General features: G+C 42.0%; 3 protein-coding genes across 3 annotated transcripts; 2 read left to right on the top strand and 1 right to left on the bottom strand.

Moving 5' to 3' along the window:
- The first annotated feature begins 5582 nt into the window (after positions 1-5582).
- celsr3 (cadherin, EGF LAG seven-pass G-type receptor 3) lies at positions 5583-100691 on the top strand. The gene is given in 39 exon segments (XM_054608604.1): positions 5583-7100; positions 7472-8371; positions 8374-11290; positions 28548-28891; positions 31167-31455; positions 43830-44052; positions 46657-46772; positions 47419-47507; positions 47726-47740; positions 48178-48335; positions 51436-51599; positions 52111-52236; positions 53486-53655; positions 54543-54728; positions 56522-56632; positions 56827-56995; positions 67949-68090; positions 69875-69995; positions 71725-71908; positions 72568-72669; positions 72762-72856; positions 73334-73543; positions 78661-78859; positions 81134-81331; positions 81407-81593; positions 82179-82346; positions 82765-82891; positions 83942-84148; positions 87171-87345; positions 88723-88835; positions 89035-89114; positions 89954-90080; positions 90343-90462; positions 91894-91991; positions 92601-92692; positions 92925-93098; positions 94887-95081; positions 95887-96922; positions 97414-100691. Coding segments are annotated over 39 exon segments (11673 nt in total). The 3' UTR covers positions 97442-100691.
- A 651-nt stretch (positions 100692-101342) lies between these two features.
- LOC129099257 (uncharacterized) lies at positions 101343-105600 on the bottom strand. Its single transcript, XM_054608427.1, has 4 exons — positions 105357-105600; positions 103371-103426; positions 102761-102929; positions 101343-102447 (listed from the first exon to the last, which is right to left on the bottom strand). Exons 1-4 carry the CDS (start codon positions 105559-105561, stop codon positions 102086-102088), a joined length of 792 nt encoding a protein of 263 aa, XP_054464402.1. The 5' UTR covers positions 105562-105600; the 3' UTR covers positions 101343-102085.
- Positions 105601-106099: 499 nt separating this feature from the next.
- Positions 106100-112143, top strand: wdr6 (WD repeat domain 6). Its single transcript, XM_054608414.1, is given in 8 exon segments — positions 106100-106142; positions 106265-106381; positions 106628-106792; positions 107024-109288; positions 109291-109831; positions 110138-110215; positions 110557-110673; positions 110955-112143. Coding segments are annotated over 7 exon segments (4269 nt in total). The 5' UTR covers positions 106100-106142; positions 106265-106311; the 3' UTR covers positions 111988-112143.
- The last annotated feature ends 5053 nt before the right edge of the window (positions 112144-117196 follow it).

Here is a 117196-nt window from a genome sequence, read left to right as displayed (position 1 = left end):
AGGAAAGACAAAGTCAAAAGTCCCATTTGAAAGGTCTTCGCAGCGGGTAGCCGTGGTCCGGAATGAACCAGCTCAATTCACAACATTAGAAAAGCAGCTACCTGCAATGTGCCCTGCATCGTACGGTGGCGTATCTGTTCTTGTTTATATGGCGGATTAGAAATAATATATATTGGATATTACCTATGGCAGCTACATTGGACATTGATGGCAGAATATTTTTCAGCTACCAGAAAGATCAATTTGAGCATCAGGTTTAGTCAGGACCGCCACTTTGCACTGACATGTAAAAATCATACAGGTTATTATTTGCAGAATTGGCAAATAGATAGAACATTTTTCTCCACTGACATGTTAGATATAATAGACCAGAAATGTAACGATAAGTCAAGAAAAAAATCCCTGGCTATCAATCTCTTCTCCTATAACTACAGTCCACAGTTATAAAAGAAGGAATTGAAAAACGTTCTGGGGAATGTAGGAACTACTCACTGAAATAAACAAATACATGCAGGTTGAGGTCAGGCCACTGTGTATGAAGCAGTACATGCATGTCTACAGGGAATCCACACTGGAAATTGAAAATGGTAAACCAGTGATACAAACAGTATCAGCAAGGGTCTGCTGGACGACATCACGTCAGCCTTCATCCCTCCCTCTTTATGAGCAGTGGTGCTGTGAAATAGGTCTAAACCTTCAAAGCCTGTCTCACTTATCCAGTCTTGGGGTTGGTCTGGTTTATATGTACACTTGTCAAGGTTTCAATCAGTAAATGGGAGTTTGATTGCTTGGAATGTAATGATTAAATAGCCTAATGTAATTAGACCTGAATGAGATGGCCTTGGGTTGCTGATGCTTTGGCTGATGTCGATGGACGGACTGTTAGATGCACAAATTTAAGATCAGCGTTTGTTTTTAAAGAATCCGCTTCAGACACTGGCAGTAGGTCTCCATATACGGCTCAACTCTCATTCTAATTACCTCTGTCGTTTTTCCTCCTCTTCACCTCAATCTCACTCTTTAAGCATGTCTGTCTGCGTTTCTTTAACCTTAAGTCATTGTTTCTTGGTTCCTTATCCCATTTTGAGAGTGCAGAAACAGAAAAGTAAAATGTTCTGTGCGTTTTGGATGAAAGTGATGATGCATATTTCCGTATAACAGTAAGCATTTGTTCAGTGAGCAGAGGGATAATATTGATTTCCTATGTTGATAATGCACTTTGTAGCTATGGTTCTACAACATCCAGCTTCATGTTGAAAACTTCCACCTTTCATGTAAAGTCAGCGGGAGCAGATTTAAGTCTCCTGCAGCCAGAAAAAAATCACACCGTCATTTTTCAATTTCCATGTGTTACAGCAGTTACAGTAACTTTCTGCTCCTTCCTCACTCATTTCTCATTTCTCACTCCCACCCCTCCCCTTCTCCAGTCAATCATCACTCACCCTATTTTCCCAGTCTCTCTTTCTCCCGCACTCCCTTCCCATCATCCTCTCTCTCTCTCTCTCTCTCTGTGTCTCCCTCTGATGTCACAGCCCCACAGGGTGCTGTAGTAACTGTCTGTCAGTCAGCTTCGTTTAGTGTTTATAGTCCGTCCAGCCTCTCTGATCCATTATAAATAGCTTTAAGTGGCACAGCAGTCCCTCATCGCTGTCACTCAACACTCTGTCTATTAGACTTCCTACTCAACCTCATTAATCTGACCAGCCACTCAGATTAAAAATAAAGGTGGACATGAAACGGTTACATCCTGAATGCAAATTCCTATTAACTTATTATATTTAAATAAATAAAAAATTGAGAAGAAATAGTCCAATAATAATTCATGTGTATATCTAAGCAGGCATGCTGAATCATTTTGTGAACTTAATTTGAGCAGTGCAGACGAGCAGGGATCAGCCCCAGTCCATTTATGGCAGATTATTATTTGATCTGACCGAATTACTTTGAAGAGTTTTCGAGGGTGAATTTTGGATTTTTCCTCTTAAGGTCTGTGATGTAATCCGACACTGCTTTCCAAAAGTCAAGTATGAATAAGTATGTTGAAAGCTCACGGCACTTATGGTCGTCCCTGATATTTCACCTTCTCGCTTGAAGATACATTCATGTATTTTATTCAACCTTTATTTCAGACACATGGTCCATACAGTACAGATAAAACAACAACAAATAAATACAATGTAATATTGTATTTCTGTTTACTGGTATTGTCTTTACTGTATATTCTGTATAGATTTAAGGTGGCATTTCCAGATCAATTTCTCTTTATTGGGGGGTTCTTCTAGCATTGATAATGAATTACTTATACTGATTCTCTAGAACAACCACTATTCTTCAAAATTGCAAATGAGATTCATGAACATTTGGGGTGACAATCTGAACAATCTCAACAAGTTTCTAAATGGACAAAGACTTTTCACATTTTTACATTATAAGTGTTCCCATTCAGTGTAATTAACCGTCCATCTTCCAGAATAGGAATCAGAATCACTTCATGACAGAAATTTTCCCCAAGCGGATTCACTGCTGTCTGGATGTTACTTCCCCTGATAGACCAAAGACTATTAATATCCCAAAGACTTTCAAGGGCATACACGGATTAAACTAGTTTTCATATTCTGTAATGTCGAGTGGGAATACTCTTCATTTGAAATATGCTGTGTTATTCTCTCTGTTATGTGCACTATGATTAGCGTTAAAGCGGTGGGTTATTGTACCATTTGTTACATTACTTATACATTACACCCCCTAATACAAAAAAAAGGGATTTCTCTGTTACTTTGCCAGAGAAAACAAACACTGTTTGGCACAATAAAATCTTACTTTAAGCAATATTTCCCACTGGAGAAAGCAAAACTTCTCATTTCAGTGGGGGATGTATTAGATATACTGCAGTTTTTCCCTGACTGCATTTCAATCTCACTCCCAGAGAAGAATGAGATTTAATTACTGGCAATGGCGCTCTACAATCACTGGAACTGAAACAGTAATAGCTGAAGAGGGTTAATTTCCCAGTGAGGAACATTATAACATTATACCACTGCCGTTTAGGAGATGTTGGAGGCAAAGCAGCAAGAGGAAAAACCTTGATTCAACTGGATGTATTCAAGTTTTGAACCCCAATGAAGTGCCATTGAATGTGTTTAATTGAACCCCTGTTAGCCTCAGGGGTCACTTTGACCTCTGACCTCTCTGATGGGTGGCGAAGAAAAAGGAAAAGCCCCCTCCTTGGTTGAAAAAGTATGATTACATCTAAAGTATCATTAATGAATGGGTAAACGGAGTCATATCTGTCAGACTGCTTCACACGCTGCCTCGTCACAACTTGTCTAGACGTCCTCACGCTCCCCCGACACGCACCAAATCCTGTTAACGCCGCCGGCCTGCGCCACAATAACCTACATTCTGTTGTAATCACGCTGACTGACTGAGGCGTGTGAGGGTGTTGGAGCAACGCTTGAAAACGGTAACAAATCCTGGTGACAGAGCGCGAGGCTGGAGGGAGGCCGCTGACACCCACAGAGGGGAGAGAGGAAGGGAGGGAGAGCATTTTTTTATTTTGTGCATTCAAATCTTATTTGGAAAAAGGGATCTGTCTTGTGGAACAACATATTGCTGTGGCTGTCCTCCAAGCTCCAGCTCTGAAAAAGAAAAACAGAGGCGGGTATCCAAACAGCCTGGGGCACACATACACTTACAAACTGTGTTGTTGTCATTCACAAAATATAGTTTTAATTGATTTAGTGTTGGCTGCACCTTAACTAAGTGTGCATGATAAACACGATAACATCTTTTTTTCATTGTTGTTTAAGTATACATCAACTAATAGTAAATAATACACTATACACTAAACAATACAGCTTCCATCACAAATAACAATAAGATCAGTACAGTAGCATTGTTGTACAGTATTGTATACAGCTCTATTGTTTGAAGGTTTTTGATTTAGTGCTGATATGGTACCTGAGTTTTGGTATTTATACCAAAATCAATTTTGATCCTGAGACAGGAGTCACGCAAGAGCAGGATTGTGGAGACTGCAGCACTTGGGCTCACATGTGGCTGCTCCTCGGCCTCCCCTGACTGACACGCCTCGTGCATCACGTCCCATCAGCCCCAGGAAGAAATCATGTTCAATTTTAGCCGTGTCATTAGAACACTGTACACCACCCAGCACACACTATGAGCTGGAATGGGAAGATGGTGGTGAGTGAATACTGGAGGAAATATGTAGCCTACATATTTGCATAATTAGATTTATTTTTCCAACAAGTATCAGGAAATGGATCTGCCCGTTTAGCCAAATTAATGTTAAATTGGGATGATTGCTGGATGTGCCTTTAACATGGGAATGAATCCCACTAATCCTACAGAATGATACATGTGGCTCCTTCCATGGCAGAAATATGAACCCCTGTGGGACTGTTACAGCCAATAAACCATAATATAGTTCATCCTTCCACAGAACACATTATTCATATTAGAGTTATAGAATTGGAATTTCTCTGTTTCCCATGATTGTGTGTGTGTGTGCACGTGATTTATGAATTACTCATCGGTGATCATACAGGAGATGACGTCACTTTTACTAGAACTAACCTGACGATTCATAGCTTACGTCACTGGGCTGGATTATTATCTGTGTAGCCTGGTGAGGATGATATCACACAAAAAAAGGACAATCTAGTCCTGCAGCTTATTTATGAAAATAAATAAAATATACACATCATAAGCTTTGCGATAATAAAAGTCAAGATATGCTTTACTAAAATAAACGATGCTGCATTCTGCTTTTTGGTAAAGTTTTTAGGAATTGCCTTTTTCTGCAATTCATGCAAAACATCCCACTGTTGCATTATTTCATTTGAAAAGTCAGAATCTCATTTCTAGGGTGCATGTGCACAGATTGTAAAGCCCTCTGAGGCAAATTTGTAATTTGTGATTCTGGGCTATACAAAATAAACTGAATTGAATTGAATAGGGTCATCTGCAGCAGCATCATTTCTAGGTGTGTCTGAAAATAAAGAAATAAAGAAATAAAATAAAGATAAGAGGTGGCAAACCTGCAGGGCTGTTTGTGAGGATGATACCTCTGCAGATGATGACGGTGTGATTGTGTAAGATCCAGGCTATCCCCTCCGTGGATGTGGATATGGCTGCTGTGCACCGGAGACAACCATTATGAGAGAGGAGGAGAGGGAGGGAGGGAGGGAGGGAAGCAATAGGGGGAGGGGAGGAAACAGGAGAAGGAGGAGAGTGTGATGCTGTGTGTGTGGATGGATGGAGAGCAGCCTACCACCGGAGAGGGGAGTGTGTGAGCCAGTCATCCATCCATCCAGTCAGTCAGTGTGTGAGCCATGTTGGATGTGGATGAACGGGAGGAGAGATGCTGCGCCGCTCCTAACGCTCACACCTCCAGCTCCACGGACCACAGCCGGTAGATGCCAACTCTCCAGGCCGACGGAGAGACGGGGGAGCCTGGGGGAAGGTGTCGGGCGGTGCCGGCGGTCCTGGAACTGGACACCTAGAGAGAGAGAGAGAAAGAGAAAGAGAAAGAATAGGAAGAGGGAGAAAGGAGGGACTAAATGGCTGCACCGCTGCCGGGCTTCACCCCGCTCCTGCTGTCGTCTCTGGCTCTCCTGCTCCTCCTCCTCGGCCCTTTGTTCATCCTCACCCCGGGGACGGTGAGCACAGGAGGGGTTTCCAGCCGGTGCACCCCCGGCCTCAGACACCGGGACGCCGGGGAAGTGAGCCGGGAGGACGCAGAGGAGACGCAGACAGAGGGATGCTCCGGAGCGCAGGGAGGAGAGGACCAGGATGGGTGGAGGGGGACTCTGGCACCATCATCATCACCTCCTCATCCTCATCCTCCTCCCAGCACAGGTATCAGGTCGAGCTCTGATGGCGTCGGCGCAGGAGAGGGAGTGGATGGAGGGAGGATGAGGAGGAAGGGCGTTGTTTCTCCTCCAGCTTCACCTGCTTCCACCTCCTCTCCGGTTCAGAGACGGGCAGTACAAAGGACCAGACGGTGGCCGGCTCCGAGGCCACACCTCACCCAACGTGGAGCCTTTGTGAGGGATGGGAGAGGAGGGAGAGAGGTGAGGAGGCTCTTTGCACTGACACCCAGGCATCTCCACCCCGACAAACATGCCCTCCTCCTGGCCAAGAACCCCTCACTTGGCCCCTCGCCAACCGGTTGCTCTTGTTGCATTCATCCTCCTTCTGGATACAATTCAGTGCACAGAGAGGCTTCACACTACACGCTCACATGTCCTCCCCTTTTCAACAAGAAGTCCAACTACATCGTTTGTCATTTTTCAACTTATTCCTCTCAGGACAGCCTCACACATCACACAGCTCACAGGAGCAGCAGCAACGAGCCCAGGGATGCTGATGAAGGCTCAGCCAGAGAGGACAGGAGGGCTGGTAATTGTTCCCATTTGGGGAGGCACAATGTGATCGATCTCAGCAGCATCAGCGAGGGGGGTGATGATAGCTGTTTGACGGGGTGCATTAGTTGCAGGAGTGGGGGAGATGAAGAGAGCGGGCCGGCAGTGATTAACCCTGGTACATGGGCTCACCGTGAGGGGAAAGCGAGGTATTACCAGGTCAGAATTATGGACAAGAGGAGAGAGGGGAAGGCTGGACGAAGAGGAGGGGTGAACCAAGGCAACAAATGCATTCATTTATCTAATTATCCGGATTACGATTTGGCTTGTCCGACTCTGACGCTCCTGTGTCGGGCTGATAATGAGCTTCCACAGGGGAAATCAGCCACAGCAACCAGGGGGCAGGGCAGCCAAACCCGGGGAGAACGCAGGGAGGTTCCCGGTGGTCGCTTTGGTTGTTTGGGCAGAATAGAAATGGGGGATGGCTGCGGAGCAGGTTTTATGGTCCCGGAGGGAGTCATAGCTCTGAGGAACCACCCCATCCAATCCCCCCCCAGCAGCCTCACAGAGACGCCAGGCCGACGTTTTACATCCAGCAGAAGCGCATCAATCGAATCAAGATCTCCTGGCCTGGTGCTCAATACGCCCACTCACATACAAACAGAGAGTGTAAAGCTATCCCAACCGACCCGTCTCTCTGCTGAGGAAGTGAACGCTGCTCCAGAGAGACAGAGAGAGACAGAGACAGAGAGAGACAGAGACAGAGAGAGAGAGAGACAGAGACAGAGACAGAGACAGAGAGACAGAGACAGAGTCAGAGAGAGACAGAGTCAGAGAGAGACAGAGACAGAGAGAGAGAGAGAGAGAGAGACAGAGAGAGAGAGAGAGACAGAGACAGAGACAGTCAGAGAGAGAGACAGAGACAGAGACAGAGACAGAGACAGAGACAGAGACAGAGTCAGAGAGACAGAGACAGAGACAGAGAGAGAGACAGAGACAGAGTCAGAGACAGAGACAGAGACAGAGACAGAGTGACAGAGACAGAGAGAGAGACTCGCCAGAGACAAGACTTTCCAGAGACAGAGAGAGAGACAGAGTCAGAGTCTGCCGGTGACTCAGGCTTTCTCTCGCCTGCAAACTTTCCTGTTAGATCTCCCGGAGTGTCAGACGCGTCTCTCTCTGCCACAGCCATCACATCACGTCTCCTCTCGCTATTCTCGGATATGAACCTGCCCACGTGGCGTCCCCCCTCCCTGCCCCCTGTGGAGGACGGGGCTCCAGCACCACGGACAGCTCCACGGGACGCTCTGCCCGTGTTTTTGTGGAGAGAATTCAACAGCAACAGTAATAACAACAACGACGAGGAGGAGAACAGGAACAGGAATGGATATAGACATGACTCTGAAATAGACAACCCGGCTCGGCACGGTCCGACACAGCAACAAGACCTGTGGGAGAGCGCACTGCGAGAGATGGTCAAGGTAGGGTGCGCTGACAGCACTTCCACCGACTGTTCAGCCACCGAGCAGGGCGACCATGCACACATGCAATTAAAATCCAGTAAGCAAGCGCCATTAGAGCCCGAAGGTGTCAGACAGTCAGATAGGCGGCAGATGGGGGCCGAGAGAGAAAGGGAGAGGGATGCAGAGAGGGAGGGAGAGGGCTTGGAGGGGTCTGCTGCTGTTGCTGCCGCTGTTGGGGGAGGAAAATTACAGGTGGGGGAGGGCGAGAGAGAGGCGCGGCTGACGGGAGGGAGAGAACCAGGGGGAGAGGAGCAAGAGGAGGAGGAGGAGGAGGAGTGGGAGAGGGTAAAGGGAACAACAAAGGCAAGCCAGGCAGAGGAGAGAGAGGCAGAGGGAGGAGAAGGTCAGGATAGGGGCAGTAGAACCACCACCATCACACAGCCAGAGAGCGAAAGAGGGAAGAAAGAGAGCCGGGCAGATGAAAGCCACGCGGTTGGAGAGGGGGATGAGAGGGGGATGGAGGGGAGGAGGAGAGGCACAGTACAAGGGGAGAGAGGAGCCTGGAACGACTGATAATAGTGGCAGATGATGAAATCGCACAGGGAGAAAGGGGGAGGAAGATTTTGATGCCCTGGCCTCGCTCTCGGCGTGCAGCCAACAGACATCCCCATTTCTCCCAGTATAACTTCCAAGTGCAAATAGCTGAGAACCAGCCACCCGGCACCTCGGTCATTATCATGTCGGCCTCAGACCCAGATGCAGGTGACGCAGGCAGGGTGAGCTACACCATGGCCCCGCTGATGAACAGTCGATCATCTGACTACTTCCACATCCACCCAGACACAGGTATCATCACCAGCACTCAGATTCTAGACAGAGAACACATGGATTTGCATTACTTCCGGGTCACTGCGACAGATCACGGCTCCTCTCGCCTCTCCGGCACCACAATGGTGGCCATTACAGTTTCAGACCGGAACGATCATTCTCCTATATTTGAGCAGACAGAGTACAGGGAGACCATCAGGGAGAACGTAGAGGAGGGGTATCCCATCTTACAGTTGAGAGCGACAGACTTGGACTCCCCATCCAATGCCAATATCCGTTACCGCTTTGTCGGTGACTCGGCTGCAATCGCACGGGCGGCCTTTGAGATTGACCCACGCTCTGGGCTCATAACAACCCGTGGAGCGGTGGACCGGGAAATCAACGAGCACTACACTCTACAGGTGGAAGCCAGTGACCAGGGGAAGGAACCGGGGCCACGCTCCGCCACTGTCAAAGTTTTCATCACTGTTCTGGATGAAAATGACAATGTGCCACAGTTCAGTGAAAAGCGCTACGTCGTAGCAGTGAAGGAGGATGTACGGCCTCACTCTGAGATCCTCCGCGTGAGTGCCACAGACCAGGACAAGGACAGCAACGCCGCTGTTCACTATAACATCATCAGTGGTAACAGCCGTGGGCAGTTTTCCATCGACAGTGTCACCGGGGAGATCCATGTTGTGGCACCGCTAGACTATGAGTCCGAACGGGAGTATACGCTCCGTGTTCGTGCACAGGACAACGGCCGGCCCCCTCTGTCCAACAACACCGGCATTGTGAGTGTGCAGGTGACTGATGTCAATGACAACCCTCCCATCTTTGTCTCCACACCATTCCAGGCGTCTGTGCTCGAGAGCGCCCCTGTTGGTAGTTCCATCCTCCACATTCAGGCCATTGATACCGATTCTAGTGATAACGCTCGTCTGGAGTACAGGTTGACTGGCACCAGCTCCGACACACCATTCAACATCAATTCTGCTACAGGCTGGGTCACTGTGAGCTCCATTCTTGACCGAGAATCTGTGGAGCACTTTTTCTTTGGCGTGGAGGCCAGGGATTATGGCATGCCGCCTCTTTCTGCGACAGCCAGTGTTACAATTACCGTGATGGATGTCAATGACAACCGCCCTGAGTTCCTGCAAAAGGAGTACTATTCTCGCCTGAATGAGGATGCGTCGGTTGGTACCAGTGTAGTGACTGTCACGGCTGTGGACCGAGATGTCAACAGTGCCGTGACCTATCAGATAACAGGAGGAAACACCAGAAACCGCTTTGCCATCAGCACAGCAGGAGGGGCTGGACTTCTCTCGTTAGCTCTCCCGTTGGACTACAAACAGGAGCGCCGTTACGTTCTTACAGTCACCGCCTCAGACAGAACACTCCACGACACCTGCCAGGTGCACATCAACATAACAGATGCCAACACTCATCGGCCTGTTTTCCAGAGCGCCCACTACTCTATTAGCGTGAATGAGGACCGACCACCTGGGAGCACTGTGGTTGTGATAAGCGCCACAGATGATGACGTTGGTGAAAATGCTCGAATCACATACTTCCTCGAGGACAATATTCCACAATTCCGCATCGACACCTCCACAGGGGCTATAACACTCCAGGCAGAGCTCGACTATGAGGACCAGATGACCTACACTTTGGCTATAACAGCCAAAGACAACGGCATACCACAGAAAGCGGACACTACATATGTTGAGGTGAACGTGAATGATGTGAACGACAATGCACCTCAGTTCATCAGCCCCAGATATCAGGGGACAGTGAGCGAAGACGCTCCACCTTTCACCAGCGTCCTCCAAATCTCAGCCACTGACCGCGACGCACACGCTAATGGCCGTGTTCAGTACACCTTCCAAAATGGCGAAGACGGGGATGGAGACTTCACCATTGAACCTACATCTGGCATTGTCCGAACTGTTCGCCGCTTGGACCGCGAGAGCGTGCCATTCTACGAGCTGACGGCCTATGCTGTGGACCGAGGCGTGCCCCCTCAGCGAACCCCCGTCCACATCCAGGTGACAGTCCTCGACGTCAACGACAACGCCCCTGTCTTTCCCGCTGATGACTTTGAGGTTCTAGTGAAGGAAAACAGTGCAGTGGGCTCTGTGGTGGCCCAGATCACAGCCACCGACCCGGATGAAGGTGCCAACGCTCAGATCATGTACCAAATCGTGGAGGGCAACATCCCTGAGATCTTTCAGATGGACATCTTCTCAGGGGAGCTCACTTCACTCATTGATCTTGACTATGAGGCCCGTAATGAGTATGTCATCGTAGTCCAGGCCACCTCAGCACCTCTAGTCAGCCGGGCGACTGTCCGCATCCGGTTGGTGGACCAGAACGACAACCGGCCCACTCTGCAGGACTTCCAAATCATTTTCAACAACTTCGTGTCTAACCGGTCCAACAGTTTCCCCAGCGGCGTGATTGGGAGAGTACCCGCCCACGACCCGGATGTGTCAGACAGGCTGTACTACACCATCGACCGAGGGAACGAGCTTCACCTGCTGCTCCTGAATCACACCAGCGGAGAGATCCGACTGAGCCGAAAACTGGATAACAACAGGCCGCTGGTGGCTCCCATGCTGATCACTGTCACAGGTAAGAGAGCGTGGAGGGAAACATGTGAGGGAGGGTGTGTGTGTGTGTGTGTGTGTGTGTGTGTGTGTGTGTGTGTGTGTGTGTGTGTGTGTGTGTGTGTTGTCAGTTCAGATTCCCCTGTAGCTTTCTTCACTGTAACAAATCCTGTGAAGATAAGGCCCCAGACTCTACAGGTTTAAATGTTAGTGAAAAAGGGGAGTGAGCATTGCTTCTACCTTCTTTTGTCTCTTTTTCTGGACTTGTGTGAAGGACTGAGGGATTAACTTAAAAGTGGGAGAAAATTAGATTTGTCACCTGTGACTCAAGCATCTTCTACATGTGCCCGAGTCCCTTAAGGAGAAGGCTCTGGGGAGAAATTGTGTGTTGTGAGGGAAACATAAACCATGACAGAGCTGACAGAGCTAGATTTACCTGAGAGCATGGGAGGTAAACATTAAGCAGATTGATGCTCGTCGGCATAGCAGAGTTTCACTTTGTGGAAGAGGTGAGAAGTGTGCCAGAAAAGGATGACGAGAGAGAAAGTGTGTGCGATGCTGGGTGTGGATTCTATGTGAGAAAACGTGACAGCAGATATCACGGAAGGGAGTAAACGTGTGTGAGAAGAGATTAATATTTGAAGGCACTCCTGAAAATGTGAGATAACTGACTATAATTATTAGTGGGCTTCTCATATCAAATTTGCATCAGTCTGCATGTTGTCAGTTTATGAGATATGCTATTGCCAGCTATTGGTGTAAGCAGGTATTTTTATCTCCAGCTTGGCGAGACATTTTTGCTGTTGGAAAAAGAACTGTGTAGTTATAAGCAATGATTGGTATTGCAGTACCACCCAAGCAGTTTGATTGACATGTGGTCTGAGTGCAGTCCAAGTTGACATTTTAAAATTAATGAAAATATAGCAGGGAAACAAGGAAGCAAACAAGTCTGACTGGCAGACCCAAATGCTATCACTTGCTGTTTAATGGCATCAATACTTCCTTCATTTGATTTATTAGGACAGTGAGCGGCCAATCTTAAAAGTACATGGTCCATTAGTATAAAGAGAAACGCACTTTGATTTCCCAGGAAAATGGCCACTTATCTTAACTGACTTGCTTGTCCATTATGTTGATCACGTCATGCAGTGAGAAGCATTGTTAACTCTACAAATATGTCTTGGCTCTATATTGAATTACTATTTTAAGCTGCTTTGTCTAATACACAAGAATATAATATTAATATTTTCTTGAAGTTCTATCTTGAAAATATATTTATTTAAAAAATAAGTCGATTTTATTCAAATGAGTATTTATGTGTATTTTGATGTTTATTTGTTTGCATTTCCCGGCTAAGATAAAGACATCCTATAAGCGCTATGTGCTTCTGTCACTGATCAAAGCCTCAGAAACCCAATAAGGAAAAGAAAGAAGAGCGTTGTTTTTCGCTTTGACGTCCTGGTTAGTGATGCGTTTGTATTCCGGCTCGGGAGTGTCTGTGACCTGCTACCCTATTTACACAGCTTTCATACCACTCACTGGTGACGACGTAGGCTTATACATATTCAGTTTGGTGTCTTCATTTTGATGTCATTCGTGAGTGAAGTGAATGACGGAGTGAGTGAGCGAGTAGTTAAGTTTGTGACTGAATGCGTAACGTACGTTTGAGTGAGTGAGACCAATATGAAGGGAGTGAATGAGTAAATGAAAGAGCAGGTGACTGAGAATATGAGTGAGTGAGTGAGTGAGTTTAAATAACACTACATTACAAAAGGAATTATTAAGTTAACCGGTGATCAAATGACAGAGTTGATAAACGAGTGTGTGAGAAAATTGGTGAATGGGTGAATGATAGAGAAAGTGACTGAGTGAATGAGCAAGTGATTAGTGCAGGGGTTTAAAGTTAGAGCATGGGATCACATTTATTTTAGAGGGAGTGAGGGAGTGAGTGAGGGAGTGAGGGAGTGGGGAGTGAGGGAGTGAGTGAGGGGAGGGAGGGAGTGAGGGAGTGAGAGTGAGCAATCAGGCAACCTAACACGTGTGTGTTTACCATAAACGGTTTGTATGAATGTGCCAGCCTTCGTCTCTATCTGCCTCCAATGTGCATTCAGTTGGATTCATCCCGACGTGCAGATTCATTTCCAATTTCAGAAAGTATTTTACTCTCTCTCTCTCTCCCTCCCTCTCTCTCTCTCTCCATCGCTCCAGGATTTGACAGTTATGAGATTATAATGAAACAACAGTCAGCCGGAGTCATGCTCGGAGCAAAAGCTGTCACTTTCATTGTGTGCTGTGTGTTATCTGTGACTACCCGTCCCTCCTCTTCCCCATCACTTTCTTTTCCTCTCCTTTATTCTAGCCGTCCTCAAATGTATGGATGAATTCTTGACATTGTCATTTTTTCACTCCTTGAATTTCTCTCTTCTTCTTTTTTATCATCCTTCCTTCCATTTGTTTCTTTTCCCTTCTGCTTTTTTTCCGGTCCTGTAGTTCCTTTTCCATTTACTTTGTCTCTCTCTTCTCCTTCTCTCAGCTCCTCGGCCTTTACCTTGTGAAGCCTATTATTTTTCAATGCCTCTCTCTCTCTCTCTCTCTCTCTCTCTCTCTCTCTCTCTCTCTCTCTCTCTCTCTCTCTTTCTCTCTCTCCTCTTTCCCTTCTTCTGTATTCAGTAATCCATCCTCCTGTCCTCCGACTCTTCTCTCTCCCTCAACACTTCCCTTTAATCCTCACATAACTCTCATGGGCTGTGTCTCTTCCATGGCGTATTCTTTTCAACTCTGCTCCTCCTCCTCTCCTCTTTTCTGCTCTCCTCCCTCCTTATTTCCTCCCTGTGTGTGTGTGTGTGTGTGTGTGTGTGTGTGTGTGTGTGTGTGTGTGTGTGTGTGTGTGTGTGTGTGTGTGTGTTGCTCCCGTGCCTGAATGTGTTTTTTACTCCTGTGTGTGTTTGAACAGTGTTTTCTAGTAGCCGAGTTTTCTGTGTGAGTGTGTTATTGTGAATGGTTTGTGTTTGAACATAGCAGTCCGGTGCACATGTGTGTTTGTCATTGTGTTCATAAGTGTGTGTTTGTGTGTGTGTGTACTCTCAGGTGGCTCAAAGCACGGCACTTGAGAGTATTCATGCCTTTTCGATGAATAATATCTGTGCATGCCAGAGAGTGCCGGGACTACACCGCTTTATGTCTTGCTTTCTTACTTCCTCGGTCTTCCACACTTTGTTCTCTCTCTCTCTTCTCTCTTTCTCTCCCATTTCCCTCCCTCTCTCCTACTCTCTATCTCTTTTCCATTCTCGAAGCTCCAGATTATTGATGCTCAGGATAGTTCCCATATTTACGGTGCACAGAGATTAAACGCTGCATCCGTGCTTGTGTTGCCAGCAGTTTAAGCACACACGGACACACACATTTACATTTGCACGCATGAAACTGGCTTTAGGGTCAGTTAGTTAAGGCAAGTGATGGAAAAAAAATGTAATTTCAGTTTGGCACCCCGAACAGCATCAGCTCAAGGTGCCCTTGAGCAAAGCAAACCCCACTTGCTCCAGTGGCCAGCAGCAAAGATTGTGGTTGTACTGGCAAACTCCCAGTTGTGAATGTGTAGAGCAGTTTAAATGAGGAGCAGGGCTTTGCTGGAAAAAAAACACGAGCCGAACTAACATGACCTGAAACCGCAATTTCAAACATAGCATGTGTTCAAATGGCCTTTTTTAACAGCGGACATTTGGACGTTACAGCAGGAAAAGTGTTGGTTTTAGTAATAAAATGATTAATGGGTGAATGACAATTAGCTGCTTTAGTTTCAGGGTCCTGGTACTCACTGTCACACTGTCAAGACTTACTGGGACACTTGAATCAGTAATGTTATGAGTAACACCTGTGTCTTTCCTACTAGTCAAAGTGTGTGCTGTGAAAAGGCCCGTTGCTATTCCTAAAGTCGTTTGAAAGAAAAACCTATTTGGTGTCAAGACATTTGTCTCAATCTTCTGTTTTCTGTTTGAGAAATACATACTACACCTAACGCAAAATGATTTTTCTTTGGCAGTAGCTAACAACCTTTTGACACAAAAAATGGCTTTTGATGTCATGACCTTTGCCACAAATCTCAGTCATTTTAGTTTTCATCCTAATTACCAACATCTATGAAACCCCCAAATACTGTTAATGTCCACCAGTTAGTGTGGACACAAATATGATTTAACCTGTTTGGATCTCTGCTCTCACTCTGGTGCTGCTTGCATACTGTATCAAAGTGCTGATTGACAGACTTTTTCCATAAGACAGACAGGTCTCCTAATTGGTCATTATCCTGACATGGCACACCTGTGTAGCAGTGTGTCTGATTATGATTAGGTTTGATGTTTAGTTAAAGATGCTTAAATAACATTTTTTGGACCACATAAGAGAAGAAGAACTGCATTACAAGCTGCAACACGACAAATAGTTGCTTTTTCTCACGTCCGGTTATGTTTGTGTCCACCTGATGTTGTCTAACTTCCATCTGTATGTTGCTGGGCAGGTTGTGTGCAGTGGGATAATTAGAGCTTATTTTATTTGAAAACAGCTGTCAAGGAAACTGGGTTGATGAGAGCTCTGGGACTGAACCAAACAGTGACCATTCTGTAGAAATACAACACTATAGTAAAAGAGGCTATAAAGCTCCATAGAGCTGCAGAGCTGGTGATATATTTTTATGGTTTTGTCGCTGTGAGCACACGTAGTTCTTCTTAATTTGAAGTATTTTGCTTAACGGCGCTATAAAGAATCAAGGTAAAATGTGGTAATCATAAATAACAATTTCTCATTTGTAAATGCTCTTCCATGCATGTCAATGGAAGGGTGTGCATCCTGAAAATCAGTTAATACAACTGACTACCAAGATGTATTAACTTTGGCAAACTATACATGCAGATGCCTTTTCTTTCATGATTTAGCTTTAATAGCTCTGTGTGTGCTAGGGATTCTGGGAGTTTAGATGGTATTGAGAATAAGGACACATCACCAATACATTTAAACCGGCTTACTAGTTGTTGTAATTGTTGAGGCAACTGTAAGCGAACTGTGACTCAGGTCAGTGCACCATGAATACACTTACAGTACATATAGGTCATTGCGCTGATGTTAACAAGAAGCCTACCAATGCATTATGGGTGAGTACGCTGATCCTGTGTGTGTAAGGCAGCTAATGCATTTACATGTGGGTCATCTCAGAAAGGTCAGCACCCAAGAGTGTTACACTATGAATTAATCTCATTTTAGACAATAATGTGATTCTTTTTACCAAATATTACAAGACTGGATATAAAACGAGGCGGGAGTACAGTGTGTGTTATCTCTTGTTTTACGGCCACAGATGATGTCACCCTTAGAAACAATCATTTGTGTATTTCTATGTATCTATTGCCTTTCTTTTAGATTCCATGTATTTATTGTCTACAGTTAAAAAAGAGAATAACACATTTCAAATATGCAGAAAAAGAAAAAGAGAGCTGAACCCAAACATTACTGTCATGAACCACTTTAAATGGTTTGCCTCCTGAACCCTCCGATAGCCCCACAGGCTACACCACCCAAACAAAGTGTTTTCTTTATAATAGCCCGTTGAAATGCGCCATCTGTGTTTACCACCCGTCAACTATTGCTCTGTATTGATTTGACTTGTCAGAGGTTGGAGGGCCTGCAACAGCTTTAGAGAGAGAGAGAAAGAAAGATAACTTCAATGTTTTTGCCCGTGGTGATGATACAAATGCATTCTCATACATATATTTTACAGGCCAGTACACAATGCTCAGCACTCCACAGGCTTAATATTGTCTACTGTAGTGAATATATGTTTTAATAGCTTACAACAATGTACAGCTCTAATCTAATTAGTTTTACAGATTCATTTTATTTCATGGTATTTTATCTCTATACTGTTTCTACAGCTTCTAATGCATCCAATAATTTATATAACTTTCCAAAACTGACATTGACATTGTATTTGGGGGTGAGTAAGTAAGCAGCGATTGAACTTCTCTCTAGCTCTCTTTCTTTATTCTTTACCTAACTTTTTTTAAGTCACTTTTCACTTGTACAACCCTATGAATGCCTTCCAGGAATGTCTGTATGAAAATGTGTGCCATATTTAAACAATAATCGCCTTTTGCTCGTCACATAACAACTATAAACAGAAGGCAATTTGATGGGGAATGAGGAGGGATACTATCCTTATTCTTAGCAAAATAACGAAATCCCCCTTGTTAACCTGCCAATCCCTCCTCTCGACCCCTGAGTAGCAGAGGGGTTGTTGAGTTGAATATGTTCGTCCCTAGCCTGATCATTGATCCTTTACCTGACTAAGTTAGAATATACGGCCATGACCATGACTCTAAAATATCAACAGCCTAACTGTTCTGTGCATTAATAAATCCATTGCAATAATTCCATTGTCCGTGGTGCTGAAGTAGCAGACGGCTTTGCAATTACAATTTTTTTCGTCTTTCAACGTGGTTTTCTAGCATAACCCGACCCTTACTGTTTCCTCTATGGGTGGTGTATCGCTGGTGTGCGTCACAACACCATACATACTGACTATAAACTTACAAGATCTTTACGGAGGATAAAACCATTTGAATGAGTAGTACAAACCCGCCCCAAACCCACAGCATAAGGAGCACACAGCACTTACCACAGGTTAACTTAGCAACCACGATGACCTATACAGTACATACGGGCTAACCACGATGTAATAAAACTTTTACCCGGCCATTAGAATCCATTAGACATACACTCTACATCTTCGACCTGTCAGGGTCACATTGCATCTTCCACCCATCAGGAGCTAAATGGTTCAGGAAGAGCAGAGGAGGATGTGGAGTTTGACACAGTTCAGCACAGAGAGCCAGATGGCAGCTTTCTTTACTGGGCAGTTAGTGTTCTGTAACCATTACACCGGCACTGGGAGAAAACCTGTGACCCCCACAGGTGTTAACCAGTATTTGTCCTCTCTATCATGTCTTACAGTCACTGTTGTAATAGCAGATATTGAGCAACAAGGGGTTAGTATGACAACTTAATGTTATATATAGTTATCACCAGACCCAGTGTCTGTTTAAAGCTTTCTGTGCAAGGACATTAATCTGGTTTTCTGCAAAGGATTTACGCTCACTGAAGGCCAGAGACATTAGGTGGTGGGTTGGTTGGAGGACCATGTCTGTCTAACACTATAACATCGTCACATAGTTAAGTACGTGTCAACTCAAAGCTTGTGTTGAAAAGAAAGTGCTCTGTTCCCACAGCTTAAGTACATGGCTTCTGTTATTTCATGCAAATGGATAAGACAATTATCTTTTTTCCCTGGGACTTAAAGAGAGGAATCAGAGTGACAGTTCCTGATAATGTGTCTGTTTCTCAGCTTTCATTTATCCAGGTTTTGTTAGATTTGCACTCAGTTCTCTTTTACTGTAAATGCAAAGTTACCTTGCATTCACACAGCTGTGCACATCCCCATCTGGGAGCTGCCCTGTACGAATACCGGCCATTTGATTATCCCTTCTCAAGGATAACATGTGGCTTGAGTGGCAGGATGACTGCTGGGAAATAATAATAATAGATAAATAGGCAGCATTATGCACAGGGGAATACCATGACAGGGAAAATTCCGACATGCTGGGCTCCCATGAGTGAATATTTCCAGAGAGTTGAGAGCGTAGCAAATGTGTGTTCCCTGCTGAGGAATTTGTAGTTGGACAGGGAAGCCAAAGCTCCTGTGATCTGCTTCTCACACCGGTTTTTTTTTTTTCGTGGTCGCCTACATTCTTTCTCAGTTGACATGAAAAGTGTGTGCGCTTCAAACCTTTAAATAAAACTACCTCATTATACAAATAATGATTGGTGATAAGTGTGAGTTACAGTAACAAACTGCTGTGGATTAACCCTCTGTGATGGGGAATCGATTATCTTATCTTAGTTTTGCTCCATTAAGTGTCACTGAGGCTTTTTATGTTAACAGACCCATGCGTTTCTTTTCATATTTTTATAATTAAAAAAAAGCTTTCTCACTTATGACTCCCCAGTTTCTCAGGAAGCACAACACAAAGTTCCCCACACTGCTCTTCTGTATCCTGAGAGAGAAAGTCATAAAACTTGCCGTACATATCACTAAGTTGAGTTACACAAGCTGTTTATGGTGTCTGCCTTGATGTTATATTCAGCCTGCGTAATTTATTAAACTTAGGGCCAAGTTCAAATGTCAAACTCTTTGCAGCAGAAGGTTACAGAGTCTTTTTACAATCTACCTCTCTCTAATTTGCTGGAACTGTAGCTTTTAATGAATGTTTGTGATTAAACAAAAGTGGTGAATAATTAAATGTCACACACACGGAAAAAGTGAATGCATCTTTTTTCCCCCACTGTCTTCCTCTGCTACGCTCCGGCAACTTGCTGAATGTCTTTGTACTTTGCCTGTGTCTTTAATTAGGAAGGCTGACATTTATCCATTACGTTCTGTTTCCTGTTAGCAGTCCGAAACACACATTGCTGGACAAAATTTTAAAATACCAAGTACAGGGTAAAAATTCAGATTGAGACAACGGCAACGGAATTATGTGAAATACTGCTTCTGGAACACACTCATGCTATTAGGCATTAAGACACCAGGACATTATTCACATTTAATAAAAATGAAATTCCCTTTTTATCTTTAATTATCAATTATCTGCAACTTAAGGACATTTGATCAAGACTCAGCACAACTTTATCTGCAAGCAAATTATATTTTATAATGCCACAGTAGTATTGCTTTACAGTAATCTTAAGAAATAATTTAAAAAAAACCACATAAGAACATCAAGTGAATCACCTACAAACAGCGTTTATTACCCAAAGGCCAGGTCTCCTAACCTTTCAGACATATGAGAGCCAAATGCTAAATGGCAATTGGAAATATAAGTGTTCATGAATAGCATTTTAGTGATTTGTTTGTGATGGTCTGAAGATGGGAGGACTGAGAGACACAATGGAGGAACATGAGGAAAGATCATCAGCAGACTGGAACTTCCATGCTATGTTTAGCGATGTGTCATCAATAAATAATTACCCCATTAGTTCTACAACATTAACATGATTACAGTAAACACACGGGATCAACACAGACAGTGTTTCTGCCTCTGTGTTGCATTTTAGCTGCGAGACAGCTAAAACAGTCTGGATTGACGAGTCTGTTGAAGTTTGTTGGATTGCTTTTTAAGACTGTAATGCACTGCAACGCTAAAAAAACACGCTGCTCAGGTCAATCATTAGTTTGATAATGTGGTGCATCATAATCCCCATTATCACATTCTTTTTGTCAGTGTGAACTGTGTAGTGCAGGAAAAGTGACATGTCTTTCATCTGCTGCTGATGTTAACTGGTAGTTAAGTGCTGCTGCTGAAGTTCTGTCTCTATTTAGGTCTGCTTGTGTCGACCACATTTAGGATCGGGTCTCATTATCCTCAGATCTTTTGGATCGGATCTGACTGATCTTTGGAGCCTTTCAGATCGGCTCTCATTTCTTGTCTTGTTTTGAATTGAGCCCAAATGAGTCATCTAATATGGAAACAATGGTTTGCTTTACTTTACATTACAGCTGCACTATTATGCTGCCCCACAAGAGCAAGTGTGTAGAAAATGTAGATTTGGAATCTTTTCAGGCATCCTGGCAGTGATAGGAGCGATGGAGGCTTCTACACACCCTGCCTCAGGTGCAGGAGTTTGAATGAATTACCAGAGAGAATGTTCAGCCGACAATGTAATGCCCAAAAATACCAAATTATTTAACTGAAAAACGACCACAGCAGAAAAGGTGGAGCCCTGTCTTTTTATGCATGAAAATAAGTAAAAGCGTAGCTCTGCTTTTTCCCTCACTAATGTGACGTCTCTGTGGTTGTACATTTGAGAGAAAGACTAACCAGCAGCAGCAGCACAGCACAAACAAAGGCAGATGCAAGATGGAGGATGATGGCTTCTGCAGCAAACAGCTGCAAACAGATGTCACGTCTGCATGTCAAAGAGGTCAGAGTGTGGATTTGTGTTATTTATCCATACAGTAGACACGAGGGTGTGTTTAAATGTGATACGAGCTCAAAGTGAGAGTGTTTGCATGAGAGAGGCTTTTTGTGTTCAGTGTGTGTGTTTATCTAGTTTTAACGTCAAGGATTAGTGCTTCTGTAAAAGAGTGGTTTAAACCATTATGTTTCTCTGGCTGCTGTGTGTGTGTGTGTGTGTGTGTGTGTGTGTGTGTGTGTGTGTGTGTGTGTGTGTGTGTGTGTGTGTGTGTGTGTGTGTGTGTGTGTGTGTGTGTGTGTGTGTGTGTGTGTGTGTGTGTGTGTGTGTTGCGTTGCTTTTTTACTCTGTTCTCCTTTGCACTGAGTATAATGAGTGCCCAGACCTCAGGGGTAGAAAAGCTTTAAAAAACAAACTGAGAGCAGAAATCAGCTGGGCCTTGGTTGTGTGTGTGTGTGTGTGTGTGTGTGTGTGTGTGTGTGTGTGTGTGTGTGTGTGTGTGTGTGTGTGTGTGTGTGTGTGTGTGTGTGTGTGTGTGTGCGCGCTTTGCAATGATGCATACACAATATTGTAAACGCTTGTGTTATTTGACAGGCATTTGGCCTGCCTCCCTTAGCAGCTATCCATTTATTCACTTGTTTGTACTTATTTTTGAGGTGCCATTTTGGCTGTTTACCGTTTCACATTCTCTCTGGGAGTTGCAGTCTTATTTCCAGGCATCAGACGGTCCTTTGTGTGCTCGGTTTACAACCTGAAACATTTATTTTTGTGTGTGTGTGTTTAAAAAACGGCAGCTTTGGTTCAGTGGCTTCTGTACCTATTTATTTTCCTGACCTTCGGGCAACTTCCACTGCTGAAACATAAAAAATAATCACACTTTTTGTTACTCAAGGTTTTGGATATTCAACCTGCTCATGTATCCTATTAGGACTTTTCGAGCACGATGAACACAGAGGAGAAGCAGGAAAAGGCCAAACAAAGGGTTTTGACAACACAGTGTGAAATGGGATTTAAACCCATGTGATTGTGGATACACGGACTGGGAACTAATGGGCTGAAGGCACCGTGACGGTCTTTAGTGTGTCTCAGAGTAGCAACATACAGCTTTTGTCCAGTCTAAATCCAATTTTACTGTTTTGGGGTTTTGCATGCTGGTTGAAATATATCTCCCCTTTTGGGCTTAAAAAGAAAATCCCAACTCCTTATAGCACAAAGAGTGCATACAGTCTGAGTCAGGCTCTTAACCAATGTCAAGGCCGTGAGTGAATTGCTGAACTGTTTAGGGATTTGAACCTCTGACCCCAGCAGTGTTAGCCTTTACAATGAATAATAAAAGAAAATACATGCCAAATGTTCCCCTTTCAAAACACATTTTAAATTGACAAGAATCCCTATTGTGAAGATTTTAACTGTTAATGCAAAACTTGCACAATGGATATTCAAGGTTTTCCTCCCACAGTAACAGTGGGATTTGAACACTGGAGACATTTGAATTCTGAAACTGAATAGATTAAAGAGCAGGTTACTTTTACAGCGAGCTGCACATCCTCTGAGGCCTCAAGGCGAATGTCTAGTGACTGACTGAAACGTGTTAGAGCTGATATGATAGACCGCCCTCAAACGCCCTTTTTTATCTTCATCAAACATCTCACCAACATCTGCAGTGCGTTTTTAATTTGTTCCCACATCTGTGCGCCCTGTTTCCCTTTTCTCTGAGGTTTACATGGACAGCACATTAAAAACATTTCTTGGTGGCCTTTTTTAAACTCAATTTAGTCATTTTGAAAACTTGATTTGTGTAGCTGCTGTGTCCCCGAGCAGGACACCAAGAAGCTTCCGCAACATTTTCTTGTCTTAAATTCTTAAAAATGCAACTATGAAACCGTAAAAGTGTGTTTTTTAAATAGTCCCATTTTAATTCCAAAGCAATTGGAAGTGTTGGGATGTCTTAAACAAGATAATGAAGTTTGTTTGACTGCAATAGATCTTTTTCTTACATATTCACGAACCACCTGAGCAGTATCTCCAGACCTTTGCTTGCTTTGCTCTGTGACTTTCTTCCTTGAAGGAAAATGCCAGGGCTCTGTCTGATGACCCCTCCTCCTGCCCTGTATACTGCAGCTTTTTAAGATGTTTCTGGGCCTGTTTTCAGCTCCAGCTGTGGGCTTCTATTGTACGCTACTTTGCAGACTATTTCCGTCCGGATTTCCAGGAAGCGAGCTTGGGATGCTCTGACATTCAAGAAGCTTTGAGTGTGCTATTAGTCAGGCTACCTGGCGTGGGGAGATAGCACTGAACTCCTTCAACCCTTTGAAGCGCGGGGGACCGTGTACCCACAGAGCATCTTAGAGCCGGAGCACTGATCGGAGGCCAGCCTCTCTCTCTCACGGCGTACTGACGTTCATGCATCCATGGGACCTGGCTGATGATTCCAGATCGGTGTGTTTATTCTTAGAGGCTTTACGCATGCCAGCCTCAAGCTCTCCTCCGTCTTTGAAGTGCGGACACACGAAGGGGGAAATGTTGGCTCGAAGCCCACAGGAGCCGTGAAAGCTCCTCTCCGAGTTGTTATTTACGAAATGCTTTGTTTTCCCATGGAGCTAAAGACGCTAAAATAACCTTCCATTTGTGGGGTTTGGAGTTTGGAGGTTATTAATGTTTTATTGTTTCCATGCACGCTAAAGCAGAGTGCCATGGAGAAAGGGCAGATGCATTAGTTATGACTTCCTGGCTTCTTGGGAAGTTATGGACGAGATCACCTTTACTCACCTCTCACCAGGATTCAAAAAGTAATTCACAATTGCTCCACGTCTTTCTATTCCACTGAGATCCACCTGATGTCTCTTGATTTAGTCCTTGATATGAAGGCTTTGTATCCAAAATGATGCATTAGCCCTTTCAAAGGTGTGATATATCACCTGAGAATCCCATCACCTTCTGAAATGTTTAGCATTTTCAAATCAATATCTGATAAGTGGCAAGTGAGGGAAAACATTTATTCATTAATGAAATAATAATTTCTTCAACTGAAACATGATTTGAGTTATTTTCTATAAAATACAGGGATGCATGTGTGGTGACCATTACTGACTGGTATTTATTTGCCTTTTTTGTTAAATTTATGTTTAGCTGATCATGTTGACTGACTTTTTGTTGGAAATAAAAATTCTTTAGGTGAAAGATGGTCAGATGGATGGTTTTGTAGTTAAAGACAGGAATCTGATATAAAAAAGTAAAGGTTAAAAAAACAATATATATTTCCTCATGTATCCCGGCAAAGAGCAATTACTTTGTTGAAGTTTGGCTTTAAAGTCGAACTTGAGGTGAAGGAAGGAATCCCTGCAGTTCCTAAAACTCACTTACTTTTTTGCACTTTTTCCTTATTGAGCGTTTGGAATATAAAACGTTTTAACACAGCAGGAAACATTATAATTAGGCTTCATGTTATACCAGAGTGTCCATTGTTGCAAAGACAATCCTCTGTTGGCTAACTTGTAATAAAAAAGTGAAAATCTACCTTGCAGAAATTTGGGAAAATGGCCTTTAATTCTTTGCAGACTTATTGGTTATGGCTTTTGTGTTTTCAGCAGAGCTGTAATTAGCATGTCAGAGCAGGTACTTGTGTTAAATGTGTATCTGATCTCAAAGAAGGAGGTGGATGAGTCATTGACCTGCTGACAGGAAGTGGACAGACTCTGGTGGTTTTAATTGCTGAAGTGGCCATTTAGCTTGAATGGTTGCTTCTCTTTTCCATTTCAAAGCTCCAATTGGCTTCATATGTGGAGAGATGAGTTAAAAGCCCTTGCTGATGCAGGTTGGCCAAATTAGCTGGACCGTAGACACGAAAACAAACCGAATACAGTTATTTTACATGTGTGTGTGTGTGTGTGTGTGTGTGTGTGTGTGTGCCTGGTTTACTGACAGAATTAAAAGGCTGCTCTGGGCGAGAATACCCCTAAAGGCTGATAAAATCACAGTTGAGTTATAAACTGTCAGGCCCCGAGACTTATGTCATTTTTCATTTTGGCCTGCTAAATGTTTTGTTGAGTTGTTATATTTTCCTGTTTGAAATGTCACCGTTGTCCCCTGTGGGCCTGTGACTCAGACGGAAAATGTTCAGCAGGCCTTGCAGAGGAAATTGTAGTGTTTTTTCTCATCAGAAAACAGTTAAGCACACAGTCTGCAGCAGTCCAACATGGCAATTGCACACAAAAACTAGTGTGTTAACAAAAGAAGAAATAACCTTGGATGGATTGTTTGGAGGCAAATTGGAGAAAAAACAGCATCATCTTCCAGCAATTGGAATAAAGCATGTGAGTTGTGTTGGTGTGGGGTGGAGTGGTTTATCATCCTTCTGAAATGAAACCTCTTATGGTACACATTTAGGGTGTACTTGCCAATGTGATGAAAATAAATTAAATTAAACAGCCAAATTAACAAAAATGTGTTAATTAAAAAACCTAATCATTGGTATGGTATTGGTCTGCTTGACACGAAGGCAAATGAGCGTATTTCCCAAAATGTCTATCCATTCCTTTGATGTTTGTCAGATTTAGGTTTACTAGTGAAGTGTTTGTGTTAGGCATTTATATAGACGCAGTGGTTAAAGGTAGAGTTAGGGCCCAGGGAACGCTTTGTGTCACTGGTGGGTGTTTTAAGGTGAATATGTGCTCTCTTTGATGGGTGTGTGTGTGAGAGAGAGAGATTATCTGGGCTCTGTTCATAGATCCCTGTCTCATTTCAATGACAATGGGAGATCAGCATCAATTACTGCTGCTTTTCCACATCGTGATCCAGAGAGCTGATAATAAAGCTGGCTTTTAGCCCCAGAAGAAGAGGTGACATGTAATTACTTAATTACTTAATTACTACTCTATCTATCTATCTATCTATCTATCTATCTATCTATCTATCTATCTATCTATCTATCTATCTATCTATCTATCTATCTATCTATCTATCTATCTATCTATCTATCTATCTATCTATCTATCTATCTATCTATCTATCTATCTATCTATCTATCTATCTATCCATCCATCCATCCATCCATCCATCCATCCATCCATCCATCCATCCATCCATATCATATCTATCATATCTATATCTATCTATCTATCTATCTATCTATCTATCTATCTATCTATCTATCTATCTATCTATCTATCTATCTATCTATCTATTAAATGTTCCCTGATTATTTTCTGTGGGAGTTTTCCTCTGTCCCTCCATGATGCCACTCCTCTCTCTGTTTATTCATTCATTACGAAGGGCTCTGGGTTTTAGTGTGTGTGTCAATGTGTGTGTGTGTGTGTGTGTGTGTGTGTGATTGTGTGTATGTGTGTGTGAGTGTGTGTTAGAGGTCAGTAGGGAGTGAGTCTCCTCATAATCCGGTAATCAAACCAGCTGCCACCCGACCCAACCCCCATCCCTCCACCATCTCTATATATCTTCTGTCTCTCCATCTCTCTCTCTATCTTTCTCTATTTATTCAGTTTTTCTCGCTGATTTGTTTTATCTTTATATTTCCGTCTCCTTCTTGTTCTTTTTATTGTTTCCTCCCTTCTCTAAAAATACTTATTCTTTTTTGTCTCTCTTTCCCTACATGCATTCCTTCCTTTCTGTCTTTTTGACACTTAATGTCGACAGCAAATGAGGGTGAAATAAAAATATAATTCACTCTGTTTAAACTCCTTTATATTAATAACAACGTTTACAATTTAATCAATTCAATAACCTTTCAAATTATGTTTTACAGTATTGGCAAAGGAAAAAGGAGTGAACATTGGTAATCAATCAATTATTTACAGCAGTAGTAAATGAATATCGATTGTGAGTTACCATAAGTGCCTGAGCTCTTTTCTATGAATCCCTGGTTAAAGGCCCTCGTTCCCTTTCTCATTTCTCTTCTCTTGTCTTCCTCCATCGTCTGCTTTGCTTTTTTCCAGTTTTTAATAAACCTCCCTCACTCTCCTTCACCCTCCGTCCTCTCTGTGTGTCAACATCCTCCCTCTCTCTCTTTCTCCCTTCACCCTCCATCCATTGCTGCCGTGCTCATTTTTATTCTTTTTCTCCTTCATTCATTCTTTTCACCACTTGCCATGTCCATTTTTGCAACGGGACCCCTGATGTTTTATATTCTCTCTTTCATTCTCTCGGTCTTATTGTTCACCCTGTTTCACCTCCACATCGCTGCAGAAAATTGCCTCCTCATGCCGCTGTGGTCATGTGCATTTGTATTCTTTTACAGCCTATTAGCCGGCTTGTCGCACCAAATTGCTTTACGATATACAATACGGCCCAGCACTGGATTGTGTTTGTATCCAGTGCAGATGAAATGTGTCTGGCGTCAGTTGTTGAAACAGGTATTCTTGTGAGGGTTGTGACCTGCTGTGATTTCGTATGAGCTCATTTCTTAGTAGTGACGGGTTTCAGCAGAAAGGAGAGCTGTGTTGAATTTGTAACCAAAGCTGGATGTGAGTAGACGGGGGAGCTGAGGTTTCCTACACGACAGCACTCTGTGATACCTCAGCATCTCTCTGCTTCTCTCCGTCTCTAGAAGGCTTGTTTAAAGGCTTCAAACCAACTTACACGCTCACAAATACATTTAGACTTCAGAGGATCTGTTTTCTTTCTCCTACTGGAACATAAGATTAAATAAATGTTTTTGCTAACAACCGGGATGTGGATTTCAGAAAATGACCATACCGTCTTATGCCTTAAATCATGACCGTCCATGGATAAGTAGCTGATGATTAAATGAACAAAAGCAAAAATACTGCTCTCTTTAAAATAAAGTCACATTTTACAGGAAGTGGATTTTTCTCTTGTATTTGTACGTGTGTAGATGTGAATGTGCTTCTAGGATGCATGATAACATATGTACTGAGACAGTCTGGTACAGGGGTCAAGGCTGCATATCTCATGGTGTTGTTGTGACCTCCTCACCTTTTTCTCTTCCTCTTTCTCATCCTTCCTCTCTGGCTCCCAGTCATTTATCGCTGTCTCTTTACCTCCGTATCTCCGCTCTTTGCCGTTTATCCCTGTTGCCCCTGACCCGTCTCCCTCGAGCCTCACCCTTCATCTATCTCCCTCTTCTTACTCCTCCACCTGTTCACACCTATACATCACTCTATGTCTTCCAACTATCTCTGTCTTTATCTTTCTTCATCTTACCGTTTTGCCCATCCTCTATTCACCTCATGAATGAGCACCTTCATTCACCTAACCTTTTTGTCCCTCTGTTTTTCTTCTTAACTCTTCAGATGGCGTCCACAGCATTTCAGCCCAGTGCGTCCTCCGCGTCCTCATCATCACCGAGGACATGCTGGGCAGCAGTGTCACCGTCCGCCTGCAGAACATGTCCCAGGAGCACTTCCTGTCACCACTGCTGGGAAACTTCCTGGAAGGAGTGTCAGCGATGCTCTCCGTGCCTGTCGAGGATGTTTTTATCTTCAACATCCAGCCGGATCTGGATGCGGCGCCGGGAGGGATCCTGAACGTCAGCTTCTCTGCCGCGCTGCCCGGCGGACTCTTCTTCCCTTCAGAGACGCTGGAGGAACAGCTGTACCTGAACAGGCCGAGGCTGACGTCACTCACACAGATGGAGGTCAGTTCCCATTTACAACAACAAACTTAAAGATCACAATTTGTCATTGTTTATCGTTTGTGTATATATCTAATACTGCAGCTTGAAATCAGGGTTACATGTAGTAAGACATGTAAAGCAAAAGCTGTAAGAAACATTGTGCAAGCATAGATGCATCTCAAGACAGTCACTTGAGCATAATGCATGTGAACTGATAATAATTGAATACAGATGCCACGCCAGCAAAGACATATGGCTTTATCCAGCAGTACGCTGATATGACCACTAAATGTTTCATGCATGAAATCACACACACCTGGACACAGCGTGCACAGCAGTTACATACATACAAGCGCACACCCCATTAAAGCATCGCTGCACACGCATTAGAGAAAGAGATGCTTCCATAGAAAGGGGAACAAGTGAAACACAAAGGAGAAAAGGGAAATGTCTTTATGAAGGGAAAAGAGAGAGCACAGCAGTGTCAAGAGAAACATAGTTTAAGGCTGAACGTATACGACCTTCTCTCGACAGATATTGTCACAAACACACATGAACACAGAATGCACAGTACGTCCTCTCAGCGTCTAAGAAGACACAATCTTCTCGATGTATCTGGTCCAGTGACCCTAACAACAAACAGTCGCTGTTCCTCTGGAAAGTAAATGCATTTACAAAGCAGAAAAAGGGCCAATGAATTTATACATACAAGTAAATAAAAAAAGATGAAATAGAAGAAGACCAGAAGTGTTAGTGTGAGGGCTTTCATTGTACACAACTTCTTAAGGCAAACCGTTTTGAGAGTATCCAAGGCAGCGTTCATGACTTATACCTGAGAAGTTTCTGACCTGAGATCCTTTTGGTAACAAGGGAAAAGTAATTCATCAAGAACAACTCTACTCTGAGCAAACTCCTTATTTCAAATAGAAATGCTTATTTTGCCATGTGTTGCTCCAGAGTGAAAGATCTCAACAGGACGAGATCTAGAAAAGTCATTCAAAAGCTAACTTTGATATTTTACCATAGACATGATAACACCCAGCTAGCATAACTGAGGCGCTAACAAGACAACGCTAGTATGCTAACATTAGCATGACAACATTCTAGCTCGATTAGCTGTCGAGATAATTGCTGTGACGTTGTTTTAATGAATAGTTAGGGAGTTGGAATATCGCACTGTTTCTCAATTCATTTGGAAACATTATCTTCTTCTTAGTTTTTGTGGGTAGTTAACATTAGCTTCGTGGGATAAATGTATTGATAACAAATTTATCTCATTTATCTTAAAATGATGAAACTTGAATTCAAATATATGCATCTGTGTAGAGCTTCTCTCAATTCTCCACTCCAAATCTCTCTTCTTCTTCACTGCAGCTATTCCTGCTGCATAAAAAGTACTTTTTTTCATGGCAGACATTGTGACATGTCAAAGGGAGGGACTGGTGTGTTCAATAACCTTAATTAAATTGCTGTCAAGTGAGGTGCTCCAATTTCCGGTTCTTCCTGGCAACTAATTACCCGACAATTATTCATGCATTGCACAATTCCAAGGTACTTCTACCTCTCTTGAGTGTTAGCATATTATGCTACTTTACATTTATACTTCTCTTTATTTAAGAGGGAAATATTTTACTTTTTCCTCGACTACTTTTATTTGACAGCTGAAGCTCCTGGTCGCTTTTCAGGTTTCACTTACAAAGGATTTGTCATTAAAAATGAAATCTGCTGTTATTGATTGAAACCTAAAAGTATTTAAAGTAGTTAAAACACTGTATTGATACAGTGTCAATAATCTAAAAATGTTATTTATGATAATATATCTCTCACAGGCCACTTTTACTTGGATACTTGAAGTACATAATAGTGATCATTTTTATGTACTTTCACTAAGGTTGTATTTTGATTGAAGGAGTTTGACTGGTAATGGAATACATCTACATTTTACTTTTGCATAAGTCAATGATTTGACTACTTCTTCCACCACTGTTTGCATGGCTTACTAGAACGCCTAAATTGAAAAGAGACAAAATTAATGTTATAAGTTGCACATCTGCTTTTGCTTCGATCATAAGTCTGAAAATATCTTGTAAGGAAAAGAGTACTGCATGTTTCGGCTCGGCATAAAGAATGATGTTAACAGCCCTTGATGAGAAAGTATGCTGAGCAGTAAAAACTAAACAGAAGCTAATCTGAATTGGGACACCATCTGGATCATCTACAACAGTAAATGACTGTTAACACAGAAACACAATCCTTCACCATGACTACCAACATCTTTTGTCTCCCATCACTCCAGGTTCTCCCTTTCGACGACAACGTTTGTCTGCGTGAGCCGTGCCAGAACTACATGAAGTGCATCTCGGTGCTGCGCTTCAACAGCTCTGCCCCCTTCATCTCCTCACCCTCCATCTTGTTCCGGCCCATCCACCCCATCGCAGGCTTACGCTGCCGCTGCCCAGTTGGCTTCACGGGTGATTACTGCGAGACGGAGATCAACCTGTGTTACTCCAACCCCTGCCTGAACGGAGGGGTGTGCGCCCGCAGAGAGGGAGGGTACACCTGCATCTGCCGGGAAGACTTCACAGGTGAGGGAGTGTGCATGTAGTGCTGTTGTGGCAAAAGTTAGGTTATGGAAAAATTCTCCAATGTAGCTGATTTTATTGGTTCTTTATAGCTATGTGTGTTTTTGTGCTTAGAAGATGCACAAGTACGAGTTGAAGTGTGTGTGTATGTGGTAGGGATGGTCGTATTGACAAGTTCATTATACATTCTAGTACTAGTATGTTCACAAGCAAGTGGAGAATAAACCCAACTTTTTTTTCATCCATCTTTTAAGAAAGACTAACTTGCTGCTAATGCCCTAAAAAATAATAGAAATCACCAACATCTAACTGGAAATGTCCTTGGTATTAATCACTCTAGTTGGCCAACTTAAAGTTTTTATCTACATGTTATTGGTTTAACCGATTCACCTTTACAGTGCAACTGCTTTAATAAAACAGTATTTAAGAGTCCAATTAGCACATGAGATCTACTTAAAAGCGTAAATAATTGTAGACAAATATACAGAATGTTTTATGTTATTTATTTTTATTTAAAAGGGACTGTGATAGAGTTTAAACTCAACTGTAACCATTTGATTTAATGCACTGTACCAGATTATAGCTTTGAACTAATTCAGGTTAATACAAAGAGGACACAATAACAACAATACAAGAAAAATGGAATATGAAGTTATTCAAGAAAGAACACACAATACAAAGTGACACACAATAGCACATCCCAAATGTATGTTTGTCAGATGAAAGCAAGACACAGAGTGAGATAGAATAAAAAGGTCAGTGCGTACAGAGCTGAGTTGCTTTTATCAGACTTTTTAAATTGGTTTTGAAAGTGCTGATAGAGCTGCAGCTCCTCACATAATCAGGCAGGGTGGTCCACTGATTAGTGGCTAATTACCCAATACATAACATAAACCAGTTCCTTGTATTTTATAATTTGGTAGTGTTAACAGTGCAATGCTTGAATTTGTAACAAACCTCACTGAAGTAGTGGAGAGGACATAGAGTTGTGTGTTTATTTGTGTGTTTGTGTGTTTGTTGTGTCTTGGTGTAGTCTGTAGCTCTAGACTGGTAAACTAAAACTGACTGACTGTGTCTTTGTTCATGTCCCATGTTGGCTTCCTGTTTGATCCACAATGTTTTACCCTGTTGTCGTGTTGAGCTGAACAACATGAAAACACATACTCTGCCACCTGGGAGAGCTTCCTCCCCCTCAGCTCTCTACCTTTAATTTACACACACACACACACACACACACACACACACACACACACACACACACACACACACACACACACACACACACACACACACACACAAACACACACACATACACTTTCTTACCTTTCCCAAAACCCTAGACTAATTTCCTCTCTCTCGTTTACTCCCTTCATACTGCTGCATTGCCTCAGTCCTGGAGCCATTGAGTAGATTGTTGGAGAGGATAGATGCTATGAATGTCAGAGACCGTGTCAGGGGGATGTTCCACATTGCCTTTTATTTCGAATCAAAGGAGAGCTGGGGGAGTGAAGCAACACTTTTCTTCCATGAGAGAGACAGAGTGTTTTCCAAACTCCCACTGAGACAAAGCGACATAGAGAAATGAAGAGAGAGAGGATGAAGCAAAGTAGAAATGGAGGTGAAAAGGGACAGACAGCGAGAGGGAGGGCGGGAGAAAGACAGAGAATAGAGTAGGATGGAAAGAAAGGGAAAGATAGAAGGAGGGAGTTGGGAAAGTTTTTCAGAAATGGAGAGAAAGGAGAAAAGTAGGGAGAGAGATAATGGGATGGGGGAGAGGAAATAGCTTCTTGATTCTGGGCGATACCAGTGAAGAGTTGATAATCAAGAGAGAAACTTGTTGCCGACAGTGACTGCTTTGGCACAGCGGGGGTCCACAGCAATGAGATCCAACGCACAGAATTTAGATTTTTTTAAGTGTCACTTTTTTAAAAGTGGTACGTCCTTTACTCCTGTTATTTTCTTTTTCCAAAACATTGCTGAAGAACACCAGAAAATGCCTGAAGTTAAGTTTTCATTAAAACAGAATTACGACTGGTGTGTTAACTGCATGCCAAATGAATCAGAGCACACAAGTTCAAATTGCTTCCTAAGTTACCAAACTTCACAGAGAACAATGAACGTACAACATCATAGCTGATCGTCTAGCTCAGGTAAAGCTCTACCTGTCTCTCCTCTGCTCTGCTGTGTGGGTGGAGGGGTTAAGCCTTAACACGAAAGCAGAGGATATTAATGATTGTGTGAAATATTAGCAGTGTCGCTCACATAATTTAAAAATGGCTAAAGCTTGCAAGACCAGTTTTGTGGGTCTGCTTCATCATACCACTCCGATTCACCAGACAGGAGAGGGAGAGAGTGCCAACAGCAGAGCATGAGAGATGAAGGAAAGGACGGAGAAGAGGTGGGCTTGACAGCAAAAGAGAGACGAGGGAGACGGATGAATTCACAGAGAATAACATGGAAGGAGGGCTTCAGGGGGAAAATGGGGCGAGAGACATCTGGGAGCAATGGGAGAGAGAGGGAAGGAGGATGAGAGTTGAGGGATAGAGTGAGGGGAATCAGATGGGTTCTGGGTAGTCGGTGTTGTGCCTTTCCTGCGTAGGCGTCGGGTGTAGCGGTGTCTTGTCAACGCCCAAGGCTAGTGGGAGGAAGAGGAGGAGGAGGAGGAGGAGGAAGAGGAGGACAAATAAACAGGGACCAATTGATTCTGCAACACACAGAATTCTCCAGACATCTCCAAACCAAGTTTGCTCTCTACCACATTCCTTTTTTTCCATCCAACCTGCCTTCATTCATCCCCTCGGACGTTCTTTGTGGCTTTGAATTGCTTTTCCCAGAAACTCTATGGATGACTTTCACAGGCGGGGGCTGAGCCAGGTCCTTTTCTTTTGACTGAGTGAAATATATTTCTGACGCTAGAACAGTTTCACCTTTTCAATTGACATGTATGAGGTGTGATTTGTGAACAAATTTCTTTGGTCTTTACTCGAGCCAAAGGTTTATGTAAAAAGAGTTTCATCAGCTTTGTGAAATGAGCAACACATCCAATCCTCTGCCTGAGAGTGAAGTCAGGCCTTGTTGGCTCAAGTTAATATTCGTTAGTGAGCTGGTTGGATTATTTTTTTCTTTAAGGAAGTGCCTCATCAAAACAATAGATTATAAATAAATGTGTAAAAATGATCTTTAGAGCACTTTTCAAAAAACAAGTTACAAATTACTTTATACAAAGCAGCAAAGGAAAAGCAACAACAATATTAAAATAAAGTAAATCGTAACATAAATGAAGACATCAGATATCAAGTAGAAAAACAAAAGAAATAGATGAAAAGAAATATATAGAAATGAGATTCTAAAGTTGATACTGACACAAGGCTGTCACGGGCTGATTCCTGTTGGGTTACAGAGGTTTGGGGCTCTCTGCCCCCCTAAATGTAAGTAAGTAGACTCATACAATAGCAAGACCTCATCCAGGTCAAACTGGACTCTTTAAGCAGCAGACAAAGACAAGATTTCAGAATACATGTAACCTCAGGCTAACCCGTCTCTAAACCACACATTTAACCTGGGATAAGAAAGTTTTGACACTGAACGAGGGTTAGAATCCCATTGTACCCACGAGGTATAATCCCTGCTGGGAAGAAAGGTTAACACTTCCTTTATGGTGCAACACCAGAGCTGTAGAATAGTTTGAAACACTGAAATAGCAAGGTTCATATATCGTTCAGCTGAGTACTGAATACCCAGCGTTATTAGTGTTTTTCAAAATTATGAAAATGTACTCTATGAACCCTTTTTGTTTTGTTAGAAATAATATTAAGTAATTTCTCATTCACCAAATTCCAAGGTTATTACTTTTAATCTTTTACTTATTTTCTCATGGACAGACATCTGCTGCCTGAAGTAGAATTCATTAAAATGGGTAAGACAGCTGTATATGCTGGCTTCAAACCCCGGCCAATTGAACGGCTGTGAAGACAAATCCAATTCCATTTAAAACATTTCCTGTGGAATCCAGCTGTTAGAGATGGACTTGTTTGTTTGGCTCAGATTTGACCTTTTAGACTTGAAATTATTAACCAGTGCTCTTGATTTGAATATGTGTCTGTGAATCAAGCATAGTTTTAGGACAAGCGATAAAAGGAACAATTTGTTTTAAGTATGGATTAATTAGCTTCTGCTGCTCTAATGAACCTCTCTGTTTCCAGGGTGCCTCACTTTAGAGTTAATCAATTGCAGGGAAGCTGTAGTCACACCTCCCGCAGCTACAATTGCTTAAACTCAGCTGAAGCTCTGCAATCTGCACTCTTTTATTCATAAGAATTAAAATATTTCTAACCTCAAGCGCTCATTTATCTCAGAAGCATGCAAAGCTTACAGCGCTGATGCGAATGTGCAAGAGTCATTAACCCAGAAAGAAAGAAAAAAAGACCTCAGTAGTATAAAGAGAAGTTCCCAACGGACAGTCAAACTAAAGACGGAGATTACAGTTGACATAAAAAGAGGATGTCTGATCGTCTTTACAAACTGAAAGGACAGAGACTCAGAAGTGATGAAGAGAGATGTACATTATGCAGATTAGTGTTAGATATAATCCAAGGGATACGCCTCGGAGAGCCAAGAGATGCAAAGAGGAGATGGGAGACAGAGACAGAGAGAGAGAGAGAGAAGCATGGATGAAGACTAAATTAGTTTGTGAGAAGATAAAACGGTGAGCCGTGAGGAGAGAGGACACAGGTAGAAATCAAATTGCTTTGTTGTGAGAAGCACGAGAAAGAGACGGGGAAGAAATGCGGTAGGCAGAGGTGAGATTAGTTTTGGATGTGATAAAGCAGATATGCATGTTACACTGAGAAATTGAATCCAGCGGAGAGCGTAAGGAAACAGATCAAATTAGCTTCAGGTAGCTCAGATTATGTGAGGCTTTCCTAGAATAAAGCTAGTGTATGAGCGAGTGTTAACCTTTTGAAGAAGGTGTTGATGGTTTAAAAGTTAGGAACATAAAGGAATGAAAAGAGTAATGAGTCACAGAGAAGGAGAGAATGCATAAATTTAGTAAATTGAGGTGAGATTGTAAAGTAAAGGCTGTGAGACTAAATTAGTTTGTTTAATGCAAGACAGAGAGAACGAAGAAACAGGAGACGGAGAGAATGAAGTGAGAAGTGAATTAACTTGGAGGAGCGAGGTGGGTGATGAATGCAGAGTAAGAGGTGACTAAATGATGTCTGGCAAGATTAGTTGTAAAGACTAGAGGTGGTATAGAAGGGACATGAATACAGGAGGAGTTTAGCGTTAGGGAGGTTGTGAGTGAACTTAAAAGTTCCAACTACACAAATACAATTTTCAATAATAAAGCAACTGAAATCTGACTCAACAGTCTGCAAAATTGTTTATTGTTCTCCCAGTGGTGCACACCTCGGCAGTCTGTGATGAAGCAGAAATAATGTTAAGCGTGCTTAACATATGCCCAATGGCAGAACTGAGCCATGAAATCAGAACTAATTATTAAGATAATCTGAGCTAATTATGTTTTTAGCAATTTACAACTCCCACGAGAATCCAAGAAAATTGATGTTTTGAAGCTTTGTATTCACTGTAAGACTAATGAATTGAAAGACAGAAGCTAGATGATTTTGACTACATATTAGCATTCAACTTTATTTATTAAACATTTGTTTTAAGACAAAAGCAATCCAAAGCCTTTATTTTTTAAGCCTTTATTGTACAAAAGATAAAAGCAAGTAATTTGAGAATTTAGGATCAGCCTTTCATTGATAGCATTGTAGAATTAATCACAACACAGGAGCAATTAATACTATGACATTGTACTTTTATGGAGAATTCAGTAATTTAATATAAGGACATTTGCAGAGGAAAAAAAAAAGGAGAAAGTATTGGAAAGTCAATTAGTTTGGGAATGATAAGACACAATGTGAAGATTGAGAAATTCTGAGAGGACAAATGTCAAGACATTCTTGGTTGATAAGAAAGCGACATTAGTTGAGGAAAAATAGATAGGGGAGTTCCTAATACCCAAAACACACCAGGCAGCATTAGTTTAATGTTTGTAGCCAGAAGGCACGTTGATGTGTTTCAGGCGGGAAGCAAGTCTTTGTAACTCAGGTCAACATGCCACAGGCGTCTTAGGCCTCTCTACTGACAGGCTGCGTGTATTCTCTGGCTGCATTTTGACGCCATGAGTTAAACTATTACTAAAATAAACTAAACTATCCCCAACTTCTAGTTTGGCTGTATCAGAATGTCCACACCTCAAGGACAGTGCATGGCAGCTCAGCACAGGCCACACCTCACCGCTGCTCAGCTGTGTTATCGACTTAAAAGGTTGAATAAAGATCAGCTTTCAAAGTGTAAAAATGGGATGGTATGTTATGTGAAGGAAGATCATGTAAGAGATGAAGTTAGGCCAAAAAAACATTTGAAAAGACAGTGAAATTGGGAGAGGATGTGAGAAATGATGAGGTTAAAAAATACAGACTGTTTGGGTGAAAGTAGGGGAGTGAAGGAGGGGGAGAGATAATGGTATAGGATGGATTCAGAAGTCTCATTTTAGAGGTCATTAATCAAATGAATGAGTGTGTGTGTGTGTGTGTGTGTGTGTGTGTGTGTGTGTGTGTGTGTGTGTGTGTGTGTGTGTGTGTGTGTGTGTGTGTGTGTGTGTGTGTGTGTGTGTGTGTGTGTGTGTGTGTGTGTGTGTGTGTGTGTAAGAAAGACACCAAATTATCTGAGGAAAGGGAAACAGAATGATACGTGTGTGTGTGTGTATTTGTGAGTCCTTGTGTGTGAGTAGGAGAAAAAGATAGGTATACTAAATTACTTTGGGGAAATAAAAAAACAGTGAAGCGTTGGTTGTGGTGATGTGTGTGTGTGAGAGAGAGAGAGAGAGAGAGAGAGAGAGAGAGAGAGCATGCAGGACACGCAAGGAGAATAAATGACTTTGTGGAGAAAGAAAAAAAACAGCAAGTGGTGCAAACAGTCAGAGCAATGAGAGGTTTGAAATGAGAACAGATTGAGTAGGAGGAGAAAATATGAGTAATTACAGAAATCGAAATACATAATAGACATGATTTGAAAAATGTGCATTCTATATGAAAACACACTTCAGGACATGACTTGAGTTGAGTGGGATAAATGCATTATACAGTGTGAGAGGAGCGTCATGTTAAATGCTGTGCCTGTTATAACATTGTACTTGTTGTACTTTGTCCACAGTGGATACTTGTGCATATACACAGTATTTGAAGAGTTACATATACAATACTCTGAGTGCTCACTGTATGAGAGATGTGTTCCCAAAACTGAGCTGCAGCCTCATTTTTGCTAATGGAATTATAAATACCACAAGTGTCACTCAAGATAATAGCATGATTTTGATCATGGAAGGAACGGTTTTGAAGGTACATTTACTGTTTAGCAGGAGGAATCAGGTGCAGAGACACAGAAACTCTTTAATCAATGGCATGCAGGATTAAATAAAGGAGGCTCCTCTGCAACTAATAAAGCAACATTTTGCATATTGAAAGTACAATATCCCTTTGCTGAGCCTTAGAACAGTCATAATGGCAGATTATCTGAGTGTTTTTAGACTTTCCTTTACATGACCTGCAATCTTTGATACCAAAATGAAATGTTTAGATTTCAGATTTCCACTTTGTTGTGATTTACATGCAAAGTGAGAATCTGTTTAAGTTGAAGTTTAAACTGGACATTCCAAGTTTGGAATTTAATGCAAGAAAAATATTCAACTTTGTAGTTGAAAAATAGGAGTGGAAAATAAGAGCGAGGAAAGGAATAAAGAGAGAAAGAAAGAAAGGCTGCAGGGTGAATAGAGGGAGCTAAAAATAATCGGAAATGGGGTAAAGAGCACATCAAGAATTGGGAAAGAGGGAGCAGAAGGGAAAAGAGAGGCAGGAGATTGAAAAAAGGGTTGAGAGTCTTTGAGGCAAAAAAGAGACTTTTATCAGAAAATCAAACATCTATATGGAAAGGAAACTTAGCAGAGAGGGGATAGGAAAGCGGAAGGGAAGGGACTAAAATAAAGAGAGTGTTGGAGATTGAAATAACTGACAGAATGCCGAACTAGAGCTGACTAATTGAGATGAGTTGTAAAGAGAGCTCTGGAAAGAGAAAATAGCCAGTAAAATTAAAGGGATGCAGTGGGAGAGGAGTGGAGAGAGAAAAAAGCAAAGAAGAAAAGGAATAAATGAAAGAAAAAGTTTAAACAGAGTGGCACGGACAAGCAAATAGTGTTGAAAAACAAAACAAAGACGCTTGAAGGAAGAACAGGAGAAGAAAGAGGAGAAGAGAGACTGTGTGAGGGAGGAAGTATAAAAAGTTCAAGTAAAAGTTAATAAGTAAAGAACAAACAATAGAAATCCATTTATTGCATCACGCTCAAATAGATAGATAACCACACTGATTTTATGGTGCAATTCAAAACCATTTAAAGCTGTAATTTACTCTAGAATCAAATACATAAAACTCAAAATCACTAGAGCCCTTGAAGGCTTTATTCCCTGCGGCGGTGTAAAAGGAAAAAAAGCACAAAAAAACGGGAGCGAGACCTAGCGAGGAAGGAAAAGAGGGAAGCAACTGGGAGCGGAATGGCCTCTAGGGATGTACCATGTGTTGGGGAGGAGGAGGGGGATGATGGGGCGGGTGGGTGGTTGGGCGGAGCGAACTAAGATGCCGGGAGGGGGTTGAAGAATATTGGCTTTGATGAATAAAACATCCACAAGAATGAAGGGGTGGTGTGAATGCATTAAGCCACTCACAGAAGAGGAGACAGGATGAACAGAAAGAATGATATGGAAGGAGATGGGAACAGTAACGAGTGGTGCATTTTATATATAGAGATGTAAGTTGGAGGGGAGATGGAAAAAGGAAGGAAGGAACAGGGAGATAGAAGGGGAGGATGGAGGGAGAGGAGGAAGAATAAAGGGGGTGAATAGAAAGAGCCGTCTCCTTTTAAACAACGAACACAAAAAGTCAAAAGTTTTCTGTGTTTGTGTACTTCTTTGTTTGACTATGTCGATGCATTAAGCTGCATCTTGTGTGTGTGTGTGTGTGTGTGTGTGTGTGTGTGTGTGTGTGTGTGTGTGTGTGTGTGTGTGTGTGTGTGTGTGTGTGTGTGTGTGTGTGTGTGTAAGTTCATTTAAAAACATGTGTGTGTGTGAGGAATACTAAAATGCAATATGGCAAACGAACACTCGCCGTTTAGTAATCTCTTGACCTTTGTGTTGGTGCGAGTCTGACGCTGAGAATAAGGAAGTCCACACTTAAAGTGACTCTCTGTCCCACTCTATTTGTGTGTTTGTGTGTGTGTTTGTGTGTGTGTGTTTCCTATCAGTGCCTCGTGAAGTGGACGCCTTCTCATCGTTGATTCGGGCTGATATCAAGTCTGCTGTGCTTTATTTCTTCTAATTACTTCGTACAGTTTTTGTTTTTTTTAGTCTGCAGTTCTTTAAAGCTGTATTTGTGCACATATCGTGTTTTGCATTTTCAATTTATCTCCTGCCACTCTGTCAACCTGTGCGCAACTGGGTGTGCATAATGAACCGACGTGTGTTTAAGTCTCACCACACGCATAATTCATGAGTATTAATGTCTATTTATTTATTTTAATATTAATGAGAGGGTCTGCACGGATGAATAGGCGCAACAGACAAAGGCAGGGAAATTGTGCTGTGTTAGGGCGCATATGTGTGTGTTTCTTTGTTTAATTGGTTTCCTATTGTGTGCATTTACGTTGAGGTGTATATGTTTTATTTGAGAGAGGAGGGAGAATGAGAGAAAGCTAAACAAGGACAGACAGATGTGATACTTTCCATGTCCTCGGGCTATTGTTAGCTGAGCTGGGTGTGTGACCGGTTGTCTCTGTGTGGGTTTGTGTGTGCATCCTCAGGGTGATTTCGTGGTGTGAAAGCGTATGTTTGTCAGCCAATAACTGGCAGATATCAGCTGCCCAATGGCGTGGCGAAATGGAGTGGTGCAGAGTAAGATTGACATATTAATTTACTGTTATAAAGTGAAAAATTGATTGATGTAAAGGGCAGTGAACAGGCAGCCAACGACATTGATCAGGACAACGATATCGCTCAAGCACATAAAATGGAAGCAGTTAGCAATCAGCAAGTAAAGATGTGCATGTGCAGTGACACACTTGTGGGTGCTGAATATTGAGTCAAATAAAAGCTTCCTTTGCTCGCTATCTTCAAAGCTGATCACTTTCAGTTCTGTCAGTTTATATCCCGGACATGGAGGAGAGACGGACGTTAATCCAAGCAGTTTATACCTTTGATTCTCGTAGAGGCTCTAAACGTTTCACCTCTTAATGCATCGCACTGCGGGGTTCCGTTTGTGTTGTATCTGTCACACATAGTCAGTGTCTGAGTGTGAGCTTTTTCCCTCGGTGTGTCTGTGCGTGGACGGCTTGTGCTTTTATGTCTGTGTGGTCATGACTTGCCCTCAGGTGTGTGTGTTTTGACTGTGTGTGAGAGATTATCTGTGTGTGTGCATGTCTTGTGTGTGTCAGATTATATTTGTGTACAAACGAACGTGACGCGAGGTGAAGGCTTCTATTGACTAACAGCAGCAGCACTGTTCGTCTTCTGCATGTGTGAGTTGTATGGTGTGTGTGTGTGTGTGTGTGTGTGTGTGTGTGTGTGTGGCCATTAAGATGTGAGGATGCCCGCGGATACTTTGGCATCTAAAAGCAGCGCAGACAGAGACAGCTACATGATAAAACCCGACAGCCTCGAGGACAGGGTCAACGATCTGTGTGTGAGAGAGAGAGAGAGAGAGAAGAAGAAGGGAGATATGAGAGGAAGAGTGAATATGTTTTTGTCTTTGTTTCAGAAAGAAAAACTCTGTATTGCATCTTTTATTTATGTGTATGCATTTTGGTTTGTTTATTTGTTATTTTACTGTTGCGCTTATGTGTGTGGGTGTGCCAGCAGGTTCTCAAAACGGGTCCTTAAGGAGCCATCTGTCTGTAGGCTAGTTTCAAACCCTGTCTGCTCTGGTTATATGGAGGGCACTGGATGTGGGTGTTGTTTTGTGTGCAGCTGCTAAATGTCAGACAATATGTGTGTCCAAATATGCTCAAGGACAGGTGAAAACCAAAAGGAAAGAGCCAACGTCTACTCCTACATCCCTTTTGAATGTGTGTATCTGTGTGTATTTATGTCTTTGTGTGTGTTGTGTGGGTGTTTCTGCCTCTGGAGACACTACAGACTGGAGCTTGCTTGACTGGCAGCCAAATCTGTGTTTATTCTCGTCTGCAGATTTGTTTGTTGTTGGGTTTTTTGTTATCCACAACAGAATCACAGTCGGCAGGAAAATATTTCCCCCTCTTTTCTCCTGCATACATACACTTTCATATGCTGAACACTAAGCATTTTATTTCAGCTCTCATTTAGTTGTAGTTTATATTCTGTATTCATTTAAGGGATTGCAAAGGACAGTCCTATGTAACTGTTGCTCTTACTCCTGCTCCTCAGGAATCAGCACCCTGCTGCTTCCACTGTTTAAGCAAGTACTAATTTACATCTAAAGCATCTGGCAAATGCAGTTTACTGCCTGAAAGAAAAGCAGCAGCACTCTGTCAAGCCGTTGACACGGGAAAAGAACCACAGCTTTATAGATTGGGGCAATTTCAAGACCCTCATGTTAAGTATCCTTCTTCAAAACCTACCGAAGGCTCTCAAGTGACACAACACAACGTTTAGAGGTCTGGTGAAAAGCTGATTGCGTTACTGAATGTATAACTTCCATTTCAAAATAACTGAAAAGACACAGTCAACGCATTGCCTATTTCTCAACGCCCTTTGTGAACAAATTGAATAGCTCCCTTTACTTGAGGGTCTTCTTTTCATTTTTTTTCTTCTGATTTTTACATAATTATCATATAAATTCAGGAGTTAACACAATTAAGCTCAACTGTTGTCAGGCTTACTTCAGTAGTTAACAAGGTGCCTCAACAGTTGTCAGGCTAACTTCACCAGAGCTAGCCCAGCAGTCTGAACGGAGGTCTACACGGCGTTGGCTGGTTTAGGATAGAGTTTTGAACTTTCTATTCATTTCTTCATATTCAGCCCCGGTGGAGAGATCAGGGTTAGGGGAGTCATGAAGACGTAGATAGGTGCATGGCTGATGTTTTAGTTTGGCACTACTAGTGTTTTCCCAGTGAGCAATGCAAGAGATTGGAGAAATGAAATACCTTAATAAAGAAGAGAAGTTGAATACTGATGAAATATACGTAGATCAAAAGATCAAATATCTTTGGTGGTTCTGTATATTTTCTTTTTGAGGTTCAACATTTATTGTATTTGATATAATAAATGATTCTCATTTTGAATCCACAGGTGACCGGTGTGAGTTTGACCGGCGGCAGGGCAGGTGTGTGCCAGGTTTGTGTCGAAACGGAGGGACGTGTCGGGAGCTTTCAGGCGGCGGATTCCGCTGCGAGTGCCCTGCAGGAGGCTATGAGCGTCCATACTGCACAGTCACTGCCCGGTCCTTCCCACCAAAGTCCTTCGCCATGTTCCGGGGCCTCAGACAGAGATTTCACCTTTCCATCTCGTTAACGTGAGTAGATTGAATGAATTGGAATTTTTGCTTATCTTCCTTGCTTCCTTTCTTTCAGCTTCCATCTCTCGTCATCCATCTGCACTCAGACAGAGATCCATAACAACTCCTCTTTGATTCTCAGTTATCTTCCTCTTACGGAGTCTCTCTCCTCTTTGCTTTAATCTATTTATTTCATCTCGGCGATCGATCCTATTATTCATGGTTTCTCTCTCTGCTGGCTCCATTTCCCTCTCCAGTAAGAAGTGCGCTTTCTCCTCTCTCTCCTCTTTCATCCATCAATTTACTGGTTTCAGTAACATCTCCTTTGCTTTCTCTCGTTCCCCTCTCTCTTCTTATCTTACATCTAATCACCCCTGTGTGTTCCTCTTTCAGCCTTTTCTGTTTCAGCAAAGGATACAAAGGGAAATTCTGCATTTCTGGTGACCCAATGCTCTTTCTGTGAAGGGCGCAGAACTCTTATGTTTTCAAGAAAAATAATCTCCCAGTTACCAATTTAGACCAAAAATTGGCTTCAGCTTTTCCAGTTAAAAAACATAATTGGATGGATTGATTTGTACAATTTTGGAACTCAAACCATGTTAGCCCTCAGACCTTTTGTCAAGGCTTTTAACGTTCTAAGAACATTTGATCATTTGAGGGTACTGACCTACATGAAGCCTGTAGATACACAGAAGTGAGATCAGTAATCCATGCATGTCTTTTAAACTTTGCTTGGTGCACTACCTAGCTACAGTTATATTTACATATATCAATATGTTTCCTGCAGAAGTCAGCCATCGCCTCCTACTTGAGGTCCTTTGTCTTTGTCTTGCTCGCCCAGCACCACCGTTTCCCTGCTGCTCTTTCGCCTCTCGACATATGAGTGGTTGGTTACGGGAGATCTGAAGTAGTCCTTAAGATTGGTCAGGCAAGGTTATGGGATGGTTGCCATGGGTGATGTCGTCTTATAATTGTTGCTAAGGTGACGTTGCCCATGGGGTTGTTGCTAGGCTGATGTGCCCTCCCAGCAAAGAGTGGTTGCTATGAGACATTTTGGTCAAGGTATTTTTGCCAAATTAGGTTCTGTGCATTGTTGGGGCTTAAAAGCAAAACTTTTCACCTGGAAGACAGCAGTGTAGGCAATTGTTGGCTGCAATGACGGCAGTTTAGCTAATATTCCCAAACTGCGAAGAGAGCAATGCTCTTTTTTTTTGGAACAACTACAACTAAGGTGCCCTTTAGGAAGACAGGGCTGCTGTTGAACAGGTACTACATGGTCTATTCTAGCAGTGCCCTGCTCCACATTCAGTCAAACACATTGAGCTCCAACCTCAGTCTACAGCATCAACTGCCATTTCACACCTTGCTCTGGGGCACGATATATAGATTTTCACTTTAAAGTGAAATCGTTGCTTTTATTCCTATTGTTGTTGGGCACAGTTACTTTTATGTTATCTGATTCAGGAGTGTCCAGCTGTACAGTTCATACACTGACTGTGAGTCATCTTCCATTGACATCAGTTTTTATTCAGCGTTGTGTTTGCTGCCAGCTTCACTCCTCGGCCTGACTTTCACATCAGGGCTAAACAGGATCATTATTCATGTCACTCGATTCCTCCCACAGCATTTTCATTTTGGCTCTGCAAAATATCTTCCTTTTTCATTCTTCAAGCTGCTCATGACAATTTTGTAGTAACTCTTCCTCAGAAAGGGTGATGGGTAAGATGGCTCAGTTAGGGCTGTGAAAATGATAATGTTTGCCAATGACTTGGGAGAGAATTTGTGTATTAGGGTGCTGCAGCTATGTTTGAATTCGTCAGAGCTGCTTAGCTGAAATAATTGGAGAAATATAAAATGTAATGCCTTTATGACATGAGGTTCTATTGCTTTGAAGAGAAACAGTCATCATATAGTAAATATACTGTATTTGTTTTCTCATCAAACTCAGTTCTTTGGTCTCTCAAATAATCAATTTCACAAACAATAAGCATGCCTTTATTTATGCATTCATCCTTTCTGAATCTTTGCTCCACTGAATCCACTCACAGCCTCCATTTACTCCAGTCAGGTTACTCTATTTTTCAATGATCTCTGGCAGCTTGAAGACAGTACATCTGGTGGATGTTTAAGCCAAGTATGTGCAATGTATTTATAAGTAAGAATAAGGAGAAAGTAATATGATGGAAGATTTGTCATCTGTGTATGAAAAACAGCTGCCTTGGCCTCAGCACTTCCTCTTGGCCTTGCTATGGAAAATAGACTATTGCAGCTGGAGGGTGTGGAGTTTGCAGCATTATGGTTCAAAACTGGAGTACAGTTTGAATACTATTTGTTCTCCCACACTAAGCTTATGAGAAGGCTTGCAAGAGTAGTTTTTGTTTTGCCATGTGTAATTATGTGCTCACGGTTTCAGAAAAAATGTTGCATTAAACAACTCAGAGTTAGGAATTTCATTTGAAAATGTATGAATGTGTCATACAGAATTACTTGATTTATTTGAACGTCATATTTTCAGGATAAAAACATGTAAAATATACTGTTGAAATGATACCATACATTGCACACACACTATTCATTAACGTATTTTGGATGTGGGTTTCTGTGCGTGTGTGCATTTTCTAGTTTTGCCACTCTGGAGAACAGCGGTCTTCTCTTCTATAATGGACGCTTCAATGAGAAACACGACTTCATCGCCTTGGAGATCCAAGAAGGACAAGTGGTGCTCAAATATTCCACAGGTACTATATATCTTTATGTGTGAGTGTGCTTTTGTATTCTAATATTCCCCTATTCATAAGCATCATATAAATATGGAGGTTTTACTCAATATTGGGGGTCAGCCAAGCAGTAGACAATGTCAAATTTGATGCTCTGAGAAATCCCTTCAGTCTTTTACACACTGCAGACATGGAGAACCACCACCACTATTTAACACAGGTTTTTGAATAATTATGTTTATCATAGCAAGTGTAACTGATTTGCTTTGGGAAGAGTTTTTGTTTTGTTTTCTGTTTATAAAAAGACTATACATTTATGTATTGACACTTGGTCTCAGGGAGTGTTGGCTGTCAGTCAAAACCCAACAAATATAATGATAAGTACAGAAGGCGCAGTTTTTTGCACATATTCAACTCAATTCAATCTATTTTGTATAGCCCAAAATCACAAATTTGCCTCAGACGGCTTTACAATCTGTTCAACATACGACATCCTCGGTCCCAGAACCCTCCCATCTGAACAGGAAAAACTCCCCCAAAAACTTTTACTGGGAGAAATAAAGGAAGAAACCTCGGGGACAGCAACAGTTGATTAAGTTAGTAATCCATTTATCCGTTTATTTTTACTACTCATGTTTTGACACAAACTTCATCTATCTGCCTTCAGGTGAATCGTCCACTCAGGTGAGTCCCTTCCTGCCCGGCGGTGTGAGTGATGGCAACTGGCATACTGTTCACATACACTACTACAACAAGGTGCGTTTACATCCTAACATCTTACTGATTATTATTTGTGCTGTACTTGTGATGCGTCGGCAGAATAGTTTCTCAGCCTTCATGCTGACAAAGCACTTTGAATTGAGATGAGGCGGTTGTGTGCGTGCACACCGCTGTGGGGGCGTTTGTCACCATTTCATTCATGCATATTCGCCACATCTCCTTTAATTTTCTTCATGTTCTTTCATTTTCCTCAGCCAGCTACACGCTATGTGAGTATGTGTGTGTCAGTGTGCACATACACTTCCTTCTTTGTCCTCTTCCTTTTCTTTCTTCTGTTTCTTCTTCTGTCGTTCTGTCTTTCACTAGCAGACAGTAAGTGAAGAGTGAATGTGTCTATCTTCTTTTACTCCCATTATTTTCCCACCCATATACAGTGTCAGTTGTTTCTCCTCCAACTAACTCTAACTTTTCCCTTTTCCTTCTAACACAATGTGCAGTAGCAGTGTAGATACTGAATACAGTCTGATGTGTCTTACCTGCTTTTTGTAGTGTATGACTGCAGTGATATAAACTCTAGATTTGGTCCACAATGTTGTATTTCTTGCATGTTGTCAGTTGTCATGGTGTTTCTTGGTTTTTAATCCATGGGACTCTGTTTTCAATCTTGTGTGTGTGTGTGTGTGTGTGTTTGCCTGTGTGTGTTCAGCCAAAGCGCAGTATGAGTGGCGAGGCCCAGGGTCCGTCAGATGAGAAGATTGCTGTTGTGAGCGTTGACGACTGCGATACAGCATTGTCGCTCCGCTTTGGTACACAGCTCGGAAATTACAGCTGTGCGGCGCAGGGCAAACAGACCAGCAGCAAGAAGTGAGTTTTTTTCTTCAGCGCTCCATTTTTTTGTTTCTGTATTTAAACCTGTTGTTTCTTTTTTTTTTGGAAAAATGAACCCAATGATTAGGGCAATTATAAAAATGTATTGGCTCCTGAAGTAATAACTTACAGTCAGCATTGTTGCCCACAGATCTTTGAAATGTCAAACGTCCAATATGACCTGCAGCATGAACAAACTGTAGATCCTGGAGTTTACACACAAGAGTGAACCAGTAAAAAATACTAGTTACGACATTTTAAATAATCTACAGGATCTACTGCGAGTAAAAAAAAAAATAAAATATATATATATATATAGATATATATATATATATCGCATCAAAGGCAGTGTTATAACGTGCAATATATACATAGTATATGTAAGATAACACAATCTTGTGTGTCATAGCTATCATAGCACTTTATGTGGAATTCATCATGGTATTTAATTCCATAGTCTCATATTTGACATTTATGAAATACAGATGACTCAACAAAAACTTAGTGAACAAACATATTCATCTATATTCTTCCATCTCCTACGTCCCGCACAGCAACTGACTGACTCTGAACAGTCGCTGACCCTGAGCTGTGGGTGGTGTTTGCACAGGATTTGCCAGCTTCTTTGCAAAGACGACTTTCATTAAATATCATCTGTGACTGATTAGAGGCTTAACAGATATTCATAAGCAGTTTTCACTAAGAAGAAAACCAATAAAGGTGGTCAGTGTGTGTAGCAGCATGAGGCCAGCTGGCAGGTGTTGGTACTAGGATGCTAGATTACAGGTATTAAAAGGTAGATATTGACTTTGATGTCAGCCAATCACAATGGTTGGATCATTTGAAACTAATTGTTGACAGGTTTCCCATTTACAAACAATTGAGGATTTGCACAGAGCATTGTAAAACCCATTGATGCAGTGTTATTATAGTTTGATTTGGACATTTATGCATTTAGAAATGACATAACTTACCTTTAATATTCGTATGAAGCCTGTTCCTTTGGGATATATTTTATTATAAAATGGTAGTTTTACCATTTACAATTTGTTCCTTGAAAAACGACAATACATTTTAAATCATAAAAAATGTATTACAAAATATATTGTAAAATTCATTTCCATAACTATGCATGACTGATGTAACATTAATTCCTCTGTCTTGGAAGAACTGTTTCTAAGTAGCTCCTCATGTAGATCTTAGATTAGCTCTATTTGCCATTTCGTTTCCTACCCAAGATCCCCAAGATGACTCATTATATGTATTATAGCAGTTGCTCGCCATTGCGTAATAATAAATTAATATTAACATGGAACAAGAGAAAGGTCTGATCAAATGTTTAGTGTCCTTGTTATTTGACCAATTTTCTTAAAAACTAGTTTTAAATACTCCGCTTTAGAGATTCAGAATATCACAGTTTCAGCTTGGTTCAAACAAGCGTGAAAGCTCATCACAATTTTGAAATCAAAAGTAGGTTTAATGCAGATTTGAGCAGTGTACTCTGTGAGAGTCTTGCTAAAACCTTTACTAAGACTGCTGCTTATGAAAAGGATTTAGTTTTTTGTCAGATCAGGGTAATGAGGTGACTGTAGGAGAAAGCTTTGGGGACCTGAGGGTTTAATGAGGCACAACTGACTTATTCATGCCCTGTCATATCTGTCTGCATCTCTCTGATGGTCTTGTTACTCGTCGGCTCATTCTGTGTGGTGTTAATGTTCCTTGTTGCCACATTCTGCTTTTCTAACGCTGCCTCAGTCTCATGCCCACTCGTTCTCTTTTGTACGACCAAAACATTCAACTTTACAGTTTAACATCCTCTACGCTGCTTTTAAGTTTCCTGTTTGCTTTGACCTTGACAAAGTTTTGTAGTCTACTTGTGGTGTGTGTCTACCAAACTAACTGTCTACACGTACGTCGCCAACAAGTGCACAACACACACGTATTTACACATGCACTCAAAAAGCAGCCTGTCATAGCGTTGATGTCTGGCCTTGCCTCTGTAAGCTGTAATCAAGTAAGCTGTGATCTGTCAGCGCTAAGAGGGGCTGAGAGAAGAGAAGACAGATCAAAGAGGAAGGCCAAAGCCTGACGCTTCAACACTCTTTCTCTGTTCCTTCTTCATTAACAGCTCATCCCTCCTCTCTCACTGTCTCGACATCCTCGTCTAATGACACTCTCTGTTGATATTTGCTGTAACTCACGCTTAATCTCTTGTTTGTTTGACTCTGGCGCCTTTTGTCTCTCTGGGTCCGCTCATATTTCCCTGTGGTTATTTGCTCGGCATGTGACGTGTCGCCAGCTTAAAAGGAAAAAACTCAGCTCCAAAGGATAATTCTCTAAAAGTGACAAAACAACTGTAACTGTCTTTTCATATTTTCCAGCTCATTCGGTCCCATAAGAGTTATTTTGTGTCCCCTACATCGTCCTCTTTACTTTACCCCCGTTTCTTTTCCTCTCCCAGTCTTCCATCTGTCTTGTCATCAGCCTTTCAGCTTTATCTCTCTTGATATTTGCTGTTACTCACACTTAATCTGTTTTTTGTTCATCTGCCTTCCCGGCTGTCTCCGCTGTTTTTCGTATTCTTTTTAATGCCTGCGACTTTTGGTAGTTGTTGACGTCCCCTTGTATCCACTTCCTTTGTACCTCCTTCGCTGGCTTCTGTCTCCTTTTTCCCTCTGCCTTGTCATACACCTCTACCTCTTCTCTCCTGATATTTGTTGTATCTTATATTTAATCTCCTGTCAGATCACTGCCTCCCCTTTTCTTTCTCATCTTTTCAGTTTCTCTCATCCCCTGCTGTTCCCGCTTTTACCCTCAACAACATCATTGTCATCTCATTTCTCCTCAACATCAACTGTTATTATCTAATTCCCGTTCCCTTTGACATTTACCTCTGATGACACATTTAATCTCTGGGTTTTTTAAAATCCCTTTGCCTTTCTCATACCCTCTTTTCATGTTTTTCCCTTTCTTACCCTCCCTTCCGTCATCCCTCCCCTCCTTCCTTGGTGGAGGGATAATCCACCATTCCTTCCTTATTCCCCTTTCTTCTCCGCCTTATTTACTCATCTTTCTACTTTCTTCTCTCCCCTCTCAGGTCTCTGGACCTGACTGGTCCATTGTTTCTGGGCGGAGTTCCCAACGTACCAGACAACTTCCCGTTTGGCACCAGGGAGTTTATCGGCTGTATGAAGGAGCTGCACATTGACAACAAGCCGCTGGACTTGGCTGGGTTCATCGCTAACAATGGAACTCTCCCTGGTCAGCAGTGCTAAGCATGCCCCTTTAAAAAAGCATAAACAATGACACATTTACAATGTCCACAAATGCCATCTAGCCTTTGTTTTTTGTTTTTTTATTAACTTATACAAATCATTCGTTTCAAGCGAGTAGTTACCACAAAGGTGTAATTGTGTTGATTTATTGTGGGATTAACAGAAGATTTGAATGACAATAATTATTAACATCCCATTTTTGCTCATGTTAAGTACTCATCAACTCTTTTAATGTGGAATACTGTTTAAAAATTGAAAATTCATACAACCATAGATGGGTTTGTAAAATCCATTTGAATCTTGAGATCCTACCATAGAGTGCAATTGGAAATAAATGACCTCTAAATATGCACATTGGTTACTGAAAATATTTTAATAGAGCTGCAAATGTGATGCCTTAACGTCTTTTATTTTTATGCATTTGCTGACATCTACATTATTGTTTTACATTTTTGGGAACTTAATCGGTTATGTAATGCTTCTCTTGCCTCTCATAGGCTGCAGCGCCAAGCTTACCTTCTGTACGTCCAACCCCTGTCAGAACGGAGGAACCTGCAGGGTGAGCTGGGAGACTTTCTCCTGCGACTGTCCCCTCGGGTACGGAGGGAAGGACTGCAGCCACGGTGAGAGGCTGCATGAGTTTAGTTTCATTCTCGGGTCCAACATGTTGCATTTTCAACCAATGTTTACCATCAACAATGTCACTTTTGGTATAATTATCAATGACAAGTGAGAGATAATTGCCAATAATTGTTTCTGTCTGACCATCAGTGGCCTTTATTTGTCAGCAGTAATTATAATTATGTCACATTAATTAGTGAGTAATTGACTGACGTTAAAACAAGGTTACACCTTCAAACTTGTTGAGTTCATTCTTATTTACACTTTGTTTGAATTACAGAAATGTATCCTGTTTTAATGGGATGCTTCACACTTCAATACTTTAGAAGTTTAGATTCAGAAGTGCTATGTCAATCATTCATTCAGTTTAGTGTGCATTTTGTCTTTATTCTCTCTGTTCAAGGATTTATTCCTCATTTCGTGCTAAGCTATCACGGCTGTAGTCTTTTAGAGTATATGACTAATTTAAGTGTATAAGTGAAATGCATGTTTGTGCAATGATGTATGGATTAACGGTTGGGTGGGTGTTGACCTCTGAAGGCGAAGCTTAAAATAATGATTCCCTTCAATTTTGACTATTTACTGGAAACTGCAGCGCAAATAGTTAAATGCTAATTGTTAAAGTGCTGGATATCTGGCTTAATTTCCTGTATATAATCGGACCTAGATAACCCGGTGTGATTCCCAACACAAAATTGGACCTTCTTTAGCAAAGTTGGACTCAATGTCTATGTCTATGGAATGCCATCTAACTAACGTTCTGGTGTAGCTAGCGGATATCTGAGCCAAGACTTTCTCCTTCCTACGCCGGTCAATTGTTTACAGTCCAATTAGCAATTTGAGATGCAACAATGGAGTCGGGGTCGAGAGATGACTTGTACAACCGGATTATCTCACAAGTAGCCAGTTTAAAAGCTAATTTTAAACAAATAAAAAGCAAAGTCATCATCAGGCAATTGTCGCAAAAGTTCCCAGATTTTATCTCGACCAATGAATTCGACCTCTTTTTCTCTCCAAATAGACTTTTAACTGCATGCAACCAAAGCCTACTTGAGCGTGATTGGGCGGTACTACTCGGACCACAAACGGAACCAGATCACTTCCAATCCCAAATCTGGTCCCGTTGCCTATTTATATCGCAAATGAATGCTTTATAGAGATGATTACAGTCCCGGAGCAGTGATATCTTGAGGCTGTTCTGAGCATCGCATTACTTTTTATTCACTGTCTTTCTCTCACCCTCCACGCCAGTGATGCCACACCCCCATCGCTTCCTGGGTAACAGTGCCCTCTGGTGGGACCTGAAGAATGACGTAACCATCTCGACGCCCTGGTACCTCGGCCTGGTGTTCAGGACCAGAGCGCGAGAGGGGACGCTGCTGCAGGCTCAGGCTGGCCAGTACACCAGTCTGCTTTTCCAGGTGTGTGCCCACAGACACGCACAATGACTGACTGTCATCCATTTCCGTTAATGTCTGTACTAGAATGTATTTGAACATTTACATATCCCTGAAAAAATAATTGTGTTGGTTTCATTTTAACAAATGCTGACATAATTGTCGACTTTCAAGTGACTTCAGGCTCAATGGAGCTCAGAAAACAAGAGCACATTTCCCATAAACATGTTTATTCATGTAGCAAAGGAGATTTTTCTCTCGCTCTACTTTCTGGCTGCTGGTTTTTCTTTCTGGCTCTGTTGAAGAGGATAAACATAACGGTATATTTCTCCTTTTACCGATGCCAGAAGCCTTAAAAGGTTTAGCTCTTCCACTTTTGTACCATAAACAATTTGATATGTGATTTAAATCAAAGCTACACATTTTAAGCCAAATCTCACTAGGCGGTTCAGGATATAAAAGCGTAGGCTGCTAATTGTGTTAGCGGCGGTCACATTGATTATGGGAATTATACTTATGTCTCATGGTTATTGTGGCTCCATTTACTGTTTTAAATCAACATTATCATCTTCTACATAAGACAAAATGCCATAAAGCTGGTATTATCCCAGAAATAATGTGCAGTTTACATTTCCTACATTTCTACATCCTTAGACAGTATTGAATTAGCTGCATCTTCTGTAGTGCAGCCAAGATGCTGGATTTCAATTTCACACTCCCACACACACACACACACACACACACACATACACACATGCACACACACATGCACAGTCACCTCTCAGTCTCCTCTCACATACCATGCAGGTATTCCTTTACTGTTTCAGTCAGTTTTGCACTCTCCGTCTTTTCCTCTTCTTTTCTGGTCTTTGACTTTGTGTGTGTGTGTTTGTGTGTTTGCATGCTCTAAGGTGATAAATGGTCAGTTGGTGTTCTCGGTGACCCGTGGTTCGACCAGACCAGTTCGTTTGCGGTTGGATCAGGTTCAGGTTTCAGATGGCCAGTGGCACGACCTCCAACTGGAGCTGCGAGACGTCCGCAGCGGCCGTGAGACGCGCTACGTCGCCACGCTGCGGCTCGACTTTGGACTCTATCAGGTAACAGACATGATGCAACCCTTGAAGGAAAGGTTTTCAGGAAAGACTAGATGTTCCAGGCTTTTTTAGAGCCTTAAAAGTATTAAAATACTGTAAATGCGGTTATTAAAAGTTTGATTTGCCCTGCAAGCACTATATTTAAATGAATAACAAGGTTTTCATCATTTATAATTTACTAAATCAAAAAGACTCAATCTTCCCATAACAATTCATTTTTTTAAACTTTTTTTAGAACTAGAATTAGATTCATAACATCAATTGTTCATTTGGAAATAGGCTTTTTTCCCAGCTTTAATTCTTTGATTGATTTGATTTAATTTGGCTGTTTTAAATGTGCAGTTAGTCTGACGGACTACATGTTTTAGTCTAATAAATAGAGAACTCTAATTTGAATTGTGAAGCATTTAATATGAATGAAGACAAGAAATCCTTTTTTAATATCCTCTAATCTAAAATATCTCCATATCTTACTCACTTCCTGCTATGAGCCAATACAGTGCATGAGATCACTGCAAGAGATATTAGCAAATTAGCAAATCATTTCCATATGATCTCACTCTCAGTCTTAAAATCAAAGCAGGAAAAATGATGTACTTGGCATTAAATAATTCCTCACCATGGTTTTCAGAAATTTTCCATGAACTAGTTGAAAAAGGATAAACCTTTTTCAAAATAAAAGCTGATATATGTATATATAACATATAGTTACAACAAACACAGAATTTATAACCCTCAACAGCCTCAGTCTAATATGGGTTGGTAATCCTAGTTTCCTTTATCTGTAGTGGATTAATATGTCAAATTGTACCTGTGTTTATATGAGGTTTGTACATATGTGACAGTAGCATGCACACAGAAAAGCAAACACACTGTGTACTACTGTCATCTTTGGTTGTGTTTATGCAAAGCGACATGTTTTGTTTTTATGTGGAATTGATTCTTAAATTTTCTGCCAACAAATTATGCCTTTCATCTTTTTATGTAGTTCACCAGGCTATTCTTCAAAGTGCTTCAAGTGCTACACCAAGTAAATGGTGCAGAAAACACTTTTAAATATGAAATGTTTAAACATTGTTGCTGCCAATTAAACAGTAATTACCTTTGAAAGCTTTTGGCATGTGTGCAACTATTATCAGCCACATCACACCCTCTATTTGAGCATCTTCCACTGCTGCTGTAACGGTGATAAATGGGGCTCATTGATTATTATTTAATGGTTGTTGCCTGTCAACATCGCGTCACAACACTGTCTGTGTTATCAGTTGAGTATTGACCTTCTCCCCAACGGCTGCATGTTATTGTATTCTTTTATTTCATTAAGTCAATCATACGCTCTGCAAAGCGTCATTAAAACCTGACTACTCAGTGATATAGTGGTAAATGAAAATATAGAAGAATTATGACTTCATGTTGGTGATAAAAAAAGAAAGAAAAGTCAAAAGTGTTTTCTGAAAAACATTATTATCTGCTGTACTTTAAAATATTAATTCTAGCTTACTGTATATACTTATTTATACTGTAAACTTATATCATATATATTTTTCATTGTTTATTTTTACACAAATCTGAGTGGACAATCTCTTTCCTTTCCCATGACTCATTTTTTTATCCTTTTATTGACTACCTTGATATTTTCATATAGAGTAATAACAGAGTTCTTTCACATTTAAAAGATAAGGTTATTTAAATGGTACCTCCGTAGTTTGCATAAAGCTATTAATATATTAATAATCTTTGCCTTTCCTGTCCCCATCAGTCCCCTTACGTCTCTCCCTCTTTTTCTCCCCCATTAGGGAACAGTGATAGTGGGAAATGAGATTCATGGTTTGAAGGTGAAACATCTGCATGTGGGAGGAGTGTTGGGCTCAGGAGAGGTTCAAAACGGGATTAAAGGCTGCATACAGGTGAGGACGGATGAATTGAATTGTTAATGTTTAATGATGGATGGGTGGGGAGAAGCTGGAAATATTGGTACATAAGAGATGGGAATGTGCAAAGATGTGAGTTTGGGATAGAATGATTTAAATAGATTAATGAAACTGCCAATATTTCTTTCTTTTTTAACTCTCTGAACATTGACCTCTCTCTCTTTTAACAGGGCGTTCGGTTGGGTGTACGGCCTGACTCCCCTCCGCTGCCACGCCCGTCAAGATCCGTCAAAGTAGAGACCGGCTGTAATGTTGGCAACCCCTGCGTCTCCTCTCCGTGCCCCTCCCACAGCCGCTGTTCCGACCAATGGGAGCGGCACACCTGTGTCTGCGAACCTGGTGAGTAAACAGATATATGATGCTGGTGTTGTAGACAAGGTTGAAGATGCTTTCCTTGAGGAAGCAACATAAACACTGACAACTCCCAGACGGGAGTAGTGACCTGTCAATCACTAGGCATATCCTGCTTTTTCTCTTCATCGGTCATTCATTTACTAAATGAACATTGTACTGCATTGAAGAAAAGACTTCCAACGAGTGACGGAGACTATAAACTCATGTTTACAATGTTTATTGAGGTAATCAATCAAGAGAGAAGGACTTCTTTGTGGAGCCAGAGCAGTTATCCCTTGCTGCCCTTAGAAAGAATAAACGTTTAAGGCACTTGTGCATTGGCTTCACTTTTCACATTTCTAATAATCAATTCATAGTTTGATCATTAATATGAAGGCTAAAAATGCATATTCCGTCGAAATTGTTGTTGCTGCTTTTCTCTATCTTGTTTTATTTTGAATTAAAGATTGATCACAGTTTTCGATTGGTTACAATTTAAAGGATGTGATATGATCCAATTTTTACTAAACAATTCTTCATATAAAAGGCTTATCCAGTTAAAGAAAGATGTTAAGGTTTGTAGCAACTGGCTCGTTTGCTAATGTCTTCAATCTCATCGTATTTTGACTTTGCCAATAAATACATTAAGTAAAGTGGCCAAGTAACACAGCCAAGAAGGAGGACTTGGAGAGACAGAGAAAGGGAATAATTATTATGCGGCCATATCTGCGTAGGTGTGTGCCAATGCTCTAACTGGGTTAAACAGATATTTGGGAATGCATAATGAGTTCTCATCCACCTGAGACCGAGAGTAAGAAACTGACTGCGGGCTAACTTCCCAATTTTCCTTAGTCAGGTGAATATAATGAGGCAGAATTAATGTGGAGGAGAACAACCTGATTAAAAGAGAGGGAGAGAGTAGAGATGCAAAGGAAGAGAAGAAGGAAAACATCTATTATATAAAGAGAAGTGGTGAGAGGAAAGAGCAGGAAGAGAACTATGGAACAGAGAAACTGAACATATTAATGATTAATGAGGAGTAAGGGCGGGTGACAGAAATAGTGTAAAACAAACACCAAAAGTTTTGAGCGAGAGAAGAAAGAGTGCGAGAGAAAGTCAAATCAAACAGCCTGAAAACACTGATGACACATTTGGGAATAGATCCACACACAGCTGGCAAAAATGCACACAGAGATATACAAATCATGGAACTGAGAGAAAATGAACATGACAGACGCACACACAGCAGGGAAAGAAGAGTGAAAGTGAAGGAGAGGATGAAGAAGTGATATTTGATATTTATTTGAAGCTTCATTAGCAGCTACTGATAAACCAGCTGCAGTTCAGTTTCGACGGGTATTGATTAAACAGATTAGACCAACCAGGCAGAGATGATTAAAGGAGATTATTTATATTCATGATTAAAGGAGAGACGAGACCACAGATTGAACGGCAAGTTAAGAGAAAAGAACCACATAAAAGAGAGAGAGCGCTAGAGAGACGACGACACAATATATTGATATTGTCCTTATTAGCGTCCATCATCTTACTTTTCTTTATCTCAACATGTATATCTTTTTTTAGCCAATTTCAGTTACCATGAAGTATGTACCCAAAATTACTTACAAAAGGCCCCAAAAGCACAATATGCAACTAAACTGTCTACTACCTAATGTGTATTTCTAAACAGTTATAGTACTACATTGTAGTGCAACTTTTACTTGACAGAGCAATGTTACTGGTTACGTTGGAGAGTCAAACTTGGCTCAAAACAAAACATTAAAATATTTTTCATTATATTTCATTAAACTATCCAGCATCATATTTGAATTGAAAGCTCCATCTTAAACAGAAATTAAGCAAACATAAGTACGTTTAGCTGATAATGTCTCTCTTTCACTCTTCACTGGAAGTAAACATTTGAATGCTGTCATTTTTCAATGCGGTGTGAATAGTTTTACTATTAATAGTGAAAAGATTGACTTGGGAAAAAAAGTTTTGAGTTGGCCAGCTTCTTAAACCACTGCCAATACCAACATTCCCAGTTGAATGGATGAAAAGTAAGACAAGACAGCCCTGAAAAAACACACCCACGTCATGGTTACCTGCAGTCAGAAACATTAGAGGAATACGTAGCAGAGGTATTTTCCAAATAGGTTTATCAGTCACTTGCTTTGACATTATCGTATTATAAAGTAGAGCATGGATTAGATTAATGGAGGTATTTTGCTGGTGGCAACGTTATTAGTGTTATAAGTTATCAATAAGTCCTACAGGGACAGAGAGTCTTACTCAACATGTCGTTTAAGATTGGCTTACTCACGGTCAGAAACATTGGTGAAATACACTCTGGTTCAGTTCTGTTTTCTGTTGGCTATTCGCTTGTGTTGACTCCAGAAGAAAGAAAATTCTGATTGTAATGTTAGTAAATCGAGAATCCATGTGCTGGATGACCTTAATATTCCAAGCAGTGAACTGCAGTTAATGAGACGCGGTCGGCCCGTGGCGGTCGGCCCGTGGCGGTCGGCCCGTGGCAGGCGACATTCTCGTCTCTGCAGAGCCCTGAAGCTCCGCCCCTGCTGCCATGAAGAGAAACAATCGTTTGTTTCTTCAAAGATTATTAATATGGTTCAAACTGCTTCAAATTCAACAAAAGCACTCCCGTGGGTCCCCAGCAGTACACAACCAAGTGTGAAGTAAATCAGATGAGCTGTACTCGAGATATGCCCAGGACATACGGACAGACAGACATACAAAGAGGCAGCAGTGCTTTATAGTTAGATGCATCTGTAGATTTCCTGTTACCATCTGGACTGGTTGTGAAACTACTTTCTTAAATAATCTCCAAATGTCCCCACCTCATTAAATGCGCAATAATCTACAGTTATTATATGCAAAATATTTGATTGCGTGCTAATGCTGTATCTGCAGTAACAGTACACAGTAAAATGTTCCAGCGTTTGCATTTCAAAATTAAAAATACCTTCAAAAGAGTAGTAACGTAACATTTAACTACCCTACACTGTGATGGGTGGTGTTCCCTTACATGGTGATGTTACTACAATCCATTGTGGCCAGACCAAATTGAAATGTTAATGAGGGGGAAGGGTTCGGGAGGGAATTATTTCGTTTGGCCATTTGACTGAAGCTTGTATCTGGTGGAGCAAAATAGTATAATATAATTATATATTGTGCATTTCAGCTGCAAATGTCTGCATAACTAAGAAAAGACAACCTCGGGCCCAAAGTAGACTCTGTCACACCTCTGTGACCAAACAACCAAACTCAATGAGTCCTGATGATCCAGGCTGCTGTCTCAGTGTCTGCCTCCAAATAATAGAAGAGAAATCTAAGGGAAGTTTTACAAGAAAGAAAAGTTTGAAAATGAGAGCATGAGATTAAAGTGGATGTGGGGGTAGTGAGAGAGAGTGTGTTTGTTAGAGTGAGAAAGCCTCAGGCCTGACAGCATGAGAGGAAGCCGAGAGGCGCTGCTATCCCTGTAGCATCCCGCACAGCCCTGCAAGCTAATGCTAACACCTTGACTTATTAACACTGAGAACACACTCAGAGAGGCTGCACTCACACACACACAGCATGTGCATGCACGTATTTACTGTAAACACACACACACACACACACACACACACACACACACACACCCTCTCTCATTAGCATTATCTTTCATCAGCAAAATGAGCATTACAATTGGAGACTGTTAAACAATGGATGCCGCTTCGAGACATATCAAATCAAAGTTTAATAAGCAGAGAGAGAAAGAAATGAAAGAGAGGTGCACTCTAAATAATTCTCTTTCATGTGTGTGTGTGTGTGTGTGTGTGTGTGTGTGTGTGTGTGTGTGTGTGTGTGTGTGTGTGTGTGTGTGTGTGTATTTTGGCCTGTTGCTGAAACTAGCCCAGTGACTTTCTCATGCATCTGCTTTTAGCGTTTCTGATTTGTGCAATACAGAAAACATAGAAAACACACACACACACACACACACACACACACACACACACACACACACACACACACACACACACACACACACACACACACACACACACAACAATGTCCTGTATGACAAAGCACAGAGACATTTGCCGTCATGTTTGTTTCAGAGTACGTATGTATTATGTAAACTTGCGTGTATGTTTACGTGCCAGTTGCTACAGGCTAATTCACTGCAATGGAAATTTTGATATGATCGGATAAATTACAGCCATGTTGATTTATGTCGGCTTGAGTTCCCCGAGCTGTTTAAAAACCAACTGGATCACATGTAGGAAACATATGTTCGATTTGAGGACGGAACCTCTCATAACCGCTGCTTTAATAATGAGCCATTTATCAATGTTTTCTGTTTTTGTTGAGACGATAAAATAGTGATTGAAGCAACAAAACCCAAATAAATATTTCTTCAGATGGAGTATTTCAGAAAAGTACATTATATGAGGTTGCTGTGTTTGGGTGTGCTGAGCAGCTGCAGTATATTAAGCTCTAACCCTCTGGGCGAAAGAGATTTATGAGTTTCAAGCTGTATTTCCCGTTTTCCAACCTACAGTAGACGCCAGATCCTCAAGGTGCTGAATCAGTTGTTCTCTGTGACAAATTACTCCTCACCTAGGAAAGTCATTTATTGATCAGGTTTGATATTAAATCTGTACAGGTATTTGGCACTGCTGTACAGTCAATGGTATGTCTGAGATACAGTATGGTGAGTTTTTTCTAAATAATATTAGTAATCTGCTATTGGATAGTTTTACCTTCCCTTGTATGATTATTAAGTGTAAAGTTTCTTCCTTTTTTCACTTAAACTCATTGGTCCTGTCATGGATTTTCAAATTTTAGGTCTCTGAACACATCATTGTCAAGATATAACACTGTCTGGTTGATATCTGCGATTTAAAAACCAATATGTCAACCTTTTATTTCAGTAGCCCAACATACATTTATAGTCGAACTACGCACATACATCACAGTTCTATACATTTTGAAACTGTCCTCTAGAAGAATTACAGCATCAGTCGTCTCCACTAGTGCCCCATTCAACATGTGTTACGTTATTGTCAAGCTACAAAGTAAATGTAGGGAAAAAACTTTGACTTTAACAAAGAAGGCTGCTGCTTGGGCACAATCGTTCCCTATAGTTAACCACATACTGGTTACTGTAAGGACAAAGGTCTCCTAACCTTAACAAAGAGGTTATTTTAACTCCAACCATGACCTTTCCTTAACTAACCAAGGCTTTTTTGTGCCTTATTCAACCTTAAATCCATTTTAAGTTACCTTTGACTGGACCTTTATGTCTTGAGCCCTACACTTGTTGGACAGTTTCTTCCACTGGTTGTCCACTTAGATCCCAATATTGAGGAACCACTTTCCCATAACACATTGTCATTGGATTCAATGTTCACTGGTATTATTTTGTTTTCCCACAAACACATTTTTATGGTATATTTCAGACATCCACAATCTTTCCACTGTCAGAAGGTGAATGTGTTTCACTGAGCAGATGATTCATGTTGCTATTCCTGGTGGTGGTCCTGAGGAGAAGTCAAGCTGATGCTGTGTACAATAAAGTGTCTAAAGCCAGACGGGAAGCTGTGACTTACACTTGATGTGTGCACAGCTCGAGAGCCATAACTTTTTAAAGACGCTCCTGGACCCTCGCTGTGGATTTACAGCTCTTTGTTCTTACAGGCTTGAGTCTCTCTCTCCCCCTCTCTCTCTTTCTCTCTCTCTCTCTCTCTTTCTCTCTCTCTCTCTCTCTTTCTCTCTCTCTTTAGCTCTCTCTCTCTCTCTTTCGCTCTTCAATATTGTTGTGGCAAGGCCAGTTTCATTATAAGCGTCTGAAAACAGCCAACGCTGTCGTTCCTTCTCTCCATCAGTTGCCATGGTGAAAGTGTAAAGATGTATAGGGCCGACAGAAGATGATTGAGTGTGTATGTGTGTGTGTGTGTGTGTGTGTGTGTGTGTGTGTGTGTGTGTGTGTGTGTATGTGTGTGTGTGTGTGTGTGTGTGTGTGTTTTTGTGTGTTGTGGAGACCAACAGTGGAGACAGAGAGTTGGGGATCATGAGCGAACAAATAAGAGACAGAATGCCACCACTGTTTGATTGTGTGATCCTCTAATCATGCCTGTGTGTTTGTTTGTATGTGAAAATGGAGGTAGTTCCACAAAGAACGGAATAAGCTAGAGAGAGAGAGAGAGAGAGAGAGATTTAAATAATAGGAGTCATTGGAAACCTTGTGCTTGTCTAAAGCTGCAGCCAAGGCCACTAGCTTGAAAAGCAGAGTCCTTTCTGTGAAAGCAGTAGTCACACACACACACACACACACACACACACACACACACACACACACACACACACACACACACACACACACACACACACACACACACACACACACACACACACACACACACACACACTCTTGTCAGCTCCAGAGGGAGGAATGCAGACCCCAACAAGCTGCACACACACTTCAGTCACACTTGGGTCTATAGAAACAACCTTCTATTCAGTCCTGTTAAATGAAAGCACGACTCTGGCTGAATGAGGGGAAGTGATTGTATGTGAGGCCGAGTCAGAATGATTAGTATGACGTTCTAGGCAAAATGTGATATATTTAAAATGGCATTGTTTTGTGCTTTTCACTTCACGGTTAATATTTATATGAATATAATCATAATCATATGAGTATTTTGTCTTGGAGTGGCTCAGAGGCTTTTAAACGCTAAGAAGAACCTTCGTATTTGGTCAGTCTCTAAAAGACTAAATCTATGTCTGTACTGAAAGCACACACGCTTTGAATACAAACAATCAAAACAATAAATATAATATAGATGCTAATATCAAAATACATGTCAAAATCTTAGAATATCTTGAATAAAATGTAATTTCCATGTATGTATATTATCATGGGATTCCTTAATGATTCTGAAGTAAAAGTTAATTTATTTTGATTGCTGTTCATTTTGTAGTATAAACCTTTACATATTGTAAAGTTTCCCCTTTTTTAAATTAGATTATTGATACAGCTGTATTTGTTATCATGTTTTTATTTTATTGAGATGTTAATCATGTTAATACATATTAATACAATGTCTGATGTCTATATCACCATAGAGAAAAGGTGTCTCAAGAAATATTCAGTTTTCTTCTTACATGATCAACTGATATTTAAAACATATAAGAGTATGGCAACTACCAAACAGGAAAGAGGCATTGTTTTTGTCTCAAGCTTTTGGTTTAATATATGTATAATCTATTTTAGCTGTTGTTTCTGACACTAAACTGATAACTGAAACAATGAGACAGGGACAACTGGCTTTGTCTGTATTAACCTTATATGTCTCTTATATATTGATATGTATCAGTAGTAAGGTCTTAGTTTCTTAGTTTGCTGGCATGCTTCACCACATCTGATGCAACAAATACCTTCTATCCTGAGATCATAAGGAGTCAGAGTTACTAAATCATTTATTAAATATTCAGTCCTTCAGCACCATTCAAAATGGGATTTCATTGGATTTATTGCCTTTATTTCCCTCCCAACATGAAAATCGGGTCTTATGGTGCATTACATCACATTACATTACATTACAGTCATTTAGCAGACGCTTTTATCCAAAGCGACTTACAGGAAGTGTGTTCAACATAGGTATTCAAGAGAACTACTAGTCACCAGAAGTCATCAGTGCATCTCCTTTCTTAAACAAGCATCTTAAAGCATAAACCAGAGCAAAAGTATAGTGCAGAGGCAAAATACTACGAAAACAAGAATTGCAACAGACTAATACGAACATAATAAGTGCTACAAACTACTACGAATAGGATAAGTGTAGTAAACGAATACGAATTCAATGGTGCCAGTCACATAATATTTTAATCCAACTATTTATACAGGTACAGTACATTAAAGTCTAAATACAGCAATAAGGTTCTTCTTAAATTAAAAGCAGGTCTGGGTGAGAGGCCTTCTTTATTTGTGCTAAATGCACCCCAAAGTGTGTGTGAAGCACTCTGCTTTAGTCATTAGATTAAAGAGGCGCTTTATGTGCTGGCCTGTATTACCATATAAGAGGCTGGTGTGTTTGAGTGTCTGGGGATTGCATTGAAGTGTGTGACGGCTTCATTGACTTTGCTGCACAGCCGCACACTGAAGTGTATTGTGGGAGTTTGTGTGTTGTTGGTTGTTGAGGCTCGTTGAAGTGCTGTCTTTGCTTTACTGAGGCAAATAGTTGTGCTATTATGAATGAGAGGTGTTGAAACTTTTTTTCTCTAATGCCTTCACATTTTTAAAGAGTTTTTCTTTTGAACATGTGTCCTGCTTCACTCTCACAGTATTGTACAAATTTATACCAGAAAATGTTTTATTTATGGAGAGGACATATCCAAAATATACTAAGACTACAACGAAATTTATATTTCTATGATCAAGTAATTGTTATGTGCGTCAGTTATGATTATTTGATTTATTGTGTAGTTTGTAAAATGTATAAAAATGGTCAAAATGATTTCTGTGACATCTACAATTTGCTTTTTGTTTCCAACCGACAGTCCAAAACTTAAAAATATTAATTTAACAAGGATATAACAGATATAAAGATCGGAGGTTCTGAATCCAGGATATTTTTTCTTGTGTCACAGCACAGGTTATACTGGTAAAAAGATTTAGTTACCACAGAGCATTATAGCTCTACCTAACAGGACACAACATTCTTGAATGCCTTGGTTGTTCAGGCCTCACCTGCTGGAGTTGAGCTCTTCTTAGCTTTCTGCTAAGTGTCTGACTGCATGTCCACCTGACTGCATGTCCACCTGTCCACCTGACTGCATGTCCACCACCTGACTGCATGTCTGCATGTCCACCTGACCATGTCCACTGTCCACCTGACTGCATGTCCACCTGACCATGACATGTCCACCATGCATGTCCTGACTGCATGTCCACCTGACTGCATGTCCACCTGACTGCATGTCCACATGCATGTCCACCTGACTGCATGTCCACCTGACTGCATGTCCATGTCCACCTGACTGCATGTCCACTGCATGTCCACCTGTCTGCATGTCCACCTGACTGCATGTCCACCTGACTGCATGTCCACCTGACTGCATGTCCACCTGTCCACCTGACTGCATGTCCACCTGTCCACTGCATGTCCCCACATGTCCACCCGCATGTCCTGCTCTCGCATGTTTGGCGACCTGTGGCGACCGTACACTGAGCTCTGTTAGTTTCTTCTCAGTTAGGTTACAAATAGACAAAGACAGAAACTAAGGGGTTATGATGTATTTTCTCAATCTGCTCTGCAGCACACCAGTATCATTCGTCCATATCTCTCACCTCCAGCCTCATATTAGGCAAGAGACCTCCTCTGGAGATTGACAAGCAATCTAAGATAACAAATGACAACATGCCACTAAAACACTTGATAAATGAATCAAACAACTAATTGATGATATTAGGCGAAGTAATAAATTATAATATATTTTTTAATAAGTGAATGCGCTGCTTGAATTTACATTTTATCTTTGACATTTCAGATTTAAGAAAATATGAATAAATCCCACTAAAACCATAATCGTGCTTCAAAAATCTGTGTGTCAACATTTCATGAATGGGTCTAGTTATATCCTGTCCAACCTCACCTTGTTATATAATTCATTCCTTTTACAGTCAACAAAAACTAATTCCGTCCTCCTTGATCTCAAGTTCTTTGAGTTTATCCTATGAATGAATTGCAGCAGAAAAGCCTCTTTTACCATAATTCACCATGATACGTGTAATATTTGCTTAATGCTCAGATTGTACTTGTTGTACTGAATTTAAATCTGTTTTTTTAAATTGCTTTTCTAGAAAGATTATGGTAATTTTCTTTCAGAGGCAGCTTGCTTTACGTTTCATTCTGAGTGAATGACAGCGTTGTAATGCACAGTTGTAGCTTGTTTTCCATTAGTTGACCCAACCGCAGTATGTCAGGAAAGTGTTGTGTGTGATTATCGCTGTTCGGTGTCGGAGACGTGTGCTTGTGAACTGACTTCTGCATATTTGGATTTCAATAGTTGTTGTGATGTGCTCTCATATTGTGATTGTACATACATACAAGGGGAGCTCTCTTAACGGACATCTTCAACGCCTGCGCTTCTGTCATATTTTCTGTGCCTTATCATTTTGATTTTCAAAATAAGTCAATTATTTCCAGTGGTAAAATACTAGAATATAAAGATTGTGGTTTTTGTGAAAAAGTTAATATTGATTGAGTCACTAGACAAGACACATTTCTGATGAAACACCCGTCCTGAAGAGTTATCACCCACAATGTTGCAGTGCATTGTCGTGGACACGTGCAGCCATATTAGTCTACGTCGCATCAATTAGTTCAGCTGTGTGTCTCGCTGGCTTACTATGTCGGGTTTTTTAAAACCGGAGTGACGTATTCGGTCTGTTTGTTTTAGAAAAACACATGTTGAATATTTATATGTTAGCAAAAGCATTGTATTGTACGTTTAATTTGATTAAAGTAAAACATGATTTCAGAGTCATTGTTACAACTGTAATGGTATTATTTAGTACTCATATAGGGACTCGGTATTGGCAAGTACTCAAATGAAAGTACTTGTACTTGGTCTGAAAAAAGGCATTAGAGCATCCCTAGTGAAATGAATCCCCTAAAAAAAAGAATCTTCAAACACACAGCACACATGAAATAATCGCACAAAACACTGATGGGCAGATGATTCAAAATATATTGTAAACAATGTGGAGAACATACCCTTTGCACAGAAATCAGAGGGAAGTGTCTCCCAGAAAGAATAATACAGTTCACTCTTATAAGACAAAGAAACCACATATGATAAGCCGCTGTGCTGCTTGTACAAGATGGTCACCAAGTCCGTTGCTCCAACTATAACTAATGGGAAACTCTCTCTCTCTCTCTCTCTCTCCCCCAGGATACTATGGGAGAGGCTGCACTGACGCTTGCCATCTGAATCCATGTGAAAACGAGGCGCAGTGCCACAGGAAGCCCAGCTCGTCCCATGGGTACATCTGTGACTGTGGAGACAACAACTACGGGCAGTACTGCCAACACAGGTACACACACACAAATGAACAAATGACTCCAGGTTTGAGCTCCAGTTTAGCTGAGGGACTTCAGCTGGGTCTAAAGTCTCTTGATGCTGCTTGTAGCCCAGCAAAGCTCTGTTCCATGTGAGTGTGTGTTGGTAGCTTTAGTTCTGCCGTGTTGTCCCACATCTCCAGCGAGGCCTGTAATCCACAGGGGAATGAGTGTAGCCCTAACGTAATAACGCACACACACCAAGGTTTTCTGTGTTTGTGTCACACTGTGTGAAGCAAGCGTGACCCTGACATCACCCCATGCTCCCTTCCTTCCTACCCGTGAAATCCACACAGCTTTACATCCATCACATGATCTGTTCTGTGTGTGTGTGTGTGTGTGTGTGTGTGTGTGTGTGTGTGTGTGTGTGTGTGTGTGTGTGTGTGTGTGTGTGTGTGTGTGTGTGTGTGTCTTCTTTGATCTAGTTGCTGTGTGTTTTAACAAAGACACACATAGTCCTATTGTAAGCTGCTGATGAAATATATGTCTACTCTCTCTTTTAATTTCCCCCCCCGTTGCTGTAATTTCTTTCATCTTCAACGAAGACACCAAATTTAGAAGTTTGGCTCATTAATCACCTTCCTACAAACTAACTTTTCTCACAGTAATCAGTTCGTCAATCAACAGAAAGATTAGAATAATGATAATGTAATAATTGTTGTAATTTTGTAATTTGTAAGTAAAAGTACCAAAAATGTCCAAATTGGATTTTCATCACTGTGATGTTTTTTTTTAATACCTGGCCAGACAAAAAGGTGCCTTTAAGACATCAGTAAACTCAATAATATACTGTCTACCAGTAACAATAAAAAGTAATCATTACCTGCAGATCTGCCATGTCCAGGTGACTAAAATGAGATCATGTCAGCTATTATCATGAATAATCTTAACTGAAAATTTGAATTAATTTCATCAGAGCACAGGCAGCACAGCTTTGTTTCTGTGCCGCTCCTTCCTCAGTTAGGATTAGACAAAGCATCTGGCTCTCTGGATGTGTTTGCGTTGCAATTTGAGTGCTTTAAAGCCAAGAATACACAGCATGGAGAGATGCTTCATTTGGAAAAGTAGGGAGATGTAACAAAAAAATCTCTGGAGAAATGCAGTCACTCCTTATATTCAATAAGAGCCCTGATATCTGAATTACCTCTTCTAAACTCCCCGTAAGGACCAATAAAGACACTGCATTGACTGTGAGAAGCGTTCGTCTCCTCAGCGATCCCACTGACACTGAGAAGAGACGGAGGGCAAATTATAGTTAATGAGATGTGAGCAAAGAGAATGAGAGAGCCGAGAGACAATAAACAAGAGTAATAACATCTGAGGTGTGTTTGAAGTTCAGCAGTTTAAAAAATATTGGTTTAAAGGTGAATTAGTAGCTTGAGTTTATTTTCTGCTTCAATGTCATTCTTCATATTTTCAAGAGTAATGGTTACTATCTATGACTCAGCATATGCTAAGTGCATGTTCCTTTAACTCTTGTCTTTCCTGAGCTCTCAAACGGCCTCGCTCACATTATCTCTAGTTTCTTCCTGCATCTTTCACTTTCAATATCTTGTCAGTTTGATCCCTCTCTTTGCTCCCTCCGTCTCTCCTTTTCTCACTCACTGCGTCTCTCTTTCATCTCTATGTTTCAGTGAGCTCGTCATTAGTTCGAAGTCAGAATAAAAGATGGTTCAATTACTGACTTTTCCACACTGGTTCTGCCTACTTGTTACGTGTTACTCATTACTCACACCTGTTTGTTTATGTGTGTGTGTAGGATCGATCACCAGTGTCCCAGGGGTTGGTGGGGATCTCCGACCTGCGGACCGTGTCACTGTGACACCAATAAGGGCTTCGACCCGGACTGCAACAAGACCAGCGGATACTGTCACTGCAAGGTAAACTTTGGAAGTGTATAAAAATATATTTGGTAATGTTTTACTCTTGAGAGGCTCGTGCATCAATGCTGAGATGTGATGAAGGCTGTTGGAAACAGAATCTGATTATCCACCAGTAAAGTGCAGCTCCTGACTTTGGCTGTTCATCTGTAGATCTTCACATGCAGATTTTTCACCTTTTTTAGTTGACTAGTATTAACTAAAGAGTTATTCGTCATATTACAAGGCTGGGCAGTAGCTGTTCAAATATCTATTGAATGGTTACAGACCTGCCGGTATAAAGCAGTTTTTTATATCATCATCACATTGAATACTGTTAGGATTAGAAGGACTTTGGTGGTGTAACTCTCTAGCTCACTTTGGCTTTGGTTTAAGACCGACACACGGTAATCATCTCAGTCTGATGGTCTGACAGACTAAGCCAGACATACAAACTACATTAACCATGATACCATCATCATCCCTACATATTGATATATCTGCCTTGTGTGAATGTGTGAGTGTGTATATTGATATGTTTGTTTGTAGTCAGCATGTTTAACCCTGTTTTCATCCTGTCCTTAATCTGATTTTTTGACCCTAATCTTTAATCTCTGATATTGCCCTTGAACAAAGTACTTAACCTCGTGACCTCATGTGAATTTTGGCTCCTTGTTCTTCATTTTTAGAAAAATGAAGCTTGAAATAAAAGCTTTTACTGCTTTTCATGCTTACAATATAGTAGTGTTTTTATTTAGCCGTTCAGGTCAAGGCTGACGCACACAACTCTGTATAAAGTTTTACAGTGCCTCTGTGTTTTAGATCATAAAGCAGCAGCAGATTACTTGTGAATTCAGCTTTAAATGCAACAAAAAGCTGCTCCAGGCTGAGATAATAATATGTTTGTAATTACAAACTTTCCTTTAATAACCTCTGCAGACAAGTTTGAAGACATATACAAATGCTCAGAATGCTTAGAATAATAATTAGGGCCTGATATGGTTTTTTCACAAAAATGTTCAATTAACTATTTTAATTTAAATGTTGTCCTTCTACCTACAAATACATATTCTATGAATATATAGTTTAGTAGTTCAGAACTTGAACTACTAAACTTAAGAAGTGTCCCACATCACTGAAATGTCCATTCTCAGTGCATGTGTGCTTGAGGTTTAAAATGTACACATCACACGTCTGTAAATTGTATATTGGACCACGATTGGCCATATTCTGCTTCTAGGTGCATGCCTTATATTAAGATTTAAGGTAAACACTGAGAAACTTGTCCACCTCCAGCAGGTTGAATTGAAAGCAAACACACATACATCATTCTGCACAGATGCTGAAACATCAAAGTGAAGTTACAATAAGCCAAACACATTTTAGATGAAGGGGGAATTAAATAATAAAGCAGTGGTGCTGCACCATCATCATCTGGTAGCACCATCCTTCTGTTTCCAAAATGCGGTACTGAAAATATATTCTCATGCCAGTTTAGCAAACTAAATAATTTACTGCTTTCCTTTATAGCCGGCTCTCCTGCACATCATGCATGGATCGTTACTACTGTATTCATGCATTGTTCAAGCTGTATCCCCTCTTGTGTCACTGTAGATGTCTTGCCCTGATGCATGTGGTGATATAATCGCTGACACTATTCTTGGCACTGAAACATTTTACATGCGTCTGTCTGAGTTTGATCCGTGTGCCTAAACATGCGTACCGTGTGTGTGTGTGTGTGTACATTCAGGAGTTTCACTATCGTCTGCGGGGCTCTGACACCTGCCTGCCATGTGACTGCTACCCGGTGGGTTCTTTCTCGCGGTCATGTGACCCAGAGACAGGACAGTGCCAGTGCAGGCCCGGCGTGATTGGTCGCCAGTGCAACTTATGTGACAGCCCCTTCGCTGAAGTCACAAATTCAGGCTGTGACGGTGAGAATGATTATATTCTTTGTTTCAGACTATTTTGTTTCAAAATGACACAACAGAGGGCTACATCATTCTTTCACAAACAGTAAATTGCCTAGTGGGAGGTGAGATTATGTGTTGAAACAACATGTTGTTTTTTTGAATAGGGGACTGTGAATATTTGTGAAATAGTCATTTCCATTTGTCAGTGTTGTCTCCAAACAATAGCCAACATCATTTTGGAAGATAAAAACTGTGTTGTCTGTAATTTAAAGATGATCTATAATTTTCAAGATGGATTTAAAAACAGTAAATTGTCCATGGAGACAAACAGACATGAACTACTGAACTTCCACCATATTTAATTATAAATGAGTAATCATAGGAGCTTCTTTTGTTCTGTCTTTCAAAATGGGCATGTTTGGACCAACTTGTCCAAGCCTACAATAACAAAGAAACTCTTATTTATATTCATAATCATCTTCCAGTTAATTCGATGTATCTGTTTTCTCTTCTGTGGAATATTGCCACTTTCCAGTTCCTATTTTGTAATTACCTCCTCCTTTTTCGTCAAGTCAAAAGAAAAACATTTCCACATTATTAGTGACTTTTTCTTGTTATTTTAATTGAAAAGTTCATCAAATGATAAGGATCATTTGAAATAATGTTCTTTCTCCCTGCAGTCATTTACGATGGTTGTCCAAAGACCATCACTCAGGGGATCTGGTGGCCTCGGACCAAGTTCAACCTTCCTGCCGCAGTGCCCTGTCCCAAAGGCTCTGTCGGTCCGTAGACACTCAGACACATTGGCATGATTCATTTATATATATGTCACGTCCTTGTGAAAAATAAATCTTTCTGTTTCTCCTCCTCACAGGTGCAGCCATCAGACACTGTGATGTGGAGAGAGGGTGGCTGGAGCCAGACCTTTACAACTGCACCTCACCTCCATTTGTGGAGCTCAATGCTGCTGTATGTACAGTAATACCACTAATGCCTTTAAATACATGACTCCATGGGTCCCAAAACTGAACTTGAAAAGTGCTGAATCAAAGCCAAATCTAAGATGTGCCCTCGCTGATAGAAGCTTTCAGTTTGCTTGAATGCTTGCGTTCGCTTCCTTGTCCAGTTTTAAATTGTTTTGGAAACCCATCTGTTCCCATTAATGGAGTCTGATGTCTCTTTTTTAGACCAAAGGGATTTAATTGTGTTTTGTGGCATCAATGCAAAGACAGAGGGCACAGTTTAAGTCAGAAGCGGTCAAAGTTGTGGACCCATGAAATCTGTAGTAGTCCTTGTGTTTAGAAAAATCTGCAAGGTTGGGTAGGAGATAATACCCTGATTCCAGCAAATACTTGCAACTTAATGAGTAAATTCCAGTAATTCTAAAATACATGTTAAAAAGTTGATAGCTTAACGTTTCATGTTTGTTGCTGTCTGCATGTTTAGCTTGATTCTCTGGAGCGGAATGAGACCGAACTGAACACCATCCTGGAGAAGAAACTTGCCCACCAGCTCCGTGACGTCACCGAGGCAACCGCCCGACTCTACGGCAACGACTTGCAGATCGCTGAGCGGCTGCTGTCCCGCCTCCTCACCTTTGAGACCCAACAGAGCGGCTTCGGACTCACCGCTACTCAGGACGCACATTTCAATGAGGTAAAAGGAAGAACACAGGACTCAATTGTCCTTTCAATTTGAGTTTCTTTCCCAAACACAGACTCTCTGTGGACTTTACTCTGATGGTTGTTTATACGGTTCTGTATAAGTTAAGGTTTGCCATAAACAAGTGCTGTTTATTGGCTGATTTGATTCACTTCAAGATACACCTTTGGGTAAAGAGTGGACAGTAGCACTCTCATACTGACAGGAGACAAGGGCTGTGGCCCAATACTGTTTAGCTTAGGAAGGTTCCTAACTGATTTAATAACCCAAAAGTATCAAAGTGACAGCCATGATAAGAGCTGGTCATATTATATATATATATATATATTCTCATAATGCTTAGGAAAGGTGCTTCAATGTCAGAAATTGTACTTAAATTGATGTTTGATGATTAAAAAAGCTCACATTTAAACATTAAAAGAGCTAATGTATGTGCAAGCTGTGAAAGGTTGTTTGAAGATAAACAAAATAGTGAAGTGTGAAGCCAATAATCTGTTTGTGCTGTTGATTTGAATGTATGAAAATCTATGAAAAACATGTTATAAATCTCCTTACTGCCACTGTACCAGCTCTGTTTTGAACAGACTTCATTGGCATTTTTGCCAGTGTAGCCAACAAGCTGATCAAAATTTTGGAATCGTGGTTTATGGTGATATGACAACTAACTTATTTTAAATAACCAGATTTCCACTGTACAATATATAAATACCGACAGGAAGCACAACTCTGAACAGAATCTACCAGAAGACAAAAAAACGCTGCTGTTATTTAAAACGGTAGATATGATTGACATAGAGTACCTTTATTGGGTACAGACCCAGTAACGAGATAGTGCTTTTCTCTGAAATGGGAAGTAATGTTGCTATGGCGATGCAGTGACAGTAGCTCATGAAATACTGCCATAATGTCATCTCCCCATATTAACTGACAGAGTCTCGTTTTACCTGATACGAGTGCTTCAGCTGAAGATGCAGAAGCCGACACAGGATCATTTAAGCTTGTTGGCGTTTTGACATAAAGGCGCGAACAGAGATCTCCATATTATTTTGATATGAATATTTAGCTTAAACATGTCAGCCAAGAAAACAATTTGGCTGACAAGGAATCAGTTGTCCATACATCATACAGTACAAACCCTGTCTTAGCTGTTATACTACTGTTTCAATGTACTGGCCCATGTTTAATTGACAAATTGCATGTCACTATGGAAACAATTATGTGAAACTGAGAAACTGATAGTGTATTTATTTTCATTCATGACGAGAATTTTAATATCATATCTTGGTCAGTGAAAAAAGCATCCGCGCACACAAATCGCTTCAAAAATATATTTAATAAGCCAGCTTTTGGTCAGGGAACATATTCAAATCAAGAACAGGTAGCAAGTGAATGCAGCGGCACAAAAGGTTAAAGGAACAGCACTTGATTTGTCTTCATGCAGAACACTCGCTAAAATACACAGCTTTGTATTGTTTACTAGTAATAGTAGAAGCTAGGGCTGTGTATTAGCATTAATCTGGTGATACGATATGGTACAGATACGATTTAATTTATTGTCATATATTGCGATACTATAAGTAAGGCGATAACTTGCAATTTATCAAATCTAATTTCAGGAAATAGTCATAGTATAAAGCATACACCGCCATATGCATGAAATCTTACGTTTTTAATACAGTCAGAACAGCTGGATTTGTATTTATCACATTACAGCACTACTTATTGTGCAGCCTGAGCCTCTGTCTGCCTAAGATCTTTGCATGCAAACTATTAATTAATAGTGTGTACAAGTGTATTCATATATTCTTACCCCTCTAGTAGCAGTAGTAGCAGAAGCACCAGTAACATTCACGCAGACATGAGATTATTAATTCAAAAAAGGGCCATACTGGGCAGTTAAAAAGCAATATTCTGCTCTCACATTTTCTACAGTTGACCCAGGAAAGCATTTAATAATTTATGATAACAGGGAGAATCAACCATCTGAAGACAGATAAAGCAGAAGTAACCACACCCTGCGGTGCTGAAATCATTCATGCTGCTATTACAACTAAGAACAGTTGCTATAGAAACTGAGTAAGTGTGATAGTAGCATTCCACTGTTATAATCAGAGAATGTCTTTTTCTAATTATTTTCAAACATATTTTAAGGTGTCATTACTGCATACACCATTTGTTTTCTTTACAAAACACCAGAATCAAAGCTATTCTTTCTTTAATATATTCTGCATTAATAGGGCCAGTGACCTTCACTCAGTTTCTCTACATAAGGAGCTGGAACTTCTTCTGACTCATGGCGTGAGGTGTAGCGGTCACATTATGCTATACATTCTGTGGGTTAATGGTAGAAGAGTGTATCTTTCCCCTCTGAGGTGAACAAAAACATAAAAAGCACTCATCTTTATCTGGTTTAATTGAGCACCAGTTATGACACTGTGAACAAAAGCGAAAGGATGGCATCTTGTATGAGTATTTATTTACTGCCTCTTCTTACAGCACCTGTCAGGGGCTGACTCATTAATCATGAAATCAAATGAATAACCAAAGTTGAACTAGTTTTTGTTTCAAGTCATTCATAGCCGATGTCAAATGAACAGGAGCATTGTGTTGGGCCAACAACAGCATCACAATTGGAGCCTCACGCCTGATACAGTCGTTGCTTCAGACAATCAATACATCATCTTTGGCTAAAAAGGACAGTTGCCATAGCAACACAGCAGTAGCAATAATGGCATCCTATAGTGAGTGAAATGAAAACCTTTTCCCTTCATGTCATGACATTTGACTTTCCTACTTCACCTGACAGTAAATCTGAAATACGGCCATTTAACATTTGGTTGGCAACATAAAGCAACTATACTCGTTGATTTTTATTATCATTTTGCAGTTTTCGGAGAACAAAAACCTGAACTCACCTAAGTTCCCTCAACCTCTGACTCTAAAATCAGTCGTGCTTCTTCTCATCATCTGGAGTTAATGAGGCGGCTGTGGTTTACTCTGGCGGCACTGAAGTGGAGCTGCAGGCAGCCCAAAAAATATATACAATTTATCTGGCAATACTTGACACCTCACTTTAAACAGCAGCTATTAGGGCCAGACAAACAGGTAATGTAGAACACAGTTACTATAGTAACAGAGCCCAGTGGCTGCAGGAGAAACAAAGGGAGGCAGAGAGGGAAGAAGAGTTTTTACCTTCAGGAATGTAGCGGTGAGTGGAGGAAGACATCCTTCATGTTCAAGCTGTGATCAAATCCATCTGGAGACTGCTGCTCCTCCAGAAAGAGCTCACGTCTCAGCAAGTACACAGCAAAAATGATTTTAAAATAAGGGAGAACAAATTCAGATATGATATGTTCTATCTATGTTCTATGTGCATAAAAACATCTGACATTCATTATGGCACCAGTGTACTGCACAATGTTCATAACAGGTTGGTAATGTATTTCTTCCTCAGAGTGAGATATGCAGAATGAATGATGGTTGAGAAGAGAAAGAAATTCATTTGAAAGAACATTTTGAATATCTAATGTGAAAAAATAAATGTTCTAGGTATGGCAACGTGTTGCACACATAATGTTTGCTGAACGGATCGGCGTTATGTTCCAACCTGTCATCCATGCTGCCTCTCCTTCAGCCTTTGTGTGCTTCTGTGCCTCCTCCTCTTCCTGTAATCCTGTCATCTGCTGCCTCTTTAAAACTCTTCACGTCTCTGTCCTTTTGTTAACCTCCATTGTTTTTCCTCCTTTACTTTTCAACAGATAAATACAGACCATATGAGCTCTTGTGGTGTACAGCCTGATTGTGGAGCTTAAGATCCCCCATCACATTTTTTATGAAGAAATATTGTCTTTAATCTTAGTAATGTGTTTCAGTTCCTGATTTTCTCTAAACAGACCACATGATCAGAGGAAGCCATTAATGGAAACTGGACTGCACATGTTAAATGTGCTGTTTAAGAACTAAGAATATTGTTCATAACATTGGTTTTGACCTACTTTAAGCTGTAATCATCAATCAGTTCAAAAACTTGAATTAGATCTTTAACCATCTGTCTGTTGTGATCATCCATTTTTGTCTCTCTCTCATTCTATTTCATGGTTTTCTTCTTGCCACTTACTGATCCGTAATCCATGTTTCTGACTTCTCTCTGCGCTACAATTCACTGCGTTCCTCCTAAACTCCACTGTATATTGTTCTTCCTTGTTTATCTGAAGGTTTTCTTGTGTATTTTTCATCCCCGGAGCATTATGTGAGACTGCAGTGCTTTATTGGGTCTGGTGCAGTCAGACTGCAAGGAATCATACCAAGCACTTTTCCTCTCTCTCTCTCTCTCTCTCTCTCTCTCTCTGTGTCTCTCTCTCTCTCTCTCTCTCTCTCTCTCTCTCTCTCTCTCTCTCTCTCTCTCTCTCTCTCTCTCTCTCTCTATCTCTGTCACTCTGTTAAATGCTTGCTTGAAATGCTTTTTTGCCTTTGTCCAATAAAGTTAATGCGCTAAATCGATTATGGAAACAGCTTTGCTGAATCATGCCGAATGCGTGTCTTTGTCTCCGGACAGCATGAAACATGGCCAACACTAGCTGACATAATAAATACAATTTGCCCATCTGAAGGACCTCACTCTATATTCTCTTGTTGATCGGTTAGATGTCGAGGTCGACTTGTTTTGTTTCCGTTTTGCAACCTCTTCGACTTCTTCCGTTTACTGTCAGATTACAGCCATGCGAAGCCTTTATCTTCAACTTCTGACTGAACTATGCTGTAGCACTGTTTATTTTCTCTAAATAAGCTGATGGAAATGGATTCCCTTGATAATTGAATGGGAACACAGCTACTGTCTGCGTCCTCAGTCTTTGGGTAGTTGTAGCTGTTGTCTGCACAGTAAAAAGATCCCCTTTCTTCATATCTTCTATCTCTCTTTCCCTTCTCGATCCAGGATGTTGACACATGTTGTTACTTCTTCTATCTTGTATCTTATTGTTTTCTTAATATTCGTCTCTGATACACAGTCCCATGTGTTCACTTGCTTCTCAGAAGAAGCACCCTCTGCAAAGCAGCAGTCTGTTTGTTTCCTTTCTTCTGATACTGATTGTTCTTCTCTCTGCTGCTTGCAGAACATTGTGCGGGGCTGCAGTGTGCTGTTGGGTCCCGGTACCTCTGGGCTCTGGCGGGCTCTCGCTCAGAGTCAGAACCACATCCCGGGCGGCGGTCCGGCCGAGCTGACGGAGCTGCTGGAGCAGTACACCCAGAATCTGGCCCAGAACATGAAGCTCACCTACCTCAACCCTGTGGCGCTGGTTGCTCCGAACCTAGGTGAGTTCAGAAAGATGACACACACAGACACGCACATTTAGAGCATAACACAAAAGCTAATCCCTGCTCAGATCCAATATAAGAGTCTAAGGCAGAAATGAAATCTTAATCTTTACAGACAATTTGCAGCGGTTTTCTCATAATGCTGTAAATCACAGCTGTGAAATCAGCTAGAATGACTCAGTGTAAAGCGGGAGATGAGCAGCGCTAATGCAAACGATGATGGCACGGCCACAGCGCTGGCAGCAGGACAGAGAGATGAATTTCACACTCCCACACACACACACACACACACACACACACACACACACACACACACACACACACACACACACACACACACACACACACACACACACACACACACACACACACACACACACACACACACACATACATCATTTAGATTTACAGACACACTCTTTCTCTCTTACAGTACATGTACTATACATCTGCAGGTTTGGCCATGTGCCCTGTGTCATTTAGTTTCTGGCATCCTGTCACTTGTACGTTTTGCTCTTTTCAACTTTTTCTGTCACTTGAGCCGTGTTGAAAATACTGTTGAATAATCTGTGCCACAAGCAACAACAAGGTGTTGAAATAGCAAAAGCAGCAGCTCTGGCAGGGATGAAGCCAGACAATGAATTTCACACTCAGTTAATGCTCTTAGCTACACACAGATTGAATTCCTATAAAACATCATCCAACAAAAACTCATGAAACTCATCAAAGTTACCAACTAGTGAATCTTGCCTCACCAGCTACCTCCAGTGTAGTTTGGTAACATAGTTAATCCCAGACCCTCAAAAAAATATAAAATAGGTTTATTTACCTTCCTTGGCCAATATGAATTGACTGTTCTTATTTCTTTTCTATGTGACTCCCATCTCCCTCTTACTTCTCTGTGTATGCTTCTCCTTTGGATTACATCCAACATGCTGTTAGATAATCTAAACTGACAGCATGATGCACATCCCCAGACGGGGAGCATAGAATTAGCAGCAGAGAAAGCAGAAGGAATAAGAAATACAGCCAACTTTCACACTCCTACACACACAAACACAGAGAGTTGATGGACTCAGCCAAATGGGATAGAATGATTAACGTTTATAAAGAAATGGATGGACTTGACACACGTCCATCTGTAAGTGTCCAATATGCATTTTTTTCTTGTTGTTTTTGGTCATTAAAATGCCAAATCTTCATTCCATTTGTTTCGCCATCAAAATTGTCATTGCAGACTTTTAGAATCAGAAAAACAGACTCTATCTCCACACACACACACACACACACACACACACACACACACACACACACACACACACACACACACACACACACACACACACACACACACACACACACACAGATAAAACACACATCTCTTCTATTGAGTGATGTCTCTCCTCTCTCAGTATTGAGTGCTGTTCAGCATCTGTTTGGTTGGTCAAGTGTTTACTCATTATTGAACACTCCACATTGACTATGTACTTCCTGTTCACCGCCTCATTTCCCATAATAAGACAGTTCCTCTGTTCCTTTGTGTGTGTGTGTTTGTGTGTGTTGTGTGTGTGTGTGTGTGTGTGTGTGTGTGTGTGTGTGTGTGTGTGTGTGTGTGTGTGTGTGTGTGTGTGTGTGTAGTGTGTGTATCGAGTCAGTATTGGGTTTACACACCGAATGCACAGAGATTTAATTGGTTTATTGACACAGGCAGTTCAGGTTTCCCCTTAAATTGTATTTAATAATGGAAGTTAGTTTTATTTTTTAATAAATTTAGCAAAATGACCCTTCACCTAAATTGAGTAAAATTGACAAGTTTTATATTGTTTTCATGATTACCAGCTGTGAGAAAGCTGAACGGACACGCTGTGTATTAAATGGTTGTTGTCCGATTTTTCATCAACTGTTAGAGCTGCAGGTTTAGCAAATATAAATTATTAACACTTTAATTTTGAGACACCCAGCTCAGCATAAAACAGGACAAAGGATGCTGCTCTTCCAGTGGAAGCATAGCTTCCCTTTCACAGTTCTTCACAATGTCAGATGGTGGGAGAATTCAAAGTGTGATGTAAAAATCACTTTCAACTTGCTGACCCTGTATTTAGCAAAGAAACTAGATGTGAGTATGAACTCAGCAGCAGTGACTGACTTATGTAAGAGTCTGCACTTTATTTGATGAATGTTATTAGCATCTTCTACAGGCATTTAAGGGAACTATTGGTTTTAGGTTAATGTACACTGCACATTAACACACTGCTCCTCTTTGTTTGTCAGTCATGAACCTGGACCGTGTGGAGAACCAAACCCATGTGCGGCGGCGTTTCCCACGTTACCACACCCCCCTGTTTCGTGGCCAGGCTTTGTGGGATCCCAACACCCATGTGATACTGCCCCCTGCTGCCCTGGTGCCACAACGTCAGCAACAACAGCACATCTGGAAAGAGAAGGAGCGGACAGAGAAAGAGAAAGAGCGTAAGAATAGACGCACACATGGAATTAAAGGCTTGAAACTAAGAGCATATACTGACACAGACTTCTCCATTTCAGCCTCGGCCCCTCACAACGCTGCTCTGGCCCCTGTCAGTATCTCAGCCAATCAGACAGGAGAATACACTGCAGCCCGACGCACTGTTTCCATGCCAGAGCCGCCCATCACCATCGTTATCATGCTGATCTATCGCAGTCTGGGCGGGGCCCTCCCTCCCAAGTACCACACAGACCGACGAGGAGTGAGGTGGGACTCAGTCACACTCCGAACAATAAAAATCTGATTACAGCAGAAAGGAAGGAAACATGCTGGACATAGAATCAGGATTTCCCATGTGTCTTTATTCAACAGTAAACCAGAATTGCTTTTATATGTCAGGAGTCTCACATTTTTAAAAACACCATCTGCACTATATATTTTTATCATTAAATATAACAGCAACTTGCCAGAAATTGATTAAAAATCCAAAAATAATAGAAAGAAGCCACGGTGGCATCTCGAAATTGCTCATTTTGTCCAACCGACCACCAAAGATAACATCACCTTCCTTAAGTCAGTTTTTTTTCCTCTCCTTCTCTCATGGTATCTCTTTTTCTCTCAACTCTCCTCCCATCCCTCTCCCCCTCTGCTCTTCCTCACATTAACCCCGGGCTTGATGACAAATTAACAAACAATGTTCAGTAGATGTCAATAAACAGAGAGTCATTTAAGTCTTGTCTAGCATTTGACTCTGCTCACCTTGTCTTTTTTACTGTCCTAACCAGGACATCAAACTCTCCTTTCTGTCTTATTTAGTCACTGTACGGTAACTCTGCTCACTCTCCCCCTCAGGCTTCCCAGACACCCGGTAATGAACTCCCCAGTGGTCACTATCTCTGTCTACAACAACCAGACGTTTGTGGGTGGACACTTGGACCAGCCCATCCTGCTTGAGTTCAAGCTGCTTGAGACAGCCAATCGAAGCAAGCCACTGTGTGTGCAGTGGAACCACAGCAACCAGTGAGTACACGTTATGCTGACACTGGTTCATATGCTCCTACACACAGAGGCACGCACACACAAACACATATACACACACATATATATCTATTAGGGCAGTAGGGCTGGTTCTTGTCAGTCAACTTGTGGTATTATAGGATGCTCCACATTGTATTGATGCTGTTGAAACAACTGAAATACAATAACGTTACATGCTCACTGACAGGAGGAACTTGACCTCCTTGCCTAACACACAAGCAACAACAATGGACTCTTGTTCTTTTTTAATTACCAGTCCTGTTAATGTTGATAAATCATAAACTCACATCGTAAGGATACAGATGGTGTGTTCATGTCTTTGTGTCTGCACATCTGTTAAACTTGACCTTCTACTATTACCTCTCTCTCTCTCTCTCTCTCTCTCTCTCTCTCTCTGCAGGTATGAGATAGGAGGCTGTTGGACAGTCAGGGACTGTATGGTGGTTTACAGGAACACCTCTCATGTCCGCTGTCAGTGCCAGAGACTGGGCACCTTCGGGGTGCTGATGGACAGTTCACATAGAGAGGTTAGTGATCTGCTAGTGTATACGCACCACAGATTCATTTCATTAATATGCCTCTCTGTCATAATGAGGCATGTAGTGGACTAATTGAACATTTCCTATCAGGGATCATGCTGTGTTACACACACACACCTGGTTTTGCGAATGTGTCCGTTTTCATGCTTTTCTATATTTGAACATCTCAGCTGGTAATTGCTTGCAATGTAGTCGTTGAAATCCCAGGGGATTAATCCTGACATTCTGAAGGCTAAAGGAAGCCTTGTTACAGCTGGAGAGGATTTTCACAGTTTAATGCAAACCCTGCCCGTCACTTCCCAGCATACTAAGTGATGATGTATCAGATCTTAACGTCTGAGATTCCAAGCTCTTGGAATCAGAAACCTCATGCCTTATGATGAATTTAAAGTTGTGCATTTCCCCAAATATGTATAGTTTTCATTGAGTAATGCACTTTAATAAGATTTATAATCATTAGTCCAGAGCAATGAGAAGAGATGTGACTGGTGATGTGCTCAATTTGCCCAAATACAATTCTGAAGGTGTTTGTTATTTTTACTGGCAGTAAATGCTCTCTGTGCATGAAACGGCAGTGATCAGCTTCAATTTCATGCTTTTGATCCTCGGGTTTCCCCTGACAGATAAATAGGGATGCTAGTTTGCTTTGTCTGTTGTTGATTGCCCTGAGACTGCCTCATAATAGAGACTTATATTTACACGGAATAGTTTGAATACAGAGATACTCTGCCTTTCAAAACCTTTAATATTTAGCATTACAAACCAGCCAGTTTTCTATGCAGTTAAACAACGTTACATGTCAAAATGAATAATAATTGATTGATTTAAAAGAAAAAAAAACAACCTTTATTTTCAGCTCTTATTTTTTATCTTTTTTATCAATCTTACTTGTTTTTCTTACCTATGTCTTCCTTGCCATCCCATTTTCCACATGTTTTCTCAAATACTACTCCTTTACTCCTTTCCTCTGCCCTTCCTTCCAAAATGATATCAATGTAATAATACCCTTTCTCCCTTCTCACGTCTCTGTATGAGCAGCAGTTGGAGGGGGATCTGGAGACGCTGGCCCTTGTCACGTATTCATCTCTGTGCGTCTCCATGCTGGCCCTCCTCCTCACTGTCCTGGTGCTCTCCTGCCTCCGAGGCCTCAAGTCCAACATCAGGAGCATCCATTCCAACACAGCGGCCGCCATGTTTTTGTCCGAGCTGGTGTTTCTGCTCGGGGTCAATCAGACGGAGCAGCAGGTAGACACTGGTGGGGGGTTGAGTGCTTGTTTTTCTGTAGCCCTGTTTGTGCTCTAATGTCTTTGGCTCCCTGTTTTTCATCACTTTCCCTCCAGTTCCCAACTTGAGCAGACAATTGCTTTTGGCATCATAAGTCGTATTGCAGATTTGAAGGGTGCTCCCTCACTGGAGCAGCTCAAAATAATATACCAAGAAATCTCTGTCTTTTTACCTTTCTCCTGCTATTCACTGTCTGTGCCTCTCTACATCACATGGTCTTTATTTCTGCTCATTTCTTCTCCTCCTCTACCCTCGTTCTCTTGTTTCCTTCCTATCTCCTGACCAACTTTCTCTTTTGTTACATCACAAACGAGTGTGTGCTTAAAGAGCAGTGAGTCATGCACAGAGGGTACTGCAAATATGTGCTCACTCAGCATGAAATCCAATTAATTAAGCTGTATCCCCCACGCAGTTGACTGTATGGCTCTTACAGTGGGACTAGTTACTTCTAGCTGAACAATATGTTCTCTGATTCATGTGCATCATGCTTGGGAGAGCATGTTAGCGCTCGCAGCGGTCCTGTGTGTTTGTGTGCACACTTGTTTTTCACATGCTTGTGCACAGTTTAATCTTTCTTTCTCTTAGTGTGTAACTTGTAGTGTTGTGTGTGGGAGTGTGAAATTCATCGTCTGGCTGTATTCCTGCCAAGGCGGCTGCTATTTCTATGTCGTCTCTTGCTGTGTGGTTAGGAATTTGTAATGAGATCCTTTTAACCTCATCCGGAAAGTACAAGTTTGCTTTCCCTAACTTAGAGATGTAGAGTGCTCAACTGCAAAATTTCTTGTGAAATGTACATTTATATTTTAGGTGTTGAACAGCTGTCATCCAGAGTAATTTAAGACTGCAACACCTTAGTGATGCCATAGTGTGTTTTCTTTGCTATTTTGATTTGCATTTCTATATATAATTTGTCATCATGTCACCACCAAGACCCTTTTGGTAAACATCTCACAAGAAGCTTGTTCATTAAACATGCATTTTGTCAATTTTTTACCCCAAATATTTTGACAGAGAGGGGGGGTCAAAGCAAATCTGATTTCAGTCCTTGTAACTTAAGCAAAGAGCGGATGGACAGCTCGAGCCTTTTAAGCTGAAACCTTTTCTTGTCTGGTGTTTATGTTAAGAACACACACATATATAAAAGCAGACTGTATGTTCTCACTTCTTTTTGTTGTACTTGGGATTTATATCATGGCCATGAAAGCTGGCTGTCAGTTGCCAGCAGCCTAACAAACCCTTGCGTTTTCAAGTTGTCCCCTGTGGTTGGTTTATGGAGCTGGGCAATATGGCCAAAATCTTTTATCCTGATATTGGTTATTTCATATCTCAGCAATGATATATATTACGATGAAGTAAGTTTTCTGATAATTCAATGGATAAACCCTCTGTACTACAAGGTGAAGAAGAAAAACGGCACGTGGTGCTTGTTAACAGATATGCCTGTAGTGGGGACCGGCGTGTGGCTAACTTTGCAGAAGATGATTTTCTGTTCTATGTGTTTGTTTTTAACAAGATTTGGAATGTATTTTGTATTGTTTGCTCCAGCTTCCCTCCCACATGCATCACTTAGAATGGAAAGCATCGTCCATCTGGCCTCAATATTGCCGTTATAAAGTTATCTCCAATGTTTTTTCGCCATTGCGATAGAAACAATTAAGAAAAAGATAAACAATAGACATCTTTATATTGTTTGACAATATATATCATATATCATATCGCCCAGCCCTCTTGGTTTAGTTTTCGCCTTTACATCCAACAAACAGCACCACCGTTCTCTTAGAAGATGCTGACGTGCTCTTTAAGATGGATGGGTGCTGTTATTCAGAGCCACTTGAGTTTGAATGGCATCTTTCTCATCTGGTTAAACAAACAAAACAGACCGACGCCCCCAGAGTTTAAATAAACCACTTTAGACATGCTTGAATGGAGCCTGAGGGTAATTTTCTCAGGAATTATTCATGGAGAAGTTCAGCATTACTGCCAAAGCAAACAGCAGCACTTCACTGATAAAGTGATGGTGAAGTTTATCTCCTGCCCTGAAACGTACCGAGAGTCATTCTGATAATATGCAATCCAGACTATGCCATTGGACGGACTTATATTTAAGTTAAAGGAACTCTTAAAGCTGATTTGTCATCCTCTCAGCAGTCATGCAGCATCATCTATGGAAATAAAGACACATTTTCCATAGCCATCAATACTGTTTAATGGATATTTCAAAAGATGAAAAGAAATAAATCAACTATAGACCAAGCTGACATTTCGTGAATATCTCTCCAAAATATATGGTATAATTTATAATATGTATTACTAATACAGACATTTTGTAGCAGGTCATTACCTTAAAAGCTGATGAAAGCTTGAAATATAACATTTTGAATTGGACTAGTATGTTTTTCAGAGCTAATTATACTTCTTAAAACCATAAAACCAGTTAAATTATCTGTATTTATTGCTGCTTTTACTATTGTTAACATATTTGTTACATGAACGCTTTCAGGCTTCTACACACTTAACTGCTATGACAACCACATTACCTGCGAGCGTACTTTCCTCTACTGATGGGACTTTCTTTCATACACATAATCATAGTTAACGCACTCTTGGGTGTTATTACTATAATTAAGCTTTATAAAGACATACATTTATATTCATATCATTCACTTTTGAGCATTTCCTCGAGACATACTGTAACACGCTGCCATAAAGTCTGTTCATTAGTCACATTGTTAATTAAATCATGAATGTCTATTACTTCAGCGTTGACACCTGCTGTGTTTTATCAAAGACTTGTTGGTTCCAAGACGTCTGCTCGGCAACGGTCACAAAATCAATACAAAGGCTGATATTTTTTATTGCTCACCATCTTTTCTTCCTCACCTCTCCTTCCCTACTTCTGTGTTTCATGCCTGCGTCTCCTCTTTTCCTTCTGCTATCTCCATCTTCCCCTTGCTTTAATTATTCTCTCTCTCTCCTCCTCCAGTTCCTGTGTACGGTCGTGGCCATTCTCCTGCATTACTTCTTCATGTCCACGTTTGCCTGGATGTTCGTGGAAGGCCTTCATATCTACCGCATGCAGACTGAGCAACGCAACATAAACTATGGTGCTATGAGGTTCTACTACGCCATCGGCTGGGGCGTGCCGGCTATCATCACAGGTAACACACACATAACACTCACAGGCACGCACACACGTAGCCTCACTGTAATCACTGGAAGCGTGTCTATGCAGCCACGTCCTCGCCACATTTATTCACGTATGTGTACAGACACACACATCACACACACATTCCCAATGAATCTGACTGTGTAGATAAGGTTTCTGTGACATTTTAATATAGAGATAGTAGAGCACACACACACACACACACACACACACACACACACAGACGCAAGCAATCTCTTCCTTGACACATTCGGTAAGCAAGTCATTTCTGTCTGCCTTCTTCTTTTACAAACACACACACACACACACACACACCACACATACACACACACATACATTTGTAGTTTCCATTCTGATACATGCTGTCAACTCCCCTCTATCTGTTGCTCGTTCTGTCACCCACACACACACATACACACACACACAAACATAAACACCGACCGACCGCTGTCTCACCTTGCCTTAAGAATGGATCTGTCTCCCATCACACACACACACACACACACACACACACACACACACACACACACACACACACACACACACACACACACACACACACACACACACACACACACACGCTGGCTGCATGTCTTCTTCCTCAGGCTCAGAGGTGCATTTAATCTGTCTGTCCGTCTTTATTTAGGCATTTCCTGTCTCTCTCACTTTTGCAATCCAATAAAAACATTATTTATGCCCATTGACAGTTGTCCAAACAAGGAATAAAGACTTCACAGTTCATGTCACAAGTCTTCCAGCGACCCAGTATAGCAACATCATAGAGGTGTGGTCATGTGGTGAAGAAATAACGGATGCATAAAGAATAACTTGCCATGATTAAACCGATACTTGTGGTGTGGTTCTACGTAAGTTCAGAGAAGTTCTCAGTAAAAATAACAAAAACTTATGTGAATTTTACTTTTCTGTTATGTCTCCTGCAAAGTACAAAATATGAATTAGCTGAGTCACAACTTGAGAGAATCAGGTGCATGTAAAATAAACACAAAATAGTTTTGTATAATTTAATATCATTTATGTTTGCTAGGATTAATGTTTGATGGTAATAAATCAGAAGCATCAGTGATAAATTCCCAGTATAATTCAGTACTGGGATTTATTCAATATTCTGAAAACGTAAAATGTCTGAAGGCACCATCATGGATATACAGCAACTCTTCCCGTTTTGCAGATTTTCTTTAACATGTTGTTTTGTGGCCTGAAATGATTATTTAGATAATAACTACTGATTCAAATGCGTGTCTTATGTCTCATGCTTTTCCTACCAAAGCCATTCAGATAATCAAACGCCGTCACATCCTGCACTGCCTCTCTCTTCCTGTCTGATCTGACTGTCTTTGTTTCTCTGCAGGCCTGGCGGTGGGCCTGGACCCAGAGGGGTACGGGAACCCAGACTTTTGTTGGATCTCCATCTATGACAAACTGTTATGGAGCTTTGCTGGTCCTATAGCCATCGTCATACTGGTAACTGTCCCCTGTCTGTTTGATACAATGTAGTCAATGCTAAATTTACCTTTTTTCCCTTGTGTTTGACGTTTTTGTCGACATTGATTTTGTTTTATTTGTTTATCCTCATCCCTGATGTTGCTAACGGCAGTATTGGATTAGCTGGAATGCATTAAAAACTGTGCCTTACCCTTTGTATTGATTTCTCTTTATCCAGTTGAATGGAGGGATTTTCATGATTGTAGCCAAGATGTCCTGCAATCCCTCTCAGAAGGAGACTAAGAAGCTCCCTGTCATGTGAGTACCCGCAAACTATGGTCAAATGACTGTTGTCACTTTCTAAAAGTGACTTTGTTGTCTTTTTTTCATCATGGTATGTAAATGTGTAAAAATATGGTACTGTATGATAATTAAGAAGCTTATGTTAAGAATTCATTTTTCAAAGTAGCATTTCTGAACCCACCTTAAGCATGGCAATCTAAAATTGAAGCACTATACAACATAAGCAACAAATAACTGCAAACAACCTAAAAACAGTGACTTTTATTTTTGTGGATGTAGTTTTGAAAATGTTTTATGACTGATGAACTAACAGGGAACAGAGGGGAATACTTCTGTCTCATTCAGTCAATGCTGATTTGATAAACAGTGATCTTGTCAGGCCTTGTTATTGATCAGATCACGTGTGCATAAACGACAGAAGTAAATCACTCGCTCACAGTGTGTCAGTATTCATCTATTGGTTTCTCTACTACACCTTTTCCTGCTGGTTCTAACTCCCTGTCATTTCTTGCTGCTTTTGTTTTCTGTCTCTAAATGTCTTCACTAACTTAGCAATGGGCTTTAATAAATAATACACAAATGTATAATGACCACATTGTTGTGATATCACAAGTAATGGTATAGTGGTATGAGGTACAGGTAAATATGTTCTCAAATGTTACATTCACTAACGGCTAGTTAACAAGCCAGCAGGGAATTAAAGCAAAGTAATCAGAGTTATTATTATTATTAACATGTGCTGGTCCCAGTCAAAGCTCAACCATGTCGTCATCTTATGCATCCAAGTTGTACATGTAAAAATTCAACATATTGATGTAGTCCGTCTCCCACTGACTCTGTGTTTGTCTCTCCAGTGCGACTATTCGCAATGCCTTCCTGCTGTTGCTGTTAGCCACCTCCACCTGGCTGTGTGGTCTGATGTCAGTGAACAACAGCATCCTGGCTTTCTACTACATATTCGATGTCCTCTGCCTCGTGCAGGTATGAACAAAGTGTATGTTTGTATTTAGAAATGTCGGTTTACTCTAGCACTGAATCACCTTTCATCCAGTTCCTTACAGCTGTTACATTAGTGCATATAGTACGTCAAAGTTTCTGACAAATAACAGTAATAAAAGAACAAGGTAGTTCTTGTCCAAAGGAAAAGACATCATGAAGCATAAACTTAAACGATGTCCTTTTACCCCACTCACACTCTCTCTCTCTCTCTCTCTCTCTCTCTCTCTCTCTCTCTCTCTCCCAGGGTTTGTCGGTGATGCTGGTCTTCACTGTGTTCAACTCTGAGGTTAAGGAGGCCTGGAGCGTGGCCTGTTTGGGTAAGAAGAGCCCCGGAGAAGATCCACCAAGACCACCGCAGAACACTGTGAGTTACACACACAAACAGCCTCCGATTGGTTAACGCGTTTTGCTGGAACTTGTGTCTGCTTAGCTTTAAAAGGTGTTTATGTTGTCAGATATCTTGGTTTGAATTTAAATTCCTATGCAGTCATTTACACAGCTCATTGTGTAAGTACAGATTTAAAGACATTTTTATGATTTATTCAGTCATTGTTGCACAGTGCAGGGTGAATCTCCGACCCTGATGTGAAGCTGTAAATCATCCCGATCCCAAAGCCATTTACTATGTTTTATTCTGTTCTTCAGGATTCTCTTTCCTCGATGCACTTTCTCACTGTGTCCATTACTAGACCAGCACAAACGCCCTCCTGCCTTTCAGTCCTCCTTCCCTCTATCCACCCATCCATCTTTCCTGTCCTCCCTCTCCTCTCCTTATGCCTTCAGGCTTTGTCGCTGACCCAGATAAAGCAATAGACTGACCAGTGGGGGTCTGCTCACTCTTAAGTTCACTTCTACAAAAGCACTGTGCAATGTCTATTTAGAGTGTGTGTGTGTGTGTGTGTGTGTGTGTGTGTGTGTGTGTGTGTGTGTGTGTGTGTGTGTGTGTGTGTGTGTGTGTGTGTGTGTGTGTGTGTGTGTGTGTGTGTGTGTGTGTGTGTGTGTGTGTAGGTGAAAAGAGGTGTTCACAGTCCAATATCCCCCTTTAATCCCCACTTCTATCCAGTGAACTTCATATGTAGCCTGGACTTGTGTGTGTGTGTGTGTGTGTTGTGTGTGTCTGCGTGTGTGAAGGTGTGTGAAGGTGTGTTAGTTCTTAAGTAGTTCATTTCACCCTTTTAACCTCCATTTCCTCTGAAGCTGTTCCTATCCATCACTGAGACATGTGGGGCAAAATAACTGATCCTTTCCAAAAGTATTATTAGACACAAAAATACCACTATTTTCAGTGTGATGCGTTATTTATGACTACAGTGGCCTATTACAGTATGGAAAGCTGAAATCTTGACCCATTTCCAGGCCTGTAGCTTCTGCTCCATTTGCTTAGCCTCCTTTTTATTTTTTCTCCCGGTCAGCATTCAGTAACGATAATAGCTCCCACAATTCCCGGGGCAGTATCGTTAAAGATCACGGGCGGTTGCTTTTGAATGCTAACAAAAAGAAAGATGTCTCGACAAGGTTCTTAAATTTTATCCACCTATAATAGAACTCAGTGATACGGATAGAAAACATCAGTATCAGAATGAAGTTCTAATGGGAATATGAATTATGATAACATAACAGAGGCAAGAGGCGTACAAGGTGGCCCTTTTCAACTCTGAGACAGTGCAGTATGTGGTGTAACTACAGACAATTCAGTGCCCTTTTTTCCATGTTCAAAAACTATCATGTGCTTTTTTTTTTCATTAAAAATGATTTTATGGTAAAAGTAACTCAGTAACCTTGTGTGTGTGTTCAGGCTCAGAACCCCTATCACAATGCATCTCTGCTGGAGCAGAGCGGGCTGCACCGCATCACCCTGGGAACCTCCACCATCTCCTCTGTCAGCTCCGCCAGGTATATAAATATAGTTTCACACACAGACTCATACACACATGATGCACGCACACGTCACAACTCTCACCAACAAACTAGAAATACATTTGGAAGGAAAACTTCCACACCGTTGCTTTTAGATTAGGACTAGCATAGATCCTCCTGTAGTTCAGGAGAAAATGGTTTAATACCAACAATGTGCAAGTGATAAATGATTATTCAAATATGAATTTGAGTTTGACAGATTCTCTTTGGATTTGAGAGAGAGTTGCTTCCCTTTGAAAAACCCTGTCGTGCATTTAGTGGGTCAGTGGGGTAAAGATGAAGAAGATTGGATGGAACAATGTACTGTCGTGTATGTAGAGCAAAACTAATGTACTCTGAGAGTGGCTGTTGGTGTGTTTATGGCTGAGTGACTTTACTGTGCATACTTTATATGTGTGTGTGGATGCGCTCTATTTCTTAACTGTATCGGCCTGTCTGAATGCATTTACAGTATACTGTGTGTGTGTGTGTGTGTGTGTGTGTGTGTGTGTGTGTGTGTGTGTGTGTGTGTGTGTGTGTGTGTGTGTGTGTGTGTGTGTGTGTGTGTGTGTGTGTGTACTAACTTCCCCCCTCTTTCCCTGCCAGAGAAAATCTTTTAGCTCGTCAGACGCTGGAACAAAACATTGTCCAAACCGGAGCGACAGACCTGGATGTAGCCATGTTCCACAGAGACGGAGGTGAACGCACAAACACAACCATTTACACAAACGCTCACTCTTTACAAGCAGCAGTGACACATTCTCCATTTCTTCACCCCTGTTTTGCTTTTTTTTTCTCAACGCTCTCTCTTTCCATATACATTTAAAGGTTAAGCTCACATCACAACAGAGAATAACTACCTGTCATCGCCATTTTGTTCTTTTTTTCCTTCCCTCCTCTCACTTGTTTCCTTTGTCCTTCTTCTCCCAGGTGAGGATTCGGACTCAGACTCAGACCTCTCCATGGAGGAGGAGCGCAGTCTCTCCATCCCGTCCTCTGAGAGCGAGGACAACGTCAGACTCCGCGGGCGCATCCAGCGGCGATTCAAACGCTCCAATCACAGCGAGCGTCTGCTTACAGAGCCCACCCACAACGGTACCAAAGGTAGACCAGCTTTTAAGGCATTTCTTCTCCCAGTTAAGCCAGAAAGGCGTGGCAACTATTGGTAAAGTGTCTTACTCAAGGACACTTCATTTATTGATGGAGTAAGGGTAAGGCTTCTAGGGTTTTTGGGTGAAGTATTCCCCCATCTATAATCTCTACCTTCTTACCCTGTGCAGAGTCTTTGGGGCTTGAGTGCATCCAATCTCACTTCAGGTGAGAGGCAGAATTCACCATTGACAGGTTGGCAGTCCATCACAGGAATAAATAATTTGGACTCAGAATCACAGCTCTACTCTTATTAAGAGTCTCCAGTTAACCAGACCTGCATGTCTTTGATCTGATGGACCCACACTAGTATGGATGAACACAAACAGACCCCTGCCAGCCAGCAGAGTCAAATAATCAAATGAATCTGTTTCAAGAGCAGCCCACTCTTTCATCTCAGATATGTAGAAACAAGCAAAATGCGTAGCACAAAAACATACACACACAAACAGCAAGAGAAAATGTCAGAGCTGGTAGTCATGCATAACACATGAGTTTATGTATTTCAAAGTATTTGATATAAATGTCATGCATATACAGTGCTCTGTGAAAGGTTTCACTGGAGAAAAGGTCAGACGTGCAAATCTATAAATCCATACAAGTAATCAATTCTTAGTTTATTAAGCCATCTGGATCAATGAGCTCTACTCAGAGTAAACCAGGGGAAGAAGCAATATGAACGAATAGAGGAGGACAGGATTGAGATGGCAAGTACAGTCCAATGGTTTCATCAGTGCAGTCTGACTGAAGGGCCGGAGCCTTTTTCACTGAAGGTCACAGTGTTAAGATGGCGGCCTGTTCGTTTTTACAAAGCATTAAACCCCTGATCGATTCAGCTGAGCGGCCGACTGGCCAGTGTGAGAGGACTGTGCCACGAATAAACAAAACTGAGTAAGTGTTCCATGGAGAGCTGAAAAACACAGAACAAAAACAAGGAATCGATTTTTATTAACCTTTCGTTGTCGCATTATTTAAAACATGTTGCAGAGAATGAAAAAGCCAAACTGAATGATAACAATTAGAAAAATATGTGGTTGTCAGAGTAAGCTTTTAACATCAATGGTGCAAGATGTCATGTGTTTTGTTGCTGAAATAAATATTGATTATTCAATTTCTTGGTAGACAGAAGTTATTCTTAGTTGTCTAAGTTTTTGGACTAATAATAAAAATGTGGGTGACCTAACCCTTTTTATTGTGATTTTCCAAATGACACAGATTGGCCTAAAGTGTTGATATCACAGAACAAATGAATATGTCAAATGGCTGTAAGGGGAAGACGACTGTTTGTTTATACATTAAGATGAATTATGCCTGTTCATAGGTCATTTGCAATAGTCTGATATTTACTACCTACCAATATGGCATGAGTTATTTTTTAGTAAACATATGCTGTATATCTGTTGGCACCTGCTGTTTGGTACAGACTTCTGTTCTGTGTTAGTTGGGATGCACTCTTGTGGCCCAATGTGAAGCACAATTCTTGAAATTGAAAAGATGATTATGAGGCATAAGAGCATATCGGCAGCTTTTCATAACTGGTGTAAAGTTTGCCTTTGGCTTTGATAGCATATTTTTTAAGTGATGACAAAAAAGAGGTGATCTTAATCACTACTGTGACAATAGTTAGCTTTTTTGTTTTATCAAACGTCAGCGATCAATAAAGTCATTAAACCTGACGTCAGTTTTTAATACAAAAGATTTCATGAGTAACCTGAAAGTGTTTGTTCTTTTTGTGTGTTACAGATCTGGATGGCAATGACCTTCTGTCCTACTGGCCGGCTTTGGAGGAGTGTGAGACACACAGCCTTCAGAAGTGGGGCTCAGAGCGCCCCCTGGGGGCGGATTACAGCAAGGATGCTGCCAACAACAACCAGCCAGACGCAGCACTGACCAGTGGGGACGAGAACGGCCTCACCCAGCCAAACAGGCACCGCAAGGGTGAGAAAAACACAAATAATACAAGCTAGGGGCACACTGACATTTTTGGTTTTGACTGGCCAATCTCACAGTGAAATTGTCGCAGTGCAATTAAATGTAGTAATGAAAACGAGGATTGTTCATTATTTATAGGTCTATATACATCAAAGCACTCACAGAACACTGTCAGAACTACGGACAGAGTCTTATCTAGACACACACACACAAACACCCCACACACTACAGTGAAACATTAGCTAAGTGATATAATATTGTACAATCATGTTGTTGTTTTTACTATTTTCTTTAGATACATATCACATCTTAGACCGAGGGGGATCCAAAAAAAGGCATAATTTAACAATCAGTCGACTATAGGCAAGACTAAACCAATCAGAATTCTCAGTTGGGGCAACTTGCTTTTAAATTCCAATCTTTGGTTTGTCCTCCCTGTGTATAATGCATAAATGCATGGCACGTACATTAAATGTTCACCTCATGTGCACGTAGAAATAATTTACCCCCACAACACACAGAAGAGCTGGAGTCAGCAGAATGTCCTCCATGTAGCTTCAGTCTAAATCTGGCCCTAAAAGCAAGAGTGACACTTTAGTATGTACAGGACAGTCTGTGCTGTACACTCAGAATACATACATATACAATTGGCTTATGCACGCATACACACAAAGGTGCACCACACATGCAAAGACACACTGAGAGTAGGTGAGGAGGAGAAATACAGGCAAATATAAATATTGCTGTCTAAAAGCATGGGTGACGTTTGTTGAATAGACAAAGCAAATGAACACCCATTTTCTTGTCTCAGGTATCCTGAAGAACCGTATCGGCTGCCCCCCAGCACTCCAGGGTCTTTCCACCATGGGCCGCGTCCCCAGTGAGCTCAACTGGTACCGAACCTCTACTCTGGGCCACCGGGGAGTTCCTGCAGCCTCGTACGGTCGCATGTACTCAGCCACGGCCGGTGCCAGTGGAGGTTCCGGCTCTCTTTCTCAACCTGCTTCCCGCTACTCCTCCAGGGAACACCTGGACTCGCTGTCCCGGAGGCAGTTGTCCAGGGATCCACTAGGGAGGCAGACAGTTGGGGGGTCGAGGGACCGACTGGACTCCCGGGGTTCCAGGGACAACCTGGATCTCCTACCCAGGAGGAGAGAGCTGGGGCAGGGAGCAGGGCTAGGTGGACTGGGGCTGGATCACCAGCGAGTCTCAGCATCCAGGGAGAACTTGTCAGGATCCAGGGACAGACTGGACAACCACCACACAGGTAGCGTCCACGCCTCCAGGGAGGACTTGAGTGGACTTGAGGGGTACCTCAGTGGATCGAGGTCGCAGCTGAACTCACTAACTCGGCGGCAGTCCTCATCCCGTGAGCACCTAGGGGGGGCGCTGATGAGCAGCAGGTCAAGGGAGCAGCTGGAGACCAACGGAGGCGGAGCCCAGGCTCAGCCGTGTCGGGAGTGGCTCCGCACTCTGCCTCCCCGCCAGCCCTCGCACCCGGATCAGCCTCCCTCCTCCTCCCCTCCTCCCCCTATCTCTGAGGAGCCCCAGCAGGAGCAGCACCCAGCTCACGCAAGAGGACGACTGGACTCTGCACCTCCATGTAGGTACCCCGGTCAGACTGTCCCCCAGGTTGCAGGTTCAAATCCAAACCCTCTGGTTCGACAGCCGTCCAGTGAACACCTGGATATTCTGTCCTCCATCCTGGCATCCTTCAGTTCCACCGTCCTCACTCCTCCCCCCGCTGCCTCGAACCCTGGGCCTAACGGCTCCGCCCATGGGCCCTCCCCCTCCCCGCCCCAGTCAGCCACCTCCCACAGCATATCTGAAGTCTCCCCCGAGTCCGAGTAAGTCCTTCTGTGTTGATTAATCGACTTCCTCTAGCCCTCTCCTGTCCCTTTTGTATTTTATATCTTGTGCTTCGTCTTCAACTCCTCATTGTCTTTGAACCTGTGGAAACACACATTTTGGCTTTTACTTTCCTGCAACTTCTCCCTTTTTCTCCCACCTTGACTGATTTCTTCTTCCTCAGCAGCTTATGTCCGCTCTTCAACTCTTCTTTTCACCTCTCATATGGTTCCTTTCCTGTCTTTCACATCTTTTTAGCTCGACTTTACTCAGCTCCATCTGCTCCATTTCACACTTTTCCGCCTTTTAATCTTCTCATTCTTTATGTCTGTTCTGTCTCTCTTGTCCTTTTGCCTCTTAACAGCTCATTTCCATTTTTCTCCTGTATTTACTGTATGTTATCATCAGTATGTGTAAGTGAAAATACAATCAGTAGAGATGTTCCTGTCGAAACGCATTGATGACTCATTTTCCTTTCCTTCACCTTCAGAGCCAACAGAAGTGAAGGACAGTCTTGATGACAGCCTCCATATCCCTTTATGCATTGCGACAGTGCTTGGAAAACCAGGGACAAGTTCAAAGGTCATGGATGGTCCTGAACCACTGGGCACATTGGGACATCGGAAGCCTAGAAACAAACGTGGTTTTAAGCAAGTCAGGCAGAGAGCGTCCATGAGGATAAAGAGGGCCTGTGGACAGTTTGTACTGTATAAATTACATTTTTTTCAAGTCCCGCTGCCTACAATGATCTCTGACTTTTCTTTGAACGATGACTCAACCACCTCTACTACCTAAAAACTGTTGAAGACAAACACAAACTCCTCAGATTTCAAAGTCAAGTCAACTTGATCCAGACAACATCAGTCTAAAAGAAAAAAAAAGGAAAGACTGTAAATAACATTTTTATACATTTTGTATCTTTTTCATTGGAGATGAAGAAGAAATCTTTTGTGACGTTTTCTTTTTTTTTTATGATTGTGTCAGTGAGAGGTTGTGAGTGATGTTGGAGCGAGTGCAGTCGTGTTCGTTGCTGTGGGAGACATTTCCCCTAAAAAAAATCCCCAAATTTCTCCTCGAAAAAACAGTTTTCCTCAGAAACTCTGTGCATAGCGACGACAGGGGTCCGGCAATAGTATCTGATGAGATTATTAAAACCGCAACAAGTGGTTGAAGGGCAAATGTCAAAGTAGCCAGCAGTGATTGTAAATAGAGGAAGGGGTTATTATAGGAGAAGAGATATGATGGAAGATGATTGTGAAGAGAAAGATGGCCAACATTAAGCTAAAGCACCACATGAAGGTTTAGAGTTGATGGTTCCACTATCAAAGCTCCGTCACAAGCGTCAACGTATCAGATCTTTCAGGAGATTGTGCTGTTTTTGTGATCCACTGTATATGAATGTGACCTTGTCCTCTGTCTGTGTATCTTTGTGCCTGGTGCTGTCTGAACCAGACCATATCAGTCGATTGATATTCCTGAGATCGGGAAAGTGAATGAAGATATCTGCTTCTCTGTATGAGGCTTTATCATGTTCCAACCATTGAAAGACCCTCAAGGTATTTCGCTCTTTGATGCATTATGACTCAACCTGCCTCAAGAAACGCCACGGGAGCACCCGAGCCTCTCCGGCAGCGTCCAGGAGACTCGTACATAAAAGCTTCTCCTGCTGAAGTTCTGTGCAAATTCAAGCCAAAGGGACAACTGCCTAAAATCAGTACGATATGTCGTTCTCCAATTTTTTTATGATGAAGATGAGGGTGTGAACTCTCTAAATGTAATTCACAGTTTTGTTTAGATTGTGGCTTAAAATGATTTTTATTCATGGTTGTGCGATGGAACATTAATTAGGTCATAGACCTTCTCTTAAACATAAACCACTGTGGTTGGCATTTTATTTGGCTAGAAGGAGAGCGGATCAGAGGGAAGACAGCATGAGTCACGTCTCAGTGTGCGCAGATATTACCTGAAAGCAGACCTGCAGTACATATCCAGCATGGTATCTACCAGAATATATATTACCTCATGTCTGTAGCACATGAATCCGACTCCAGATTTAGACTTAACACAGTTGCTGGGGAATGGACTCAAAAACATACAACAAAAGATGTCATTGATGGAGAGGTTCAGACCAGAACACATTAATGCAGATCTGCTCTCATTGTTTAGACTGCTGTACAAGGATGAGGTCTCTTTTAAGATCCGGCGTAGCTTCTTCAGCGCCGTACCAGTTTGCTGAGGAGAGATGTCATATGTGTCGCCGCTAAAAGCCTCTGAGTGGTTTGGAGATGCAGCTCTTTCCATCAGCAAACGTCTGCTTTCTCACAGTTGTCGGAGCGAGCGCTGATGTCAGGCCTCGAGGTAACAACACACGGGCATTTGTAAGCAATGGAGACGAGGAGGCAGTCTCCACCAGCCTGCAGAGGGATGAGGGGATTGTGGCTAACGTGACTGTGTTTTTGTAATGAAAAGAAATGATGTGGTTCATAAATAACTGAAGGTGAAATGAGAGAGATTTCTGTATTGCCAAAATGAGTTGCCTGCATGTCCTCAAGCAGAGAGCACTGTGACATTCAAACAATAGTTGTAGCAAAACTAGAACAGCAAGACGGGAAGTGGATAAAAAATAAAACAAAAAGGCTAATAGAGCACAATGAGCATAAGAATAAATCATTATGTATAAATTGAGTCAGAAACTGTGACTGTTTGCAGAATATACCTACAGAGAGGAGGGCATGGACGCTACTATTGGAGAGAGAAAAAAAACTAAAATGGAAATGTAGGTAGTGGGAAAAAACACACATCCACCTCGCAAATGCATATCTCCTTTCCCTGACTGCTGCTCTCTGATCCCCATGTCCCTCTGAAGTGACAAGTCAGCCTATTATTACAGTAGTTTTGCCAAAAAAAAGCTCCTGCAGGAGAACACTACCCACTATTTCTCTTCACTCTTTTCATTCAGCTGCTCCATTTACTTATTTCTTCATTTACTTTCAACTGACAGTACCTTTAACTTGTACAGACATGAGATTTATTTTATTTATCGATAATTTATTGACATTGTATTGATTATTTATATTGCCATTTTGTATGAGTTTTTTTTTGTTGGGTCCAAATGTTCCCTTTTGTTTGTTTATATGATCTGAGTCTCTCAGTACAACACATCCACAGATGAAGGACAAGAAGAGACGAGAATGTGAAGAGAAAAATGTGACGCAGGATGCTTTGCTCTTCAGCATTTAATCTGGTTTCTTTATCCAATCATGGGGGTAAAATCTGGAAAGAATTGACAAAGCTTTATTTTCAGTCCTATTTAGGTGCATTTATCCTCGCCGGGCAGAATGGAAAACATATCTAAACTAAAAGTTCAACGCTGGGTGTAAATAGTGCCGATATTTACCAAATCAAACCCTTTTATCTTCCCTGTTCATTGTGATAGATCCAAGGCTGAAGCTTCACATGCACTTAAATCAGATCATCAGACTCCAGACCAACAGGAGGGGAGACTGAAAGACTGAGCTGAGACTAAATTGTGATGTGCTCTAAAAAAAGAAAAGAATATGGGAAGTGATGGAAGGAAAGAAAGAGAGTGAGATATGGTTGGGTATACGAAGAGGAGGGATGGGAGATTGTCTTTGTTAGCTTGTGTGTTCATTATGGGATGCCTTCTATCCGCCGTCGGCAAGGGGACGGCGGCATGGAAACAGCTGTTCCCCTGTTACCTGGGAAACAAGAGAAATGTTGGACATTAAAAAAATAACTTATTCCTACTCCGATGTGTTTATATTTATTCTGTGTGTGTGTGTGTGTGTGTGTGTGTGTGTGTGTGTGTGTGTGTGTGTGTGTGTGTGTGTGTGTGTGTGTGTGTGTGTCTGCTTCATATTCATGAGAACATGAATTTCCAGGTGTGGGTAAATCTGAGCAGAGGAAACATCCTGACAGGAACACGTTTTTCCGGAAGGCTCTCTCTCCGACTTGTTTTTTTAAAGCGTCCTGACACATTCAGAGGCGTCTGAGACGTTCAGCTGCCACTTTGATTCCCAACGAAAACAGAAGCACCCAGCTGAGACAGAATATAACCAGTTCCATTTACACCTGCAGGGGTTTAAAAATAATAAAAAATAAACTGGTCATTGCTCCTGTTAAAGGAGCATAACTTAGGTCCATGAGACTTGTTTAAATTAGTAAAATATTAAATAAATGCTTGCTTTAACGCATACAGATGGGTGACAAGAGGATATTTTGATTATTCACATGTATGCTGAGAGTTAGATGACAGGTTCAATACCACCGTCTCTGCATTGAAGCCAGGAAGCAATTAGCTTAGTTTAGCATAACGACTGGGGGCAGTTGTAGTTCTTTCTCCACTCATTTATTCTTTTTTTTCACTTTGATTTGTCACCTGCCTGTAGTCAACTCCAACTTTGAGCCAAATACAAATTTATTTATAAAGCAAAGACTAAAGTTTAAGCGTACATACTCATGTTAACATGAAAAAAAGAAACTTTGCAGGTAAAATCATGATAAAAGATTGTCCACTAAGGAATGTCATTTAATTTCTACATCTGCAGTGATTAGATGTAATATCAATACATTCTTTAAAATGACGTACATTCTCCCTAGAATAAGGCTATGACCTTTACAGACACTATCAACCTTAAAAAACAACGAACATCTCATTTTGAATACTGAAATGACAGATAAAACAAAACATTGTGATTTTGATCTCAACCCCTTTTCTACAAGATGTGCAAAGTATTCATTATTCATAGTTTTTCCATGTACTTCTATGAGTCTGTTAGTACCACATCTTTAATGTTTAAAGTTGTCCTTAATATCTTTGAAAGCTCACTTAGGCAGAGAAGGTGGTGGTTGTGTTGCAGAGGGATTGTTTGGTAGTTTGACCATTTGGAATAACGTAACGGTTCTGTTATGTAACTTTTGAGTTTTCTGCAACTCAAATACTTTCACTTGTGCTTTCAACCACAACCAAAGCAGAGAAACTTCACACAGGGAAGTAAATTCCCCTCTTTGCGTAAGAACGGCTGATATAAAGCAACTGAGAGTCCTTCCTTTTACGTTAAAATACAAGACAACGTATAAAAATATCAGGCATATAGACAAGAGAATACAAGTACTGATAAAAATGCAACAATGAGAACAGTTCATCCCGACGGTCCGTACGTTTTGGCCTCTTCATCGCTGCTGCTGGAGGACGATGGCGGCACCTCCTCGCCCATCCTCTTTAGCTTGGCTTTGTAGTAGGTCTTCTTCATCCTGAAGGCCTTCTCCTTCTGCCGCGCCGCTCTCCTCTTCTCCCTCACCAGCTCCTGCTCCCACGCCAGCACCTTCATCCTGTTCTCCCACTCCAGGATCTTCATCTGCTGCTGCTGCTCCAGAGCGTCTGCCCTCTGCTGCTGCTCCTGTCTCGACAGGTCGGCGTGGTCGCTCTGAGATGAGCGGCGGGTCGCTTCCTCCGCCTCGCTGCCTGTCGGGTGCAGACGCTGGCTGATGACATGGGAGGTGCCTGAGAGAGGTCAGAGTTTGAAAGAAAGGTCAGTGAAGTGACCCCTGTAGTTCATCAAATGCAGGAGAAAATGTAAGCTCCTTCCTCCTCATCCTCAGTAATGATAACCTATATAATAACCTCTATCAGCTAAAGGTCATCATTCAGTGCTGTGTATATGACAGTTTATTAATTAAGAATAACTCAGATTAATACTGGAATATCACATATAAAAATATTCATTCAAAGGTCCCCAATATTTGCCAACAGAAAGTTCACATAGCAAGTGTCTCTAGGCAACGAATACTGTTTCAGCTTGCAGAGCTGTATAGACCTGGGGCTGTCAAGTAGGCTGCAGGATATGTCACGTCCTGTAGCTCTGCATTGTGGGAGTTGGAGTTTGTGGTGGGGCTGCGGTGCAGAGTGGACCAGTCGCTGCCTGGTATTCTGTCCAAAGCGTCCCGCTGGAGGCAGACGGCCACTTGGTCCTTGCAGTCCTCAGCCTGAGACGGAGAGAACAAAGTGTGTTTCAGTCAGTGGTCCCCAAACTCTAAAGGTCAACGACCCCTTGAACAAAAGACAAATAACCCCCGTTGGTTAAGGGTTTGTCCCAGGATGACCCATCTGATAGGAATTGAGCTTCTAGATATTTTGTCACAGAAAGCATATGAAACCCATGACCAAAATAGTTTGACATTCTGTCATTGTGTTACTTCTGGAGGGAATTATAGTGAAAATAAATGATCACCCTTTTTCCTGGGAACCCCATGGAACCCCTCAAAGACCCTTGGGGGCCCCCGGACCCCACTTTAAAACATTTGTCATTTCTAGTAGGACTTCTATTGTAGTTGTCCATTGACATGAGCTGTTTGGTTTAAATTCTGCTAATGTGAAAGAATGCCTCTAAAATAAATGAACCCAAACAACCGTTTTAAAGGATTTACCTGCTTCACGCTGCCGTTGGTCTGCCCAGCGGCATTAATCAGAATCACACCGTCTGCTGTTAAGAGAAAAGGACAGAGAGTCAGACAGACAGGGAGGGACTGCAGGTCAATGTGTTTCAGGAAAACAAGCAGAGAGCGCCTCCCTCTGGTGAAGGCAGGTAAACAAAATCACCTTCACACATAACACAGGTATGCAAAGTAACTGTACTTACTCATTTTTTAAGTCTCTTCAAAATAAACAACAACAAAAACTAAATCAGTGCTGCAGAACTCTGATCTCACTGTAGACACAAACTACTCTCTGTGAGAGGTCAAGCAGGTACACAAAGAAGACCTTACCAACAGTTTGTAAACGCTGGATGTACTTCACAAATGAACATGAAATACCCCAAAATGCTTTTGGAATTAGAAAGATAAAGAAAAAGAAACACGTGTTAATTTGGAGGAACTTTATATGCCCCAAACTGGACGTTGAACCTATAACATTCCGTACAGGGTTTTCATATTTTTAAGTAAATGTTACACCAGCATTGGTGTTAATTAATACATCACTTTTTCCTACAATAATGGTATTTAAGAGGTGCACAATAAATGTACCTCATTAAAAATACCTTACTTGGATCACAACTAGAGCTGCAAAGATTAATTGATAAGTTGTCGACTATTAAATCAATCGCAAACTATTTTCATAATTGAGGCCCCATCACAACAACTATTATTCCCGTTATACATCCATCATAGTGACACAGTGCCATGCTGCTGATGAACATTATTCCATTGTTCTCCATGAAGGAGCTCTTGCTCAAGGACACTTCCACAGGCTGCAGATGTTCAACTCCAGCAGCTCCTCGTCTCCGGACAAAGTGTTTATTAGAATAATGGTACATAAAATGTATGAGGAAGTTTATGAAAAACACTCAAGATTATGATTTATTACAACTCCTGAAAGCAAATCTGTCTCTCTGGTGTGTGCATCATGAAAACAACAGGTGACCCGAGGGAACAGCTGTGGTTGGTGACCTGGGACAGATGTTTCTACACATCTGGACACTGTTGTTGCTGCAAATACACACTCCCACCAACAACAACAACACCACCACCAATACTGCAACAACAACAACAACAACACTGCAACACCAACAACAACAACAACAACAACACTGCAACAACAACAACAACAACAACAACAACAACAACAACAACACTGCAACACAACAACAACACTGCAACACCAACAACAACACTACTGCAACACCACCAACAACAACACCAACACCAACAACAATACTGTAACACCAACAACAACAACACAACAACAACAACAATACAACAAACAACAACAACACAACAACAACAACAACAACAACACTGCAACACCAACACCAACAATACTGTAACACAATACTGCAACAACAACAACAACAACAACAACAACAACAACAACAACAACAACAACAACACTGTAACAACAACAACACCAACAACACTGTAACACCAACAACAACAACAATACTGTAACACCAACAACAACAAACAACACCACACCAACAACAACACTGCAACACCAACAACAACACTGTAACACCACAACAACAACAACAACAACACTGCAACACCAACAACAACACCAACACCACAACAACAACACTGCAACACCAACAACAACAATACACACCACAACAACAACTGTAAACAACAACAACAACAAACAACAACAACACTGTAACACCAACAACAACAACAACAACAAAACAACAACAACAACAACACTGCAACAACAACAACACTGCAACACCAACAACAACAACACTGCAACAACAACACTGTAACAACAACACCAACAACAACACTGTAACACCAACACCAACAACAACAACAACACTGCAACAACACCAACAACACCAACAACAACAACAACACCACCAACAACAACAACAACACCACCAACAACAACAACCCCGTGCAGACGGCCGTGCGGGTCTTCACCTTCCCGCAGCTTTCTCACGGCCGCTTTATGTCCGGCTCCTCCTGCGTGGCTGGTGAGCGCAGCCTCGCCCATCGTCTGCAGCTTGATGGCCTTGCAGCAGGCCCTGCAGCGGGCGAAGTGGATGTCCTGCAGGTCCTTCACCAGCCAGTCCTTGTACATCCCCTTGGACAGCCAGGAGTCCTGGAACTTACATTTGCCCGGCATGTTGCGGTGAAGCTGCGGCGCTGACCGCACGGCGCTCTGCCTCCCGCTGCCTTCACGGGCTGCTCGGAAAAGACAGCTTTAGTCTGTACCATCGCGAATACTCATTCAAAGTACTCTGTGAATTGTTTATATGAAGAAAGCCGAAAACTGTATTCATAACTCATATGACTGATGGTGATATTCCCATGACTTTCTTTAATAAATGAAAGTATCAAAGAAAATGCAGAAACAGCACAATTGTGTCTGTTGGTAAAGAGAAGCAAAACAAGCAAGTATGTCATTGTGTCACTAAGTGTTGAATAAAGTTAAAGGGAGGTACACAGAAAGGTTACATAAATAACCTATAAGTCATTTAAAAAGCTAAATAACAACAGCCTGGACTCGTACTAAACAGGATAGTTTTCCAGAAGACACGTGAAGGCAGCACAGCGGTCACATGTGTCGCTTTATCCAATACAATTCCGGCTTGCCGTTTTTCTAACCAATCAGCGTCCAGGAAGCCAGCAGTGCATCCTGATTGGTTAAACGCGGTACGGAAGCCAGAGCATGAACACATGGGCCATGGTGCTGCTGACAGAGAGGTTTAAGGAGGCTCGTTCATCATGTTTACTCAATATAAACTGTTTAACGTTGTTATAGCTGACATGTTTGCCATCTTGTCTCACCGTGGTCTTCATCAGGAGTGTCTCTGTGTATGTTTCAGGCAGCAGTGATGGTGATTCCTCAGTGACAGTTATTAATCATCACAACATGGAGACAGCAGCTCTGGTAGCTCCAGTCACAGCTCTGGAGTTCCTTCAGGATGCTTTCCTACTGACAGGTAGGAAGCAGGTCAACATACAAGTGATATTTCTAGTGATGCACAAATGTGGATTTGAAAATACAAACAAAAATCACAGATGCATTATTATTATCATTATTATTATCATTATAATGCATGGGTAGAGGTAGAACAGGTTTAAATGTGGTCATATGTTTGAAGGGGGGGGGTGTCACTAATTTCTTTGCTTATTTTGAAAGAGGACTGAACACACACAACACACCTCCTGTCTCCCTGTCCTGATAGGTGAGGGTCCAGTCTTGACGGTGTTCAACCTGCAACCTCGCCCTAAAGCCTGTGCCTCGCTGAGTGTGCTCCAACACTACAGGATCCACGGGATAAGGCCTAGAAACCTGAAGACCGTCCCAGAACGGAGATCTGCTACAGGAACGTATGGGAAGAAGAGAGATGGTTAGCACAAGCAGATGTTTGTTCTCTATGATCATTTATTCTGCTGTGTTCAGGGAGATATATAAAAACTTGACCAGCTGATTTGAGTGAATTCAGATTGACGGATAATGTTTATTTTGGTGCTGATCTGCAGGATCTCCCTGCCTGCCCTCTAGTTATTTTTTACAGATTTTTCTTCGATTTATTCACTCTCAAAAATTCACAAATCCCCTCTTGTTTGTCAATCCCCAGAACCAAGCTCCACGTCGGCGCCCAAGTTCTATGACCTAGCGGTGTTTGGAGGCAAGGCTGTGAGGCTGGTGAGGCTCCATGTGGATCTCCGGGATGGGCAGCATCCGCGCTTGGAGTTTCTGGGCCCCCTCATGGAGCTACAGGACTGGGCCCTGGATGTCCGTTGGCTCTCTGGGGACAAAAGCTCACTGCTCTGTGTGGCTGTAGCTCACAATAGTGCTCTTCTTCTGGACATCATTACAGGAAATGTCCTGTTTCAGCGCTCCTGTCTGGAGGGATGTCTGCTGTACTCTGCCCTCCTTCTGGTACATGAATCCTGGGCCGATACCATCTTAGTAGGAGGGACTGTTTTCAACCAGTTGGTTCTCTGGAAGCCTGGGGGAGGTGGAGACAAAAGTGTTGATTCTGAGCACAAAGCTCCGGTTGAGAGACGTCTGCTGGGCCACAGTGGGGTCATCTTCAGCATCTCCTACCTCCAGGAGAGAGGATGGCTGGCTTCAGCCTCCGATGACCGCAGTGTGAGGGTTTGGGGTGTCGGCGCTTTAGGGGGCCCTGAAGGGAAATGTGGAGACTTGAACCCGGCTTGTTTAAGGGTCCTATACGGACACCAGGCCAGGGTTTTCTCGGTGCGTCTCTCCCCAGGGAAAGTGTTCAGTGCTGGTGAAGACGGGGCCTGTTTAGTCTGGGACTGGGCTGGAGGTGGAAAGGTGGTTCGGACGTTGAAAGGACACCGAGCGGGGGGCGTTCGTGCACTCGCAGTCAGTGAGGGAACGGAAGATGAAGAGAGATGGGTGGCTACAGGGGGGGCAGATGGAGGGGTGAGGTTGTGGAGGGTGAAAGGGAGTGAGGAGAGGGAGGAGGGAATGGAGGATGCAGCGACAGAGAAGCTAACCGACCTGAAATTCCCCGGCCACGGCTTGCCTAAAGTTGTTTGTATGGCAGGGGAAGAGGATGAAAGTGCAAGTTGGAGTCAGAGTAAGTTTGTTGTTTGCACTGACGAGGGAGGAGTTTACCAATACAGCGACGGGCAGTGGGAGGCGGTATGGCGAGGGACTCCTGACTTTCAATCTTATTGTGTGATGGAAACAATAACTGTCAGAGTGAAAGACTCAACAGCAAAAGTACATTTGTGTGCTGTGGGAAACCTCAGCGGATCAATCCAGGTTTTCCCCCTCTCCCATCCTCAGTGCGGGTTTCTTCTCACGGGTGGGTCAGGGAAGATCCATAGTCTTATCTGGAAAGAGGCAAAAGGCAGCATGTATTTGCTAGCATCAGGCTCTGAGGGACTTGTCCATCGCTGGAGTATAAAGGTAGAATCGGGTGAAAGCTCTTCCTTGGCTCTCAGTGTAAATCCCCTCCCTCCTTTCCTCCTTCCCCCCTGCGCCAAACGCTGGCTGACGGCCGCAGAGCTCCTCCACTCCACGTCACAGGGGCTGCTGTGGGTGTGTGGGGACAGGAGGGGGTCCCTGCTTCTGTTTCAGGAAGGAGGAACGCAGGAGCAAAAGATGGGAGACGACAAAAGGATGAATGAAGCCTCGAAACAAAGAGACGATGAAGGGGTTGAGGAAAACTGTACCGGTAGGGACGGAGAAAGTGGAATGAAGGAGGAGGGAGGAAGAAAAGAAGTGGGTGACCTCATGCTGCACCCACTGAGCTGCCTGTTCGGGGTGCATGGGAAACAGGGTGTGACTTCAGTGTGTGAGTACCAGGGACTGCTCTACAGCACCGGCAGGGACGGCTGTGTGAGGGTCTTCAGAGTGCATCAAGTAAAGCCTGAAGAAAAGAGTGGAGGAAAGGCTGCAGAGAACAAAGGGGGGCTTCAGCTGCAGGTGCTCAGAGTCCAGCGGGCCTGCAAGGGTATGGAGTGGCTGGAGAGGGTTTTGATCCTCGAATCTGACATTCCATCAGAGGAGGAGGAGGAGGGCGAGGAAGAGCTCGGAGAGGAATGTGAGTACCACTACAAGACAAAGAAACAGAGTTTGACAGGAAAGCTGGAGGTTACAGAGGAGAGAGAGGAGAAGGGGAGCTTTAGAGGAGAAGAAGAAAAAACAGAGAACAAGGGAAGAGAAGCCAGGTTTGCCATTATTGGCTTCCATGCCGTCCACTTTGTGGTTTGGGACCCGGTGAGGCAGGAGAGGCTGTTAGCGGTGCCTTGTGGTGGGGGACATCGCTCCTGGCGTCTCTGGCCGTCCCACAGAGGAGTTTGGCCCGGATATGGAGCTCTGGTCTTCATCAAGCAGGGGGCCGTCATGGCTTCCCAACCCCCGGAGAGGAAGCGGGCTGGGGTGGGAAGGTAGGAAGGACTGGAGGGTGGGGCCTGAGAGAGGGCGTCCATGGGAGGGGCATCGGGTGTGTCTGCAGGCTGGGGACAATAAGGGGAACAAGCTGTACTGGAGATTTGACAAAAGCTGAGGGAGGAGATGACGTTAAGGAGGTGGAGAGAGAGGAAGAGCAGTGGGAGATAGTGGTGACAGGAGGAGAGGACACTAGCTTATCCGTCCTGGCGATACGTCCCAACTCTGGCAGCATCAAAGTTCTCTCAGTCATCACCGACCACATCTCGAGCATTCGCACGGTGACAGCGGTAACAGAGAGGGAGGGAGAGAAACAGACTCGGTCTCTCTCCGCCCTGCTGGTGTCGGCCGGTGGGCGAGCTCAGATGCAGTGTTACCGGCTGTTGGTTGGCTGGGACCAGCAGAGACGGGCTCCCTCCTGCCAGGTGATCCAGGTGGCCAGTCACCGATTGGACGAACAGTGGGAGAGGAGGAGGAATCGTCACAAGACGGTGAAAATGGACCCGGAAACAAGGCAAGTCAATGGTTGTTTTCTTCACACGTCAAAGGGAATTTCAGCCATAAAGAGAATGACTTTTTATTGATTACCTAATGTTTGGCAATTTGAAGTGCCTTTTCTCGCCTTCCTCTCTTTTGTCTTTACTCCGTTCTTCATCATGAAAGGTTTAGATTGTCAAAAAAAATGGAACTCTGTAAATTTAGATATTTTTGCCTGAAAAATATGAAATACATGAGTGCTGAAGAAAGTCATTTTCCCCCATACTATTGTCCTTGAAGACTAATTCTGACCTATTCTTATCATGTGTCTGTTTGTTTTCAGGTACATGTGTGTGGTGGTGGTGGATGAGAAGACAGACGCTTGTCTTCTGGCTGTGGCCTGCAGCGACGGAGCTCTCAGGTTGGTGTCATCACAGAACAATTCATAATAATCATTATTCTTTCTCAGGAGCTGGTGAAAAGTGTTTCAGTATAAAAGCAGAATGTTTCTAACTGTTACTCTCAAAAGAGTATTTTTAAGAGCAAGTGTGTTGAAATGTGGTTTAAATGTGGCCAAAGACATTCTTCAGACTTTCTTTCATGTGTTCTGTCGCCTCCCTCGAGTAGCTTTATCGCTTTTTCAACCTAAAATGCTCTTGTTGTGTCACTTAATATGATTTTAAAATACACTGTTTGTCTTATAATGCTGCCCTCGTTGTCTCCTTTTTTCTTCCTTCTCTCCTCTGTTACTGTCTTGTCCAGGTTGTTCTCAGTCAGTGAAGTTAAACATCAGATTGATTTGTTGTGGGAGTCGTTCCACCACCAGCGCTGTGTTCTCAGTGTCGCCGCCTGCAGCCTGGAGGACAGAGAAGGCAACAGGTGAGCCGGTGTTTGCTTTTGTTTTTCATATTTCCTGAAAGTTGGCACCTTGGTAACAAGTCATTGGTAGTCTTGCTTCTTAGTTAACCATCGGAACCAGACCTTTGATTGTATTTTTATATATTTTATCATTTTAAATCACGCCATTTTAAGATTTAAAATAGGAATACAATATTAAGAGCTCAGTGAATTAAGGTTCACTTTCTTTTAGTTGACTTTAGACTTTGACTTTCTGATTTAACGATCCCTCATGTACATGTTTGTATTCACTTCTGTCTCAGGTATAAGCTGCTGTTCAGCGCTGCAACAGATGGCAAAATTGCAGTGTGGGATTTAACTGATGCTTCTTCATCATCGACCGGTACTTCGGGCAACAGTCCAACTCCACCAATCCCCTGCCTCGACATTCACGCCCACCAGAGCGGCGTCAACTCATTGGCTGTTAGGGCAGAGGAACTTGGACATCAAGAGGGCGGTTGCCTGGTAACAGTTGCTAGCGGAGGGGATGATGGGCAGCTGATAGTGTCGATAATTAGGGTGCAGTACCCAGGGGACGGAAAGATTGGGGGCAGAGGAGGGCTTTCTCAGATGTGTGAGCCCCTGATTTCTCTGAAAACCCAGTTACAATCCCCAAACCAGCTTCATCTTCATCTCTACTCCCAGTCCCACATCCCGCTGGCTCACGCCGCCCCTCTGACCGCCCTGAAGCTCCTGGGTCCAGACCATGTGGTCTCCACCTCTTCAGATCAGAGGGTTTGCCTTTGGAGGGTCGGCAGTACCGCCATCAGCCACATCGGGGCGCTGTTCTGCCATGTTGCAGATGCTGCAGGACTCGCAGTGTGGGAGGGGGAGATGATAGAGGAGGAGGAGGAGGAGGAGGAGGGAGATAAAAATAAGAAAACAAGGTTTGAGTCTGAGCAGGAGATTGCAATTTGGAGAGGGAGTCAGACAGGATTAAAAGCGATGTGTCAGACAGCGGCACAGTTCAATGAGGACAAGAAAACAGCTGATGAGGCCGAGGACGGAGAACCTGTTGAAGCTGTGAGCGAGACAGGTGACCCAGATTGTCAAACCAGTAATGAGAAGGGAGATGAGACAGCTGGTGAATGTAGAAATCAAACAGAGAGTAAGCTAAACACTGAGACAGGTTTGAAGGCTTCCTGTGAGAAAAGGAAAGGGAAGACTGGATGGGTGCTGGTCTGCGGCCAGGGCTTCCAGCTACTACGAGTCCAAAACACAGAGATGGATGCAGAGATGTGGACCACAAGAAGAGAACAGATGGAGGTGACACACAGAGTTAAAGTGACTTCATGAGAAAAGTCAACATGAGTGGAATTAAAAGATAGCAGTGGTCCAAACAATGACTTTCTCAATGGACAATTTTGTGTAATTTTTCAATGTGTAATATTCCTTGATTGCAGATACATTAATTGATATCCAATTTCCAAATAACATTTTAAATAAAGGTTATTTATTATGACAATTTCTCATTATTTACAGGGTATATTGTAATTATTTAAGGAATATATAATTCATGAGCTTGATGAGGTTTAATAAAAGTATATATTTCTGAACAGAAAATGATTTCAGCAGGAATATCACCAACAAACCTTTGTAAAGAACTGAAACCGTTTTGTCTCATGGAGTTTTAGACTGATTAAAGTTTGTCTTTACTTCTTAAGCCATTTATTTTTGAAAGCCTGAAAATGCAGGTCTGGGATCTGGCTTCATTTCCGTCTGTAACAAAGCCCCATAAGCATTTGGTGCTCATCAAGTAAAAACATCTTAATGGCTTTTTCAAGAGAACATTAAAACCATCTCTGATGTGTTTGGGCCATCTGTGGCCTCCTTCAGGGGCTAACGCAGCGCTGCACAAAAGATGGCTGAAATGACTGGAGTTATTTTTAATACAGCATGTTGCACATCTCAACCAGCCGGGAGATAAAGCTGAGTACTTGAAGAGAGCCTTGGGACAAGGCCAAGCCAAAAGACTGCCTTAACCAAAAGTCACCCTTTTGTCCGGTCCTCACTTCTTCAAATGCTGTCTGGGAGTTTAGACTTAGTATTAAGTTAAGAGTTAGTAGTAAGTTTAGATTATGGTTAGGCTTAAAGTTGGAGTGTGTAGGTAGTCATATATCAGTCAGTGACAGTGTATCTGCTTTTCTAGTCCGTAGTTCAGTGTGTGTGTGTGTGTGTGTGCATGTGATGTGTATGCACTGTTTTGTGTGTCCACGTATAAGTGTGCCCACTGTGATTGTGTTGTGTGCATGTGTTTTAATATACTGCTTAAGTGGCAGGGTGACATGGCACTGTGCTCAGTTTGTGTCAGAGTGTCTGCCTGGTATGCAAATGTATCTCTCAGATGAAGTGTGAGACGATGATCAGCATGTTACCTTGTGCCACGTTAACTGTCATACCGAGTGTGTTGATTCACAATCACCTGCCTGGAATCTCAATGTAAAAATCTGATGCTGTGTGTGTGTGTGTGTGTGTGTGTGTCTGTGTGTGTGATGTTTTGGTGTGTGTGTGTGTGTGTGTGTGTGTGTGTGTGTGTGTGTGTGTGTGATGTTTTGGTGTGTGTGTGTGTGTGTGTGTGTGTGTGTGTGTAGAGGGCTAGGTGGGGGTCAGAGCCCCTGAAGGGGGCCGACTGCAGGTATCCATGAATATTTTAATATTTTAGCGTCGTCTCACATTGCCTTTTGTCAAGCCCACATCTCACCACCTGCCACTCACAACATGGAGGAAGAGAGGGGGGGAGGCTAATGCCACCCTGAAAATGAACAGTGAAGGGGGAGAAAGAGAGAGTGAAGGAGAAAATATTGGGGAAAAAAAGAAGGGGATGAAAGTGCATATGTTCATTACCACAGCCACCATTTGTCTTTGTTCCGAGGGAGAGAGAGTGAGAGCCAAAGTGTGTAAACACCACTATCACTTACAAGCGGAAGAAAGGCTGAGAGGAAAGAGTGGAGGGAGAGTTACAGCACCAGCGCTGTCACGTTAAAGATGAGGGCACAGTGCTGAGGGGGAGAAGGGGGAGACAGAAATGGAGAAGGCACCTGCTGCTCTGAGGGTTACTGCCAATGTTTGTTGGGTCACAGAAGAGAAAGCGGGGGGGAGACGAGGCTGAGGGAGAGGACTGATGGATGGGTGAGGGGCAGTAAGATGAGACACAGGGAGGAGGACGCTCTCCACAAACAGGATGTGTGTCTGGGATGCATCTGATGTTTTTATGGGGAGACTGTTTTTAATTAGTCATCTGCAGCCTTCAGACAACATGCGCAGAGACAGGAAGTGAGTTATGGAAGCCAGCTTGAGAAGGCGTCAGCGTCTGTACAGATGAAGGGCTGGGTGAAGGGGGAAATTGTCCCAGCATGCTTTTGACGACCCTTGCGTGCGAGTGTGTGTGTGTGTGTGTGTGTGTGTGTGTGTGTGTGTGTGACGCATTGCTTTGCTTGACCCAGGAGAACCAGGAATAAGTGTTAATAACGATTTACAACCATCAAAGAGGTACAGACACACTCTCTCACAGCTTTCCATCTCTACTCCTGACCATGTGGCATTCGCTGTATTTATTTCCTGTCTTTTGACCCAACCCTCTTTTTTATAAACTCTCTCTTTATCAGCACGTTTTGTGCAAGGACAGAGCAGTGACCTTTCCTTATTTCCTATTTCAAACTGTCACTTATGCTCACAGAAGAGCTAAATGTTGCATTTTTACACCAAACAGACTGACTTTGATCAAGATGTCTGAGTCTAAAGTGCATATACACAAGCTTGAATATTTGCTTTCTGGATGCTCTAACTTCTACAGTTTTACGCACAGCCAACATCAATTGTTACCTCTGCCAAGTGGTTATAAAGATAAAGAAGATAAAGAGGTTTTTATTGTCATTGTAGTGATACATCCGTTTGGTAGCCCTATGTTTTCAGTCCTACATCTTTGTTGTCAGTGTATCTCTTATTAGAGTTATAATTGCAGTATTTGATGGATAGTTCAAGGAAGAAGTGGTTAGGGTGAGGTGTTGTGAAAAATGTTATCTATTAATTTTAAAGTGGAGAATAAAGAAAACGAGACTCGTGCATGCAGCTCTGTGAGGCTGCACTTGCATATTATAGGCAAATATATATCTAAAGTATTTTGTTCAGCATGCTAACATGCTCAGTGACAATCTGTAGGTTTGTTTGTTTCAAGCTATCGAGTGGATGTTGAGGTATAGAGTGGTGCAGGGATGACATGCCCAGACGTAGAGCCATGCTGACGTTGTCATCCCAAATGAATACATATTTGTATTGCAGTTTGTATGAACTGTTCCTATGATGAAGACTGTATACTGTAAACTTGTGTCCTACAAGTGTGAGCATGTGAAATAGCCGTCCTTCTTCTGCTCAGGCTCCCGGACTGGTGATGTCACGTGACCGGCTACCTCTCATTGGCTCATCTGGAAGTAAAACAGCAGGTGATCCAGAAATGAAGCATTACTCTCTCAGTTTAGGCTATTATGCAGCTGATTATGCAAAGGTTTATTTTGGGGCTACGTATCTTTTTATAATGATAATACCTTACCTGATGTTTCATTGTTCAGGTCATATCAGTGCAAAGAGTCTTTTGTCATACTACTATCAGGAGTCAATCCAAATAATACTACAATTGTGGCGTTAATGTTACTTAAATAAAATTACTTTTGAATCATTTACTGAGAGTTTTCAAATATTTATAATTCTCATTATCTTCCTGATTTTTTCTCTTAATAGTGTCTATGTAATATGGTAATATGTAACATATAGCGATAGCTTTTTTATTATAGTAGTTTATTCTTCTCTTATTTGCTTTTGCTGGCCTTTAATATCACTTAGCACCTTTTTACAGAAGTGATTGCATATTCAGCAGTTTCTTGAATTACATGGAGAGCCAGGCCAGTATATTACTTTCCGGTTGAGCAATCTGTTTATTTGACAGAAATAAGCGTTCTTATTTCATCATATTTTCCTAAACCGATGCTGCTGTTTTTGTAAAATATTACATAAACATAAACCTAATTAAGTTTGCAACTGAGAGGCTCTGCAATATATTGGCCATATACAATGGTGTGGTAGGAAAATGTATGGGTTTATTAATTGATACTTCATGTATTCATATCCATCATCTGATATATGTCTTCAGTGTTGGAATGCGTTATCCAATCACCTAGACTAATTATATGCGCACTAATGAATCATTGTATCCTTTCATTTGTAATTCACAGGTAAAGAAAAGTTCAATCTTTGTAGAAAGAACAGCTTGAGTGTTCATGAGAAACAGGATGCTGAGCCAGGTGGTAAGGAAAGGGACGAAGAAATAAATAATAAAGAGGGGTTTGATGGATGACTAATAAGGGATCATAAAGAAGACAGGAACCCGAGTTTCTCAGCCTGTTCTCATGCACAACGCATCACAAAATGTTAACTAAGAATGTAGATATTGTGTTATGTCGCCATCTGGGCGCTGCCCAAGTCGTTTAACTTTTTGGGAATATCTGGTCAGTAAACGGTGCTCAGTGGCCTGGGTGGTGCAGTGATGGGGACAGGTGAAAGGCTAGGAGCAGATGTGTATGAGTGTAAGATTTCTAGCGAGTAAAGAACGTATACAGGTCATTATGACCTGAGGCAGGAATCAAAGAAGACAGTTGGGCAGGCAACTGGTAATTAATCAGGCACCCAGTGATGCGTAACTAATACGGGAGGCTAGAGGCAGCGATGCAGGAACTCCAGGGTCTCTGGGGTCACCCAAACCCAGGCCAGAGCCAATGAAGTGATAAAGTGGTGTGTTTTTCTATTGTGTCGGTAGTGTCGTTAGTCAATCCTGGGACAACTCGGTTTGCTTGTACTCTGTGTGATGCAAATAAACCCACGTGGGGTGAAGACAATCCAATCTCTCCAGTGCTCTGTGGCTGTTCGTTACTGATAGTGAGATTCTGTGGGGTCTCACCACATATTAAGATATTAAGACTCGACAATAATCAACGAAGCTGCTTATCAAAATGTAACCCACTACAATGGGGTTTTAAACCAGGCCTCTTTGGTTAATCTACTTCGTATTCTTTATTTGTTTCCACATATTCTCCCCCTTCTCTCAACAGCCAAGCCGCCGCTCTCCTCCCCGGCTCTCCAGCGCCCCCATCAGGTTAATCAACGAAGACGCAGCCAGCATCCGACATCATCATCCGCTGTCTCGTCCACCTCTCGGCCTCATCCGGGGCCTTCTTCCATCCTCGTCTCAGACACCACCATGACACCTTGGGGAGGCTTGGCTATCTCGGAATCCTCCTTTACCGCCATACCCCCGCCTCCCCCTCCAAGAGCCCCCCACCCCCTCCTGCTCCTCACCCCACGCCGTCTGCTCCTTATCGTGGGAGACTGGAGGAAGAAGAGGAAGTTTCAAGTTCAAGTTTTACCTCTGAGGCTCCATCTCCACCTGGTGCTGTTCCTCAGGACAGTGCAGGTATGTCTGGAACAATTGGTTTAGAAGGTATTGTGTTCCGGTACA

The sequence above is a fragment of the Anoplopoma fimbria genome, chromosome 12 (genome assembly GCF_027596085.1).
Source record: "Anoplopoma fimbria isolate UVic2021 breed Golden Eagle Sablefish chromosome 12, Afim_UVic_2022, whole genome shotgun sequence".
Classification (NCBI taxonomy): Eukaryota; Metazoa; Chordata; class Actinopteri; order Perciformes; family Anoplopomatidae; genus Anoplopoma; species Anoplopoma fimbria.
This window is presented reverse-complemented; position numbering and strand designations above follow the sequence as displayed.

Bases quoted from the DNA above. Each gene is read 5' to 3' on its own strand.
- LOC129099257 (XM_054608427.1), bottom strand. From the start codon at position 105,561: ATGCCGGGCAAATGTAAGTTCCAGGACTCCTGGCTGTCCAAGGGGATG. The intron at 102,930-103,370 runs GTAAATCCTTTA...TCTCCGTCTCAG, and splicing joins CCAACGGCAGCGTGAAGCAG to GCTGAGGACTGCAAGGACCA. The intron at 102,448-102,760 runs GTCTATACAGCT...GACCTCTCTCAG, and splicing joins AGCCTACTTGACAGCCCCAG to GCACCTCCCATGTCATCAGC.